At 40.0% G+C, this 143527-nt stretch overlaps 7 protein-coding genes and 1 non-coding gene across 20 annotated transcripts; 4 read left to right on the plus strand and 4 right to left on the minus strand.

Annotated features, from left to right (window-relative positions):
- Nucleotides 1-13943: 13943 nt before the first annotated feature.
- LOC125745444 (calcium/calmodulin-dependent protein kinase type 1-like) lies at nucleotides 13944-37088 on the minus strand. Of its 2 annotated transcripts, XM_049018348.1 has the most exons (12): nucleotides 36881-37088; nucleotides 33800-33881; nucleotides 32678-32793; nucleotides 25000-25131; nucleotides 19885-19959; nucleotides 18521-18659; nucleotides 16904-17030; nucleotides 16586-16661; nucleotides 16368-16480; nucleotides 15911-15989; nucleotides 15479-15566; nucleotides 13944-15161 (listed from the first exon to the last, which is right to left on the minus strand). In XM_049018348.1, the coding sequence occupies exons 3-12, from the start codon at nucleotides 32761-32763 to the stop codon at nucleotides 14967-14969; spliced, it is 1110 nt and encodes a 369-aa protein (XP_048874305.1). In that variant the 5' UTR covers nucleotides 32764-32793; nucleotides 33800-33881; nucleotides 36881-37088; the 3' UTR covers nucleotides 13944-14966. The 2 variants fall into 2 exon arrangements, with proteins under 2 accessions (XP_048874305.1, XP_048874304.1); XM_049018347.1 differs by lacking the exon at nucleotides 33800-33881 and having other exon boundaries at nucleotides 36881-37087.
- Nucleotides 37089-38018: 930 nt separating this feature from the next.
- Nucleotides 38019-45303, plus strand: nek4 (NIMA-related kinase 4). Of its 4 annotated transcripts, none has more exons than XM_049018318.1 (16): nucleotides 38019-38257; nucleotides 38893-39159; nucleotides 39278-39475; nucleotides 39602-39709; nucleotides 39824-39978; nucleotides 40064-40196; nucleotides 40313-40792; nucleotides 40903-40959; nucleotides 41083-41232; nucleotides 41501-41650; nucleotides 42272-42341; nucleotides 42419-42537; nucleotides 42662-42753; nucleotides 43395-43606; nucleotides 43943-44076; nucleotides 44202-45303. In XM_049018318.1, the coding sequence occupies exons 1-16, from the start codon at nucleotides 38171-38173 to the stop codon at nucleotides 44310-44312; spliced, it is 2523 nt and encodes an 840-aa protein (XP_048874275.1). In that variant the 5' UTR covers nucleotides 38019-38170; the 3' UTR covers nucleotides 44313-45303. The 4 variants fall into 4 exon arrangements, with proteins under 4 accessions (XP_048874275.1, XP_048874278.1, XP_048874277.1 ...); XM_049018321.1 differs by having other exon boundaries at nucleotides 42464-42537; XM_049018320.1 differs by having other exon boundaries at nucleotides 41501-41644.
- Nucleotides 45304-46200: 897 nt separating this feature from the next.
- Nucleotides 46201-54851, minus strand: gnl3 (guanine nucleotide binding protein-like 3 (nucleolar)). The gene is made up of 15 exons (XM_049018329.1): nucleotides 54728-54851; nucleotides 54435-54493; nucleotides 53045-53185; nucleotides 52555-52668; nucleotides 52397-52471; nucleotides 51876-52011; nucleotides 51604-51707; nucleotides 50767-50905; nucleotides 50280-50367; nucleotides 48656-48833; nucleotides 48356-48498; nucleotides 47909-48045; nucleotides 47612-47781; nucleotides 47354-47426; nucleotides 46201-46676 (listed from the first exon to the last, which is right to left on the minus strand). The coding sequence occupies exons 1-15, from the start codon at nucleotides 54738-54740 to the stop codon at nucleotides 46582-46584; spliced, it is 1665 nt and encodes a 554-aa protein (XP_048874286.1). The 5' UTR covers nucleotides 54741-54851; the 3' UTR covers nucleotides 46201-46581.
- Nucleotides 48196-48267, minus strand: LOC125745572 (small nucleolar RNA SNORD19). The gene has a single exon (XR_007398709.1). It is a non-coding gene; the product is annotated as a small nucleolar RNA SNORD19 (small nucleolar RNA).
- Nucleotides 54831-70995, plus strand: pbrm1 (polybromo 1). Of its 7 annotated transcripts, none has more exons than XM_049018265.1 (30): nucleotides 54831-55136; nucleotides 55491-55646; nucleotides 55727-55824; nucleotides 56194-56341; nucleotides 56506-56655; nucleotides 56777-56893; nucleotides 57125-57193; nucleotides 57290-57388; nucleotides 58002-58087; nucleotides 58345-58418; nucleotides 58596-58812; nucleotides 58904-59045; nucleotides 59158-59261; nucleotides 59580-59859; nucleotides 60085-60190; nucleotides 60517-61156; nucleotides 61324-61535; nucleotides 61647-61832; nucleotides 61965-62122; nucleotides 62462-62728; nucleotides 62849-63009; nucleotides 64525-64682; nucleotides 66656-66839; nucleotides 67126-67336; nucleotides 67502-67703; nucleotides 68661-68822; nucleotides 69258-69416; nucleotides 69979-70046; nucleotides 70161-70374; nucleotides 70612-70995. In XM_049018265.1, exons 2-30 carry the CDS (start codon nucleotides 55509-55511, stop codon nucleotides 70773-70775), a joined length of 4974 nt encoding a protein of 1657 aa, XP_048874222.1. In that variant the 5' UTR covers nucleotides 54831-55136; nucleotides 55491-55508; the 3' UTR covers nucleotides 70776-70995. The 7 variants fall into 7 exon arrangements, 6 of the variants coding, with proteins under 6 accessions (XP_048874222.1, XP_048874224.1, XP_048874223.1 ...); XM_049018267.1 differs by having other exon boundaries at nucleotides 68661-68738; XM_049018266.1 differs by having other exon boundaries at nucleotides 54832-55136; nucleotides 62864-63009.
- Nucleotides 70996-73443: 2448 nt separating this feature from the next.
- cse1l (CSE1 chromosome segregation 1-like (yeast)) lies at nucleotides 73444-84632 on the plus strand. Of its 2 annotated transcripts, none has more exons than XM_049018307.1 (25): nucleotides 73444-73614; nucleotides 74740-74826; nucleotides 74948-75090; nucleotides 75192-75293; nucleotides 76168-76313; nucleotides 76806-76896; nucleotides 77111-77218; nucleotides 77296-77388; nucleotides 77610-77777; nucleotides 78091-78220; nucleotides 78988-79053; nucleotides 79382-79584; nucleotides 79721-79805; nucleotides 80013-80074; nucleotides 80170-80306; nucleotides 80813-80916; nucleotides 81021-81118; nucleotides 81198-81348; nucleotides 81641-81849; nucleotides 82499-82596; nucleotides 82752-82837; nucleotides 83138-83219; nucleotides 83345-83491; nucleotides 83569-83800; nucleotides 83895-84632. In XM_049018307.1, exons 2-25 carry the CDS (start codon nucleotides 74742-74744, stop codon nucleotides 83982-83984), a joined length of 2916 nt encoding a protein of 971 aa, XP_048874264.1. In that variant the 5' UTR covers nucleotides 73444-73614; nucleotides 74740-74741; the 3' UTR covers nucleotides 83985-84632. The 2 variants fall into 2 exon arrangements, with proteins under 2 accessions (XP_048874264.1, XP_048874263.1); XM_049018306.1 differs by lacking the exon at nucleotides 73444-73614 and adding an exon at nucleotides 74522-74598 and having other exon boundaries at nucleotides 74736-74826.
- A 420-nt stretch (nucleotides 84633-85052) lies between these two features.
- stau1 (staufen double-stranded RNA binding protein 1) lies at nucleotides 85053-97453 on the plus strand. 2 transcript variants are annotated; one of them, XM_049018326.1, is made up of 15 exons: nucleotides 85053-85276; nucleotides 86546-86849; nucleotides 88130-88257; nucleotides 88474-88630; nucleotides 92318-92456; nucleotides 92917-93088; nucleotides 93321-93416; nucleotides 93540-93752; nucleotides 94913-95056; nucleotides 95182-95328; nucleotides 95520-95595; nucleotides 95764-96083; nucleotides 96365-96487; nucleotides 96608-96699; nucleotides 97118-97453. In XM_049018326.1, the coding sequence occupies exons 2-15, from the start codon at nucleotides 86657-86659 to the stop codon at nucleotides 97203-97205; spliced, it is 2088 nt and encodes a 695-aa protein (XP_048874283.1). In that variant the 5' UTR covers nucleotides 85053-85276; nucleotides 86546-86656; the 3' UTR covers nucleotides 97206-97453. The 2 variants fall into 2 exon arrangements, with proteins under 2 accessions (XP_048874283.1, XP_048874284.1); XM_049018327.1 differs by having other exon boundaries at nucleotides 86612-86849.
- Nucleotides 97454-107861: 10408 nt separating this feature from the next.
- Nucleotides 107862-140318, minus strand: kcnb1 (potassium voltage-gated channel, Shab-related subfamily, member 1). The gene is made up of 2 exons (XM_049018323.1): nucleotides 139677-140318; nucleotides 107862-112386 (listed from the first exon to the last, which is right to left on the minus strand). Exons 1-2 carry the CDS (start codon nucleotides 140229-140231, stop codon nucleotides 110422-110424), a joined length of 2520 nt encoding a protein of 839 aa, XP_048874280.1. The 5' UTR covers nucleotides 140232-140318; the 3' UTR covers nucleotides 107862-110421.
- Between the last annotated feature and the right edge of the window lie 3209 nt (nucleotides 140319-143527).

Below are 143527 nucleotides of genomic sequence, written 5' to 3' on the forward strand. Positions count from 1 at the left end.
AGAAGAATGACTTTGTTATGTAAATTAAAATATTTCAACAGACACTGAAGCTTTACAGCATATTGAGTTCGGAATCGGCATTTGATGCTTGATCCCTTTTCTTCAGGGTGCATTAGAGACAAGGTTGTCCTCACAGATATGAGGCACTTTATTAAGCACATTTTCCATACTTCTAGGTGAGATTAAAAAGGGATTCCACTGTAATAAGACATTTTTGAAAAGCCAACTAAGTATGATCATTCTCATTTGAATTTTACTCGAATGTCTGTTTAGTTTTCTTTATAAAATATTTTTAGGCTGAAGCCTTTTTTTAACAGTCACATGAAAAACTGAAACAGAGAAAAGCACTGTAGCCATATTATAAAAGCAGTTTATTATTTTATTAATATAAAAGCAGTTCATATCTGTTATAGATGGCTTTATTCACATTTCATTTTTGTCGTGTCTATTTCTTCAGCGAAGCAACATATAGATATTCACTGCTCAGGGGGATGGAGGCTCAGGTTGTTTCTGCAGACCTTGAAGATGAAAACCAGGACGAGGACCTGGAAAAAGAAGAGTCTGATGAGGTGACAAAACGTTTACTGTTCCCACTCTTGCTGTATAGGACGTCATTCCATTTTAATTTAACAAATGGCCTTTATTCACCATTTTATATATATATATATATATATATATATATATATATATATATATATATCTCAATCAGAGTGTTTTAAGAGTTGTACCTCTTTTACTGTTAGCTACATGACTCAGCTATAGCATATTGGACAGCTCAGAGAGCGTACTCCTTCATGACATAGCCATACATATGAATCTCTTTTCAAGGTTCACCTCACAAACTACATTTTTTACTACATTTGGTTATTAAAAAAAAAAAACAGTGATGTGCTTGGGGTAACAAGTTATTTTTTTAAATGATGAAATACATGGACCACTCATAATATAATATTAAAATGATATTATATCAAATAATATCATAATATCAAAAACAATATTGGGTAGGTCCCCCTCGTGCCGCCAAAACAGCTCTGATCTGTCGAGTCGTGGACTCCACAAGACCTCTGGAGGTATCCTGTGATATCTACCACCAAGACATTAGCAGCAGATCCTTTAAATACGGTATATTGCAAGGTGGGGCCTCCATGGATCAGGCTTGTTTGTCTTGAGCATCCCACAGATGTTTGATCCGATTGACATCTGGGTAATTTGGAGGCCAGGTCAACACCTAGAACTCTTTTTATTGTTCCTCAACTATTGCTGAACAATTTTTGTAGTGTGTACAGGGTGTATTATCCTGCTGAAAGAAGCTACTGCCATCGAGCAATATTGTTGCCACGAAGGGGTGTGCTTTGTCTTTCAACAATGTATAGGTAGGTGGTATGTGTCAAAGTAACATCCACCTGAATGCCAAGATTCAAGATTTCCCAGTAAAACATTGCCCAGAGCATCAAACTATCTCTGTCAGCTTGCATATGCACCCGGCCTTCCACATAATGTAACAGAAAATGTGACTCATCAGACCAGGCCACCTTCTTTCATTGCACTATGATCCATTTCTGACGCTCACATGCCCGTCATAGGCTCTTTCAGCAGTAGACAGGGATAAGAATGGGCACTCTGCACAGTCTGCGGCTACACAGCCCCATAGAGTGCAAGCTGCGATGCACTGTGTTTTCTGACACCTTTCTATCATAGCAAGCATTAACTTTTTCAGCGATTTCTGCTACAGTAGCTCTCCTGTAGGATTGGACCAGTCCAGCTAGCCTTCCTTCCCCACACACATCATTGAGCCTTGGGCTCCCCTGACCCCATCATCAGTTCACTGAGTGGTCTTCCTTCAACCGCTTTTGGTAGGTACTGGCCAGAGGTTGCCTGAGACTTGTAGAACAAGTTTATAAATTGTACATTTATAAGAGCATGGAGAGAAAAGATGAACAAAGACACCGACCATGCAGTCACTTTCCAATACACAAAGCAGATGAATGATATTTTTCTTTCCCCAACAGCAGCGGAATATAGCTTGTAACATTAGCTGCTGCTGGCTCATAGGTGTTTTCTAACTAAAGTTCAGAAACCTAGATCCTGGTTCCGAGTTCCTGGGCCATCTCCACCAGGAACTTCTGTGGGTCCTGGCCACTTTTATGTGTTGCTTTCCCACCACACAATAGTAATTGTGTTATATTAAAAATTCCAGTTAAATACAATGGTTCGTAATAATGAATGCACCCAGAATTTTGTGACGTTTGAGAAAACATTGCATGGCTCCAGCAGTACTGTACCAAATATTTATACTTTTATTATTAATGTGTAATTACACTGCACAAAGTGTTTGGTTCTTGAACACTGTTGGGTGTTCTTTATAGTTTTTTGGTTGCAAATCACATCCAAATTTGCCCATCACGTACCGTTTCATCGAAATCTTCAGTTTCGTCATGTATTTTTCTCATATTTGTCTCCAAAAATGTTCATTTCTGTAAGAGACCTATCAATAATGTTTTTTACAGTCTGACAATGGAATCAGGCCAGGTTGGAAACTGTTCTATGGAAGTTTGCAGCGTAGGCATGCCTGGGTTGGCCGGAGTCAGCTTGACGCCGCCTCAGCAGGCTATAAAAGTGGCTTGCATACACAGATGCTGCTCATTGAGTTAATATAGAACTGATAGTGTTTATGTATTGTTTCAGAATATAGCATTGCCTCAGTAGCAATATAACAGGTAAGGTAAATGCTATAAACATTTGCAGGACGATTGGTATCGGTCGATATGTCTCGTCAATGTCTTAATAGCCGCAATACATTCTGCTATATTTGTTGCGAATATGAGCTTGCGCCTCACAGATGCTCAGTGACTACTCTTGTAAAGAAAGTACAGCTGTAAAATGAGTGATGAAGACAAGTAATGGGCGCCTCACTTTTGTTGTGCGACATGTGCTGTCTGTCTGAGACCCTGGCTCAGAGACACTCGAAAGACAATGTCGTTTGCTGTCCCGATGATATGGCAAGAACAGAAAGACCATGTGATGGACTGTTACTTCTGTTTGAATAATGTGTCTGGTTTCTCTGCCAAGAACTAGTAGTCAATTGAATACCCTAATCTGCATTCTGCAGTGATACCCGTGCCACATGACCACAGTCTTCCAATTCCGAAACCACCAGAGGAATGTACCTTAGACAAGTCAGATGAAGAAACTGCAATGCAGGGAATTAGCAGGGACATTTTGAACCGCGCTTATCCGGTGCAAAACGCTTCTAATTATGTTGAATTTAATAGCGTATGAGAAACATAAATGCAATTAAATATGTTATTGCTGGTAAAGAGTTAACTATATTTCTCAGAGTTCCTACGTGATGCAGCAAGACCAAAATTATATTTGTGCATACCTAACAGGTACCCTTCTCAATCAGCAAAAACTTTCCAGGAAGCAAAACTTTTCAAAAAAATTGTTGTGCAGAGTTTCCAGACATGTAAGTTGGGGAAAATGCATTACTATTTATAGATTGGCTATGCAAAGTGTCATTTCTGTTTTTCTCAAAAACTGTACATACTAGAAAGAAACTGAAGTCAGATTTGAATTCAGCAGCAAAAACCGCTTTAGGAACTCCACTTATTATTTCGGAAGCAGAAAAAAAGTTAAAATTTGTTGCCCAGTGTTGTTATGTACTTATTACTTTTTGACTTAAAGACTTAGAGAATGACTCTTGTTCGTAACTTGGGGACTGCCTGTAGGTCATGCAGAAAGACTAAACCTAGTAGCTAATTAATATGTTCGCTTGCCACCTGCTGTACAGGGGTGCAACTCTGCTGGATTTCTATTTTTTATTCTTTAAAAAGCTATTTTTGAGCCAGACATTCCTTCAAACCCGGATGCTTTGCTCCCATTAGTAGGTCATGCAGACCAAGCAGACCACACTGATCAAAAGTCAGGATTTTCCCGGTGATTAGAAATGATGAATCTGTGGAGCATGGACAGACTATACTTACCACTTGCCCAAAGTTTGCAGAGTATATTTATGTACGATAATTCTTGCTTCTTCAACATCCATGATTTGTAGTTGGCAAAATAAGAAAAAACCCAACATAAATTTACACCTCAGATACTGCTGTCTGAATGTTAAGGCAGATTTTCCAGGCTTTTGAAGGGACCCCTCCTCACACAGCCCACTTGGCTGAGTCAATATGGATTTTTTTTTGATGATTCAGAATCACATTCAATCCAGGAAAATTCCGGGGGGTGTTCTTCATACGTGGAGAAACAAATTATCTGGATTTCATTATTCAGGATTTGTTTAATTGTTGGAATGGTTGTCACAGCAGCAATTTTGTAAACTCCAGACCTGCTCAGTTTCCAAAAAAGTTTCCAAAGCGTATATCTGGATGAATTGCTTTGTTGCTGGTTTGGTCGAATGGAATTAATATCAATTGTAGGCAAAGTTCCGCTAATCCACTGCTTAGTGAAGCTAACTTTTTCATAGTGAATTAACGTACTTTTGAAAACTCTTAATGGGCCAATCAGCTTCTGTTAAACTTTATTTAAATTTTATTTAGCGGCTTTTATATTGTGATCCTGAGCCATATGAATGATAAACCATTTTGGTAAACCTGGGATGTTATGACTTCATATTATCCATGAGGATTTGCAGAAAAATATATTATGTGCTTGTGATGTGATCCAGAGAGTCACTAATGAAACAAGCTTTGGGTTTCGATCTCCCCCTCTCTATACCAGTAGATAATAAATGGGTGTAATGTTGCCTGCAAATTTGACATCATCCTCATCTTTCAAGATAAAGGAGAAAGTCACCAAAAAATTCCCAAAACAATTTACACACTTAAGTCTACACTTTTTTATGAAAGAAGCAAATTAAAAGAGAGGAAGATTATAATGTAATTTCAATGTTTTATATACAGTAACCCTACACGTACATATGTATCTCATTATATTATACTGACTTGTCAATGCACTGTTTTTAATAAACAGAAGTAACAAAAATTTTCAAGATGAACTTTGACCTATGAAAAAAAATGTAGGCTTATATTAAATCTGATCAAAGCATAATAATGTACATTTTCTGAGCTTTCCAACAAGATACAGTTCAGCCATGTTGCTGTAGTAATTAAAAAACATTACAGCTCATAAAAAAACACTCTGGATTATTATTTTTTTCTACTTTTGGTGTAGAAAAGGCAATATCTGGTTTTTTTTAATCAAAAAAATATTCTAAGCACTAGGAAATATGTATAATTCACATGCCAAATTTAATCACAATCTAAAAATGTGATTCCAAACTTTTTTGGAAATGTGTTAAATTAAAATAGAATGACCCACAGTATAGGTTGATATTATTTTCAGAACTCGGTATATAATATTATGTTTGACAATCTGCATTACATTTTGAAATAAAGTATTTCGAAATCTGAAGTTGGACAATTAGACTTCATGTTCTTACAACAGTAAATGAATTGTGAAATTCAGTATTGTGACTTTGAATCAGTCCTTTAATATCAGAGGTGAACTTGCCGGTATTTTGTTCCAACAGGACCTTTTGGAATGAACTATTTGGAGTTCCCCAGTCTGTCTTCCTGTTCAGGGGCTAATTGAATAATATATTCCATTTAATGTGAATTTGTGCAGGTGGGATTGTACTACAGCTGTTTCTCTCTTTCTGGTTGTTTTTCTTGTTTTCATTTTTCACTGAACTTGTATTTTAAAAACCACAGAAACTAAATGGCTGTTGATGCCGATAAAATTATAGTTTCATACAGACTAACCCCAATGAAATAGCATAGACTTATCACCCCTTTCATAATTTGATGGGTTACATTCCCAACCTTTCTCTACCATTGCTTATATTTCAAATACATCACTAGCTACATGCTAATTATATTAATCTTTTTTCCCTCACTTTTACAGAAAGCACTTTCAAATTAATGTTTTGCGGCGTTAAGTGATTCAGAGTCTGCTGCTTAAAATCTGAACAGCATGATTCATGTTTTCCATGATCTCTGTTTTTTTTCCTTGTATATAAAGACAAGTTCAGCACGGTGAATGGAACTGCGTTTCAGTGCTTTTAATTTATAGGAGCCTCCAAGTTTTTTTCTGTGATTGACAAATGAGTACTTTCTATTTCTTATGCACCATGTATTTTAACAGTTATTTGCTCTAGTGCTCCTCTTTATTAAAGCCTACCTGGAAGGGAGAGTAGTTATTGACATAAAAATGAACATGCACTTTAAAGGTTTATATTTTAAAATAAGACTCAAGTAATGTAAGTGCTGATGAATGCAATTTTTTTGTTTGTCACCTGAATGTTTATGAAATAAATGTACCTTCCTGCATTTTCTGAATGCAGGCATCTGGCTAAATTAATCTCAGTTGATAATTTAAACATTTGATTTTAACCACTGCTGTACTGTTGAAATGTTTGGTTTTTGATTTGTTTTTGCTGTTGCTAAAGAAACACAAATTACCTCAGGGCAAAATAAATGGTTCCAAAAACTTATTGCAGTATGTGTTGTGCTTGTTGTTTCTTTCATACACACACACATACACACACACACACACACACACTATATCAAAAAAGTTCATGAGAGCTGCTATAATGATCCTAGACTTTTCAGGTAGCTAGTGAGTTGTGGGTTCCAGTAATATTAAAGCTCCAACTTACTGAATTTAAAAGGTACATTTACGTTTAATTGGATTCACATTTTGCATAGAAGTTTTACCTCCATATCTAATGCCATATGGAGGTAAAATGTTGCAATATAAAATCATGACATTCTCAGGCAATCCTCAAATTCTGGATTCCGTCACTAAATTGGTATAGAAGGAGAAATGTTGTGCACCTCTGTTGCAAATGTGTAGTTACATCAATAGATATTGGTGAAATATATTTCACAGATATTTAAAAGAAATTACCTGATCAGTAGGCTTGGGTGATGAAATTGGCCTGCAGCATGCCATTCAAAGAATGTTACATCCACACTGATTAACAGCACTCTGATAACCAAAGTGTAATTCAGGTTGGCAATCAATATTTAGTCATTTGCTGTACCTGTTTTAGCTTACTGAGCCATTTGTGGGGAAGAAAAAAAGAATTTCCATCAATAATAAGCCTAAAATGGAATTTTTGTCTTCTTGCCCATATGCAATTCTGATCCATCATTAGGCCGCCTGCTTCATATTCTGTTATGTCATATTCTGTTATGTTTGAATGTCACCTGTCTAGCCAACATTTCAGTTTAATGCAGGGCTATTCAGGTGCAGTGAGGGACCATGGCAGTTGCTGCACACCCAGATGAAAAGCCAACAGTGTCAGCTTAAGTCCTGCTTAAAACAAAGGTATCACACTTGTAACGTTTTGTTAATCAGGGTAGCAGAATTTGAAACATCAAAGACTAATAATTGTTTGAGGATCTAGGAGAAATGCTAAATTTCTATAATAGAACTCAGGGGTTCTTAAATTGAGTCTTTTCCAGCTAAGTACGCCTGTCCAATATCACTCATATTTAGATTTGTCAATATAATGTATTCCAGTGCCAGGTTATGGGCATTTATTGATTCATTCATCTTGTACCAAAGTGACTAGATTTCTTCCATAGAGCTTGAACAATTAATAAATACTATATGCTTGTATAGTGATCCCACAGTCTTATTCTGTGTTACAGTCTTTATTTTTTTACAGTGTTACAGTCACTTCCCTCCACTGCTCAACCTTTAAGTTCCCAGTAGATTGTACCTTAGGTGTAACAGTAGCATTTAGATTGAAAATATTCTTCTCCTGTTTCCTTTTTTGTAGATCCTTTTATGTGGAGTTAATAGTAAATTAACTAATAACTAATACAATACATTAAGGTAATATGTTCTGTTGGAAATTTGCTGACTCCCAGTATAAATTTTTGAAAGACACAATACCAGTTCCTCTCAAATTTCAGCTTGCATCCAACCTGTCCTTTTACTACCTCATAAAAATTTAATCATTCACCAAGGGATATAAAACCAGCAAAGGCAGAGGCAGTTAATACATACAGCGATTATGAAAATCATGAGAAATAAAATAGCAATAAAGAATTTGATAATGATACTGGTCGAGTTATTTACACATGGCCTTTATACAACAATGAACCAACAGCCAATCCAAAGAGTGTCTCATTTGTTCCAAACCTATCAGTTTACTTCTTCTCCACTGTACATATGGTTGGAGGTTTATGGCTGTTTTTGAACAAGGTAGGGAGGATATTTTTCCTTCCTAGAATTTACAGGATTTACATTAAATACTGGTGACTCCAAAGAGAAGAATCACCAGGCATATGGGCTAGGTTTAACCCCCTTTGCGGCTCCTGATTACGCAGGAGGTGTTTCCTCTCTTTGCACCTCAATCATTTGTGACAAGAAGTGGATCGTAGGTGAACTGTGCATTCGTGAAGCAGATGGCGGTTGTTTATGCACAAAATTTATGCAGTAAGGAGTGAGCGAGAGCAGAAACTTAGCTCAGCATTTCAAATCAGAAAGAACGAGGTCATAGATCAAGGTTATGGATTTATGCTAAGCTGAATGAATGAATAAATAGTTTATGCTACATTGATTTTTACAAGAACTCAAAGCTATTAGTTTCTAAAAAAAAATAGTTCAAAAGTGATAATTTCACAAACTAGCATACTAATTGGCTCAATAGCAGGACGAATCCTGAGATGTGTATCCAGTGTGATTAGTAATTCCTGCAACAGAGTAATAAATGTACGTCCAGTCGTCCAGTCTCTGCTATCTTGCTTTCCAAATCACGGGGCCATCTATGTCGCCTAGTCGGTTGACCGGTACTGCTCACAGAACTGCCATTCAGCCCACCAAATGTTCTGATGTTGCTTATACACTAATCTATAAAACAATTCTTGTACATTTTCTTGTCTAAACATGCTTTATTACAAAGAAGCAGCTCTTTTATCTTATTTGATAATGATTAGATTTTTCATTTTGCCCTAGATTCAGTGTGGGTGATGGGGACAGTGTAGGCATGACTTAGATTATACTGCAGTAAGCATTATCAGCACCAGCACTAGTAATACCGCTGTCTTACTACAGGCAGCCAGTTAGTACTATTGCAGGTAACTAACTACCTATTCACTACTTTATGGTGATCAGAATACACAGCAGTGCTGCTTTAATTGTCACTTTGTTTATACTATATTTAAAACATGCCTGATCAGTTGTATGGGTTACTGCTTTGTGAGCTCACCCTGCTTTCCTATTAATAGCCGTCATGTCCCATTTCTCATAATGCCGTCATAATGCCCCTCAATTAAAAGTTCACTCTGTGTGCTAATTTTGCACCCTGCTATGATAAGTAAAGAAATGAATAGATAAAAAAAAATGATACATTGTGCATTCCTTTGTGCTTCAGGTAACACACACTGTGTCGTCACAAAGCAGATCCTTGATATTGTGCATTATGGTGTCCCAGCTAACGGACGAAACATGCACTTAAAAAATTGCATCATCAAATTCCAGATTAACTGTCTCTGTGTATTTCGATACTGAAACAGTAAATGAAGCACATTTTTTATTCATCGAATGCCATTTTGGTTAAAGACAGCTGTTTACCAAGATAAATACTGATTATAAATAATACTGTTATCAAAGACATAATAAGGCATACTCAAGGTATACACCTGACTGCATATTTATTATAATCTAATGGTAGAATCTGTATAGCATACAATCCTTGTGTAACTATGCATGTAAATGCGATGCCTTGCGCCTGTTTTAACTGAAGTGCTGTGTCTTTTGATTGAAGCCCACTGGTCATTATATATTTATAATTCTGGAACTGTTTAGAATTCAGTCTAGCATAAAGAGGATTTGTCTTCATAGTAATTTATAAACAATAATTTCATCAAATTGCAAGCCTTCAAAAAAATGTTGTTTTTGAATTTCTGCTATTACAGTTATGCTTTGTTCTTTTAAAAGCAACAATAGTGCACCCTGCTGGACAAAATGTATTATAGCATAACATTTAGTACGTGAAGGCTTTCAAATCAGGGCCTGATGCTATAATCAGTCGTCAAATTGTAACAGTGTTTCAAGAGGGATGGTGGGGATCCAAAATTTGTGTGTGAGTGGGGGGGGGGGAGGGGAATTGTGCAAGTATGCCAGTTGAGTACCTCTGACATAGTCAGTAGATTTGCCTTTACGTGAAATTATACAGTACAATTTAGGGGGGTGGTGAGGGGGGGGGTGGTATATTTTCAAAGGCGATGGGCTTTGCCTTTTTCCCACAGGAGGGATGTGCACTGTATTCCATGACAGCTCAAACCTTGGCTAAAATTCTGCCTCGTTACACAAGATGTGGTATGAAATGGCCATTATAGAATAAATCTACATTTAATCGATTATTCTGGTTACAATAAAATGAGCTAAATGCAAATCACAATGATTTATGATACTGCAACTAAAGCTACCTTAATGTTATGGTTCAGTACTGTGTTCTCGTCTTTTCGTGGGGTTTCCTCTGGGTTCTCCACTTTCCCCCCAGTCGAAAAACATGCTGCGGTGAATTGGAGTTGCCAAATTCTTTATAGGTATGTAAGTGTGCCCTGCAATTGGTTGGTATCCATCTTATTCCCTGCTTTCTGCCCATAGCCTCTGAGATCCAGATCCCTGCAAGCCTGCAAATGATAGTATAGCAAATGAATGGATGGATTGTTTGCCACAATAAAGGTTGATTAAACAGTGGTGAACAGAAAACAAACTTACAACATTGCTGGTGACTTTTGTAATACTAACACAATAATAATTCTTGCAGTTGGTCTGGTTTTATTACATTGGTCAAAGTGATCAATCAAGCTTATATCCATAAATGTTGACTGCATTTTAAATGTAACCCATCATTTGTAGTGGGCTGTGGAGAAATGGCCTCTCTGTATGTGAGGTCTACGAGCTTGTGATCGAACAAGACTTGGGCTGATTGAACAGTAATGATGGCCTTAGTTTTGATGGATTAAAGTGCAAATCAGGAAGGACAAGGAGTATGTTGAGGCATGTACGACTACCCAGGAGGCCCTGTTCTATTTGTAAATCTGGAACTATAGAATAATTACTGAAAGCGCTTATTTTGACTTCAGAAGTCTAATTACACCCTACTGGGGCTCTTCAGCTGTATTGTGCCAGTAAATTATATAAATTAATACCAAGATCAGTTGAATTTATTTGTTTGTTTGCAATATTGTGTCCTGTCAGCTCATATTCAAGTGATATGATTTTAAACAGAAAATTTCCCAACATGCGACTAACAGATATTTTTCATAAAATGTTTATTTACTGGCAGGTCTTTCTGTACTGATATACTACAATACTCTGATGTCATTTCAGACAAGAAGAATTCTTATTAAACGTTTCTAGTGCATTTTAAACAGCTGCAACAGTAGTGCACCAGCTTCTGCTCACTTTTTAATAATCTTAGTTCACTATGGACAATTGTTCTTTGACAAGTCTAAGGGCAACAGAGTGAGGGTTGATTGAGGTGCTTGAATTAGCATTTTACCTCAATGGACATTGCTATTAAAGGATGAAAATTCTCCAAGGCCTCAGAATTATACAAGTTCTCAGAAGTGTGTGCATTGTTTTACTTGTGTCTATATCAGATGTTCCACCTCTCTTGGAAGTTCCTGCAAATTGAAAATAGCTCCCTGACACCTGGAAATACCTGCAATAGGCTCCAAACTGGACAAAACCCAAACAAATATTTGAGGAAACAAATATACGCAAGAGATGTTGAAAGTTGCTTTAACATTCTTAAGTGATCACTTTTCCCAAAGTGATTACATTCAATAATTATAAGTGCAAACAAATCCTCTTATATCTCATACACACATTTATATAGTCTTCAAAGGACAAGCCTCTTCAGAAATGTGGTAGGCAATGTGTTCAGTTTATTTCTGATGAAGCAGAAACAGATAAAGAGTATATACCAGGGGGGTATTCCACAAAGCAGAATATCTGCATTAGCCAGATAACTTAAGCGAAGCATCATCTAATAGGAATATCACTTACCTTTCTTCCTACCGGACAGTTTTCATGTTTGGCTTAAGTTATCCAGCTAACTGGGAAATCCTGCTTTGGGCTTAAATCGAATCACAGTCTTGAAGGACTGAATACTGCTGATTATCCAGCTTTCCTTTACGTTTGAGCCATTTGTGAAGTCTGTATGACTAGTCAGAATTAGTTTTATTTTGTTCACCCTTTTTAAAGTAAACATCTCTTGCACAAAATACTCTTTCTCGCACAATATTTCACTCTCTCTCATGCATGCATCCCTGTTTCCTCTTGCAATTTTCTCTTTTTTCTTGTTTGGAACCTCATAGTAATCTATTTTTCTGTGGCAAAATTACTCAGTCAAGAAATTTCACTGCCATCCTCTATCCCTGGTCGACAAATTTTACCACTAACACCTCTATCCCCTGCAGGTGACAAATCTTGCCGACAACACACCCCCGTTCAACAAAATTTACTGCCAACTGACCAACCCAATTAACTTCTAGCTGGGCATGCACTGATGAGCTACATGAAGCCCTGATCTGCTCTACTCTGGTCTGTGTCCAAATTCAGGGGCTGCATCCTTCTAAGACTGAATGTGTCACAACGATACAACAAGCCTGTCACATTTTGATGGCTCCTTCAAATGCGATCTAGGATTGCATCCTTCATTTGCCAAGTCATGAAGGATCCATCTGTTGGGTCTGTGCTCTGGAGGCCTACATTAAGTCAGGCCAAACGCAATATTGCAGTTTTCAGAAAGCCGAACATGTCTCAAAACTAAACGTGCCACAGAATTAGAAACAAATGTTGCAATTCAAAACGCATGTCAGCAGTTCATATAATTACATAACAATGGTATAACACAATAGTATATTATTACCATAATAATAATATCAATTTTTCTCTAATTTTTTTAAGTAGTTTGTCCAGAATGTTGATTTTGAGTCAGTTGTAATTAATCAGCTGTGGTGTAAAACAATACAATACAAAATAATGAACATATATTACAATATTTGATTGTCTATTGTAGGTTATTTGCAGTAAAGCTGAAATATTTTAAATCATCTATTTTTTAGTTGTTTGATCTTAAAACTGCAATGGTAGTGCCTATTTAAGGAAAATGGTTGAAGGACCATTAAATCATAGCTACAGTATAAATGATGCACTTTTAATGTGCTGAATAATTTCAACTGCTCTGCACAAAATTCAAACCTGGTATTTCTGTAACATTTCGTTTTTGAACGAAGGATTATCATATTCGTAAGAATTACCAAATAAATGCATATTAGGCTTCCAGCATGCTTTCATTTTCAAAATAAAAGGGTTTCAATTAGGTTCATGATGTAAATTAAATAGATTAGTCCAAGTTCCACCTTCTGTTTGTCGCCAAAGTCATTGAGGGCCTGTCCGCGCTGAAGAAGGGGGAACATGCTTAACTCAATGTCTTCTTTTACTTAAGAAGCTTGATGGGTTGATCAGCCTATAGGTGTGAACAATTTCATGTCAACAACATGGATAAGTCAAATATCACAACGGAGGACTGAGTATGAGACTCAGCTGAGGCAGCGGCATCGGGGGTCTCTGCATTTATGTATGGGGGTCAAGTACAGTCAGGTATAGCTAACAGAAAAGCTAATTTCACTTTATAATGCGTAGATGAGTATTAGCAGTGTTTGTTTTGAAACATACCTGTTCTACCTGCCAGTGTTTCCAATCGCTACAACAAAAACCACCAAAAAAGTAATGATCACCACACATTATAATACCAGCTATGAATTCAATTAATCAAATCAGAATTTGTTCTTCAATCATTAGCAATCAAACTGTTTTTGGAGAACGCACAAACCTCATTTAAACTGTCCATTGAAAGAACTGAGAAACTAGCATTGACATGATGAAATGAGACAAAGAAATGGAAGAATGTTCTAGCATTTTTTTAATTCTTTATGTAACATGGCACTTAAAATTATATGTAACACGATTACACCTCCTGAATTTTATCGGATCATAAAATATAACTATGATTAGTAGAATATTGAGTTGCTTAAATTAAGAAAATGAGACATATGGTTTAATGACAATAAAAAAAAAATCCATTAGTAATATCCACGTTTTCCGATCAGGAAAAAAATCCAGGTTCTCATTGCTGTACCTAGAGTGTTGGGCTTAAATATGGTGTTTACTAATTATTATACAACCTGATATGTTATAGCACTGCTCAGTTACCTCATATAAAGCATAAGCAATACTGATGATATAGAATTACATAGTACCATTTCTAAAAAAGTTAATAATCCACACAAAGAATATATATCCCCACTATGTAAACTGAAAGAAAGGCTTAATTTGAATTGAAAACAAACCATAAAAATAGAAATATGCAAAGAAAAGACTTCTGTGTTACTTAATTTTAGTTATTAATATTTTGCAGGATTCTTATCTCATTTTAAGATAGATTAGGGAGATAGCTAGAATAAAAGATCAGCGTGAATGTATCTAACCCTCTACTTCTGTGGCACAGAACCAGGAGTACCTCCTGCTAATACCGTATAAACAGGAAATATGAGTGCTGCGAAAGTTTTGGCTGAGAGGGATATTTAAACAAATTAAACAACCCATTTCTATACATGGAGGGAGTAGACTAGTAGTGTGTTGGGCCTATACATTCTCCCATCTCTGACACTGTTCAGCTAGTGTCTTATTCTTTGAATACCAGTGATTCCTTACACTGCACAGCCTCCCCTCCCTAGTAGATCCTTCTGGAATAAATGCAGTTCCAGTGGAGGGCTTTGGACATTATTGAAAAAGCAGTTGGAGTGATGCAGCTGTGTTTGAACTCTTCCAGCTGGAGGGCTGCATTAGGTCTGCAAGCTACTGAGCCCCACTGGCCCCTCTGCACTCTTGTAGCAGCCACCTGTATAGCTGGCCAACCACAGCTAGTTGAATGGGGCTGTCCCAGAATTGTGGAATTTACAACTATCCTCCCCAAGATCAGCATCATGGCAGGGGCTGGTGGGTGAGGTCTGGCTGGGGCTCTCCAGGGTGGGGCTCTCCTGGCTGGGGGTCTCCTGGCTGGTTCCCAGCTGAAGTCTCTTCATGTGCCTGATGACTGCTGTGGCGTTGAAAGCTTGCTGTGTGTGCAGTCACAGAGACATACTCTGGTAAGCATCTGATATGGGTATATTTGTGCATGGGAAAAATATTACAGACCTAATCTTCCATTAGATCTTTATCCATTTACTTGTTCATATGTTTGTTTACTTATCAAGGGAGTAATATCTGGCTTTTGGCCATTTTTGGCAAAATTATAAAAATAAGTGACCTGGATTATTGTTATATAGACTTTTTTTTCAGGTTTTGTAAGATGGCGACTGTTCCTTTTTCACAGTAGTTGTATAAAGGAGTTAGTAGGTACATTTACCTCATGTTAAAACCTGCCTTCACTCACCTTCCATTTGCTTTTGGCAAAGTTTTTCCTCATCTGAGCACTGACAGACTCGTGGATGTTCTTGTCCAGGGCTGTGTCCCCAGAGATCCTACAGAATAAGAGAGAAAATATAAATAATAAAAATAGAAAAATAACAGCTGAGGATGGAACAAGATGACATGTTCTCCTTTTTTATACTGAGGAGTGATAAGTGGCAAAAAAATGCATTTTGTATAGCATCTTTATGCAGCAAGCGCTTATCTACGCATACTATTTTCCGCACAAGCCATATTAGCATTTGCTAGCCAAACAGTGACCTACTTTATCCTAGCTGGACAGTTTACATCTGGTTTCTCCTGCTGCAGAACCTAATGGAATCCATGAAGTAAGCTCAACGGAACAAAAACTATTTATGTAGAAGATCATGAAAAGCAAAGGAGGTTATCTGAGTACCATGGATGCTGCAGGGCCTGTTCACATGTGAATCTCTTTGTGGGATCTTTCTCCATCAGGTGGAAAATGAAATCTTTAGCTGTAATTAAACAGAATAGGAACAAATTTTGTACTGTTTATTCCAAATTTATATATTATTGTAGCTTTACAGTGAGTCAAAAAAAAAAAACATCGAATGTATTGCATAATGAATTTTTTAAGCTATTAGTTAAGGACCTCTCTTTGTTATTAACAAAAGATGACAAACTCACATGCACATTATATACATTCTCCTTTGAAGCTACACACCTCTGGTTCGACATTAGATACATGAAGAAACTACAAATGAATAAAGCAAAGACTGATTGTGCTAAAAACGTGTCTGCAACTGTCACAATTATCTTGTGTACATAGAGAGACAGGATGAGCAAACCATGCCATTCCAATACAGATAGAAACAACCGGAAAGAAGGATTACCTGAATCTGAGATATCATCCCAATACGGAGAATCAAATTCATACTCTGCTTTTAAAATCTGCGTGAAGAGCTTGACATCATTTTCATCATAAAATGGAGGATAACCACATAACCTGCAATTATGACAGACACGATATAATAATGTAAGGAGTGTTAGATTTTAAGACAAACTGCGTGGATTAGGAAGGCTGACACTGTCCAGTGCTCTTCATACTCACAGAATGTAGGAGATTACCCCAATGGACCAGCAGTCTACAGCCTTGTTGTAAGGTTTCTGAGCCAGAACTTCAGGAGCTGTCAGTATGAATTGTCCATAGATGTCTCAGGTCACAACCTTTAGTCTTACTCATATCCATAAAATCATGTGGTTAATCTAGCTCCTCATGTACCTCCAGGCATACTTGAAACATTTAAAACATGGTACAGAGGAACACGTTTTCAATACTAATTGCTTTCACCTAACTGCCAACAGGTGTCACTACCTTGTTTTCATGTTAATAAGGTCATACCAAGATCACACAAGGTGATTTATTTACCTACATATCCAGGAGTCCCACAAGCCGTCGACATCACCACATCCGATGCCTCGATCTTGGACAGTCCAAAGTCACTGATCATGATTTTGGAGTCATCATCCATGCTGTAGTAAAGCAGGTTCTCTGGCTGCAGAATTAGCATGGGATTGACACATGACATAAGAGAATGATCAGGCCCTTAAAACCGATGTTCTCACTTTGTCGTAGACACTCTGACAAGTGAGAAGACTTTTGGAAGGTTTAGTTTTTCGGTGCTCCTGTTGTGTCCCTGTATTTGCAGCACACCTCAGGTATTTCACTAATCCAAATGGATCAAACATCCTGCTTAGACACCAAACAAGCAATAAACTAGGGCTGGGCGACAGAAATGACTTATGGTCATATAAAATTTAAGAGGTAAGGAAATGAGAAATTTCAATGAACTGTTGATGAGGAAGAATGGAGAACCAATGAACACATAACGAGGTTCGAACGCATATCAGAGGAAACTTCAAGTGTTGGTAAAGAAAGCAACAACATCTCGACATCTTTTGAAAAAATGAAGACGTTATGGATAAATAAGGTAAAAAGATACTGGTGGCTTGCTGGTACTTTAGCTATTTAAAGAACATGCAATAGACTAATGCTACGTATTGCAAACTCTGCTGAAGACTAGTGCAAACTAAAACGGAAAATTCTGTGAGCTTATTTCGCCACTCGAAGCATTGCCATCCAGTAGAAGAGTGTTTTGCAACCAAGTGCTAAGGGACCCACAGGCAGTTCCTGTCTGGTAGGCAGTTGGGAGGGAGAAAAAACGTGGACCGCTGTGGGTCCCTGAGGACCGGGTTTGGAAACACTGCAACAGAACATACAGAATGCAAGTCTGTACAGTTACCGACACCAGCAATGTCAAACCTGCCCCCTGGTATGAGCAACGAGGCAGTTAGAGAAAAAGCCCAGCAGCAAACCATACTTTCAGCATTTTCCAGGGTTACGACAAAAAAGTATATTTTTGTATGATTTGTTTGTTAAAATTAGATTTCAGTTTGCAGTCAATTCAGTTCATGTTCTGAATCCGTTTAAGAAGAATCCTTGTTACAATGCATTATACAATAATGCCGCATTACGTAATAACTTGACAAAAAGTAAAACAATTTCACTTTGTTATGTAAGAGCAGCCACATTTTGTAATAATAAGCTTTGTAATAATCTGCCATATTTTATAACAGACAGCTTGAACACAATAAGAAATACATTCCCCTACATTTCGTAATAAATTATTACATATCGTGGTGGTTATTACAAAATGCGAGAGTTGGACTTTTTAATGATGAAAATGTCATACTGTGCATTTAATAACCAAGATGGACGTCTTCATTGACACTTTGTCAAGTTGTTACATAATGCAACATTACTACATAATTGTAGTGACAATCCTAAGTTTTAAGCAGAAAATGGAGGTTTGAAGTTGATGAAAGTGTCAGTACATTTGGTTACAGTTTTTTTACATTTTTATTTTATCATATAATTTTCTTCAATGAAAAATCTTTATTGATAATTTTTCCCAGAGGTTTCGTCAACAAAATTAACAGTAGTTGAGTAATATTAGACAGCATGCAATGCTCTCACTGTCCTCACCTTCAAGTCTCTGTGTACGATGCCCATGTCATGGAGGTATCTGACAGCATCCAAGATCTGTTGGATCAGTTTACTAGCATCTTTCTCTGTGTAAAAGCCTTTCTCCACAATCCTGTCAAAAAGCTCCCCTCCAGACACTCTGAAATGGACAACTAATTTTTATGAAGAAGATAGTGGTTGTAAAGCAGTCATCCAAACACTAAACATACAGGCACTATTAAAACAAATGGCTTGTCAGAAACAATGAATACATTGTTACATAAATACAAAGTATTTAAATACAATTCTAAGACTCCTGTTTTTTCCTCATGGATCTAAATCATCCAGACTCAAGGGGACTAACAATAAGAGGCAACAAAATGAGGGGTCCACCTCTACAGGCACCTCAGAGGGCCCCCACCAAAAAAACTGATGATCATTTCACTTCCACCACAATGCAGGTAGTTTAGATGCTCTGGGTAACTGTCTATGCTGCCTATAGCTAGTGCCCTGGCTGTGCCCTATGATCGATTAGCATTCCATCCAAGGTGGACCGCAGTCTTGTGCACTACGCTGCCCTCTACAACTCTAAACAGGATATGGCAGTAGAAGAAGGATGAACGTTTAATATTTTTGTGAGAAAATAATAGACGGCATTAATGGATGTAATGTATAATGTATCTGAAAACTGCACACCGACAAGGCAAAGCATATCTTTCCTTGTAAGATCCTAGGAAAATGCTGGTCTGCAGAATATTACTGCACTTAGTCTACTATACAGTGAAGAGCTGTCACTTACCCTATTATAAAAAAACTGCAACATTATCATTCATAGACCATATCTGGAGCAATTTATATTGTTAAAACATTTTACTATAAAATACTGTGTTCTTATACAGCAAAGTACCAGTCTTATTTTACAATAACAACTTTTTAAACTCTTTCCTACCATTTAGTTTGTTCTATAAACACATCCAGCTCATTTTTTTGGCTAATATCCCATAATATAAAACATCTTGACAAATTACAGTCATTTTGAACAAATCAGTATAGGTGAGTTATACATGAACCGTGGAACTGGGGGGTCACTCAGACCCACACCCAGGTAACCTTTGGAGCATCATAAAGAATGCAGTGATGAACAATCACAAAGAAATAACAGGTTATTGAAGGCTGAATAACCTTATTAATAAACGTTCTAATTCTATCCATGTTTTTTTAAAGTAAAGGTTATGTTTCTTTGGTTTTGAGGTTATGGGTTTTGCAAAAGCAAGTAAGCAAACAGGTGTGGATGAATTTACAATCCCAACAACCACCCCCCTCCCCCCCCCCTTCAGATGTGTTCTGTGGACCATGGCCAGTGAAAAGAAAAAAATGACACTCACAGTTGCATAACGAGATACAAATGGGAATCGCTCTCGAAGATGTCCTCTAGTGACACAATGTTGTTGTGTTTTATTCTGAAAAAAAAGAGGAATGAGAAAAAGCTTAAACCTACGCAGTATGATATTTATATTATAAAATGTCTCAGTTTCAGGGGAAGCACTTGGAGCAGACACTCTACCTATGATACACTATTTCACAGAATTTTACAATGACTTGACACATTTTCTTTTCGGAAGAGAAGGGCAAAATAGCATATGTGACATTGCGTAAGTCACGTTTGTGGTGATACTGTTATACTGTAGTACTCTTATTCATGAATACTGTGCCAATACTACCTCTATTAGAGAAGTGATATGAACTTGCCACAGCTGTGTTCAGTAAGGTAAAGTGTTCCACATTAACACTTTTTTCGTGACACTTCTTAGTTACACATTTATGCCCGGAATAGTTTTGGAGCTTCGGTTGTAACCTTCAGTTTCCATGTTTCATGTTCATCATTCATTTCATAAATTTCAAACACTTCACTTAGGTTAGTGCAAATAAACTTATGTATAGATAATATTGCAGCTTATTGTATCACTAATTGTAACACTACCTGAAAAATGCATGTAATAAGTCATTTTAAGTTGAATTACCATTAGCACGACCTTTTATCTATAAAAAAGTCACAAAGAGCATTTTGATACAACTTTTCAAAAGATTTCCAAAGAGGCCCAAGAGTTAGTGCCAAACCGCAGGCGGAAAAACTGAAAAAGAATCTTGTGTGGCATGGAAAATGGTATCAAAATACAGACATCATACAGCAAACAGACCAACTGCACTGGTGATGAGAAACACTGGCTGCAAGTTGAAAGGATAGACAGACATTTATCATGATGACTGTTAATCACCACTAAAGTGCAGTCTTGGAAATGAACCGTTAAACTAAACCAGCACTTCAAGTGACCCAGTACTAACAAAAAATATGTTGTGAGTAAAGCTGTAATTTATAGCAGGGCTGGCATTCAGAAACCATTAGTATCCAAGGCCAATTATTAGGACATATAACTTACTATAAGGAGCAAAATACTTGAGCCTGTGAGCAATAGAAAAAGAGTAATGAGATCTGATGGATCACCTCTGTCCACCTCCTTCTTCCCATGATTAATAAGAGGCTTTTCTTTTTTAGGACTAGTCCAAACTCCCTCAACACACAGGAGTCTATTCTCTAATGCACTTAAGTAAGAAAAAGCGGGTAGCTGCACTCTTTTTCAGTTACGCGTAAGTGTATTTGAATTTGTTCTTAAACACAATATGGGTCATTCTCACAAATTAATTACTGTTACATCAATTTCCTCTAATTTCTAAAATTAGTCAAGAGACTTACATTATATTATTGTCTTAAGTGCTGATTTAACCACTGCAGTGGTTTATCAATTGCAGAAGAAAACAATTCACAATACCAAACAACAGAAGAAATGAATGTATCTCCTATGATGCTAAGATGTATTGTGAGTTAGTTGCAGTAAAGCTGAAAGCTTTTCTTGCTTGATGAGTTACTTATACTTCCTGTATAGCCACACCTTCTTTTTTGGGTTATACACTGTTGGTGTTTTTTGTTACTTACACACCTGATGAGTGAACAGACCCCTCAAATAGCAACAGTGCTTCAGGCTGAGAAGCAGGGCCTGTGTTCAGTAATTTCTCCCCCTCCGCTACCACACATATAATGCACAGCTTGGAGTGCATCAGCTATATACTTGGCTTACAGGTTCGTTCCAAAAATTAGCCTTTGGTCTTAGCGATGAGCATTTTCAATGTAAGCACTGACTTATGAGCTTCACAGACATTTTTTTGGGATTAACAGACAAATTTATCTTAGCAAATTTAGTGATTGTTGGAAGAAATTTCAGCAAATCAATACGTTTTTGGTTGGTAAATGTAAAAATAATGTATTTAAGTACGAATGTTTAAGCCAAATGTTTAATAAACATGGGTTAATGCCATCTAAGCTGTGCATTATATGTTTCTGAACACACTCCACTGTGCATTGGGTGGTTCCTTGCTTGCTGTACATTTAAAAACATATGCATGACATGGAGTGCATTAATCGTTACTTACAGGTGGATAGAATAATGACCAACAAATTATTGCAATAAAAAATTCTGATTCATCATGAAAAAATTTGTACTACATTTTGTTTCGTAAAACTGATTAACCTTAACACTTTCTAACCTAGAACAGAATAATTGCCCTGAAACTGCATTGCACCAACATATTTACACAAATAACAGACATGGTAAGCAAGTAAGTTTTAGGTTAAAGCAGACAGTGGTGAAGGGCAGAAGATCTTTGGCAGTGATATAGTTTTCCATGCCTCGGAAAAACACAGCATCCTTTTGAAAAACACTTTTTTATGGGACAAAAGTACATAACACTCTCCCATTTAATAAAATGGGGCATACAGTAGAGGGAAATCTGCTTTCTCACTGCTCTCTACACCAATATTACATGGAAATCAAGGCAGGACTGTCCCCAAACAGAAGAGGACAATCAGGGGCCGTTCTGACCTACTTGGTGCCTAGAGCAAAATATGAGCCAATTGCTGCAACCGTCTGAACATCCCATGCGATTTCCGATCTTGCCCTTGCCAGGATCCACCCATGAGTACAATGATCTTACAGTCAATCACGGTGTGACTGAGCCACAGGATATTATGATACTGTCCTGAAAGACTTAATGAAGTTTTCAATATAGACCCCTATGCAATTAATTCCATCTAGTCAAAAAGGTTACTCAAAGAGCATAAAAAATCATAGGAAACTCATTCTTGAAGCTCTCAGCATCCCATCTTCACCGGCTTTCCCTGTCTGTGATGTCTACCCACTCACTCCGCACTCAGAGAGCCAGGTGTGATTCGTTCTGCGAATTCCTAGTAATTGACTTCCTGTTGCTGTTTGAATTAAACATTCCTATGAAAAATAACACAATCTATTTTACACTGAAAGGCAACTTCTTACCGAGTAGTTATAAGGTTACACGTTAATTAAAAGGTCACACTGCAGATATGAGCTCTTTAGTTTATTAGTAGGACCCAGACAAGGTAGAGGACAGAAGCAAACAGACAAATGCGACACTGCAAGGCTGTACACAATGGCATTTGCAGGGATTAGCTGAGTATGTTGCACCCTTTGGCCACATGTGTACTTAAATGTTTTAAAATTAACAGGAAGGGTAAACAGACTTCTGTGTGATGTATTTCAGTTAGCTTTCTTTCAAAATACTAGATGTGTTATAAAGAATTTATATATGCAGTTAAAATTCAGCATATACTTGAGAGAGTGTGCAAACACTATTATTTCGGTACATGTATGCCTTATTCTTGGAACGAAAATAAATGACTTCCTTGTTGACATCTCACTAACACATCTAAGATATCAGATCCTTCACAAGATTTTTTTTGCCCGTTCACCATCTGTGACCCTCAAGAGGCAAAAGTGTAGTAAAGTATAAGTCAGTAAAAGTCATGAGCTGCAGTCTGGTGTTACTTCCTAGCAGGGAGCAAATGATAACAGCACAATACGTTAGTCATATTCATCTCTTTTAATTAATTTCATTCATCCTACTGTATATTCAGTAAAACAGTGAATGATAATAGCACAGTCGGTTAGTCATTTTCATCTCCAGTAATTAATTTCATTCATCCCAAATTCATCTCATTTGACTTCTGAACAAATGGAATATGCCTAGAACTGTTCCCTTGGGAGCCTTATGGGTAAAATCCTTATGGGTTCCCCGAAGCACCTGAACTGGCTGAAGGACCAGCATCTCTGTTTCAGGGTCCCTCTGTATGTCCTCACCCTCTCATGGAGAGTGAGTCCCTGAAACCTATAAAGGAATTTCTCCCCATTTCATCTTATGCCCAATGTTTCCTTCTTTCAGTCATTACCTATAGCTCCCCCCAAAGGAGAGGACAGGGAATGCAGATGCTCTAAAAGTGCTACAGAGAAGGAGCTGAAATAGGCACAGACTCGGAGGGGAAACACTGGGGAGCTATTTCAGTGGAAGCATAACTGCTGTGTGCTATGCGCCTGCTATTTGTGGTCCACATATTTAATGTGCAATGCAAAGGAATGCAGGTTAAGCTGTGCCAGTTCTTTGGTAAATCTGGTATGGGGGGTTAAGTGTGCTGTGTATTTTGTTCTGCAGTGTGGTTGGTCATTTGGATTGTACCTGCTTGATTAGTGTTGCTGCCCTTCTGAGTAGAGAATGTATGCCCTGTATGACTGCTATTATTAAAGTATGAAATATAATGCAATAAAATGCTTATTGTAAAAAAAAATGCAATTTCTGTTGCCAGAATAAAAAAGTGGAAAATACAGTGTATTGGTTGGATAATAATCACGTTAGGAGTTTGGTATTGATTGACAGCCAAAGTCTAATCTTTCTGCTCTTGCACCACCCAAATAACACTGTTCCTGACCCCCACCTTTCATCTTGTGGATGGTGAGCCCACAATAAGGCTCATTAGAATGAGGCCAACAAGGTTGGATGGGACAAATGGCAGCAGGTATTGATGGGCAAACATTACTCTTATGCCTGACTCCAAAAAAGTGACTCAGTAATCCTGTTAAGTGTAAGATACACTTGTTTGTCTTGTTTCCTTTCATTTAGGGTCTTTGTTGGAGTTTAGTTAGTCTGGCTTCCCCCCACAGACATGTTTGCCAAAGGTGGCCCGACCAGGAGCTGAAGCTCAATATGATGTAGCTCTCTGAAGCATCAAGATGCAATCCTCTCCAAAATCCAAAATATATTGATTGGCTTGTACTGAACATTATAATGCTTTATGATCCATATCCAAATCCATATTGCATTATAGATGAGAGCTTCATAGAGCATTCATAATGCATAATAAACATGGCCATAATGTGCTACAAATAGTTAATAGTTATAGCCGTGATTATAATACTTTATGAATGCTTATCATGCATTATGAAGGTATCTATAATCTATATGCATTATGATTACTGCTTTAAGTAGAGTGTTACCAATAATCCTTCAGATTTTACATAGAAGTACTGCTTCCTTCTTCCTCAAATACATTCAAATGCTAAAGACGACGATATGCCATTCACCTGAGAAGGACTGCAATTTCATTCTCAATGCTGTTCTCCTTGCCTTCCAGGGCTTTCTTTGGGATGCACTTGATGGCCACTGTCCTCTGGGTTTGCTTCTCCTCTGCAAGAACAACCTCAGAAAATGCTCCCCTGAAACAAAGCAAGACTGATATAATGAATGAAACCACAGCAGTGCAATTTGGTTGTTGACACCTGTGACCCCAACAACAGAAATATTAACAGGCAAACCATTTTCAGATTAAATCTCAAATGTCTTCTAAAGAAGGTCATAAGCACCAGTGTTTAGAAAAGATCAAAGTCAGAGGTGAAGTTCATGCTACACACATTACTGTCAATGAACGGGCATTTGCTACATGACACCTCTACACCAGGCCACCTGCATCTGTCACTGTGCACGTCATTAAAAATGTCCATGGTGCGTCGGCACCAGAACAAATTGAACGGACAGGCCAGAAATTGTCATAGGGTGGGGGGGGGGGGGGGGGGGGGGTATCTATATATCTAGATATTTTTAAACAGAATAGTGATACACAAGATGTATCTTGAAAACCTGTGCGTAGATATTATATTATCCTGCGGTATTGTCTTGTTGTTGATGTTCTTTTTGAAAATAATTAATTAATATATCATAAAAATTCGATATACCGCTTAGCCCTAGGTGAGTAATAGATGTTGTAGGGGTTGGGAGGTGGCGTAGCGTGGGATAAGTAGATGATCCATGTCATGTCTCTGGGAGAGATCAATAGATCAATATATTTGTCTTAGGGTGAAGGCCTATATTAAAAAATAAATAGACAGGTCCCTAGTGGGGGAATGGCTTGGGAATGCTCCCCAGGATTCCGACCCTGCGTCCGTGGGATAATGCAGTACATAAATGCAGTGCCCTGACTGGTTCCGCTTAATATTTTCTCCAGTGGTACGCCCAATGATGCATGAAGCACGAACAGGTTTCATTTCAGAGTCCAACTCCTTCCACAAAATTTTCTTGGAGCTCATCAACGTACCAGACTCGGTAAACAACAAATACTAACTGTAAAGACAACATATTTTCAGTGGAATAAAACAAACAAAGTATTAGAGGCTATATTGTTGTCAGGGTTCCAGGGGGTCCTAGAGGCAAAATCACGCAGCAAAATGCAGAAGGCTGAACTTCTACGATTGTTCGTTGTAGGATGGACAATGAAATAGTAATCTTTCTGTCCTGCAAAAACCACCCAAATACCATGCTGGTCCTTGTAAAAGTGACAAGTGTGTTGCCCATCTCTCCTAGCAACGGGATCTTTCCAGGGGGCTCATGATGTGGTGTATACTTGCTAGTCTTCACAAGGTTCATGTCTTGACTTGACACAGTTTGCCAAAGGCACGGGACGGTAAGAAAAGTGACTGTTCTATCTTGTGGCTGGTTTCTCAAATGTCCTCGGCACCATAGACTGAACACATCTAGGCTTCTGCTGAAAATTAATAGGTCTACTGAAACAGGAAATGCCATGGGCTGGCCCCCCATCCAGGGTTGTTCCCTGCCTCGTGCCCATTGCTTCCGGGATAGGCTCCGGACCCCCCGCGACCCAGTAGGACAAGCGGTTTGGAAAATGGATGGATGGATGGATGGATGAAACAGGAAACAGCAAAACAACTGTAATGTGCAAAGCGGATGTGTATATAAGCTGTTTTGCTTATTTGCTGATTGCTTATTTTATCAGCAAAGCATTCAAAACTATCAGTCCACATTACTAATTGTACCAGCGTATTTTGCACTATAGCTACTGGTTGGGCATATTTGCTTATTTACAGGATTGTTTTGGATTTTGAAAATTGTTTTGAAGGAAAAAATTTCTAATAAGAAAAGCCCAAAAAGTATACGGATTTGTTACTAAATACAACAGAGGCCTAGTAGGCTATCCTACCACCTATTTATTTTCAAATTCAATGTCTTGTTGTAGTGTTTCTGCAAATTTTAATTAGATTCACTTGGTAAATAATAATATCCATGGTTCACATTTTCTAGCAGCCAAAATCAATGATTGCAATGCTTTTTCCTTACGTGTTGAATTAATTAAACATTTTTCACAGTTACACCTTCTTTTTCAAGTTCAGCACTTTGGGCATTAGTGAGCTGCTATGGGAGAATACACAAGTTTCAAAAGCGCAACATTAAAAGCACTTAGATCTCAATCCTGATTTTGATTTGGTATCAATTCAATGATCCCAAGATTGATCTAGTTCATTGATGCCTTTTCCCTGTGACTTTGAAAATATTTTTGCTGAATTTTACTTGTATCTGTCCTCTTATCGCATAGGTGATGATACATTCTCTCTCACCTATTGGAGGGTCACAACAGTATTGCACAATCGCCTCACGTTGCCATCTTTGTGCAGTGTCAGTCATGGTAACATGAGTACATGAATGCATGGAAGCAAGTCAAGTAGGGCTTTATTCTTACACCAATCATTTTCAGTACATTACTTACATTTTACTGACGTAAAATAACGTTATACACTGCTCAAAAAAATTAAAGGAACACTTTTTAATCAGAATATAGCATCAAGTCAATTTAGAAACGTTTTGCATATTCATCTGGTCAGTTAAGTAGCAGAGGGGGTTGTTAATCATTTTCAGTTATTCTGACTGTTTTTACACTAGTTTTGCATTTGGCTATGGTCTGAGTCACTACTGGTAGCATGAGGCGATATGTGGACCCTACAGAGGTTGCACAGGTAGTCCAACTCCTCCAGGATGACGCATCAATACGTGTCATAGACGAAAGTTTTGCTGTGTCTCCCAGCACAGTTTCAAGGACATGGAGAACATTACTCTAGGAGAGCTGGACAGGGCTGAAGAAGGTCCTTAACCTATCAGCAGGACCGGTATCTGCTGGTATTGTACAAGGAAGAACAGGGTGAGCACTGCCAGAGCCCTACAGAATGACCTCCAGCAGGCCACTGGTGTGACTGTCTCTGACCAAACAATCAGAAACAGACTTCATGAGGGTGGCGCGATGGCCCAACGTCCTCCAGTGGGCCCTGTGCTCACTGCCTGGCACCGTGGAGCTCGATTGGCATTTTCCATACAATACCAGAATTGTCAGGTCAGCCACTGGTGCCCTGTGCTTTACACAAGTAGAAAGCAGGTTCACCCTGACCACATGTGACAGACGTGAAAGAGTCTGGAGAAGCTGTGGAGAATATTATGCTGCCTGCAACATTGTTCAGCATGACCGGTTTGGTGGTGGATCAGTGATGGTCTAGGGAGGCATACAGTATCTCATTTCTATTGGATAGATATTGAAACGGAATCAAATGAAATCGGAATTTAATCAAATCGAAGGATTTGTGCCAATATCCAGCCCGAGCCTTTACTTAGCATGATAAGCCTTGTCCATGAGAATATACAGTAAGTATTAATCATGTGCCATCAGGCAAATGAACAGTTACATGTACAGTAGCTTTGAGAGTAGCACTGTCACCACATAGCTCCAGGAATACAGATTTAATTCCTGTCTTAGCTCTGTGTGCACGTTCTACCTATAATTCTTCACATAGACCAAAGACATATGAAACACTCAACACTCAAAACACCAGTCCGTAGTTTATTGAAGTTAATAGCTTATGCATAAAGAGTACATTTTATAAAAATACTGTACATTTGTAGGTTGTGAAAGAAATAGTTTGCAGTGGATGTAGAGGATATAGAGGCTTATGATCTTCAACACAGACAGTGAGGAAGCAGAAGATACACACAGTAATGGCTGTGTATTGTGAGTATGTGTCTAATGAAGGTTTCTATGCAAACATGGCTATGTTTGCTGTGTGGCTCCTAACAGGATGTCCTGATCACAAGATGTAATTCCCCCTTTTACCAACCAGCATTCATGTGATGCCCAGAAGTATGTGCTTGTAAATGGTTCATTTGGGTAGGTATAGATTACAAAGTGCAGCAACTTCAGAAAAACACTGAGCTTGCTATACTAGTCCAGTAATACGCAAAAAAAAAAAAAATTAGAACACTTCAAAGATTATTAAGCACCTTAAGCTGAACACAGTGCAACATAATGATGAAATAAGTTTCAGGTGTATAAGTAATACATAAGGAAATTCACATTTCTGAAGAGTCTCTGGATATGCTGCATATTGAAAACAGCAGAACATTTCACTACAATGGCTGGTGTCCCAGGTACAGATTCAACCAAGAAGCTAAACTCGCTTTTCATGACTCTTATATCTAGCATTTCCTCTGAAAGGCATCAATTCTGCAATGCCTGCTCATGAAGTTAAATGTTGCCCCCCCCCACACACAAAGCAGTCATGGGCATAATTTATGGCACCTGTTTTGTAGATGATGACAGGAAACACAATAAGGAACTGGAGATAAGAGTCCATGGGTCAGGCTGCATGAAAGTTTCTATCTTTCCTTCAGGGGAAATTCACCACCACCGATTATACTTGTTTAACTACTTCAGAAACACCAATGAATTTTTTTCTCCTTCTGAAAATGAAACCAGTTCCCTGCATTTCTGGCTTGTGCTCCTGCTTATGCTGATATACTTAGTGATAAGTATAAATGTAATAAAACAAACACCTAACTCCTTTCAGGACATACATATGCATATGCATCACCTGAGGTAACTAAGGAAATTCAAAATCTCCTTCTACGGCGGTACTACGGCATCTGTGCTCCCTGGGGGCATCACTGCCTGGTATGTCAGCTGCAGCTCTGAGGACCGCAGAGTCCCACAGAGTGTGATAGGGTGTGCAGAGAGAATCATCAGGACAGAACTGTCCACCCACAGGACATCCACATCTAGTGATGCAGGTTCAATGCATTAAATATCATCAGAGACACTCACCATCAATGGCATGAACTGTCCCAGTGGTTGTGCTCAGGCTGGTGCCTGCAGAGCCTTATGGCCGGGACTGAGAGGCTGAGGAGAAGCTTCTACCCCCAAGCCAGTAGAATCATTAACTCCCCCAATTAAAATCAGCTATAGCTGCAACCTGCAATTTAAATATTTTCCTATATCTTTTTTATCTTTACTTCTTTTATACACTTACAATTTCATTTCACTGCTGGTGTAGCAATATATTCATGCATGTGACTAATAAAAAATCTTGAATACAAAATAAGTCTGAAGTAAATCACCATCTCACATCCTTAAAATTCAATCAGTTGGAATAGGAGTGATCAGGCAGTTTGAGTGCATGCATGTCTGATTGATAATGTTTGTAATAAGACACTACTACACTAGACAGCAATGTTTTCAGTTTCTCTGTTTATATTATTGAGATATTGAGGTCCATTTCTATAATGACTCCAAGTGTTAGCGAGTTACATATAAAATGCAGTTTCAGCATACAGGCTCAACAGGCTGTGGTCACATTGGATTACTATTCTGATAATGTGTGTGTTATGTAAGTTACTTTAAATAGCAATTATTAAACCAATACTTACTCTGAAATTACCAGTTCAAAACCAAACCATGCATTTAGAATTCGCAGGCAAAAAGGTTACTAAAAGCAACACACTGTGTGCTATTTGGGAAGACCGGCACGCAAACGTCTTTGCAGAGTCTTACCCAAAGTAAACAACTGCTAAATAAATCGAGACGGCCTAAGAGTAGGTAAACCGCTGTCAGGTGAGACCGCATAAATATGGATATTCCAGTGATGACATGAGACGAAAGCAAACAAATGACAGCCGCAACCTCTAGGTCCAGACGAAACATTGTTTACATAGGTGGGCTTTTAGACGGCGAAACAACTGAACAGACACGCATACACATACAGACAAACACAGACACGATTTCTCAATTTCATAAATAGATAAGCCCTCAGAAACATCATGTTATCAAAACACAAAGGCTGCCAATCTGCACCTGATCTTACAGAGTTCTCCACACATTTTTTTCTCCTGATACAACACAGAAGCCATGTTTCCAGAGAAATCGTAATTTCAACCAACACAAGACGATTCCATCTACAACATAAAGAAAATACCTATATGCTGAAGCTACACATATACCAAAAACATTGATACATTACAGTATATCAAAATCGACCAGTGTTATTAATTGCAGGTCGGCAAGGAGTACTTAAATGACAGGCTAATATATACAGAACCAGAGGAAGGAAACAGATCAAGCGAACTACAGAGAAGATATGGCATTGTTTTGCAGAGGTGAATAACAGTCAATGTGAAATCCCCGCCTAGACAAAGACTGCAGCGGACACATGCTCACCAAGTTTAGCTGTGCTGGAACTACAAGCCTCACATTATGAATGCTAACGATTTGGAAGCAGCTCTTGGATAGTTCCAGAACACGTGTACGTTGAAGTGGCTCATTCAGGTCTTTCACGGTAGCGTCAGCCTACACCTTTTCGGTCGGTATGTGCATGTGTGTGTGTGTGTGTGTGTGTGTGCGTGTGTGTGTGAATTTATTTGACCGAAACATCCATCCATTTTCCAAACCGCTTATCCTACTGGGTCGCGGGGGGGTCCGGAGCCTATCCTGGAAGCAATGGGTATGAGGCAGTGAACAACCCAGGATGGGGGGGCCAGCCCATTGCAGGGCACACTCACACACCATTCACTCACATCTGCACACTTACGGGCAATTTGGTAACTTCAATTAGCCTCAGAACGATTTTGGACTGTGGGGGGAAACCGGAGTACCTGGACCCAGAGGTGTGAGTGCTAACCACTGCACCACCATGCCGCCCCGTGCAGAAGAATGTGCAAGAGAAATTATATCGAAAAACATATATAAACTTGTGAATGCTCATTTGTTAAGAAACAAGAGGAAATTCCTCATTCTTAACATCATATTATCAGTTTTTAAACAATGTTATCATTGCAAAAAAAGGCAGCCATGTTTTCCCACAATGCCCCAAATAGCAAAAGATAAAAACAAATTTCCTCCTGCATCAAAAGAACATAACACAAGCTGACAGAAATATATATGTGTAGGTCTTACAAAGCCAGGCTCACTAAAAAGAACCTCCATCTTAGTAAATAAAGTAATTGATTAATAACAGAGACCACTGGGTATCCATATAATCTATTAGATGACTGATTGCTTCCAGGAACCTCAGACATTCAAGCTGTGGAAATGATGGCTCCCATTCCTCATTTTAAATTGCATTCAATATGAGCACCTACTGTTACTTTCTTATTCTTTTAAACTAGTCTCACTAAACTAATGTCTTGTTTCACGTGATAATCCAAAATATGCAAATGCCGATCTTGTAACAAAAAATTATCCCGTTTTTCAGCAAAAGTATAGAAACTGTGTAATTGTAATAAATAAAATCTCCGTAAAAATTAGTCTTAGTCTCAGCAGTATTACAAACTTCACTAGCTGTGAAAAATAACTAAGTAAACCTGATGCTTACAACAATGCAATGTAAAATAAACATGCAAGATTCAAGATGTTAATTTGCCACTTACATAGTTATATACGTATTACATTTACTGAAACATTACAATTACATTACCCTGAAATGCTCTTGCTGTACAAATAATTAAATATCAAAAGTAAGCACAATGTAAAATAGAATCAATTAAAATTCAGCTGGACCTCAGAGTACAAAGGCAGTGTACACGTAGAATTTACTTACTCAGTTAAAACAATTACTGTGACAAACTTGCATCATTCCTCAAGTGTTGATGGCAGATACTTACGTTCCCAGGACATCCTTGAAGTCATAGTTCTCTTTAATATCTGTCGTTTTCTTCTTCAACCCATTTCCATGTTCACCTAGAGGCATTTTTCTTTGGTCTGGCAAATGCTGGCAAATCTGCAAAAAGGGGAGAAGCAGACTAACATTTTATGTTGGCAAAAGTTTTCACTTATAATTTTACCTCAAAGAATAGATAATTAAGGTCTTTGCATGACAGGGACTGTGGGTAATGTTGTCACCTCACAACTACATGGCTGGGGGCTCAAATGCTGCCCCTGTCCTGCTTGCATGCAGATTAGGCACATTCTCCAATTTCCTCCATTGGTCAAAGAGACTTACAGTCAGGTAAGCTAATGTCTCTAAACTGCCTCTGATGTATGAGAGCATATGACCGGTGATGGAGCAGCATCCAATCTAGGCTGTTCCCTAAGCTTCAGTGTGTCTGAAAATGGTTCATTCTGAGAACTGAAACAACAGGTTGTAAAGGTTCAGTCTTATATGATAACATTACGGAAGATAAACACTTGCAGGGTCTTCAGACAGCCAAGGAACAGGATTACTGTTACGGTAGCAGAGATTCAAGGAATGCAGTCAGTCCTGTTAAAACAATGTGATTCATTTCAGTCCTTATCACTGCTCTTGGGGCTGATCCTCCGATTAGCTGTGAGCCACCCAAACTCACTAGGATTCCATGGGTGTGTACCAGCTGGGGGTAAGGATTTGTGGTGAACTTCTCCAGCTGTCCTCCTGGCATTTCAAGCAATCCTTGCTTCCATTTGACAAACAGGCATTGTCCCAACTGACTGGGAAACGGGACGGGATGTTGTCCCTGTGTGGTTTACCAGCCGTTGTTGATTTTTGTAAAACATTCGACTCTGTGCCCTGTGAGACATCCTGAGACTGTGTGGGATTCCCCCTTAAGTTAGACAGCCTGCACACTGGCACTGTGAGTGCTGTTCAAAGTGGAGGCAGAACTTCTGTGCTCTTCCCAGTAATTTCTGGGGTTCCTCAGGGGTGTGTTCTTGCTCCTACTCTGTTCAGTGCTTGCATGGTCTGGGTGTTGGGCAGGGTCATGGGGTCCAGTTGCTGTGGAGCATTTGTTGGTGAGGAAAGATTTACCAACCTTGACTTTGCCAAAGGTGCTGTGATCTTCCTGGAGTCAGTGGAGGCTCCGATTAGGGCTCTCAGGGGACTGAGTGAGGATTCTAAATAATAATAATAATTCATACTTTATTAATCCCCATATGGAAATTAAAAATGTATGCCTTCCCCGAAGGGCAGCCACTAACAGCAGCAACCAGGGAACTGGGGGTTGAAGGCCTTGCTCAAAGACCTGCAGATGTGCCAAAGGTAAGCTCAAACCAACGACCTTCTGATCACAGGCACACAGGCTTAGCCCACTGAGCCATACATTGCCCCACCATGTCTGGAATTGTGAGTGTCCTTAATGAAAATCAAGATCCAGGCCATTAATGACCTTTTGGGCACAGCCGTCAGCAGTGTGTCTGTCTGTGAAGGGACCATCAACCTCGTTGAGTAGTTAATTTACCTTTTACTCGTCTTATGAAGTTATGGATGGATTGAAGATCATCGGGGTCATGAGGTCATTGTAAGGGGGTTGAGAAGGGTCATTGTTGTATGGCTTCAAGACATGAACTCTACCTAGAAACCTGGGACGAAGACTGGACTCCTTTGGTACTGGGTCACTTAGGAGAATCTTTGGATCCTGCTGATTTGACTTTCTGTCAAACGAGTGGTTGCTCAGGGAGTCCTGAATGAAGCACATTACCTGCATTGTCAGTTACGGCACTACAGTCATGTGACCTGTTTCCCTGAGGGTGATCCTCATTGCTGGGGACCTCAGTGGCTGGACCAGGCCAAGAAGATGCCCATGTAAAGTCTTCAGCTATAGGTTATTTTGAGTAAATGCTCAGCTCCTTTTTTGTTTTATAAATATCTCAAATTTTATTGCAAAAAAATCATATTGCAATATTAAAGAATTTTCCAATATGGTGGAGCTCTACTTTTCTGACATTCAGTTAGATCAACTACTGTCTTCTCTTTGCCATGATCTCTCAACTCTCTCTGTATTAACAAAAATAAGTTCCTCACTTGTAATACAGCAATTAAACAGTTATGCTACTGCTTACTATATAGGGTGTTGTAGTTACTTTTTTGTAAATAAAATAGGGATGAGCTGATCCACTTTTTTTCAGTTCAGATCCAATTCTGAAACATAACTGTCAACAGCGTCCGATGGCATTTTTGAGGCATTTGCAGTTCAGCTTCAATATCTTCCAAGAGAGAATACGCAACTGGCAAATACTTAATGCCCCACAATTTTTCTCCCACTGGCAACACTGCATTGCTGTCTATCACAAGCTGTAGTGAGAGCGCAAAACAGCCCAAGCTAGCATGCCCTTTTAAGGTACAGAAGTTGACTATGAGGAACATTTTTGTACCATTGAGGGAACATTAATTTGCACCTATTATTTTCTTACAAGAAATTGTGTTTTTTTGTGGCTTTTTAATTCTGGAAAAGGACACATTTAGTTTCCTTTCTATTGTAATTAATTTTTATTTTCTATGAAAACTCAATGGCAGCATCAGATAAGAGGTACCAGTTTCATCTGTGGCCATGACAACCGTTACTCAATCAACAGGAGTGTTACTGTGGTGAGGTTGTTACATAGTTACACTCTCAGAAAAAAGGGGTACAGTTTGTACCTTTGCTTGTCACTAGGGCTGTTCCTTACAATTCTGTACCTTAAAAGGTACAGAAATGGGCTCCCCAAGGTACAACAACATTAATGTACCTCTAGTTACAGCTCCTGTTGGCTAACACAACAGCACCATGAGATTTATTGCCATACAAAACTATTAGCATTTGTAGATTCATTATTTCAAACAATTTTTTAATCAATAAACCATTTTCAGTAGTCAGTAGTCATCACAGTAGCTCACACTGCTACTAAAACCAAGAACACATATATTCTGCTGGAATGCATAAAGCAGTGGAATTTGGGCCACCATGATCCAGTCACAATGCAGTTATTGTTGTACATCGTCACCTTGTTTTATTTATAGCTACTAAAAGTTTAGCAAAAAGTTGAATACGAAATTGCACGGTGTGGCTGAGTTGTGGTTTCCTAATGCTTAATAGTACACTTAATAATTACTGCACAGGGCATCTGCATCACTGAAGTGACACAATGGGGGTTACAGGGACTGTTACATATAAATGAAGCCTTTTCAGAGTGGAGTGATTCATTGATAAGATGAACACTATTACAACGTCTAAATCAAGCGCAGAGCCAAAATCGAAATGCCGATGTACGTGCATGTATGGGTTCAATTTAGCTATACTTAAATTTCTGTACGTTTTTTTCATATACGCGTTTTACATATGTAATATAAATTAAATTATATGGAGCCTATACATAGATCAAATCTGTCGAGTAGCCCAAGATAATTTCTTCTGAACATTTTAGTCCCATAACAGAAGAGCACATGTCATATTGTGCAATGATTTTTGGAAACAAAAGTCAAGATCTCAAGATCAATGCTCATATAACCATCTCATTAGAAAAGATGGTCGTTGCATTCCTTCGGTGTAAAATGGTGCCCATTTGGTTTTGCTTTAATTTAATGAGCCACAAATGTACCTGCTAAATATTCTTATAGCAAGTCCTTGTAAAAACATGGCATAGCACTGCCGGGGAGCATATAACAGTGTACAGATGATCTCCTATATATAAGCTGTATTCAGGCGTCTAACAAAAACACGATTATCAAGCCGTCTATTCTGCTAACACATGCATAACCTATCTAAGACAGATTGCCCGCCAGCATATACGAAATAACACACACTACTGTTATAGGCTAGGTTTCTTTCGAGATTTTCAAATATAAAGTAAAAAAGCTTATAATATAGCTGAAACATTAAATTGGACAAGACTGCATGATTGCGTGGGCAATACACTGACCTTAACTTCGATACCCCAGTGTTTGTTTCGACATAACGCGTTAAATATGTTATCAAACTACGTGACTATGCACAAAAAGGGAATTATCGTATTTATCACGTGTTTAGAAATATTGCGATTTTACAACCATTGATTTGATCTATGATGTCGCAGATTAGCCAGTCAATGTATTCAATACCGAAGTGTCATGTCCCTAACACAGCTCGGAAACATCATACCTGCAGAAACTGAGGCAGCTCAGCGATTTCCCTCGATCTTTACAAGTCCGTGCAGTCTGGATCACAGGGTTGCTTGATGCTACTACGTCCTTACACCAACAGTTCATCGGAGGAGGAGTAAATTGCCACTGAAACGTGAAACTTCCTTATGGCATTCTCACTGGAGCAAATACTATAGATTTTGTCTCTTTTCTGAGAAACCTGTTTTGAAACCTCGTGACTCCAATTAACCGCAGCATCTTTCATTTCAATTTCTGAAATGAACACTACAAATAAACCTACAATTTAAATTCAACACACACGTACATTAATTTAATTAACGTAATTAATTTAACTATATAAACCCATACTTAAATATGTAATACCCATTTTTAACTACACAGGTACAACTTTTTTGTCTAATCAGACTGAAATGTAGATAAAAATAGAAGCATGTAAACATCAGTAATATAAATTTTGAGTCAAACTTAAGTTCATGTAAAATAATCAATTTTCTTTTTATTTTATATTTTAAAATACCTTGTACTTCCCAATTGCCAAAGGTAGCTAGTTTTTATTGTTGCAAATCTGAAACCTATTTATCTAACGAAGAAATACGAATTATGAGTACTTAAAACTGGGTAGAATAAGTATAATGAATTTTATGTATTAAACAAAAACGACACAAACATTTATATTCATTTAAACGGCAACATTTAAATATGGAAAAGATTTACACCGCCACCTCCTGGCGAACAACAGTTTTAAACATATTTTTATCTAGTCATATTTATTGTAGATATAACATGCAGTTGTTATTGCTTGTTCATATATGATGAAAGACTTAAAAATAACTATTTCCTCGCACATTTATGCATGAAAGTGGTTCTGTATCTCTCCTAGCATGCCAATTAAATTACATAGTTCGCAATCTTAAATTAATTTTCTTCTTCAACATATGTTATTCATTCGTTCTTTCGTTCATTTATTCTTTCATTATTGTGTTCATATTAGATCCACCTAATCGACAAATAATGTCTCCGAGTTGAACTGCGCCTCACACCAACGCCGATAGGTGGAGCTGTGTGAAATCCCGAGACCCTTAAAATCACACAAGGCGTGGAGTCGATGGTGGATTGATGCCTGTTGCTTGGCAACAGCGTAGCTGCTGATAATTTCCTGTCCTATCGTCATAATTTTGGAGGGTTTTTAGAAGGTTTATGTGTATGTTATAATGTATCACTAGATTAAAGAAAAACACAAAAAATTGCTTTTGTTTAGATTCTGATAGAGCTCAACCGGTGAAGAATTATGGAGAGTTATACTTTTGTGAGGGTGGTGGGAAAAGGGAGCTACGGAGAAGTGAATTTGGTCAGACACAGAACAGAAGGAAAACAGGTATTCCTACCTAGCTAGCTGCCCGCCAGTATGCTGTGTTAATTTGTTAAATGCTAACCAGTTATATCCTTACAAATAGCTAAGCATGCGATATAAATTACATATAAGAATTTAATTATTGATGTAAATAGCCAGGAATATTTTCAGTAATGCACTTAGATAGCCAGTCAGCATGTTCACTTTGGACACCAAAAATATAAAAGAACTGCTTTTAAAAGAACCATTAGTTGTATTCCGGACTGGAATAAATGAAACGATCTTCCTATATAGTTAACGGCTTCCGTTTATTTACCTGGTTTTCTGAGTTAGATTTATTTTGTTGTTGTTTGGGTTGACTTTTGACTTGGTCACATTGTCATCGTTCTGTGTCATGATTCTACCCTTCTGGCTAGATGGTTGATTTACTTGCTGATATGTTTTATGTTGGTAACTGATGTGACACGATGACAGTGTTTTTTGTGGGAAAAAGATATTACCATTTGAAGCACATTAAACTTTTGAAATAAATAGCTCCTCCTCCTCCTCCTCCTCCTCCTCCTCCATGTTTTAGGGAAGTTTAAGCAATAATGTCAGTGAAGTACATATTAAGATAAAAGTTTTGATTGATTTTTCGTATTTATTCATTTCAATATTAGTACGTCATCAAGAAGTTGAACTTAAGAATGTCATCAAAACGTGAGCGGAGATCTGCTGAACAGGAAGCGCAGCTGCTGTCCCAGCTGCGACACCCTAACATTGTGACATACAGGGAGTCCTGGGAGGGGGAGGACTGCCATCTGTACATCGTCATGGGATACTGTGAGGGGGGGGATCTCTACCACAGGCTGAAGCAGCAGAAGGGCGAACTTCTCCTAGAGAGACAAGTAGTTGAGTGGTTTGTCCAAATTGCCATGGCATTACAGGTGTGCATCGCTTTGATTTTCATCAACTAACATAAAACTGCATGATCTGTCATTGCTCATATTAATAGCCATGGCATTAGAAGTCATTGCTTATTGTTTGTCCTCTGCCGATGTACAGTACCTGCATGAAAAACACATTTTGCATAGAGATTTGAAAACCCAGAACATCTTTCTGACCAAGACAAACATAATAAAAGTTGGAGATCTTGGGATTGCTCGAGTGCTGGAAAACCAGAATGACATGGCCAGTACTTTAATTGGGACACCCTACTATATGAGCCCTGAGCTTTTCTCCAACAAGCCGTACAACTACAAGGTATTCCTCCCTCAGCCAAATGCTTGCTTTTTGAGAATAAACAGTTTCATAAACTGCATGCTTATATTTTCATTAAATTAGTGTTGTATTAAGGAAGACTTTTTCACCCATTTTCTTCCCTCCAAGTCTGATATTTGGGCGCTGGGTTGCTGTGTGTATGAAATGGCCACTCTGAAACATGCCTTCAACGCAAAGGATATGAATTCCCTGGTGTATCGCATCGTTGAAGGAAAGGTGAGCATTTAGAGTTTTGTGTGTCAGAAATAGGTGGCTGGAATGTGAACGTGTGTTATTTGCTAGAGGATGACTCTAGTGCATCAGCAATGCCTGTTTTTCTGTTACTCTCAGCTGCCTCAAATGCCCAGCAAATACGACCTACAGCTGGGGGAACTGATCAGATCCATGCTCAGCAAGAAGCCAGAGGAGAGGCCTGATGTCAAACACATCCTCCGGCAGCCATACATCAAGCAACAGATCGCTTTGTTTTTAGAAGCAACAAAGGAGTACGTATGTTTCATTTCAGTGAGTGGTGCATTAAGAACTGTGGAGTTGCTTTTTCAAAAACGTTTCTTGTTCTCTTGATATTAGAAAAACTGCCAAATCAAAGAAGAAGGTTGTCAGTAGGCAGCCAAATAGTGCATCTTCACTTCTGGTGCCATCGCTTTCAAAACCTGAGGCTCACAACCAGCCTCTCTCTGATATATCCAAGAAGGGTAAAGCGGTAAGGTGTCAGTCCCTTTCCACTCCAGCCTCCAGTCCTGTTCCTGGTATGTCTGGCAGCAAACACATTAAGTTTTATAGTGTTTGTCTCATGACCACTTTGCTGTTATTTTGCAGAGGGAGGTCAACTATTTGCCGCAACACAAAAGCAGCAGCCCAGCGAATGAAGCCCTTCCAACACCAAAAGAGTATTCCCCAGAAGCTCTCCCACAAGACAGTCTTAACAATACAGGGGCATCCTTGGCTACTGTGAGCAACATTGATATTGACATCCTATCTTCAAAGGAAAATAGAGACCACTTGAAAGCACAACCTCCAACACTGATAAGGCCAAACCATATCCATTCTGATGCCAAGCCAGTCGAAGAGAAGAAAAGTAGGAAAACACAGCCTTCATCATCTGAGACACACAATACGAAGATAGTGTGCAGTGACAGCAGGACTAATGAAGAGCCCAAGGACCCTCTTGTGAGGGATGCTGTCCTCCAACCTGGCAACCTAGTAAAGAGTGGACCATCAGCATCCCCTAAACTACAGAATGAGGACACTTTGAAGCTGCTCCAAGAAGCACCTGCTTCAGAAGATATTCAAGTCAAGGTTTATAAACCCAGTACTTTCATGAAATTGTATGATGTATATGTGTTGACTTGAATCAAATGACGTACTACCCACTTATTAACTCTTGGACACAAATATTCTCTTTATAGGAGATTTTGGACTCAACAGAAAAGCTTTTGGAGCCCCTTGTGTCTATTATAATAGAGGTGGGCATCTATTGTCTGTTTTTTCTCCTTGTTTTGTGCTGTACCCTCATGTCCTGTCACTGAGATTGGTTGAGTGCAACATTATTCAGGTGTTTCCTTTTTTTGTTCCTGTTACTTATTTAGGAATATTCTGCTCATGAGTCGCTACCCAGTCTTCCATCTCCTAAGCTGCAGCCTCCTTCCTCAACTTCTGAACCTTCTGTATCCTGTTTGCATAGACAGAGGAACAGGGAGAAAATGTGGGAAAACAGGGGAAATGACAATGAGGACATGGTGGGTATAGCAAAGAATGCAGTATAACTGATGTTTACATGTAGGGGCTGATTTTTGGGGATTCAAATCAACAAGAAATCAATATCTTAAATGTAGTGCCTACAAAATCCATACCATTTTAAGATGTCCTTTTTAAGTTGCATACATCTATACATTCACATCACAATCTAATGCAGTGGTCTTTTGTTTCTGAAGAGTTCAGTGTTAATCTGGTTGGAGAAGCAGTATCATTCCATGTGTAATGTGTCTTCACATCTCTTCATTTAAGATGGCTCTTCACAGGCCTCTGCCACCTTCCCCTGGTGGTTTGGTTGCAGATAATGTGAAGAGGAGTCAGAGCTCCATGGAGGCACAGACGTCATCCTCATCTGGTGTCCCTGGTTCTAGACATCTTGGTGTGGCAGTGTCACATGTGAGAGTGAGGGATATAAGCATTGAAAATGAACTGCCTTACCATTCCTATAACGGTTTATAAGAGTGAGGGATATAAGCATTGAAAATGAACTGCCTTACCATTCCTATAACGGTTTATAAGAGTGAGGGATATAAGCATTGAAAATGAACTGCCTTACCATTCCTATAACGGTTTATAAGAGTGAGGGATATAAGCATTGTGAATGAACTGCCTCACTATTCCTATGACTGCTCTTTTACTTTAACTCACAAGACACTTATGAAAACATTTCCAGAAACCAATTTTTTGTTAATCTGTTTCCTAAAAAAATATTATTGTTACTGCAGTAGTCACAATACAAAGATCTTAAAATTTAAAGTTCTTCAAAATAGTAGTAGAAATTTCCATTAACATGCATGCATATTTGTTTGTTTATTTGGCTGGTTGGTTGGTTGATTGATCCCGAGGGAAATTTAGGTATCTATACGGCCATTTTCCCCATTGATATTAAGGGGATTACAGATTTTGCACCTTTTCCTAACAATCACTGCTAGGCGGTCATAGATTTGTATTTGTTTACTTAATCGGTAAGATGGCAAAAAAGGCACAGATGTGGTTAATTTTATTGAATGTGAACTGTTTTAGGATCGTCCCTTGTCTGCCAGAGAACGAAGAAGACTAAAGCAGTCCCAGGAAGATTTCTGTCACTTAGCTGGTACGATATTTTAAATCTCTCTGTACATACTCCCAATTGCTGAAAGAGAGAAAACAGGAGCTTGTTTCTTTGTAAAGGTGTTCCTGCGCCAAGGCCAACGTCATGTGATATTCCCTGTTCAGACATAAGACCTTCTCACGTTCAGAAAGCGGCTGTTAACTGCACTGCATCTGATACCCCCAGCAAAACAAACAAGGTCATTTATTAACGTTCTCCCTGCATCCTTGAACGTAGTCGGCCATTTTGTATTAAAACCACTGTGGTGTATGATGGCATTTTAATTCTTAGTGGCACTGAAGACATGCTCCCTGTCCCTGCAGGTAAGCAGGTTGTCACAGCAGCAGTCAGAGGAAGATGACTGCAGCTCCTCTACCAGTTCTACGGACCCATCGGAGGGAGAACACAAAGAAGGGTGGGAGGCCTTAGCTAATCCCTCAGCGTTTAGAGCATGTCCACTATAATAATACACAACTAATTGTAATAAATGGCAGTTTGCAATTTATTCTAGTCCCTAACACAGTTTGCCTGGAAGTTGGGGTGTTTCACAGTATCCATACTTGGCGTCTTGCATACGCATTTTACATCATCTTCCTTTGCTGAAGCCCAGCTCCAATAATAAGAACAGAAGTACGGAGGATGGTAAAAATCCTCGGGAGTCATTGTGGCCCCTCCCCAAATATCAAGGATGCATCGTTTTTTGTTTTTTTTCCCCTCTTTTTCGCTTTCCCTTTTTCTTCTTTTTTCCCTTTATTTTTTCCTTCTTTTTTTCTATTTTCTTCTGAAAAACGAGAAGAGAAAGAAAAAAGAGAGAGAAAAAGGATGCATCAGTTGCATCCTCATTAAATGAGAAAAATCCCATGATCCATTGCATCCCAAATTCATTCTTGGAAGGCAAGTTGGCAAGACCGCTCCGGCTAGGATCGCAAATGCGATCTTTGCATTCTTGGTATTGAGAAGTAGCTGTGGTGTAAATGTTTCAAACCTTTTCCAATGTAATGTCTCCACTCGTATATTATACACTAACTTTGTTTTTTTTTTGTTCGTGTACTTCAGAAAGAGCCAATCTAATGAAATACAGGACCTAGTTCAGTTGATGACCCAAACATTAAGAATGGATTCCAGAGATCCAGGCACAGAAAAAAGTGGTTGTGTGTCCACGTCAGTGTCCGAGTTCAAGCTGAATAGGAAGTACAGAGACACGTTGGTTCTGCATGGGAAGGCAAAATTAGATGAAGTGGATTTTCACTTGAGCGAACTCCCTTCAGGTCTGCCATTATATTCATCTCTTTATAAACACAGTGGAATTAAGAGAATTATAAGTACTTTATAATTTGCCAGCAGGAGCTGCTTAAAATATGCCAGTGTAATGTGCTCCCATGTAATATTCACATTTTATTGCTCCTGGGCATACCAGTACTGTACTTCCATCGCATTTTATCTGATGTAATTATTTAAAAAATTACTGAGATTTTTATCCTGATGCAGGGTATTTGCTGAGCACTACTTAAAGACCATACAATATGTCATGTGTCACTAAAATGCAGCAAATATCTAATACATAGACTTCACCTAAATATCATAATCTTACATGTGTTCTGCAGACACCACATCTGGCCGTACGAAGATCATGAGAGCGATTGAACGCTTACGGACTGATGTAGCGAAAGGACTGGGAGTGAAACTTTTAAACAGGGTTTTGGACATCATGGAGGAAGATGATGAGGGCAAGAGAGAGGCAAGTGTGGACAATCTTGCCATTGAATTACATTACTCTGTCCATTAGGATTATCACAGTACATCTGTGGTTTTATTACCAGTTTCCTTCCTTCTCAGGAATGACATCTGTGTTCTCATTCCCAGCTGTGTCTCCGAGAAGAAATGGGAGAAGACACCTACAAGGCGTATGCTGTGATGGTGCGGCAACTGAAATTTTTTGAGGATGTAGTGTCTCGGGAATGGGGTAACCAGTGACTTCACCCCAGGCTGTGCCTTCTGTTATGCAAGTGGAATTAAGGACCTCAAATGTGAATAAAAGCAAAACTGTAAAGATACTTTTATATTTTTCATTTTACTTTTAAATGTACTGTTATAAACAAATAAACAGATGACCACCCATGTAGTGTCTGAATAGAAATCTCATTTTATAGCTGAAGAAAATTTAAGCATTAGAAATACCTACATCTGCACTATGCAATAATTGAAGTGCATTGGTTAAGGTTTAAACACTGTGAAATCTTTGTGTATTTTTTTTTTGTAGAAGATAATGCATTTATATTTTTTTTAATCGTCATTATTGAAATACAGACGCTCCTCTACTTACAAACTTTCAACATACAAACTTTCAGACATACGAACAAAGAGGACTGTAAGTCCAAATTGTGTTCCTTGGGTTCCCGTTTCCTGTCCGCAACATAAATTTTTTCTTCCTGTGCACCAATCCCATCTAGTACGACTTCTGGCCACTACTCCCACCAGGCGCCAGTATAGCATGCTTGCGTATATCCTTAAAATGATGTTGAATAATTACGTAGGAACAGCAGTTCGGAAGGTGACTCATTCATAAGTAGAGGAGCGTCTGTACCTTATTAAAGTGTCACTCCTCTTGAGAATCTGATACATCAGCAGGAATGATCTTATTCATACCAGGGACTGTCCTTCTGTATCAGACGCAGTAGATGTGATCGCTTTGTGAATTCCATCCATCCATCATCTACCGCTTTTCTGCTTCGTGAATTCATGATTTACCATTCTGTATTCACTGCCTTCTTTATAACTATCTACTTATTGACATGAAACAATGCTCTAACTTACTGTATATTGACCAGGAATCTTATACCATAACCATAGAAGCAGAATGCTTCCATGTAGTTTTTTAGTTTTTGCAAAAGTATTTTGTACCTGTTTCTCCAGCTTGATTTAAGCTGATCTATCACTGCTTGTTAATAAAGTCTGTTACACTTGAGTTTTCTAGTATTCCACTGGGCTGCAAAATACTGGAGGTGTGGGGGAGAGGTTAATCTCCACTGCACATTCTCAAGGGTAAGGCACGGAATAGCTTGGCAAATCTGAAAATTCATGAAAAATTCTTGGGCCCATTATTGGAAATGCAAAATTAACGGTACTGAAAAGTTTAAAAGTTACTGTATGAAATGCAAGATTTTGTGATCACAGGGGCAGCTAACACGAGTGAGGCTGGTGGCTGAGACAGATGAAAAAATATTAAAGGTACAGCATGAGATTACACTAAAAATATTAACATTTATATATGGTTTTATATGATCCCAATAAGTTTTTTGTATCCTTTATAAATTTTGGCTCATGTGTTGTGAGTTTCTGCAATCTTTCAGCAACCTCCAAGAAAATTCCCATTATATTGTTCATGACTGATAAACTGCCAATGTGAACTCTGCAAGTCTAGAGGGGCGACTGTGTTTTCGAGCCAAACCTTATGATGCCTGTCGTTCACTTGCATTCTGATCACATAAAATAAAAACGTAACCGATTAATCTTACTAAATGTGGCCCGGCCTCACCCCTACCCACCCTTCCCCGGGGGCCCCCGGCACCAGCAATGTTAAGCAGAAATTAGCAGAAAAAATTATGTCGTTAGCAAACAAGCTTTGAATGTGAAGACTTTTTCCAATTGTGTAAAATCCTCCAGTCTGTATAATAATTGCACATCATTTACCAGTCAGAAGTCATGTAAAAGGTTGGGAACCCCAACATTATATACTGAAGGCCTGAACTCAAGTTAAACAGTGGACTGACGTTAAAAAGAATTTTGCTTTCAGATGATGAGTTGGATAAAAGCGAAATTGGAAAGTTGATAGTTTTAGGTCATATTTCTGATGGACACAAAGTAAAGGCACGACCAACAGTATACATTTATTTTTTTGTTTTGGGGTGAGCAGTTAAATTACAGTTTGTGAATGCAAGGTTTTTCATATACAGGTGATACAAAACTCAAAAGACAAAGGGCTGCCTGAAAAATTACCATCACATATTCAGGAGTCCCAGTGTCCTTATAGTTCAATTGTAGGATTTTTTAGCTTTTTTTTAACATGTATTGAGATGTACTTAGGAATTGAAAGTTACATTACAAGAAATCTGACAGGCTACATACCCAACTTTCTGTAACCAAAGCAGAATAACCAATTTTTTCAAACTGGTTTTAAAATGTGGTTTGTTTACCAGATTACTTAGTAAGGGTGTAGAGCGAAAAGGCTCTGTGCTGGATCTCTTCACTTAAAATCCACATTGAAGTCATATGCGTCGCCGTCTTTCTGTGCAGAAGTGAGGTCTATGCTGACAGGGAGGGACTGAAACGTCACCTGGGCTGGAGTCGGGAAAAAGAAACAAAGTTAGATCTACAAAAAGACACAGCATTCCCTCCCAGCTTTACCAAAAAGACACAGCATTCCCTCCCAGCTTTACCAAAAAGACACAGCATTCCCTCCCAGCTTTACCAAAAAGACACAGCATTCCCTCCCAGCTTTACCAAAAAGACACAGCATTCCCTCCCAGCTTTACCAAAAAGACACAGCATTCCCTCCCAGCTTTACCAAAAAGACACAGCATTCCCTCCCAGCTTTACCAAAAAGACACAGCATTCCCCCCCAGCTTTACCAAAAAGACACAGCATTCCCCCCCAGCTTTACCAAAAAGACACAGCATTCCCTCCCAGCTTTACCAAAAAGACACAGCATTCCCTCCCAGCTTTACCAAAAAGACACAGCATTCCCTCCCAGCTTTACCAAAAAGACACAGCATTCCCTCCCAGCTTTAACAAAAAGACACAGCATTCCCTCCCAGCTTTAACAAAGACACAGCATTCCCTCCCAGCATTAACAAAAAGACACAGCATTCCCTCCCAGCTTTACCAAAAAGACACAGCATTCCCTCCCAGCTTTAACAAAGACACAGCATTCCCTCCCAGCTTCACCAAAAAGACACAGCATTCCCTCCCAGCATTGACAAAAAGCACAATTTTATTATTTGAGTCTTAAATCTTACCTGCTGCTTTTTGTACTTTTTCTCCTTTTGTCTGGCTTTTTTCCATTTCGTCTTCCTTTAAATCAAGTCTAGGCTAAAAATAAGAATATTATTAATAAATGATATAATGAAAAAGGCAGTATTCATACTGCTGAATCTGTCATCTGACTTGAGGTGTTGTTCATTTTTTTGTGTTTTTAAAAAATGAAATCTGAGCCTAATAAATATTTTCCAAACACAAGTTATCATATCGCGGTATTTTGCTGGTAAGATACACACCTCCTGGGTTTCTAATACTTCTTCCTCCTCCTCCTCCTCCCCTTCTTCCTCGTGTACCGTCTCACTCTCTGTCCCCTTTACTTCACATACATCATCTATATTGAGAAGTCCACAGGTGGGCCCACTGGAGATGAAGGCAATGCTGCTTGCTGGATTAGGACATCTCACACCTGACAGAGAGACACTGGATTCATAGTCTGACCCATCAATCACCCTGTATGCTCACAAAACACCTTTAACAGCATCACACATGCTACCTGCACAGGCTAAGCCACCCAGGTAAAACATATAACTTACTTTTAATGGTTTCCATATTGCCCTGCTGAAGCTTGTCATTGGGCCATCCATTCTGCATCTCTGCTACTAGAGTGTCTGAGAGATAAGGAGGGAGGAGGTGGTTCTCTGGAGGTTTGGAATGGTAGCTTAATTTGGCTCTGGCAGGAAAACAAAAAGAAACAGCTCATTCAAACAAGTGCTCAGAAGACCGATTAATACCTTTGCTTTAAAAGGTTCAAAGTTATTCCGATGGAAATATTTAAAAGACAACCCAGACTTAGCGGGTTTCACAGCACAGTAATTCTTAAAATCTGCCAGAGATCAGAGTTGGATTAGAAGTCTTCACCAGAACTCAAGACGTTTGAATTTCCTCATTTCTCTGTCAGCAGTACAGTATGTATTTAAGGGGATGTGCTGTTTTATTTTTTCAGGTTAATGATCGTACAGTAATGCGTAAAAACATCATACCCTGTCCAATCACACAGGAATACTTCTGCAGCCTGTTCTGAATTGGGAACACCACCTTTCTGCAAAAACCCTCGCTTCTTGGCAAAAAGGGTTAGAAATTCCTGGTGGTTTTTAAAGTCAGGAACGTTATACTGCAGCATTACCTGAAAAATAAATTAATAAACAAAATGACTCTCTCATGCACATCATAACTCTAGCTAGTCCCATTACATGCTAGCTACTAAAAGATACGAATAACATTTCACCAAACACAGTTACTGGAGCCTAGCAGATGGGCCCAGGGCCTTTTCGCTGCCTCACCTGCTGACTGTTGCAGTGTTTCAGCACGACTCTGACTGCATCCAGAACACTCTCCCTTTTCTCTGTGGACGGCAGGTCCCTCAGCGCCAAGCTAACTGCAGGGTTAGACGGAGATGCTAGGATACCAGGACTGTCGATCACTTTGACATTTTTAGAAATGTGGATCTCCTGCTTGCATCTAAAAAAGAGGAAGAAAGCACTGGTTAACAAAAATATTCATATATTCGTAGAATAGGTGTTATTTGTTGCCACCAAGGCAATTTGATTCAGTTACAATTATTGAGGGAATGACTCACAAATCTTTTCTCTTTCATTCCTATCATGATTCAATCTGATTAATAAATTATTTCGAGATCCTAAATTAAAACCTTTTTTAACATCACTGGGAAAAAAAAAAATCGCCAATATTATCACCTTATTATCAACTTAATGACACACTATTAATGAAACACAAACAAAGCAGAAACATACATGTTTACTGTTAAACAGAGTGAACATGCCAGTGTAAAACTGCCAAAAGGCCAATTAGCGAACTTCACAGGAAAAAGTCAAGCACAGTAAAAGAGCTACCTGACGAGGGAGGGGATTAGTGTGCCAGCACAGATGAACAGAATGACATCACATTGTTTTTTGTTCTGTGGAAAATGAAAGATTGATCTGCGGGCCCGACTAAATGAAGAATCACAAACATGTCGAGGAACTTTGAGAGCTCTTCTGTGGTACATGAGCCGATGAAAGCTCTCGTCCTCCACTAAGGAAAACGACTGATTGCCCAATGCAATCATCACCATTATATTATCGGTTTAATATTTACCTCTGCTGCTGTTCACTTTGAATACTGATAAAGCTTCAATATTGGCCAAAACTGACAGATCAGACTAATTCAGATATCGTACTTTTTAATGAATATTAGCCGATACCGATATGTTAACCATGCGTCGTGCATCTCTAAGGCTAACGTAAATTTTTATTTGGATAGTCATGGCCTTGACCATTGGTACCATAACTTGCGAAAAACCTTTTCATGCTACAAAACAAGCATTTTCCAAAAGCATCACAGCTCAAAAATGATCTTAACCATTAGTTAGAGCATTCCGTGCTACAGAACCGACAGATTCCGGAAAAATGTCATGCGGCAACGACAACTAGGTAGCGCCGCCCCATGAATATTAATTAGTCTTTCCCTGCCACCGTATGTTTTGGAAATTTGCATGCTACGTAGTGTGCCTGCCCGCAGCGCGTGAATGCAAGAGAACAGCCCGGAATTGGGGACATGTTTATTTTACCCCCAAAAACTTGATTCTGATTTTACAGACCAATATATTAAATTGCCATCCTGATACTAAATTCATCACAATAAACTGATGCGTTACACCTCTAATTAGAAGCAGTTATACCAAATTATACCAAACTTCCAACTACAAATCTATGGAGAATATTAAATCTGATGTTTAAATCGCACAACTACTTCTTTTAAAGAAACATTTAAGCACTGATAAGCACAAAAGCTATTTCTTCAAGTCAGCTTCCAAATACTAGCAAGTTCAAGCTCATTTCAATCCCTAATCCATGGAAAAATGGGCTATCGGCAGCAGAGTCTTGGCACCTCAATTTACACACTCACCTAGTCATTCCCCGCAGTGCCCCTGCATTGCAGGTGCGGACGCCCTTCAGGCTGTTGATAAGGCTACTCTTTCCCACGTTGGGGAAGCCTGGGAAGAAGAAAGCAGTGTGTGTAAGGCAGGAGGACACTGCGTGCTGGGGGATCAGATAAGTGCCAGAAAACCACAATCCGGGCCTCTGTCAGATCTCTGCCTGAACATAAAGTGTTCAAGTCTATCACACTTTATGGAGGGAAAAAAATAATCATCAACCAGGTACAGAACACCAGTACGGGCTACGATCTAAATGGTACAAAATAAAAACAGCCAAGTTGGAAATAAGCTTAAAATTCCTTTATTTTATGTAGTTCATTGTGCAATGTAGGGTTGGAGTCAGGTGGGGGGGCAGGATTCAATCACCCTACCTTAGAGGTGTGCGAGCTGCCCATTGAGCCATCCTGATTTCGTAACACTTACTAAATAAAACGAAATGTATTTAGGCATTCTTACCGACGATACCGACTTTGAGGGGCCCCTGATGGACGGCAGCGCAGTCACCAAGTAACTGCAGAAGACAGCTGCCACCGTAACAGACGACCCCTCTGCTCTGGTCAACAGCTCCACTCCATCTTCTTTTCTTTTTATCTTGCTGCAGATGTGAGGATGAGCAAAGTACTGGTTGTGTATGTAATACGCCAGACAATTTAAACCAGACATCAGGCCACAAGGTGTATGGGTTCTTTTCCCAGCTAAATTTTAAATGGAAGAACCTTCTTGCTCCGTCTGAGATGTTGCCTAAATGAATCGTGGCATGTGAGCAGACTTCCGTAACGTCACTGCAATTTGCCAGCCGATAAAAAAATAAAAACCAAGGCTACATCAACAGACTGATAGGCAGCCAGCTGAGACTGAACACCGGACACAACAAGCTGCACATGCTTGCTCTCCTCAGCACTGAGCGGCTTAATTTTAACTCACAGTACCAGTAGTGACTGTATAGGGAACTTGGTTTAGTTACCCCTGTAACTGCTCTTTTCTGTAAAGAAGAGATTTAGTCCTCATGTCCACTCCTGTCTCCCCATAATATGACATCTATACGATATGCCTGTACACCCAGACTACATAACAAATGGAGTACCAGTCAGCGGTCTAGGTTATGCATGTACTGTATTATCGTGTGAACAGGGATATCGTGTGACCCACAATCCCCTGTCCTAAATGCTATAGCGCTGATTTGGGGTGAACTGGATAGAAGAGTAAGTAAGTGGCCAATGTGGGCCCAGAACTTGTGACAACTCCTTCAGGACTACTTTGGACTCTGAGTGCTGTGATCTGCTACATACATACCACAGTTTTATCCTGTAACAGAGTGGATGCTTTAAAGGCCACAGTTGGGAACTCTCGCTGTAGAATCTGCAGCCACTGCTCTGCATTCTTTTTGGGAACAAGATCTAAAGATAAGTGCAATAGCATTTTAGGAAATTCATCTCGTGAAACGATATTAAACAAGTTTGAAAAGAAGGCAGTGATGCATGCATCAAGGGTTTTACTAGAGCAATTCTTTAAGTCAATAAAGTGTTAACTTATCAAAAATGTTTACAGAAGAATAGGTGATCTACCAATTTTGTTTAACACAAGAAGCAGCTTCTTCTTTCCTTCGTATCTCAGCACTGCCTCCTCCAGCTGTGGACAGCGGCAGCCTAATGGATCCCTGGCATCGAGAACCTCAATGATTACATCAGAGGCATCGATGACCTGCAACACAGCAATGTACACAATTCATATCACTGGGGACAGGTGATCTGGCCAAACACTGTCTATGCATCAAGAGCAGATGACCACTTGGGGTTGAAATCTGAATTCTCTCAGCCAATCAGAGATCAAATATGTTAATGACTGGTGGCAAAAGGTTGACTTTCAAAATCAAGTTAAGCATCTACATTTGGTAATAAAAACTCAAGCAATACAAAGAAAAATCCATGTGCTGAACTAGAAAACAAGCAGAGAAATTTGAATTTTAATTCAACCGAGGAACACTACAGTTTTGAGTTGCTTTGCTAACCTGAAAAAAAAAAAAACACACTGAAAAGCAACTCAGAGACCAGCTGTAATTCTTTACCAGCACAATGACCTTTCTCACCTTGTTCAATTCACTGCAGAGGAATTTTCTGGAAAATTTGTCCATGGATGCTTTCTCTGGATTCTTTGCGGTCTCCTGCAAAAATAGTCTTCAGCCTTGACAGCAAACCAAATGGTTTATAAAGTGTCGTCATGTTAGATTTACTGCAGTCTGTTCACCTTTTTGACTTTTTTCGGCTTCGGACCGTCCTCGGGACTAGCTGCCTCTTTCTTCCGTTTCTCTGCCCGTTCCTTTTGCTTCTCGAGTTTTTTTTTTGCTTTGATTTCTTCAAGCTGAGGGGAGGTGAAAGAGTCATTTATCATTTAAGAGTCCCAGAAATATATTGGTGTAGTACCCCTGCTTTGCGTCCAGTGCTGTCTGTGATAGGATGCAGGCCACCACATGACCCTTAAAGACAGATGGACAGAATATTAAGTGATCTAGGAATCTAACATAGTAGTGTTTATGTAGTATACAACCAAATGACCCTTAAAGACAGATGGACAAAATATTAAGTGATCTAGGAATCTAACATAGTAGTGTTTATGTAGTATACAACCAAATGACCCTTAAAGACAGATGGACAAAATATTAAGTGATCTAGGAATCTAACATAGTAGTGTTTATGTAGTATACAACTGCTTATGTAGTATACACTGCTGAACTCACCATCAGTTTCCTCTGCTCTGCCTCACGCAGAACTTCCTCCTTAAAAGGTGCGACATTGGGGACTCCGGGATCCTTCTTCACTCTTTTTGTTACTCCTTTCTTCTTTGCCTCCTTCCGTAGTTTCCTGTTGTGCTCCCGAACCTAACAAAAAGCCATTCACATAATCATGAATAATATTAAATTAGAAATCACATCTCTATGTTAGTAATGTTTTGCATCAAAAACTGCAGGATTAAGAAGGCCTAGAAGTGACGTTTTGGAACATGAAAATAGCAATGACTATAACCACTGAGCTAACTTCCTTACCCATATTAAGAAATTCAAAGGAAAAAATTATAAAATAATTAAATGGGCCCTATTATGCTTTTCTGGTTTTTCTCTTTCCTTTAGTGTGCCATATGGCTTTATGTGCATATAAGCAGGGCCCAAAGTACACGGCAAAGGGCATAATTCTCACAACAGAGATCACTCCTCTCTACTCTGCCTGAAATGCATCATTGGAATTTTCCACCCCGGCCTCCGTAACATGGTGAGGTCATCTCATAACACAAGCCTTCCTACCTGCAAGGATTTGTCTGCAGACTGCAAGACAGGGGTGGAACATATAGGACAAACTGACCAATCAAAGCACACTAGGCTTAATGGAGGTGGGGCTTAAATCTCTAACAGTGTTTCATACAGTTACAGACTGAGTGAATATCGATGTACAGCAGGAAAAAAATGTGTTTTTGGAACATTTAAGCATGTGATCTATTCTAGTAAACCCTCCCAAAAAAATTATGATCAGTGAAAATGAGCATAGTGTTATATACCCGGGTCAGTCCATGCCAAATCAACCAGGGGCTCCATGGGCATCTTTTATATTTTTGTTATAAATTTGCTGGACATTGGTTGATTTAGCACGGACTGACCCATTGATCTAGGTCATTCTGCGGGGAGATGGCTAGTTTTCGTAACATTGTCAGTCTTCTCTGAAATATCATGGAAGTGAATGACATTCTTTCTGTGGGAGTTAAAACTCCAAAAAAATACATTTGAAAAATTCAACAGCAATGTCTCCAGAAATCATGGCCCAGTTATTGAAGATATTCCACAGACTGTCTAGTGAGCAGTTTAACATACAAACCATTTCCTTCTACCAAACTCATGAATTGTACCACTGTGTAGAAGATTCAAGTCAAATGTGTGGCCTTTACAGTAGGTAAGGAATGACACATGCTGTGTAAAGTGGATACAATCAAGGAGAAAACGGACATCATCTGAAGCTTTGCCTTATTCACATCATGTTTTGGCGCATCGGTGTGCATGTTTGTACATTGCAAAATTAGGGTAAGATTACAAATGAAAATAAAATCTCGCAAAACATACCCAATACTTATATAAAACTTACCTTTTTCTGTATTTTGTAACGTTTGCCACATGACAATCGTTTGCTCGCTTTCTTCAACTCTGAAAAGTATCAACGATGAAATTATTTAACTCCAAAGTCTACCTACATGAAAATGATCATATTCACTACGTGAGCAGTTCTCGAATCAACGCTGGATTAATGCACAATATAATCAATAACAGTATAACTGCAAATGAAAAACAAATCAACCCCGACATAATGCCCAACCAACTCTGAAGCAACAACGAACTGTATATAAAACACAAAAACAACAAGTAATTGGTTTTGCTTACTTGGACGTTTCATGATTATCGCTCGCTCCTCTACACGTGGTCCAGACAGACAGAACACTACGGGACAAGCGTTGCAGACTTCCGCTTCCGGGTCACTGCAGCAGCCCAGGAAGTAATCTTTGTTTCGTCCTGGTCGCCTTGTTGTTGCATTCAAATATTTAAATTAATAGTTTATTTATGTCGAAGTTCGGTTTTCACAAATATTATTGAACATTAGGTTCACTGAAGCTTAGACACGGGGTTAGATACATGGACTAAGTCCTAAGCGAGTGTAGCTAACTTTCGGCACCTGAGTGAACTCCTGTCTGTCTTTGTTTTTGTTAGTTAGCCTTAGCAGAGCTTGATTGTGCCGCTCTTTTACTCCGGCGCCGGGTTCTTAGCCGAGACGGCGGACGAGCTCCTGTTTACGGTAACCTGGGATTCCTGTTGGCCCTTCAATGTACCGACAGCTCTTTGACTATCGGTTATGTTGTTTAATTCCTTGATATAGATGGTTGCTTATAATCCAGTCCCAAACCACCTAATAGTCACTTTTCATGCCTGCACAAGACATTTAATTTTAACGCCAGTTTTCTGTCGTCCTGCGTTTATTTTCTCATTCACTGTGCCTAAAATGCTTACGATACATGGTTTGCTTTGAGTTTTAAGAGTCAGACATGACTGTGTTATTGAGGAAACTTTTATGTGTATGTGATGCGTGTAACCTTAATCATAAATAAAAGTATATGTAAGGACTTTTAATCTTCTTCTGTGTATGACTTAGAGGTCGGGCATCGCTCCAATGGGGTCTAAAAGGCGAAGGACCACTTCCCCGTCCAGTAGTATAAGTGGAGGAGACTTTGAAGACAGTCAGACCTCGTCAGGCGTGGGAAGTGGCCGAAAGCGAAGGAGAGGCTGCAGTATTCCCACCGTAGATCCGGTAGGTGCTTTTTTCATCGTTACACCTTTGCATTTCATTTATATCTTATCACATAATAAGAAGAGCTGTCCCTTACCCAGATTGCGGTGTGTCATGAGCTATACAACACTGTCAGAGATTACAAGGATGACCATGGGAGACTACTCTGTGAGCTGTTCATCAGAGCACCAAAAAGAAGGTAAGAAGCATAACTTATCACTGTTTCCTATCTGTTTTTGTGGCTGCTCATCTGTCTGTGTGAATCATTGTATCTTATGAAGTGTCTGTCGATTGGGCTTGAACTTTGAAACTTAAAAATAAGCAAGAAGAAATTTAAACATTAGGATTATTACATATGTCAAGTATTTCAATATGTAAATGTATAAAAAATATTTTTCATGAATGTGCAAAGTCCGTTAATATGTCTAATACGATCATTTTCTGAATTTTTTGTTTTGTCTTCTGATCAGAACTTAAAATGAATGTATGAATGCTATCCATCCATCTATCTATTCATTTTCTATACCTGCTTGTCATCATTATAATTTTTTGTTCAACTAATGCTTAGGAACCAGCCAGATTATTATGAATTGGTGACTCAGCCCATAGACATGATGAAAATCCAGCAGAAGCTAAAGATGGAGGAATATCACGATGTGGACCAGCTCACATCCGATTTCCAGCTAATGTTCAGCAATGCAAAGATTTACTACAAGGTAACTGTTCTTAGGCATGGGACGATGATCAGTAATAGTGTAGCTATCATTCTGTTATTTTTCATGTATTAAGTATTTACAGATCTTGTCGTAGTTTTTTCCAAAATGAATGTTGATTGAAGTTCCTTTGAACAGAATTATTTAAAATGCATTATTGCCCTTAGTCTGACAGCCCAGAATATAAAGCTGCCTGCAGACTTTGGGAGTTGTATTTGCGAACAAAAAATGAGTTTGTTCAGCGAGGGGATCACGATGATGACGATGAGGATGGCGAGGATACGCTTGATCACCCAGGAACCTCCACAGAAGAAGAAGTAAGGAGATGGTTTTAATTTAGACCTGCGACTTTATGGATGAAATGTATACATTGTGGGAAATCGACAGCTTCATTGTGTGTTCCCTGCTGTTTAAATAATTCTCTGTGCACATTATCAGACCTCAGGCTCCAATCTGAGGGATGTTCTGGATCAACTCCTGGATTCAGTCGTTACTTACTCAGAGCCCTCAGGACACCTTGTCAGTGAACTGTTTCAAAAGCTGCCATCCAAAGTGGTAAGAAACACCTATAAGAGGGAGACATGCTTGCAGGTTTAATGGGAAACATATTGTAAGTGTATGTACAATGGGAGCACGCTAAGCCAGTCACTCTTTGTTCTCAAGGGGAAAAATTGCAACAACTGATGTTTGTATCTGGGATGGCGCAGACGTTATATTCTGATCAAGTGGATTTGTAGGTTGTGCTCAGCTAACATACATTGTGAAAATGTCTCTTTTCCCCTTTAGCACTACCCAGACTATTACGCAATTATAAAAGAGCCGATAGATCTCCGATCTATAGCTCAGAGAATACAGGTATGTCGCTTTGAATGATGTCATTTATTGGTGTTCTCTAGGATCTTGTTAAAAAGTTTGACTGATTGTGGATGTCGACTTTATTTATTTCCTCAGACGGGTTACTACAAAAGTGTCAGCGCCATGGCCAAGGACATAGATCTTTTAACAAAAAATGCTAAAACATACAACGAACCTGGATCTCAGGTTTTTAAGGTATTGAACTTTTTATTATTTTGCTGTGCAGTTGGCTAATTTATAACCACATTTTCTCCTTGAAGTACAGTCGACCCTTCCATATCACAATCTGGGGAAAAAAAACGTGTGAAATTTTTTTGTTCCCCTTGGTCGTTGGCAAACGGAGAGAAGCGAAAAGATACGAGAAATGCAAGTTATGAAGTTTATTGTGAGATATCATTGAGCGGCGGCTGTAAACACACTTGGCGTCCTCCAAACCAGCACTATAGAGATGTTTTATGTATTTATGAGTTGCTAAACTTTTTGTGTTACCTGTGCGCCTTTGCATGTCATCTATGTCTTTCGAAAAGCCTCTAAAAAAATCCCTGTCTTATTTTTTATACCAGCCGTGCAATATATCAAAACTGCTGCAATGGGGAACATCACAATGCTGAAGGGTCAACTGTATATCATTTCCAACTGGGCAAAAATAAAAAAAAAACAGAAGCTTATTTTGATGGGAATGTAAAATCTGGTGACACACCTATCTAATACAACTGTTTGTGTGATACAAGTTATTGTAGGAAAATGTTGCAAAGCAAGGGAATTTAATTTGTGAGGTGCATTCATTCTTTTTTTTCTCTCTCTAAAGGATGCAAACAGCATTAAAAAGATCTTCACTCAGAGAAGGAGTGAACTTGAACATACTGAGCCAATCAAATCCAGCATTCGCATCAGGTACAGCTTGGTTGTCTTTGCTGCTGCTACTGCTATCACTGCTCGTTTTGCTCTCCAAATCTTTGAGCCTCTGGGTAATGATGTTGCACATCCCATGGCCTTACTGAAGTTAGTTCCTCATTAAATTATCTCATTCAATTGCTTTCCTGCTTCAGATAATTCGTTTTTGTACTGTAGTTGCTTAGTCTTGGAATGTCCATTTAACAGTTGTGAAGGATCATAATCCGTACTTTTTTTTGCATGGTTGCATGTGTCAGAAACCGCAGGTCAGCACAGGGGGTCACCGCGTCGCTGCAGTATGGCCCTGAGACAGACGAGGACACCCTTGCAGGTACTTTCAGAATTTCATTGCAATAACAGGAGCTTTCATAGTCATTACTGGAAATGAATGAGATGAATACGCATTGATTCAGATAGCCAAGAAAACTGCCTTTGTGACATCCTATTTGGTGCAGGTTTATATGGGATCAGCATGCCTGCTCTTGCCTCTCCCCCCGTGTGTACATAGGCACTGTACGCTACGACGAAGGTGAATCAGGAGCTGAGAGCATTCACTCCTGCATGGATGTGAACAGCCCCATCTTCCAGCTGTATGAAGCGGTGCGCGGTGGCAGGAATAGCCAGGGACAGCTGATTGCAGAGCCCTTTCTACAGCTGCCCTCCCGGAAGGAGTACCCAGACTACTACCAGCAGATTAAGCAGCCAGTCTCCCTGCAACAAATACGGTACAGCTGCTTAGAATGGGACATTCTTTCTTCTATTTCAATTTGAAAGAATACAACATACACAATATAAATTTTTTTTTTCCTATTCCAGGGACAAGATGAGGAACAATGAGTATGAAAGCATCGAGCAAATAGAAGCTGACCTCATCCTGATGTTTGAGAATGCTAAACGTTACAACATGCCCAACTCTGCCATTTATAAGCGGGTCCTAAAGCTACAGCAGGTCATGCAGGTTAGTGATTCTGACCATCAGCATCTAAAATTGACCATAATGTGTCGTCTCCCCTGTAATGATTGAATACAAACTGTAGAAGGAGTGAGCTATATGGATCTGCTTGTTATAGATGAAAAAACGGGAATTTTCAACTTCTCTGAGGAGAGAAGATGAAGATGGTGACAGCTTGTTGTCTTCCAATACTTCCGAGCTTGGCAGTGCCACGAGGAAAAGGTGAGAACCTCATTTTTGCACCCAACTGTCCTCAAGAATTGTGTTTTCCTTTCATGAAAATTCCAATCATCCGTTAAGATTGCAATTTCAGTAAATAGGATCTGCTTAATTATTTACAGGCTTGAAGTGTAGTTCAACTTGCTTTGTATAGTTTGAATTCCTTTAAATGTCTCAAAAGTATCTTTAACAAAAGTGTATAATGAAGAATCCAAAACTGCAGTTACAGTTTACACTGGCTGTCACCAAAGGAGCTGCTGAGATTTAAGTTTTATGTTAATTGTTGTATTTTATCTTCACTGCTCTAACAATTTATGATAGTCACAAGAAGAATATAAAAAAGAATCGAATGAAGATTCTTTTGAGTGCAGTCATGGAGACCCGGGATTTGGCCATTGGCCGCAGACTCTGCGACCTTTTCATGGTCAAGCCATCCAAAAAGGACTACCCCGACTACTATAAGATCATCTTGGAGCCCATGGACCTAAGGACGATCGAGCACAACATCCGCTCTGACAAGTACCAGAGCGAGGAGACACTGGTGGAAGACATGAAGCTTATGTTTCGCAATGCACGTCATTACAATGAGGAGGGCTCACAGGTAGGTGTCCAGAGGTCAGACCTCAGACAGGGTTGGGGTTCTCTGTTGAAAAGTGGGTAAGTCTGACCACTTGACTCTATAGGACTCTGTTACATCCAGCATTATCTTACGGTATAATCAGTATTCATATATTATTGGGCATATTTTTATATTTATCTGGTTCATTTTATGCATAGCATTGCAGTTGTGGAATAATAAATCGGATGTCTTTTACATCAATGATAGGTCTACAATGATGCAAACATCCTTGAGAAGGTCATGAAGGATAAGCGGAAAGAGCTAGGTCCTCTGCCTGATGAAGACGACGTAGGATCACCCAAGCTGAAAATCCGTAGGCTATACCCCAATTTAACAACACTGTCTCAGTTAAATTAGCTTATATTAATATAAGTATAACATGCGCTCAATCAATCCGATTATGTTAAGCCAGTCAATGTACAGTCTGATATTGTCATTTGAGAATTATTTGGAAAGCATCAGTTGCATAAGTTGAACAAAAAGCTGAAACACAGGTGCAATGCATGGATAGTTATTACTGCCGGTCATAATCTACAAGTTTATTTGAAATGTAATATTTGTAAGTTAATAAGTCCTATAATGGCGTGATAGTGCTTTCATTTGCTATAGCTGGTAATCATCTTCGCCACCGTTTCTTAGGGAAAAGTGGAGTTTCCCCGAAGAAGTCAAAGTACCTAACCCCACTGCAGCAGAAGCTGAATGAGCTGTACGAGGCGGTGAAGAACTACACAGACAAGCGTGGCCGCCGGCTCAGCACCATCTTTCTGCGTCTGCCGTCACGTGCTGAGCTGCCTGACTACTATGTCACCATCAAGAAGCCTATTGACATGGAGAAGCTGAAGAGCCACATGATGGCCAATAAATACCAGGATGTGGACTCCCTGGTCGAGGACTTTGTGCTGATGTTCAACAACGCCTGCACCTACAACGAGCCCGAGTCCCTCATTTACAAGGATGCCCTGGTGCTGCACAAGGTCCTTCTGGAGACGAGGCGTGACCTGGAGGGTGGAGAGGATGCACATGTCCCCAGTGTAACCCTTCTCATCCAGGAGCTCATCCACAACCTGTTTGTGTCTGTACTCAATCACCAAGACGATGAAGGCCGCTGTTATAGTGACTCTTTGGCAGAAATCCCTGCCCGCGATCCAGCCAACGCTGATAAGCCACCCCTCAACTTTGAGATCATCCGGTCTAATGTAGATAATGGTCGCTATAAGAGGCTGGATGTGTTTCAGGAGCACATGTTTGAAGTGCTGGAGAAAGCAAGGAGACTGCATCGGTAAGAGAATTGTAACTTTAAAATGAACCAGGACCTTGTGGAAACTGAATTTGTCCTCCTTTGTTCCCCTAAGTTACGTAGTTAAACTTAGGGCATTTGTGGTTAGCAAACGGGTGAAATTTAAAATAGTGCCATGCTGAACCTCCAGTATCCTGCATCTCCTACAGAACAGATTCCGAAATATTTGAAGATGCTGTTGAGCTGCAGCAGTTTTTTATCAAGATCCGAGATGAGTTGTGCAAGAACGGGGAGATCCTCTTGTCTCCAGCCCTGAGTTATACGGCAAAGCACCTGCATAGTGACGTGGAGAGGGAGAAGAAGGAGAAGCTGCCCTTGGAGTTTGAGGAAGACAAGCTTAAGCGAGAGGAGGAGAGGAGAGGTATGTGTCCATTTTGCAGTTAATTCTAGCTCTTTGACACCGCTAGGATATGATTTATCATCGGGCTGTCAGGTTCTGGCAGCTAATGATCATTCGGTCGACAAATCACAGAAGCCGAGAAGAGTGAAGACCCAGTAGGAGCAGCGTGGCAGTCAGGACTTCAGCGCACCTACAGCCAGGATTGCAGCTTTGAAGACCGCACTTACCACGTCGGGGACTATGTCTACGTTGAACCAGCAGAGTCAAATCTTCAGCCCCACATTGTCTGCATTGAGCGTCTCTGGCAAGATGACGCAGGTAACAAGTTTGGCTTTGTTACTGTAATTGAAATACGTTTTTGAGCACGATCTGTTATTTTATAAAAAAAAATTTTGTGGTTTATTTTTTTGTAACAAACATCCTGTTTTCATTTTTGCCGTATGCTTGCAGGTGAAAAATGGCTGTATGGTTGCTGGTTTTACAGACCAAATGAGACATTCCATTTGGCCACCCGCAAATTCCTGGAGAAGGAGGTTTTCAAGAGCGATTACTTTAACAAAGTTCCTGTCAGCAAAATTTTGGGAAAGTGCGTGGTCATGTTTGTTAAGGTGAGGGTTAATCAGCTAACTTCATCCATTTGCCACATTTATGATAGGACGTTTGCAGAAGAGGCTGACCCAATGTATCTTGACACTGTAAAGAAGAGTGTGAAGGAAAAACATACTTAAATAACTACAGATTAATTAGGGAGATCCCACAATCTTAATAGTGCAGCTCTTTCATGGTACTAAAGCTTAGGAACTGGACCATAAGGCAGTATGTTGCTTAATATGAAAATGTATGGGTAAAAAATGACAAATGATTCACACTGTATACAATGTTGGTTGAATATTTTTATGAAGTATTTTTCCCATGGTTAACCACTGGTGTTGTGTCTGATGCTGCAGGATTACTTCAAGCTCCAACCAGAAGGCTTCAGGCCAGAGGATGTTTTTGTGTGTGAGTCTCGTTATTCGGCCAAAACCAAGTCATTTAAGAAGATTAAGATGTGGACGATGCCAGTGAGCTCCGTGAGGTTTGCGCCTCGGGATGTGCCCTTGCCAGTGGTTCGAGTTGCCTCTATGTTTGCCAGTGCCCGAAAGCAAGATCAGGAGAGGCCACCTGAGATGACAGGGAATGACAAAGAAGTCGACATTTGCAGACTCATTGATAAGGTGAGTACCAGTTAGACACTGGAGAGGAAAAAGCCAGCATCACTCTGACATTGGATGTCGTGAAGCAGGTGAGTCTGTTCTGTAAAATGTCTGGTTTTCTGACATACTCATTTACTCCAGCTATCATGCGTACAGGAGCGAGAAGATGTCCCCGTGGACGTGAGCAATGGAGAACCTGGCTGTCAGTACTATGAACAGCTTCAGTTCAACAGCATGTGGCTTAAAGTTGGCGATTGTGTCTACATCCGATCACATGGCCTGGTGCGACCCAGGATTGGCAGGTAGGCAAAAGTCCTTATGAGCAGAGTTGGGTAATTCCGGTCCAGAGAGTAAATGTCTGGACCAAGATTTTGTTTCAACCAACCGCTTGAGCATAAAGAGTCACTGTCACAGAGTACTCAGTTGATTGGTTGAAACAAAATTCTGGTCTGGACTTTTATTCTTTGGACCTGAATTACCCAATTCTGCTTATGAGCAGGAACAAACATTCTTTTTATTCTTTTTTTTTTAAATTTCAAATAGCTTTGTGTGTTGGTAACTTTTTTATATATAAATGTCGTGTGTGTGTTTATATTTATATACTGAACAAAAATATAAACGCAACACTCTTGTTTCTGCTCCCATTTTTCATGAGATGGACTTAAAGACCTACAATTCATTCCAGATACACAATATTACCATTTCTCTCAAACATTTCTCACAAATCAGTCTAAATGTGTGATAGTGAGCACTTCTGCTTTGCTGAGATAATCCATCCCACCTCACAGGTGTGCCACATCAAGATGCTGATCTGACATCATGGGTAGTGCACAGGTGTACCTTATACTGCCCACAATAAAAGGCCACCCTGGAATGTGCAGTTTTTTGCTTTATTGGGGGTCTGGGGACTCAGAACCGGTCAGTATCTGGTGTGACCACCATTTGCCTCATGCAATGCAACACATCTTCTTCGCATAGAGTTTATCAGATTGTCAATTGTGGCCTGTGGAATGTTGGTCCACTCCTCTTCAATGGCTGTGCGAAGTTGTTGGATATTAGTGGGAACTGGTACACGCTGTCGTATACGCCGGTCAAGCACATCCCAAACATGCTCAACGGGTGACATGTCCGGTGAGTATGCTGGCCATGCAAGAACTGGGACATTTTCAGCTTCCAAGAACTGTGTACAGATCCTTGCAACATGGGGCCGTGCATTATCTGTCTGAGTGGCTGGTCTCAGACGATCTTGGAGGTGAACCTGCTGGATGTGGAGGTCCTGGGCTGGTGTGGTTACACGTGGTCTGCGGTTGTGAGGCCGGTTGGATGTACTGCCATATTCTCTGAAACGCCTTTGGAGACGGCTTATGGTTGAGAAATGAACATTCAATGCACGAGCAACAGATCTGGTTGACATTCCTGCTGTCAGCATGCCAATTGAACGCTCCCTCAATGCTTGTGGCATCTGTGGCATTTTGCTGTGAGACAAAACTGCACATTCCAGGGTGGCCTTTTATTGTGGGCAGTATAAGGTACACCTGTGCACTACCCATGATGTCAGATCAGCATCTTGATGTGGCACACCTGTGAGGTGGGATGGATTATCTCAGCAAAGCAGAAGTGCTCACTATCACACATTTAGACTGATTTGTGAGAAATGTTTGAGAGAAATGGTAATATTGTGTATCTGGAATGAATTGTAGATCTTTAAGTCCATCTCATGAAAAATGGGAGCAAAAACAAAAGTGTTGCGTTTATATTTTTGTTCAGTGTATATCGTGTATGATTTAGTGTAACATGCTGTTTTTGCTGGTGGGCAGGATAGAGAAAATGTGGGTACGCGATGGTGCAGCCTACTTCTTTGGTCCTTTCTTCATCCACCCGGAGGAGACTGAGCATGAGCCCACCAAGATGTTCTACAAGAAGGAGGTGTTCCTCAGCAATTTGGAGGAGTCCTGTCCTATGACTTGTGTCCTAGGTATTCAGATCTTCTCTAAATGCTTGTCCTGTATTATAACTAGACCAACCACTGTGACAGGGGTAACACCTGCCTTATTTACTGTTCTTGTTATATTTGTTAGTGTTGGTATAGTGTAATCCATAATGTTTGGTTTTTTTATATCATATAGTTTTGTGAAAGCCGCCATTGAAGAAGTTTGGCAGACATGCCAAAGTTCTGGTGCTAAGTATTTCCAGATGACAGTTTTTGTGAACACTTAAGAAGTCTATAATAGTAATTTAATCGCTATTGATTTTCTGTGATTTTTATGATATGAGCAAAATATGCGAGGTCAAATAATCTTTAGTGGTGGAAAATTTCAGATTAGCACCGAGATCACTGCCGAGAAAGTAAACCACAGAGACAGATGGCATCCCTATAAAATGTTATATGTTAACTAGAATATGCCATCTAAGTTGCCAAACAAAACGTAAGGAGTTTTCAAGCTATAGTACAATTTCTGTCATCGAACGCCAGTAACAGTCATTCCTTCTACAAGGCATGATTTCACACTCCAAATCTGTACTAACGCGACTGATATGTTAACCAAGTTCAGTTCAATGTGGAATCGCATTTGTATTTGCCCGATTCTCATGCAGAGAGAAAAGCACTACTTAATGTCAGACCTGTTTTCAAATCTAAAAGAACTGAATTTTTTGTACATCCATACATTGCACAGATCAAACTCTTAAATTCTAAAGATCCAAACATATTTCACAAATATTTGATTTGAAAACTCACAACAAACTTTTTTTTTTAATTCACTTATTTGCTTTTTGTAGACTGTATGTAGCCATGTTGCCTTCAGTGCCCCTCTGCATACGTAATCCGTTGCATTTAATCACCTTATTGGTCACTGGTATCATTGACTTTATTATATAATTCATTTTGTTTGGCATAAGTTCCTACATTTTGGACTCGCATTCCTTTATCCTTATTTTTCCCAGTGGATATTTTTTTTTAGCATAATATATTAGTGAACACTAAGTTTTTCAGGAACACATAACCCGCATTGTAGCAGGATCTACTGTACTGTGTTAAAAAATCATTCAATGCAGATGAGAGCCCTGCATAGGAGGAGTTGTCTGATGTATATCTTGGATGTTGTTAGGAAAATATGTATGTCATATAGTCTTGTCCTTTCGAAGAATATCTATCCTGGACTGGAAGACAAACTAATGATAGGATATGGAGAAAATTAGTGGCCACAGATTTAAGGAGTTGGACAGGAACGCATACTATCACCATATCTATTCAACTTGTGTCAAGAACATTTAATTAGGGAAACTGTACTGGAAGAAGACAAGTGTTATAAGGGATGGAAATGATGAAACTGCAGCTTAATATAAAGAAAACAAAAGTTAACTACAGCATTTGTGGCTAACTTTGATGGTGGTGATGAAGACGTTATAGATGGCCTTTGTGTCCTTAGAGTAATCTGCACCATTACAAGGTCCAGGAATCAGAACCTAGATAGAAATAAGAAACATATTTAGAAGTACAGGAATTTTTCTAAGAACAAAGATCAAAATTGTTCAAAATATGGTATTTTTCTGTAACTGTGAATTTTTGTGCTAGCAAAGTAATTTAAGATTACTGTGAGGAAAACAAAAAATGTACTTTTCATCAAATCAATCCTGAACTTTGTCTTGAAGCACAAATGACCAGGCTAAAGCTTATCTTTAGGTATATTGTGAATGGTCCCTTTGAAAAAGCTGAAGAGGTCAACCAGCAACAGAATGAATGGGTTGCAGGAATAACCTTGCCGCTAAATAAGTCTGAATACCTGAAAACACAACATTCTGTTGGAATGCTGGTCGTATAGTTGCCAGGAGTCAGCATCAACTTGACGATAGCCATTACTTTCATTTGCAGCAAAACTAGTGTTAGGGTGATAGCCTTTCTGACCATGTTGTAATATACTCTTTCCTTGGTGGCCTTCTCTTCCAAAGGGAAATGTGTAGTATCCTCGTTCAAGGACTATCTGTCATGCCGGCCTACCGAGGTGCCTGAGAGCGACGTGCTGTTATGCGAGAGCCGCTACATTGAGAACGAGAAGCAGATGAAGAAATTCAAGGGACTGAAACGATTCTCTCTGTCTGCCAAGGTCGTTGACGATGAGATCTACTACTTCAGGTAGGTTTGCCCAAGGAGCAGTACCTTCCAGAGCACAAGGGCCCATTTCTGGCTTTAACTACGTCCTGGTGGTATACAAACTAATAGATGTTGAATTGATTGCTGATTTAGGTAATCATCTCACCTTCTGTTTACAAAAGTGCATTTATGTCCACTGTGTTTCGTTTTTCCCGGAGCATGCACAAAACGCAATAACTTGCTCAATAACTATGGTGTGCAATATATTGAAGAAAGCCTGTTGAACCCACCAGCTGTATATATTTGCACATTTGTCTTTCTCCTGCAGGAAACTGATTGTACCCCAAAAGGAGCCATCTCCACTGCTGGACAGGAAAATCCAGGAACTGGAGACCAAATTTGCTGAGATGGAAGAAGCAGGCGATGATCTGGATGACCAGGGAGATGAGGATGGCGATGCAGTTGATGCTTCCTTAATACCTCAGCTACAGACACCTCTGTCTGGCGACCTTGACATCATGCCATACACCCCTCCACAGGTTCTGATCCACTAACATACATTTTCTGTGCTAAGCAAGTAGAAAATATTATACCTTAAATTATTTTAAAGAGTAAAATATGGTATGGCTATTCAATTTTTTGCAGTTTTTTTTTTTAATTAGTATTAACGAGTGATGGTTTTGCACCCTTGCTTCTGACCATAGCTGACTCCAAAGACAATCAAGGGTCTCTGCAAAAAGGAAGGATCCAAACGAAAGATCAACATGAGTGGCTACATCCTGTTCAGCAGTGAGATGCGGGCTGTAATCAAGGCCCAACACCCCGACTTCTCCTTTGGTGAGCTGAGCCGTCTAGTGGGAACAGAGTGGCGAAACCTTGAGGCCACCAAGAAGGCTGAATATGAAGGTGAGGGAAGACTGGTCTCTAAATATTATAAATGTCCTTTTTAATAGTGGAGGAAACAGGTAGAGATATTTGTCAGAATCAAAGCTAAATGGTGACTTGACCTGAATCTGTGGCAAAGAGAAAATCTGTTTGGGGAAGTTCATTCAGTACCATGCAAAAGTGTTTTGTAATGTATCAAAACACACCCATGAAAAGTGCCTTGGAGCAAATGGTGCTATATAAAAATTACAAGAATTGAATTAAGTCACGGGGGCGGCATGGTGGTGCAGTGGTTAGCACTGTGGCCTCACACCTCTGGGACCTGGGTTCGAGTCCCTGGGTCACATGTGTGTGGAGTTTGCATGTTCTCCCCATGTCATCGTGGGGTTCCCTCCCCAAAAACATGCTGAGGCTGATTGGACTTGCTAAATTGCCCATAGGTGTGCATGCGTGAGTGTATGGTGTGTGAATGTGCCCTGCGATGGGCTGGCCCCCCTCCTGGGTTGTTCCCTACCTCGTGCCCATTGCTTCCGGAATAGGCTCCGTACCCCCCGCGACCCAGTAGGATAAGCGATTTTTCTCTTTGCGACATGTCCCTTGGAATAACTATCCAATGTATTTTTTGGCTTGACCACTAGCCCACCTTGTTTGGCTAATCAGCACCTCTCCGAGTTCCTATAACAAATTAAGTGAATTACTTAAGCTGGTGGTGAAATTTTAAGGAATACCTTAAATGATTAGGGTGCTGTTAATTTGCATATATTCTAATGTTAAATTGTGGTGTTCTGAGCAAATATACAGTGCTGTTTTTAAGGAGCTGTCCAGGGTGGCCAGTACACTTGCCATTAAAACTCGCTTTAATCGAGGGGCTGACTTTAATAACAGCAGAACTTTTCAGGTGATGCCCATGCCGCTGCTGAAAGAGGTCTGTTGCTGTGGGCCATGTGTTGAAGATGTGTTTTTTTTTTTTGCTTGCAGAGCGGGCAGCCAAAGTGGTGGAGCAGCAGGAGCGGGAGAGAGCAGCCCAGCAACAGCAGGGCACATCCCCAAGAGCAGGTACCCCAGTAGGGGCGCTCATGGGGGTCGTGCCTCCACCAACCCCTATGGGGATGCTTAACCCGAACATGACACCTGTGTCAGGTAACCCCTCACGGATGCAGCAGAACCATTGTGTGCCTTTGGAGCAGGAACACCAAACTGACCTGCTCAAAGACCTAACCTGGTTTAGCTTCTTCCCTTCCCCACAAGATCTCCCTGAATGTCCAGCTTCACATTATTACTCACTACTTTTTTGTTTCGAATGTTTCTCTGTTTTTCCCAGTCACACAGCCACAGCTTGTATTATCATCTGCATGGGCATAAACTATTTCCATAAACTTGTGTTTTAATTTTTCTATTAATCCCCTCTTTTTTTAAAAAAAAAAAAGAGTGAGAATGCAATTCCATTTCTCATATACTAACTTTGATTTGATATAAACTCTCTTCATTACTGGGTAGTGCATGATCTGTGATAGACAGCTGCATGACACTGATGCATGGATATGTTGTGTTGTTCCCCTCAATTTCACCCCTAAGGCATGATGGGTGGTTATGGCCCACCCATAATGCCCATGCAGGGCCCTCTTGAAGGCATGGTCGGCATGGGCAACATGCCACCACATCACATGGGGGTGCCTGCGATGCCCCACCATCCTCCGCCTGGTATGCCCGGGTTCCCTGGCATGCCAAACCCGGGTAAGGACACCTTCACCACCCCCTTAAGCTGCGCCTATGCTGAAGGGGCTACCTGTACCACAGGCTCAGGTGGTCTACTGATTAACAGGCTTAATGAAAGATTGCCTGAAAATTCACACCTACTTGTCTCTGATACATGGGTATTTGGCTTGCTTTTGAACCAGTTTGAGAATTTTTAACTGCCTGAAACACCTTTCATTTAAAATTGCATGAACTAATATGTATTCCTTAATTAGTGTTGAAAACTAATCCTCATATGTATGAGTCACTTTTAAACACTAAAATGCTGTTGTAGTGATATCTGTTAAATACTATTATAGTCAAGTCTAGCCCCCCTTTATGCTGGAAACCACCATGGTACATTACAGGCATGTAACATCCTCAGGTCAGTATAAATTTTCACACCAGAACACACACACTGAATGTGTATGGTGTGCTTGTTTGTGTAACTCATAACAAAAATTGTGATCTGTCAAATGAATATGTGTAAAATCCATAATTCCTTTGTCCAATAAGCACCTTTTCTTTATACTGACCACCTGTGTGATTATTTATGCTTTAGGTGTGATGGGACCTGGTTTAAATGCAATGGCAGGAAGTCCCAGTACTGGAAACCATTATGGGCCACAGGTAACCCCTATAATGTGAAATGGCCAGTTATTCTAACTAGATTTCATGAATGACTTGTGCCGTAAAGCGTAAGTGTAAGCAGATTGATGAGTAATAACTTTTGGACACTCATAGATGGGAATGGCAGGTACAGGTCAGCAGGCCCCACCCCCCTACCCAGGACAAGGTCAGCTGGGTCAGCCAGCACTCCAGCAGCCCTCAACCCCTATATTTGTTGCTCCACCACCAAAGACTCAGCGCCTACTTCACTCCGAGGCCTACTTGAAGTACATTGAGGGTCTTCACGCGGAAACTCCAAGCATTAACAAGTGGGACCAGACCCTCTCAGGTGTGTACCCTTGCAATATACCTTATCTTATGTTCAATTGCACAATCAAATTCCTAAATAATATAGTTATAACTGTTTTGGAAAAGATTAAGTAATTTCACAGACTCGCATTGGTTAACATTCATTGAAATCTATAATTTAATAAAGGAATTGTGAAATCTGGAATCGTACATATAGAGTGAACATTGGATCTTTTCCTACATTGTGCATTTGTTTTTGTGCCAATTGCCTACGCAGCCCGTCGGAAAGATGTTCACTTGACCAAAGAACAGGAGAGTCGTCTGCCGTTACATTGGCTGAAGAGCAAGGGAGCCCACACCACAATGGCTGATGCACTCTGGCGACTGCGAGACCTCATGCTGCGGGACACGCTTAATATCCGCCAGGCGTACAACCTCTGAACCACTGGAACTACTTTCCCTGAGTTTCTGAACCCATTATTATGGACCTGATGTACAAGCTTCCCGCGTCAAGAGGTCATGAATTTCAGTCATTTTTAATGATATTTATTTTGCCATCATTTTACAGAACATGAAACCCAAGCTAATTTAGTGTTTTTTTTGTATGGTAGTAAACACCTTCTGTGGATAGCTGGTGTTCATATTAAACAGAATGACAGTTTGGTTTCTAAGGTTTCTGTTTCTCATATATTACATCTCTAATGTGCTTTTACATGAAAGCAAGACATTTTTAAGACATGAAAACATTTTATAGCCATACCGTTCTAGTGGCCCCCACCCTGAGGAGCACATAGAGCAAAAGTAAGTGAAATTGGCTTGCTAAGTCAGGACCCACTCTGGCAATGGTGTCCTAGGCAGCCGCTTATGTTGCCTAATGGGTTGACTGGCGCTAGTTTAATCATATGTCTGCAGGTGAATAAAATGAGCCTGTCTTAATTCAAAACATAGGATTCAGCTACAAAATTGGCCAGATGATTGTTACACGATCCGCCTAGTGGGAAATAGTGTATCACTGGCCACTTTGTTAGGTACACCTGTTCAACTGCTCATTGAAGCAGCTAATCAGCCAATCATATGTCAGCAGCACAACAAATAAAATCATGCAGATGCAAGTTAGTAGCTTCGGTTAAGGTTTGCATCACACGCCTGCATGGAGAAGAAAGGTGATTTAAGTAACTTTAAAGGTGGCATGATTGTTGGTGCCAGACAGACTGGTATGAAATTTCAGAAACTGCTGATCTACTGGAATTTTCATGCACATCCATCTGTAGTGTTTACAGAGAATGGGGCAAAAAAGGAAAAACATCCATTCAGTGGCAGTTCGCTGGGCATAGATTCTTTGTTGATGACAGAGGTCAGAGAACAATGAGCAGACTGGTTCAAGTTGACAGAAAGGCAACAGCAACTCAAATTGGTTACAACCAAGGTCTGCAGAAGGGCATCTGTGAATGCACATGTTTAACTTTGAAGCAGATGGGCTACAGCAGCAGATAACCACACTGGGTGCAACTCCTGTCAATGAGAACAGGAAACTAATGTTGCAGTTCAGTTTTAGAAGTTTCAACTGGAACCTCCTGAAGTCAGAATTTCAATTCAGAAAGTCGGAGGAACCGCTGCAACCCCAACCTCAGCATTCACGATGACTGTACCCTTTATCAACAGAAGTTAAAGCTGTTAAATTAATATACTGCTTATTAGCACTTGCATCTTAGTTGTTGCTCATTCATCAGTTGTACACACAGTACCGTTCAATCACTATCTGTGGACATGTTGCTATGTGTAATTTATGGTATTGTAATCAACTACTATTGCTAACAATGGCTAACAATGAACCTGGCTAGAAATAGGGCATGTTTCAGAAAGCATTTCTTGGTTAGCTGGATAGCTTGTCAGTTTTTAGGCAGTCTGGGCTAAATGTGAAGACAAAATTGATTTAAGCTGGGGTACTTTAAAACCAACAAATCATCCTACCAAGCAAGAAATCCAGCTTTCTGAAACATGTCCCTGGTGCGTGTTCATTTCTACTGCAACGTTCACGTGATAGGGTCAGAATTTAATGTAAACATGAAAGCATGGATCCATCCTGTCTTATATCAACAATTCAGACTGTGTAATGGTGCGGGGAATATTTTTTGCCATACTTTGGGCCGCTTGGTGCCAATTCAGCATCATTTAATGCCGCAGCCTACCTGAGTTTTGTTGCTGACCATGTCCAGTCTTTTATGACTACAGTGTACCCAGCTTCTAATGACAAGGATAGCGCACAATGTCACAAAGCTCATACCACCTTAGACTGGTTTCTTAAAACTGACAATTAATTCACTGTACTCGAATGGCCTCAACGGTCGCCAGATCTCAATCCAATAAAGTGGTTATGGGAAGTGGTGGAACAGGAGAATCACTTTATGACAAATCTGCAGCAACTGCATGGTGCTACGATGTCATCATGGACTGAAGTCTCAAAGGAATGTTATGAGCACCTTGTTGAATCTATGCCACGAAGAATAATGGCAGTTTTGAAGGCAAAAGAGGCAAGTGAGTGTATATTCTTTGAGTTTTCAATATGTCTTATACCAGGAACCCTCTAACAGTCTGAGTTCCAGATTGCTTTCACGGAGAAATTAACAATTAAATGGATGGGGCATAGGGAGAGAAAAGGCTGTCACCAACTTCTAATTAGTGCACAAAAAAACCCAGAACATTTTCTTAAATTGCACAACAGTTATGGTTGTGAGATCTTGCTGTCCATGTGTCCATACCAGGCACAACAAAAAGACTAATGTGACAACATTGATTTAAGTCACATTTTGGATACAGCTGACAGATATAGTATGCAAGACTAAAGATCAGGGGAAGAGTGGTCCCTGTTGAATATTTTCCGCTTTGCGGAAAGCGGAATAACACGACACGTTCACGCAGGTTGAAAACTCGCAATATATTCCATATTTTTTTTCTAGAAATGTGCCCTTCGTATTATAGTTTAACCTCTCTGACATGGCCATCTGAATCTATTATAGACACATTTTTTTAAGGGGACGGTACAATGTGACGGTAAAAATGTTTGTAATAACCCACAATGCACTTCAGCTGAAGTGACGGCATTTGAGAGGCGTACAGACGCGCCTGCGCTGTGAAGTGACCGCGCCGTTCACTGGTACTTTTGAAAGCAAGGGAACAGAAATACTGTATTACCCCGCGTCTGGAGTGCGAGCCTTCAATCTGCGTCTTCGGCTACACAGTAGTTCCCAGAGACATATCTTTGTCTTGTACGAAAAGGCAAGTTTATTTTGCTGTATTGTTAGAGTCGTTGTTACCAGCGCAATATTCTAATTCAAATCATTGTATATTCAGGCTAATGTAGCATACTCACCATTTGAACATCTGAACATGATAACGCTGGTTAGTCCAACTCTTCCGGTGACATAAATCTGAGTGAAATTAGTCTCTGTGAAAATATGGTTAACGCACGTTGTAATTCCCTAGTATGGATAAGTTTGCAATCGTAAGTCATTAACGTGTTTTCTGGCAGTGGGCTAACTCCTGCCTAGGAAGATTAGCATGCTAGAATGCCGGTCATATGTATGCCGGCATTAGCTAGCTAACAGCAACTCGAACTGGCATACTACGTTGTATCTAGATAACAGTCCTTAATACATCGATGCATGTCGTTAATGGCCTTCTGCATAAAGCAAGTGCTACGAACCTAAAGTCTAATCAGACCGCCATCCTTTCCGCTTCACTATCAGGGCCTCAATATTGTGGCCTGCTTGGAGAAACTCTTCGCTAAAGCTACTTATTACGAAGACCAGATAATACCCACCTTGGGATCGGTATAATAATGCACCGCCACACTGCTGTTTGTGTGCAGTAAATACAAACAGGCGAACCGCCGTTAGTTGGTTTAGTTAACCAGCATTCCCGCTAACCAGGTACAACGGAGCCATGTATGTCGTTGCGACCGAGTGAATTTGTAGTCGCACACATGGCTGTCCGTCGTTATTTTAATCAGTTGTCGCGATTAAGTTAGGAAGACGCACCCGGTTGTTGCCTTTGATAAGAGCATTGATTGAATTTGGAAGTATAGGGTTACCGTTAGCCAGCTCGCTAGAAACTGGCCGAAGTTAGATTGGCGCCCGCCACCTCGTATGAATTTTATTTTTCACCTCTCACCTTTTTAGTATGATGTTGTAAGACTCCAGTAGGCTTAGGTGTCATGATGTTAACCCCTGTTAATCAAAATGCCTTATCCCGCTCGACATTAAAGGTATATTTATATTAACTGGCAATACTTACACTGCAGTGCTTTCTTTCTAGGATGTCCAGAATAGCTTGCCCAGTTAGTATACTGCTTGTTATCTGCAACTTGATTTTGAAGATTACATATTTTTGGTCTTTCTTTAGGGAGCCATGGAGCTAAACGATGCCAACCTGCAAACTTTGACAGAATTTCTTCAGAAAACACTTGATCCAGACCCATCAATCAGGCGACCAGGTATTACGGTCATGGGTCTCTATAGCATATCTGTTACATGGGCCTTTCTTTTTCTTTGTCAGCTAGCTACATATACAATGTGTTAGTGATTTTGATTTTATTTTTCCCTGACCCTCATCAGCTGAGAAGTTTCTGGAGTCAGTGGAAGGGAACCAGAACTATCCAATCTTGCTACTCACACTACTGGAAAAATCACAGGACAATGTGATTCGTGTTTGTGCAGCAGTCACCTTCAAAAACTACATCAAAAGAAATTGGCGTATAGTGAGTTTTTGTTCTTCCTCCATTTCTCTGATCATTTTGCTACAGTGTAATATCTTGTCAAAGGAGCCTTTATTTTCTAATTATGTGTGGTGGCTTTTTAGGTGGAAGATGAACCCAACAAAATCTCAGAGGCAGATCGAACTGCGATTAAAGCCAATATAGTAAACCTGATGCTAAGCAGCCCAGAGCAGATTCAGAAACAGGTATGTCAAAAATCCTGCTGAAAGGCTGTGAAGCATTAGTATGACTAAGTGTATTGCTTAGCTCTAGTTTATCACTGGTAAGAGCAAACACACCAGTTACTGGAAAAAGTTGCAATTGTTTACATTTCCATTGTACGTATTTTTTGTTGTGATGACGTTATGACAGTTTTCCATTATTTTGTTTGTCCCTTGGTGATCATGTTTCTAGAACTCCTGTTCCCAGTTTGAGGGAAAACTGTCCTGAATTAGCAGATTTTACTTGCAGCGGTTATGATGTAATCATGATCAGCGTCAAAGCTGATGCTATTCTGAGTTCAGGGCCCTGTACTGAAAAACAGGATTAGTTGTCAGGATAATTTTGGTAACTGTAACGAGATTTTCCAAGACTTGTTTTAATGAATCAAACTTGTCTCCAACACAGTTCACTAAGTTAAAATTGTCTCCTTAATCCACTTAATCCACTATGTCCAGGCTGCTCTGGAGTGGAGAAGACCAGCACTCCTTTAATTTACTGTGTGATTTTAACCATGAGGAACTTCTCTTCTAGAATTGTCAGGCTTCATTTTGCTAAGTGAACGAATATGAACAAACCTCTCTAGGCACCCATATAACATTAGACATTGCTATAGAACAGTGGTAGGAAATGCAACAAACCTTGTGGACTCGGATAGTTGCTACCTCAGGCAGCTAAAGTTTTTACCGTCAGTTGCTGGGAAGTCCTCTTGCAAAACACAATTTCAGAGAGAATAGTACCATTATAGTCAATACCCATTTAATTGAAGCTAATTAGAGGACAAAAAAAGTATCCTTTTTATGAATGTATGTTGCTTTGTGAAATTTGTCAGACGACAAGCCTTCTCATATCTACATCTAGCTAAGTGATGCCATCAGCATCATCGGCAGAGAGGACTTCCCACAGAAGTGGCCTGACCTCTTGAGGGAAATGGTGAACCGCTTCCAGAGTGGAGATTTCCACATCATCAATGGAGTTCTGCGCACTGCCCACTCACTCTTCAAAAGGTTGGTCTCTGATACCCTGTTTCTATTGATATGAAGGTAAAACTACTGCTGCCTGACTTTGAAATCTTAGGCAAGTTCAAAGAATATATCCAGACAATGTGATCTGCAACCACAAAAATTGGACTGCACGATATCACATTGCGATGTGAAATTTTAGACAGAATAGGTTTTGAAATTACCTGAAATTAAACTATAGCCATGTAGAACTTATCTACCAATGGAATGTGTGGAATGAGTTGGTTTTGTTGCTGCAAGTTGTCAGCAGACACAAAGCAGCACCAACAAATGCGATATGATTGTTGTACATGTGCACAATATATCACACAGCCCTACACAAAAATACATCATTGTGAATGACACATTTCCCAACCGCCTGTTTTGGAATAAGTTTTATCCATTTTTTTATTTATTTTTTTTTTAAATCTGGGATTTTTAGGAAATGTGCTGTAATATTTGTCAATCCTCCTCTCAGACTCCGTTTGTTCCTGGCAGGTATCGGCATGAGTTCAAGTCTAATGAGCTTTGGATGGAGATCAAGCTTGTACTGGACACATTTGCTCAGCCTCTGACGGAGCTTTTTAAGGTTTGTTTTGGTCAATGTTGTACATTAATTGTTTTGAGTTGATATGTAATGTTTGTGCTTGTTAGCTTTTAATAAATATTGAGGAGCTCACATACATTAAAGTTTAGTTGTTTAATTGTATATTTTTTCGTGAATCTGTTTGTCACTGTGGGCTGTAAGCCCTGGTTTTCCTTTTTAACCCTTTTATGTAATTCCATTGACTGCTTCCTCTCAGGCTACCATTGAGCTGTGCAAGACTCACTCCACAGATGTCAATGCCCTGAAGGTCCTGTTTTCATCCCTCACGCTCATCTCTAAGCTGTTCTACAGCCTCAACTTCCAGGTGGGGGTCATGTGCTGTAGGAATCCATTGGACCCAAAGGTTACTCTTTTTGTCAACACTGTGTTTGTTTTGTGTAGGATCTTCCTGAATTTTTTGAGGACAACATGGAAACTTGGATGACAAATTTTCACAATTTACTGACTTTGGACAACAAGCTTCTCCAGACAGATGTGAGTTACGTTTAGTTTCATTTTGGTGTAAACCATGTAGATGTGTATAACTTTATTAATTTAATTAAAGAAAAATGGGAATAGCTGAATTTTACACTCTGTTGTACTGTTTGTGTGGAAATACAGGAAATGTAGAGTTTTCTATATATATTGTTCCTAATGTTTGTTTAATTTGGTCTTCCCTAATTGTTCTTATTCTCTATTGCCCGTCTGTTTCCAAGGATGAGGAAGAAGCAGGTCTGCTGGAGCTGCTTAAGTCTCAGATCTGTGATAATGCCGCCCTCTATGCACAAAAGTACGACGAGGAATTCCAACCATACCTGCCTCAGTTTGTCACAGCCATATGGAACCTACTTGTCACCACTGGTCAGGAGGTCAAATATGACTTGGTCAGTTATTTCCCTGTGCACTTTTATGTAATTTATTTAATATTTAGTTTTATGATTAATGCATTGTCAAAAAAAAGTGTAACGGTTAATCCCTTTTTAAGATAGTTGGCACTTTTTCCGATTATTTTGCAGAAACTGCAGAATCTTAAGACATTTAAGAAAATATAAAATACAAGTATTTTATATAAGTTTTGATAAATTTTTAGCACTATCTGAGAACTTTTTGTGTGCAAATATTGCAGAACCATGTAAGATGTGTAGTCTATGTATTTATTTTTTTAATGATTGTATTATGATTTGGTGTCTTTAACAGCTAGTAAGCAATGCTATCCAGTTCCTTGCCTCTGTGTGTGAAAGGCCACACTACAAGCGTCTGTTTGAGGACCAGAATATATTGACCAGCATCTGTGAGAAGGTCATCGTTCCCAACATGGAGTTCAGGAGTGAGTGGTGTGGGCATCGGGGAAGCAATCGCTTTCAGTGGCAGATGGAGCAATAAGTAGGTGGTGGCAATGGTGTCAGTTAACAACATAGTGGTTAAAAAAGTCATAATTCATAATTTTTCAATAGAATAAAATTGCATGAATAGATGTTTTCCCTGAAAGCGTATTGTCTATCATAGCATTAAGTTTTCCCCAACTTGGGATGAACAGAAGCCGTTAACTTTTGCACTATTAAAATGGGGCTATGCTAACAGACCGTTGGGGTGTATGTTTTAGGTTTTGCAAACAACTTTTGTCTGGTAATCTGTTGTATTCAACAGAAAAGCAATGTTTTTTTTATTTTGTTTGTATGGAGGTAGCTATAGAGGTTTGAAATTATGAGATGGAACTTTAGTTTTTTCTCCCTGTTTGTATCAGGGACAAAAAAAAACAATTCTACTTGTTTGACTTACTGAATCTACTTGATGGTGTCTGCTTTTGGTTCCTGGTGTGTAGCAGTGGATTTTCACATTTCTTTCAAAATATGGAAATGAGGGGGTGCTTGATCATGGGAACTAGATTTTATTTTATATTGTTCAAAGTACTGACCGGATTGTAGTAATTTTGCATGTAAGCTGCCAAGAACATATGTGTCGGCAGGTTTAACTTGATGCATTCGGAAAGGGCCATCTTTGCTGAGAGCTGTTACCACATATTGCAATATTTGTCTTCATTCTTTCCCATGTTATGAATCCTCTGCCGAGTTGACATGACCATGTTGCCTACAGGTGCAGATGAAGAGGCTTTTGAAGACAACTCTGAGGAGTATATAAGAAGGGACCTGGAAGGATCTGGTAACTTCAGTCATGTTTTCTTGGCATTTGTTTTTCTCAGGCTTCATTCTTTCCCTGTGCAGATCCCGTAACTGGGGCACGTGTATCGTTAGTTTTTGTGAAGCATTCTGATTTGTGTGCTACCTTGCTGAAGACTAACACTGTTCTGCAGGACCTAAAATGAGATGAAGGACTGGTGGTTGTTCCCTTTTCCGCTGAAGCAGTTGGAATAAAATGTGCTTGTATCAAACTATAGTTTGACAACATGGAAGCTAGAGGATGTTTATGCTTATTATTGGAATGCATTGGTAAGTTCTGTGACTTCATGGCTACTGTCGTATATCTACAGATATAGATACTCGGCGCCGGGCAGCCTGCGATCTGGTGCGTGGCCTTTGCAAGTTCTTTGAGGGCCCAGTCACCGGGATATTTTCTGGCTATGTAAACTCTATGCTTGGAGAATATGCCAAAAACCCTGGAGTCAATTGGAAACACAAAGATGCTGCCATCTACTTGGTGACTTCGCTGGCCTCCAAAGCCCAGACACAGAAGGTAGGCACACCAATGTTCTGGAATGCGGAGCCCCTTATTTAGTTGAGTTTCTTAGACCATTGAATGAGATGTGATACTTCATTGCACATTTGAATACAGTTTTGAACCCACGTGTGCTTTGTTCTCGTTGTCCCAGCATGGAATAACTCAAGCGAACGAACTTGTAAATCTGACAGAATTTTTTGTGAACCACATTCTCCCGGACTTGAAGTCACCAAACGGTAAGATTTTAAACCATGTCAGAAGGTTTGTGTGATGTAATGCTGGTGGCCTTTAATTTTAAAAATGATTTGCTAAGTTTCAGTAAACGATAAATATGCCAGGGTTGCTTACTTCCTGAGTAATACATTTTTTTTTCCCATTTTGCAGCAGTGAGGCTGCATCAGAGTCTATATCTGTCTGTTAATTTACCAACACTTTCTTTTCAGTAAATGAGTTTCCAGTACTGAAGGCAGACGCCATCAAATATGTCATGATCTTCAGGAGTCAAGTGAGAGACCGTTCCTCGGCCCCCTGAAAATTGTGGCTTTTTATATATGTATTTAATACACTATCATTGTCTACATGTGTGACCTTTTATCACAGCTCCCAAAGGAGCAGCTTCTCCAGGCTGTACCGCTTCTGGTGGCCCACCTGCAGACTGAGAGCACAGTACAGCACACATACGCTGCTCATGCTCTGGAGAGGCTCTTCACCATGAGGGGCCCCAATAACTCCACACTGTGAGTGACCCTGATGTCTCACTGCTGAGCATTGTCAATGCTCCCCAACACATCTGTACTGTGCCCAGAAGCAAAATGCATGCTTCACTTTTCTGTATCGCTACGGTCCACGCACAGAGAGAGTAATGAGAGTAAATTTTATCAGGTGTGTTCATGCGGACTGCGCACATGCAGACCAAGTTTTGGGTCTAGTGGACGTTTTGTGTGTCTGCGTGTCGATAGTGCTTTTGCAAGAAACATGTTTGATGGTCTGGTGGAATCTCACTGCTATTTACTTGAGCCAGTCGTGACCATCCGTGCACACAGACAAATGTAGTATTACATGAGTCTGCACACATGACAGTGCATAGACCGTAATTGCAGACGGAAAATTGAAGCATGAATTAAGCTTAACAGTTGGTATCTTCAGCCATCGTTCTTGTAAGCTGTTCCCCCTGCAGTTTCTCAATTAGAGCTGATGCTACTTTAAAGTGTTTAAACCCATAATTTTTGCTCTGGTCCCATAGTATCTCCCCGACTGAGATTGCCCCCTTCACAGAGCAGCTCCTGAACAACCTGTTTAAGGCGCTGGCATTGCCTGGATCTTCTGAGAATGAATATATCATGAAAGGTGGCCTGTTTTGTTCTGTTTTGCCACTGCTGGTGCTATCGTTTAGTATGCCTTGCATATGCGCATACACAGCACCTCTCACTCTTGATTTTTATTACTTGCAGCAATTATGCGCAGCTTTTCTTTGCTGCAGGAGGCTATTGTTCCATACATTCCCACTCTGATTGGTCAGCTCACACACAAGCTCCTCCTCGTCAGTAAGGTAGGCTGAGTTTGATCCATGACCAAATCTTAAATTCAAGATCTTCATGAACCTGACCTGTTGTCTCTGTCTCTTTCAGAATCCCAGCAAGCCACACTTTAACCACTACCTGTTCGAGTCCCTTTGCCTGTCTATCAGGATCACCTGCAAGGCTAACCCTGCTACAGTGGGCAACTTTGAGGAAGCACTCTTTCCAGTTTTCACTGAGATCTTGCAAAATGATGTGCAGGGTATGTGAATCTGCTCCAAGTGTTATTTTCCACAAGCCCCCATCCTCTGTGGATGAGCAGAAGTCACATCTAAAAATTTCAGAAATGTTTTTGCTCTTAATTTAACTAGAATTGTATTTCTCCCTTCATCAGTAACTTCTGACATGTGCTAGGCATCATCAGCAGTATTTTAATGACTGGGTGTCTCATACCTTTGAAAGTAGCTCCCCTTGATTTAAGACACACGTTGGAGTTTAAGATTTTTTTTGTCCATTTAAATAACTAACTCCTGCCCTTTTGGTTGTGGTTCCAGAATTTGTGCCATACGTGTTCCAGGTAATGTCTCTGCTGTTGGAGATCCATTCCGACACTATTCCCTCCTCCTACATGGCGCTCTTCCCCCACCTACTACAGCCTGTGCTTTGGGAGCGCACCGGCAACATTCCCCCACTGGTGCGCCTGCTCCAGGCCTACTTGCAGAAAGGGGGTCCCACTATCGCCACCTCAGCCGCTGACAAGATTGTAAGTAACCCTGGGCTTCTGACTAGCACACGTATTCAATCTGTGCAGCATTGCTGCCTGAAATCCAGTGCCAGTCAAGTTTTGATTTGCAAATAAACTTTAATTTGTACGATTATCTACATTTTAGAATTATCAGAACTATAAAATAACTTGTGTAATTATGCACGGACCAAAACAGTGTTAAACAAAAAATGTTGTTTTGGGGAGGGAGGGGGGGCAGCTCTGTGGCTTAGGCCTCGGAAGGTTGCCTGTTAATATCCCATGGTTGGCGGAATGATCTCGCCATTGGACTCTTGCTCAAGGCCCTTAACCCCCAGTAGCTCCAGGGACTGGCTGATCCTACTGTCTGCTCTACATCAGTTTCATGAGGTGGCCTCTCAGGGTGCTTCCCCGGCTGTCCTGAAGTTCTCACGCACACGCTGAGCACTATTTCTCCACTTTTCCTTCAATCCCTGGTCAAACTCCTCCCAAACCATCTCTACTGTGTTGGGTGTGATAGCTAGGCCATGCTATCACACTTGCTTGGTGTGTCTAAACTTTTGACTGGCACTGTACCTTTTCACTAGATTGTAGCATTCATGCTGAATCTTAAAGATTTCAAAATGGATGTTCTGAAGTTTTAATTTGGTTCTCCCAACCTCTCTCGCAGCCGGGTTTGTTGGGAGTGTTCCAGAAGCTTATCGCTTCGAAGGCCAATGATCACCAGGGTTTCTACTTGTTGAACAGCATCATCGAACACATGCCTCCGTAAGTGAGGAGATTCAAATATTTACCCATGTATAATCCAATCTCTATTCTCAGTGTTAGTGAGCAGCCTTTATATTTGATGCTTTGGTATGTATTGTAGGAACCCATTTAAGTTCTAATTACGGAGTCTTAATTAAACCTGTCCTGCATTTCAGGGAGTCTATCACTCAGTACAGGAAACAAATCTTTATCCTGCTGTTTCAAAGGCTGCAGAGTTCCAAAACCACCAAGTTCATCAAGAGTGAGTCCAGGGCAGGGGGTAGCAAGTTCTGGCTTTAGAACAGTCTAGAATGTATGGAATCCATGGAATGACTGCTGTATGGCATGCTAGGCAACATCCGATCTCTTGAAAGCATTGTAGTCTACTTGCACTGATTATCTTAAGGTAAACATAAGAATACAGGGAAACTGTAAAGCTTAAGTCAAGTCAGGATTAAAAATTGCAATATTCCTGTAAAGCTGGTTGAAGGTAGATATAAGGTATTTGTTTGTAATGGGACTCAAGCGCCATCCTGTACAGTTAATGTCTTGCTTTTAACAGGTTTTTTGGTCTTCATCAATCTATACTGTGTCAAGTATGGAGCAATTGCATTGCAAGAGATATTTGACAACATCCAGCCAAAGTAAGTCTCTGCTCGTTAAGAGAAAATACTATAATGAAAGATTTGCTTGCATGAATTGCTTAATCATTTAGAGGAGGTGGTTTATATCTGAGCAACTAATTATCAACCCTCGATGTTTCTTTCAGGATGTTTGGCATGGTGCTAGAGAAGATTGTAATTCCAGATGTGCAGAAGATCTCTGGCCAGGTGGAGAAGAAGATCTGTGCAGTTGGCATCACCAAAGTTCTAACCGAGTGTCCAGCTATGATGGACACGGAATATACTAAACTTTGGTGAGAAAGAAGTCTATTTGTGGATTAGGGTTTATTATTTATTATCATCAATTTTTATTATGCTTCTGGTTCTACAGGTCGCCGCTGCTGCAGGCTCTGATTGGTCTGTTTGAGTTGCCAGAAGATGACAGCATCCCCGATGATGAGCACTTCATTGACATTGAGGACACTCCTGGGTACCAAACTGCCTTTTCCCAACTAGCATTTGCGGGAAAGAAAGAGCATGACCCTATTGGAGATGCTGTTAGCAACCCCAAGATTCTGCTAGCCCAGTCTCTACACAAACTGTCTACTGCTTGTCCTGGAAGGGTGAGTGACTACCTTCTCTGTATGGTATTTGAGATGCCAAATATTCAAGTAGAATGCTACCAAACTACTTGCTGTCCCACATGTCCCTTGGCAGGTTCCCTCCATGCTAAGCACCAGTCTCAACGCAGAGGCCCTCCAGTTCCTCCAGGGCTATCTGCAAGCCGCCAGTGTGCAGCTGGTGTAATGGAGCCCAGGAAAATGGACTGGAACTAGACAGGACAGAGTTGAATGGTTGACTTTACCAGCATCTGTCAGACTGAAAAATTACAAAACAAAAATGTCAAATCTGGTTCAACATGTTTCATCTGGACTGGAGCTTTTTAAAGAGGTTTTTAATTGTGCAGGTATATTGCATCAAAAGTGAAAGCAACTAAAAACGTTGATGGGCATGCAAGGTGCCTTCAAGTGGTTGGCATGCTTCCTTAACGCAGCTGGTTTGATTTAATGTGTGGACAGGGTTGCTACTATCACACAGCAGAGCTTAGTGAGGTTTCATGCTTTTAAGTGGATTTGTGCATCAAGCCACTTGTCAGTCTCAATATCAAAACATCTAATCAGTTCCTCCTGTGAAGTAACTATGCCATTGTTGAAGGAGTGATATACCTTTACAGTACTGAAAGTCCCCTAGCATAAATCTGGTCTGCAAAACTAATGAAGCAGGTTTGGGCTTTTTGCCGTTTACATTTGTTTTATTCTTGGGAGCTTCAACTGTGTAGTACTTGTTTGCTAGGGGAGCTCTCCCCTTTTCTCTGTTGCATTCAGGCTGCTTGGATGTAGTCTTGTCTATGTATTGTCCACGTTTCTGCTAATAAAGAACAGCACTTGTATGAAATTTGGTGGAATGTTTTGTGACTCCTTTGACTTGACGATTATAGATCTCAGGGCAATTCTCGTCTTTTCCATGTGCCTTAAAACATTTCGATTGGGATTTTCAGTTCCTAGTACAAATAGTACATTACTTGCTGAACATGGTCTGCTTTGTAATTAATGGAGCACGGTCTCAAAATTACTAACTAGAATCAAATGATTAGAACAATGTAGGGGGCACGCAAACTGAATCGGATCAGTGCGATTGCTGGGAACCGATATCCTTGGTTACAAGGCATAAGTCCTGGGCGACACTGATGCGCTTACATGTTAAATATGAGCAGCACAGATCTAAACAACAGCCAACTGCACATGACTGCAAGCGCATACGTCCACTATACTAAGCGATCGGTAGGCAGAGTCCCCGCAGCGAAGGCTGGCTTCCCGTGGCCGCTGGCGTCACTTCCTGGAGAGGGACAGCTGAGCCTGAGCCATTCTCTTTAGTGTTTGCCTTGTCTGCCTTTTCCCCCCTCCTCTCACCACCACTTCTCAAACACTTTATGTCAAATAACAAGGGGAGTGCTGTGTAACTGCGGTGAAACCAAACACTAATACCTCAAAGCACTGTAGCCCATGGAGTAATTAAAGCCTGGACGGAAAGAATAAAAGGTGAGACTCATTCGGACGCCTTTGTACGGGCAGCTACGCTTACAAGTCGTCCAATGTCGTATTATGGTACTGTAGTGATTCGAGTTTTCGCTTGCAGCTGTGTACAATTCCGCAATATGAAGCGTTAAATTGTGTTAGAGTAGCAAATCAGGCTGTCATCTTTGGGAGGAATGCGTGCTACACAGGGAAATAAAACCTCCGGTGTTGCAACATGCACCCGTTGACTAGGCAGCTAATGTTTCCGATGACAGCCCGTTATTTGTGTGATATTTGCGGATGGGTGTAATTATTTCAGACTATTTTTTTCCCTTTTTAATTCAGTTCATTACATGAAAATTACCAGAAGACATTAATACCCGAGTCCTTGGTGCTGCAGTTTGTTTCCACCGGCTAAACCGCTTAGCCTGTTACCGGAGGGTGACTAAATGCGACCAAGACGTGTATTTATTGTGAAAGATGTGGCTTTTAAGCTTGCCACATGTCACCGTGTCCCCCTGGTTATTCGCATCCTTCGCGTCCTTTCTCTCGCTTAGTGGGTATAATTTGCCCTGACAGGTCTGTAGGTCCCGTTTTCCAGCGCTGAAAGCCGCTAGAAACATGGCGCAGAAACAGGCTGCTTCACAGCACCTCCTTAATCTATCGTAGTAACATTATCATTCACAGTTGATTTTGCCAGCGCTCAATGTCAGCCGGCGAAAGAAAGTTTGCCAGGCAGCTTGCCGACTGTTGGCTTTGCTGAGCCGCCTAGGCCGCAGACGCACAAAGTCATTTCTGAGATATTATCGCAGGTGTTTTTGGTTTATGTTGGTTCCAGTGTTTTTTTAATAGCCTTTAATACCGCATCCTTTTTCCATGCAATTATTTGGCTTTAATACGTCCCGACGTTCAGTTGGTCTTGTTATAAGAAATATCGCCTGTGCATAATATGTCGACAATTTACATGCAGTATTCCTGGCCAGTGTTTTTTTTTTTTAAATAATAATCATTATTATTTTTGTTGATGATGATAATAATTATATATATAATATATCACACACACACACACACCAGTACGAAATTGTTCACTAACGTGGAAATTTGGACTCTAGATTTATAGTTTATATATTAATTATCCTACAGTAATATTTATTGTATCTTCTTAACCTGTTTGAATTAAAGCACTAAAGTAATTAATTGGTATTCTGGTATGCCTAAAATATGTGATCCTTAAAAGATGAATGACGTTAATAAGACTGGTCAGTGATCACTTTTGATCATTTCCCTCTTCAGGAAACGCTTTGCAGCCTCTCTTCATACCTGTCTTACACTGACGCCCTCTACTTCTGCTCCTCGAAGCTATCCCACCCAAGGATCAAGATCGGCAGCTGCCAGGCACTCGACATGTCGCAGGTCCAGTTCCAGCCAGCTCTCAGTGGTCCCCTTCCCAGCACTGTGCCCATGTCGCTTCCCCAGCCCCAGCCTGGCTTCAGTATTCCCTGTGCGTCTGGGACCCTGCCCTCTGAGAGTGCTAGCCATCCCCTGCGGAGTTCTGCCCTGCCGTCTGCCTCAGTCACTCCTTTCAATGCACCTGCAGGTACGAGCATGTGTGTCTGTGTTAACTGCCAGCTGGCTAGTTACTCCTACCGTAAGATGAGTTTTGTTTTATGGTGAGAGGACAACCTTTATTTTGCAAAAAAAAATAAACAATACACCTGCTAGAGAATGAATGAATATGAAGACCATACCAGCTATAGGTGTAGCTGCCACTTGCATTAATTGTCATACTTTGTGGTCTGTTTTGAAAGTTGATTGGCTGGCAATATATTAAAGTAGCACTAACAGCCTTATCAAATATTAGCACCTTTCTGTTCAGTAGTGTCTTGCACTATCAGCTACATGAATTCAGTTTTTGCAAGTGAATTGCTTGCTGAGACCTACTTCAAGGATTATCAGTATACACTCGGTTGTCTCTTTCTTTGGTAGCCCTACGTGACACTAGGTAGGACCTCATTTTGTCTCCAGAGCCACTTCAAGGGTCGACAAGTGATTGAGCTGATGCCTTTCTGCATACCACTGTTGTGCTGAGCAATTACAGCGTTAGCCTGAATGAGGCCGGTAATTCTCATTTGACCCCTCTCATAAACAAGATATTTTCGTAAATAGAACTGCCATTGGCTGGATGATGTTGTTTGTCATCCATGTCCTACAAACTCTAGGTAAGGGATCTTGGATATAACCTGACATTGATAATCATACAATGCTTAAAATCACTTAGATCATACATCTTGACCATTCTAATGCTTAGCCACAAAGTGAGTGTGTCTGCATGCTTATTGTATTAAGTTGCAGCTACATGATTTGCTGTTTTGAGGAGCAGGGTGTTTGTCTTAACGAGCAGGTGTACATAAAAAGTGGTCACTCAGTGTACATTCCTAATTGATCCTGTAAATAATTAGGGGCTGTGGAAATAGAGCGCATTAGCAGAAATTTACAGTGATACTGAGAATTTGTACTTAGTTTCCTATTTTTTTTATAGAATATAAATATAAAATATTTGGGCCACTACCTGAGCTGTTTTGTGTTGTGTATGGTGCAAACTGGTTAATTGCTACAGGCCAAACCGTCAAAAGGAACAATGTAGTCCAATGAAAGTTGGTCCAGAAGAATCATCCAGTTAAAGGGTTGAAAGGCAGATTACCTAATGGGACTTTTGCAAAAACTTTGGAAAGTTGTTGGCTTGTAATGAGGTTCCCAAGTATCCATTAGCATAATAAAGGTTACCAAACATTTTAACCTTTATATGGCGAATGCGAACTTGTGTACCAGCTATGTAAGTGCTTGCGTATAATTACCTTATAACTGCAAACTGTTCAGTTTCAGCACCCAACATGGCAAACCCTAAAGAGAAGACCCCCATGTGTCTGGTGAATGAGTTAGCCCGTTTCAACAAGATCCAGCCAGAATACAAACTCCTTAGTGAACAGGGACCAGCGCATGCCAAGGTAATCACAAAAAGATACACTTTTCGCAATTCCTGCATTGTCAGTGTGTTAAACGTAAAATTTTCAGCCGAGCAATTTTCTCTTTTAAGAGCTCAACCTGTGCTTCGAGCAGTTCACCTGCAGTGGTTTCAGTAGGAACACCATTTGAAAAATATGAAGCTTTTTAGCTCATCTCAGCTCCCCACTACCCCACCCCCCCGCTTCCCGTTCATTAAGATTTTTTCAGTGAGGTTAACGTTGGGGGAGCAGCACTGGGAAGCTGAGGGAACAAGTATCAAGAAGGCACAGCACTCTGCAGCTGCCACCGCTCTGTCCCAGACCACACTTCCCAAGCCCACCATGCGCAGCCCCCGCAACACAGGCAAGAATCCAGGTAATGGCCCCTGCAGAGGGATGCTTACAGGTCTTCTCAAATGTTCATCATATACCTCACATCTCTCACACGCACTAGATATTTCATATTTAACTCCTAACCTGGAACTTGTCAGAACTGTAGAATACCCACCTTTCATTTTGTGTGGCGTATAAGTCTTAGAGAATCTTCCCAATTTTAAAGAGTCTGCTGACGACACTGGTTAATGAACTTTTGAATGAAGTTGAATTAATATTTTTAGACATAACTGTTGAAATTGCAAAAGAGTTGTGTTATTTTTCCATGACCGTCACTAAAGACAATTTGTGAACTTCGTGACTTACGACCACTTGCATTATACGCATATTGCATTGCATTATATTTTAATATAAATTAAAAAATAAATAAATGTATGTGAAAATAAATGTATGTCTAGCTACCTTGCCTAGTGCACGCTGCACATCGTATGATAGGTACCGTGGGAAAATACAGTGTATTCTATAATTGATAAATGGTAATTCAAATAATGAAAGAGAAACTCCAGAATAATGTAGAAAAATATCTAAAGACATTTAATTGTCTGAAATGTCTGCTGCCTTTTGCCAGTGGTAGGCTATGTGCAGTGCCAGGCTGAGAATATGAAGGGGAGTTTATGGAGAAAAGTCTGTATTCAGACACTTCCTCATCCCGAACACTATGACTACCCACCCTGACAAAGCATATAGAATTATAGTTATACAAATGAAAACCGAGCAGTGTGGCCTAGCCGTGTATGGGAGAGTATGACTTTTGGTTTCTTATACTACACTGAACAAAAATATAAACGCAACACTCTTGTTTCTGCTCCCATTTTTCATGAGATGGACTTAAAGATCTACAATTCATTCCAGATACACAATATTACCATTTCTCTCAAACATTTCTCACAAATCAGTCTAAATGTGTGATAGTGAGCACTTCTGCTTTGCTGAGATAATCCATCCCACCTCACAGGTGTGCCACATCAAGATGCTGATCTGACATCATGGGTAGTGCACAGGTGTACCTTATACTGCCCACAATAAAAGGCCACCCTGGAATGTGCAGTTTTTTGCTTTATTGGGGGTCTGGGGACTCAGAACCGGTCAGTATCTGGTGTGACCACCATTTGCCTCATGCAATGCAACACATCTTCTTCGCATAGAGTTTATCAGATTGTCAATTGTGGCCTGTGGAATGTTGGTCCACTCCTCTTCAATGGCTGTGCGAAGTTGTTGGATATTAGTGGGAACTGGTACACGCTGTCGTATACGCCAGTCAAGCACATCCCAAACATGCTCAACGGGTGACATGTCCGGTGAGTATGCTGGCCATGCAAGAACTGGGACATTTTCAGCTTCCAAGAACTGTGTACAGATCCTTGCAACATGGGGCCGTGCATTATCTGTCTGAGTGGCTGGTCTCAGACGATCTTGGAGGTGAACCTGCTGGATGTGGAGGTCCTGGGCTGGTGTGGTTACACGTGGTCTGCGGTTGTGAGGCCGGTTGGATGTACTGCCATATTCTCTGAAACGCCTTTGGAGACGGCTTATGGTTGAGAAATGAACATTCAATGCACGAGCAACAGATCTGGTTGACATTCCTGCTGTCCGCATGCCAATTGCACGCTCCCTCAATGCTTGTGGCATCTGTGGCATTTTGCTGTGAGACAAAACTGCACATTCCAGGGTGGCCTTTTATTGTGGGCAGTATAAGGTACACCTGTGCACTACCCATGATGTCAGATCAGCATCTTGATGTGGCACACCTGTGAGGTGGGATGGATTATCTCAGCAAAGCAGAAGTGCTCACTATCACACATTTAGACTGATTTGTGAGAAATGTTTGAGAGAAATGGTAATATTGTGTATCTGGAATGAATTGTAGATCTTTAAGTCCATCTCATGAAAAATGGGAGCAAAAACAAAAGTGTTGCGTTTATATTTTTGTTCAGTGTATTTTGATTAGCTTAAAGACTTAAATGCAATGTCTTTCATACTTTTTAGTTACAGATTTATTATATATGTTTTTTCATGTTAGAAGCTGGTACACTGTACTGTGTGTACCAGTCCCAACATGTGTCCATTTTGACAATCTGTATGTCTACTGTGTGATAACTGTATGTTTACACGAGTGGCTAAATCACTAATTGAGATGCTTGGAACTACCAAACAAGCAAACTACATTTTCCCTGAGGGACTACCAGATGTTTTAGGCCCTTGGACTCCCAAGATTACCTTATCCAAAGTAGATACAATATCTCTAAAAAAGTCAGTTCCCTTTGTAAGATTTTTAATTGGCTCTTGCTTTTAACAAGAGTTGCTGTGCACTAAACCACCCATTGTCTGAGATAAATGTGGGAGTGTGAAAGTGAGCCGAATCTGTAAGTCTAATGCAAGCAACAATACTAGCTTTAGCTATTTTCAAAACTCTTGTAGCCTAATGCATTGCTGACATTAAATTGTTCGCTAGCTAAACAAAAACCTTCTTAAAGGACATTGCATTTAAAGCAGAAAGAAAATATAATGCAAAAAAGTCAGAAAATTTATTTAAATTAAAGTTATTCAGTTATCAAGACTTTGCCTTTGACTATGGCTAGCTAGCCTGCTAAACAGGTAGGAGTGAAACGATTAACGTAGTATAAAGTTAGACATACAGGTATTGAAACATCCAGTTTTGTCTGTGTGAGCTCTTAAAGAAAAGGTGCACCGTGAAGGCATAAGTGCAAGTAGTGACTAGGCAAAATGAGCACTCTGCTTCATTATGGTTTAAAACAAGAGGAGAGGACCATCCAGGTAGCTCCAGCACCGTATCTGCACCAGCAGGCAAATGGAGCCATTATTAAATTTACTGTTATAACAAATATAAATGGAAAAGTACTTTTCAAGTACACTAGAAGAATTTTTTCAGCTGGTTAAATATGGGGGGTATTCCACCGGCCAGCGACCACAGCAATAACAGAAGGGAGGGAGTCGGTTGTATGTAGAAAATATCCATAAACGGCAAATAAGTTGATTTAAGGCATAAATAATTTTAGGATCAAAATTGTTAAAAAGCACAAGTAGTAGACAGCCTACACAATGAGTGGGTGGTCTGTCAAAAGAAATGAAACACCATTTGGCTGGGGTATACTTGCATCATTAGATAACCAGTATTTGAAGACGAGGTCACTCTTCAACACAGCTTGTGCGAGTGGATGAAGGCTTAGCCTCTTGCAATGGGATGTGTACTATTCAGAAAGAAAATGGATGTAGCAACAAAGTATTTGTCAAGAAAATCTATTTTTTCCATTTCTGAACTTCACCGTTAGTAACATGGGAATCAACTTAGCAGAAGAACACAAGGAAAATCATTTGAAAATTTAGTGTCGGTAACCGGATGTTCTAGGCTAAGGTTTCATAAGGCAGCAAATGTGTACCTTAGCATAACACTGAATGTCAAAGTCGCTTGATTCATTTGTGGGACCAGAATAATTTGGGCAAAAAAATTGAGAATGAAAATCTATTGCACAGTTACTCATTCATAATTTCTACACCCACGGTTTGTGTGTATCAGAGTTCAATTAATATTTATGTGAATTAACAAAGACTGGAAAATAATAACTTGACATACTATTAATAATTATAAATTTGCGTTTTGGTCTGGGTAGTAATTGTGTGAAAGTATATATTTTTCTGCATTAATTTACAGACAGCATAACACACACTGTGGAGCTTAATGCACTTTGTATGAAACTGGGAAAGAAACCCATCTATAAGCCCATTGACCCATACCCTGGAATGAGACCCAGTTTCAATTATACCATCAGGGCACCAACTCCTTATCCACGGTAAGAACTGCCTGGCCTGTGCCAGATGATCTGAACATCCAAGCATTTTTTGTAAATGTGTATGCAGATTCAAGGAAGGTCGTCTTTTGATAAGGTCATGTTGTACTTGTAGAATTTTATTGTGAAGAGCAGCTAGCAAATGGTGTTTGTGTTTTTTTTTAATACAGTACGGCAGGTAAAACAATGACTGTCTTTTCAAGAGGCTCCATTAGTCAAAGTTTGGATATGTTTGCAGTCAGAGACCATGATTGTTTAAACCACATGTTCAAAAAACATACAACAGTGTAAAGTATGCATGCTTGCTAAATATAGAAATCTGAAGTTTGTGAGCCAGTAATAAAATGCAGAAACCAAGACGCAAGTGTAATGTAAATGTTGGTAATGCTACTGCATTACAGAATTATTGTCCTGTGTGTGAAGATCTCTGTTTTTATAAGTCATTTCCTCTGACATGGGACAGGTACTACTACCCCTTCCCACCAGTAGGGCCAGCCCTGTACCACATGGAGCTGTCAATTGGAGGCCAGCAGTTCCATGGGAAAGGCCGCACGCGGCAGGCGGCCAAACACGACGCGGCCTCTAAGGCCCTGAGGACGCTGCAGAAGGACACCCTGCTAGAGCAGCTACCAGAAGTGAGATGCTCATTGGCTTGAAATCTGAGGATCCAAATGCATTTTAGTTGTTGTTCTGTTTGTTTTTAAATGTGCTCTGCAGAGAACCTGTAAATTCATTACACTTAAAAATGTTCAAAACAATAATGTGTAAAATATTCTTGAGGGGTCAGTAAGGCGAGTGTACTTTGCGATTGTTTTGAAATGTAGATTTTCTGCTAAGAAAATAAACGGCAAGCTTCTTTTATCACAGGTGAATGGTGAAACGTTGGAAGAGAACCTCAACAAATCGGAAATCAGCCAGGTGTTTGAGATTGCACTGAAGAGAAACATGCCAGTGAACTTCGAGGTGGCAAATGTTCTTCCTGCTCTCCAAAACAAAGCAATGCTTAAGTTAATCATGCCATGAATGTTACGAATGTTTTCACTAATCTTTGTAACTGTCTGGTCATTACCCCCCCGCCCCTCCCAGGTGCTAAAGGAGGCAGGCCCCCCACATATGAAGAGCTTTGTGGTACGGGTAACTGTAGGTGAATTTTCCGCTGAAGGTGATGGCAAGAGTAAGAAGTTGGCTAAGAAATGTGCAGCAACAGCAGTGCTGGAGGAGCTGCGCCGACTCCCCCAGCTGCCCGTCATGGAGAAGCTACAGCCACGCATTAAGAAGAAAACCAAGTCTATCATTAAGGTCAGGGCCATGTTGCCTCCATGACTTGGGGGTAATTGAAAGATGGGATTAGAAGGTAAAGCCAGTGCAGAGTGAATCTAAAAACAGCAGGCCATAGTTTGGGAGTAGATCACTGTCCTCATTCAGCACATCCCTTTGGATGTGATTTATGTTAATATAAATGTTGCATGTTATGTACATGCAGTTGTCACCTCACAAAGACTGCGATAAGTGAACTGGGTTGAGATCATCATTCGAGTTGCGCAAAAACATTTTTATTCCGTCCTAGGAAACATAGCTTAGGAAGCTTTTAATTCTGATGATTGTTACTTTTTAAGATTTAAGATTAAAAAAAAGTACATCTCACTGATAGACGGTGTGGTGCATTTGTGAGGAATATAACAAAAATAATTGAGGAGGAGAAAGTGAACAAGAACCGGTCACCAATTGACATTTTTCTCCGGCTGTATGGAAATATTTTGAATATCATAGAAACGATATTGAGCAAAATCAGGTTATTTGTCTGCAGTGCTTTGTGTCTGTTGGCACAGCAACACTACCAACCTATTTTACAGACTCTTTTGTTAGAATATAAGTTCTTTTTAGCTATGCAGATGCTCTTCTACTTACGAACTTTAAGACATACGAACGAAGGGGACTGTAAGTCCAAATTGTGTTTGTTGGGCTCCCATTTCCTGTCCGATCGTTACTCATTCGTAAGTAGAGGAGCATCTGTATTTATTATGGGTGAATTTTCAACCCCTTATAGTTTTATAAATCTCTCAGTATTTATTGCAGAAATTTCAAATATCATGATGTGAATTTTGTCCAGTGTCATTTTACCCTATTGTGATTCATGTTTGTGCTGCATAGGGCTGCACGGTGTATCATTTCAGCATTGTCGTCGCGATGTCCACATGCGCAATAATCACATTGCATTTGTCGGCACTGCTTTGTGTCTGTTGACACGCCTTGCAGCAGCACCACCAGCTTATTTGACACATGCTATTGGTAGATAATAAGCTCTGTTTGGCTATAGTTTATTTCAGGTAATTTCGTTTTTAATTTTATAAAAATCGCGATACTACTTGAGGAGGTTTTGCGATATCGTGCAGCCTTAGTGTGGCTTGTGGGTGGTATGAGCTTTAAGGCTGATGCTGTGCTGGCTTCACCCTCTCCAGCTGCAGACCAGCCCAGAGTACGGGCAGGGCATGAACCCCATAAGCCGCTTGGCACAGATTCAGCAGGCCAAGAAGGAAAAGGAGCCCGAGTACAGCCTGGTTACAGAGAGAGGGCTGCCACGACGCAGGGAGTTTGTCATGCAGGTGAGAGACGTTTTCATGCCACCCAGCGGTCCCACCTGGGGGCGTGAGATAGTTATGCCATTTAGTCAGAGTGAGACCGAGAGAGCGATCATCTGCTACGTGCCTCTGTGTGTTGCACTGTCCAGGTGAGAGTCTGCATCCAGAGTGCAGAGGGCATGGGTCCCAGTAAGAAAATCGCCAAACGCAACGCGGCTGAGAAGATGCTGGAGCTGATGGGATTCAGGGTGCCTCAGCCTCAGCCCCCGAAACCAGCCCTCAAAACAGACGAAAAGGTCGGCATCATGGAACCATCTTCAGATGATATACATATTTTTAATCTTATTACTTGATTGCCTAGAAAAATACAGGTTATCTAAATTCACCGAAGAGCTTGTAATCCTATATAACCAATAATGATCAAGTGACTGGTTAGGGTGCTTTATTTCTGCAGCCATGTATATATTATTTTTCTGTATTTTTAAAGCCACCAATCAAAAAACCAGGAGATGGGCGAAAAGTGACCTTTTTTGAGCCCAACACAGTGGATGATAACAGCATGGGTAAGTGTTGAGATTTTTTTTTTTGTATGTTTTTTTTAGACTTAGTCATGCCATTCTCACCGCAGTGAGTAGCATGGAAACCACCATCTTTTGTAGTTTCTTTGACATAGCGACCAGCAACTGGCTTTGCATATTGATTCTCACCCCTCTGTCTCCCCCTTGTCCCAGGAACCAAGGAAGACGAGTTCCGTCTGCCCTACATGAGTCACCAGCAGCTGCCTGCAGGCATTCTGCCCATGGTGCCTGAGGTGGCGCAGGCAGTTGGTGCCAACCAGGGCCACCACAACAAGGAGTACAGCCGTGTGCCGCCTAACCCTGCCAAGGCCACCCTCACTGCCATGATCGCCAATGAGCTGCTGTATGCCGGCACCTCTCTAACTGCAGAGACCATTCTCAAGAGCAACAACAGCCTGTCGCACCCGCCCCCTGGGCCCCTCACACGCCCATCAGAGCAGCTAGGCTACCTGGCCACTGTACAGGGCCTGCAGGTACGGGGGACTCCTTGACAGTGTGGGGTACCTTCTCAGAATCTGTGTACAGATTACTTTGCTTATTGACTCAGTCGTAACTTAAATCAAACAAACATGTCATTTGCTGTGCTTATGTGGTATGTTACGACCATGTCCATGAAAATCATGGGCATCACAGTGTTAAATGAATGGTGATCAGAAGGTATGAGACAATGTAATGTTGTGAAAATGCACTATGCAAATATAATTGAATTGAACTGAAAAGCTATGGCTTTTGATGCCCTTTTTTGGCTTTGCAGGTAGAATATAAGGATTTTCCCAAGAATAACAAGAACGAGTTTGTGTCGCTGATCAACTGCTCCTCCCAGCCTCCCCTCATCAGCCATGGGATTGGGAAAGATGTGGAATCTTGCCATGACATGGTGGGTATCTTGTGCACCTTTCTGTGTGCTGGGCTCTTGTTCTGCTTCTGATGTAACACACTTGCTCTGTACAGCACCCTCTGTTTAGGTAGCTCACACTTCTGACTTGTTCCCAAACAGGCTGCACTGAATATACTGAAGCTATTGTCCGAGCTGGACCAGCAGTCCAGTGACAGGACAGGAAATGGACCAATCAGTGGGCCAGTTCCCAGGTTAGAAATTCGTTCGCAAGGAAATGTGTTGACATGTTAACCGTGCATCGTGATCGTCCCTTTTTGAGAACCATGTCAAAGGTTTTTCTCACCATCATTTACATTTACTCGGATGTGAACCTTCACTGAAAGTTCTAAATTCTGGACTAGCATTTATACTGTTCCAACTTAATCGAAAATAGCTTAAACTGTACTATAGAATTCTAGTATGAGACAGTACAGTAATCCTGTCTTTCAGTTTGGAGAAGATGAACGTGAATTCTTGAAGAATTTGTTTGGTTGTATTTTTGGAGCTAGAATCGTGACTTGAATTTTGCTGTCATATCTCTGTAATTGTATTTTGCTGTCGTATTACTTGACGCTAGTTCATTTTTATGGATATTCATTGATCCAACCCTTTTCCCCCCTTTTTTTTTAGATGTGGTAAACAAGAAATGGAGGGTGACTCTCTCCTCAAACAGACTAACTCAAGCACCCTAGGACACACTCTGGATAACTCCATATAGACACTGGCTGAAGAATAAAGCACTAGAGAAAAATCACAAACCCATCGTTTTAGAGGCTACAGTGCAAGTTACTGTAGTATCCAAATCGCAACAGTTGCTAAATATATTCTATCATTTTCATGGAAGAGAACCTTAATGTCATTTAATTGCATTCATAATTTCTTTTCCTAGGAAATAGCTGTAGCTGCTACAAGCTGGTTAATATTCTCCAGGGTATTTTGGAGAAAACAATAAAAAATGTGATTGATTTTTTTTTTGTATTTCACAAGGGTTGAGCTGCACCTTAAAACCTGTCCTTTGTCTTCTCTGGTGCAGTAGGTAGGGAAAACGTTTCAGCGCAGCATGGAAGGACTTGCATGCACAGAAGAAGAATTCAGACTAGAGTCTGGATTTTAGGCATATCGGTTTGTTACATTGCAGGGCTACACAGATAATGAAAGAATGTGAAAGTGCAGAGTGCAAAAGTGCTAACGTTTCAGTCCATGTTGGACTTTTCGTCAGTGCAAATGCACTTTTTACATTTTCATTGTCACAGCCTTGTAATGTGGCAAAAGAAATATTTTAAATCCAGACTCTAGTCTGATTTTGTTTTCTTGTTCTCTGCATGCAAGTCCTTCCTTAATGCACTGATTCTTTTTTGTAGGCCAGTTCCCCCCCCCCCCCACCCCCACCCCAGGTAAAATTGGATGCAATTTTATCCGCATTCTTTAGTTAGAAAGCGTAAGCTTGTGCTTGTTTGATGCAGGCAGCCCCAATAGAAGATATTAGCACATCACTTGATTTTCCTTTAGTGCTTTAATATAAAAAAAAACAAAAAGTTTATCTACATTTCCATGTAGGGCTGAAAAGGTTTGTGACTAAATGTACCGTCTGTAATGTCCTGTGATATTGCCCCCCCCCCCCCCCCCCCCCCCCCCCCCACCCTACCTCCGATTTGAGCGTTTCGCACGATCCTCTGCGTGTCTGTTCTTCCCCAATGCTACTGCTCATCATTGTAAAGCCTTCAGCTTTCTGCTCCCCATGGAATGTAAGTTAAACTTTAAACGGATTAAATGATATCCGTTTTTGTGAATCTATCTGTTCAGCCCAACAGCATCACCCAAAGATGGCTCGGTCATCCTTTAAGTTTACAGGCATCACCGTACACACGAGTGGGAATCCCGTTTTATCTGTTATTGTGCTCTGGGAGAGAATCTCTGTCAATCAGTGGGTCGTAACTAGTGCAGCGTCGGGACCCACATTATTCCTTAGTCATTAAGTCACCACCCAAATATTTTAACATTTGAACCTTATTTTACAAAAAGTAGAGCAGTAATAGTAAATAAAACTGCAGTGACAGCAGCACACTGTTAAAAAAATAAATGACAGAAAAAAAACAATTCTAAATTTTTTTAATCACATGTTCTGACCCCATTAAAACCCCATTAAAGCTGGATGCTTGCCACCCTCAGTACATTTACATGGTATAGTTACGTGAAATGTTCACATATCTAAAGAACATCCTCATCTGAGATATTAAACATTTGTATTGCGTGAATTTATTCCTTACTGGGATATATGTCATTATATAGACATTAATTTGTTAGACTATAAAATAACATTGCCATTATTAGTCAACATATGACCAGTTCTTGATGTACGTAATTACAGATAACTAGGGTAAATCGTGATAACTGTATGAAAGCAGTATGACACCTGATGTTTTGCTTAAAGGCCAGTAGGCTAGACAGTAAACCTAATGAGCGATTCTTCCAGGTTTGACTGGAAATGCCAGTATGAGTGGTTACATAGACAATGACTTATTCCCATGTCGATGGTTCTTTAACATTATTACAATTTTGGACTTGTACTTTGTGCTTGTAAATTATACATATCCATTTCTAATTTCCACGGGTCAGACTACCAAGGATGTCAGTCTCATTTGTCGGCATTTTTCCTCATTTAAGCAAGCAGTGGAATAATCAGGTACATTCTGAATGCACAAACAGGTCGATTTTAAGTTGCGTCAGATGATGAACGGACTTGTACGGCCTTAAACAAAATGATCCAAAATTATAAAGAATGTCCCCCATACTGGTTGCCCTCACAAACAATTACTCGACATTAATGGTGTTTACCAAGACATTCGATTACTGGTACAAAGCAAGACATGCAACAATATCAAGTAATAAATACTTAAACTGAGCAGTGCTTACAATAAATTACCCTATATCTGCCATTTAGCACAGTTTATACAGGGCTATGTAAAAGTTTGGGCACCCCTCTGAGGTTGCATGGTAATTTGCTCTGTCTTCATAAGAGCAGATCACAGCAATGTGTCATTTTTGTTTTAGAGCAGCACAAAATTGCTTTGATTAGCTCATTAGACCTTAAAATGCAACACAGATGCAACCAATCATGAAAAAGATTAACATATATAATTGCTAGTTGTGCATTTCCTTGGTTCTGTCTTAGGGAGTGGCAACATGGGAAACTCTAAAGAACTCTCTACTGACCTAAAAACTAAGATAATTTGTCATAATGAATTAGGAGTATGGTACAAGAAATTATCGCAATGGTTTGGACGGTCTCTTCAGTCGGAAATGTAGTTAGGAGATGGAAGGCCACAGGAACAGTCCTTGTGAAGGAAAGATGTGGTAGGCCAAGAAAAATACCTGAAAGGCACAGGCGAAGGCTGGTTACAATGGTCACAGACAAACCACAGACCACCTACAGAGAGCTACAACAACATCTGACTGTTGATGCTGTCATTGTACATCATTCCACAGTCCAGCACACTTTGTACCATGAATAGCTTGGTGAAAGGGTGATGTGCAAAAATCCATTTCTGTGTACTCATCACGACAAAAGTCGCATGAGGTAAGCAAAAGCGCATCTGGACAAGCCAGAAACATTTTGAGCAAAAAAATACTGTGGACAGATGAGACTATGGTAGAGTTATTTGGTTATAACCAGAGGCGCCATGCATGATGAAACAAACACACAGCATTCCAAGAGAAGAGCTTGCTGCCCACTGTAAAATTTGGTGGAAGGTCCACCATGTTATGAGGCTGTGTGGCTAGCACAGGTACTGGAAACCTTGTTAAAGCTGAGGGCCGTACAGTAAGAATTCCTCCCAGCATCAATAGATTTTTGATAATAATGTTAAAGAGTCAGCCACAAAGTTGAAGTTATGCCGGGGTTGGATGTTTCAGCAGGACAATCACTATTCAAAATCTACCAAGAAATTCATGCAGAGGCACAATTACAATGTTCTAGAATGGCCATCCCAGTCCCCAGACCTGAACATCATTGAAAATGTACGGATTGATTTGAAGCAGGTGGTCCACATTCAGAAGCTATCAAACCTGACCGAACTGGAGGCATGTTGTATGGAAGAATGGTCCACAACACCACCAAGCCAGAATTCAAGGACTTGTCAATGGCTATAGGAGGCGTCTACAGGCTGTTATTTTAGCAAAAGTAGGCGCTACATAGCAGTGAGTACTGCTGAATAAAGAAAACATTACATTAGGTGATGATAGAATTGCTGTCTAGACTTGTGGTGGTGACTTATCTTCCTCTTGTTTGGGCACCCAATGACAAAAATGTTAGTGTATGTTTAAAAAGGTTAACGTGAAGTGAGAAGTTTAAACCCAGTAATTGCAGGTATTCTGGCAACCTGCAACACAGAATGAAAACAGGGCAAGGAAAATTTGGGGCGTAACAGTCATGGGTGAAGCATTGAGGGGGTTGGGATTGGGAGTGTGTAATTTAATCATCCAGAAAACAGGCCGGTTAAATATATGAATTATTTGGTTTGCTGGGAAGCATTAGGGGAGTGTCTTCAGTTTCACATCTCATAAGCATCAGCTACACATTTCATAACTGACTGAATGCCTGCTTGCATGACTTATATTAATCTTCATGAATGGTACCATTTGTCGTCTCAGTCCACGATTTATTCAATAGCCTAATTTTCCCCTGGGATCAGTAAATTTTTATTTGGTTTGATTAACAGTTATTTTATTTATTTGAATACAAATTTTCAGCCAATCATTTGAAACATCATACACTGTAGATTTGCACTCACATATATACAACCTTCAGGGACTGTACACCTTTTCTCCTGCTGGAAGCCTCGTTAGCAGAGCCGCAGCCAGGATTTCTAAAATACCGAGGTAAAAAGTGTGATCCCTTCCTAGATCTGCACCGTAATGGATCGTGGTTATTGGAGTTACAGAAAAAATACTGTGGATTTGGCCTTGGTGTCCTCAATGGTAGGTATGGGCATGCTGGTAACCAAAGCCATAAAATAAGGATCAGAATACCTGGCCAAGTATTTTCATAATCGTAAAAAATTAAGGTGGGGGGTAAAAGCCTAGTCACAGTAAAAGGTGCCATTTCATAAGCCGACACTTTGCAATGAATAATTGGGCAAGAAGAGTCAATATTTCTTTGCCAAAACAGTTCATCATGTATAAGGGTTCATTGGACGTGAAATCAACAGAGGCCTCTCGACTGACCATACTGGATTTGCTTCATAATCTGTAACAAGTCTGTAACAGTTGCATATTTGCCAAGTTATTACTTGCTGAAAATAATGTGTAACTAAAATTCTTTGAGCAACTTTTGGCCACCATATCTTCGCATTCAATGATGTTAGATCTTATAATTTTTTTATAACATGGTGTAGCTAGTTACAACTGAATTCCTGAACAGAAATTGGATCCCAACTCCCATTAAAATAAATGAAGAAAAAACATTTTCAGCATGACTAACTAAAATAGAATTTCTGATATCACGAACTACACATTACGACTGGTTGCAATTAAATTTCTGATATCATGAATTTGCATTCTAATTAGTTAGAATTTAATTTGTGATACCTTCTATAAATGAATTAGAGGGAACCTAATATGCTTCTCCAGTTTTTCTGTTTCCTTTAGCGCGTTATTTAGCTTTATCTGCTTGTAAACAGTCTGCAAAATCTTAATTCTCAAATGGAGTTTGAACTTATCTGTGTGAAGTTAATATGTTTTAATACATTAATATGTTTCAGATTTTAACCAGACTTGTCTCAGGTGTTTGTAATATGTCTGTGCCTGTTTGTGCCATTTAAATATTCATTTGTTCTGCTCCAGTTTCTGAAACACAAATGTTTATTTACACGGTGAGTTCACCATCATGAAGTTGCCCTTCCATGTTCCAGATTTGAAGCAAACTGGTCTCAATCGTTTGTGCCGCATTGTGGTGTTGAAATTTTTATTTGTGATGCTTTAGTTTATTTGATATAATAAATGTTTGTTCACACTGTGACATCAGCACCACGGGTCCCAGTCCAAATTCCATCCCCTAGTGACGTGTCGCCCTGCTGGCCGATGATACAGTTTCCAGTTAACATTTAGCTTGATAGTATAACTGACATGTTTTCCTCTGCAGGTTTTGTACCCTGCAAAGAAATAAAGAAATTAAACCCGCAGACTTTGAGTTGCTTTCATTTGCTTCAGATAATTAACAATATCCTAATAACAAACAGCTCACAGGAGATGAATCAGGTGTGTTAAATGAGGGGAAACCCCAAAATGTGCAGGGCTCCGGCCCCCCAGGACTGCAGTTGGGCTCCCCTGATCTACGCATTCAGTGAATCTTGCATTATTTAGTAATAAATGACAAACATACAAATACATACAAAATTGTAAAGCATCCACTTTCTAAAAGTGGATATATGTTGCAGCACCAAAAATGTTTGATAAGAAAACAGCCTTCAGCAAATTAAACATTATTTCTGAAAAAAGTTTTTTTTTTTTATCAGATTCCAGCAATTAAACCATTAAGAACATCATAAAGTCAAGTTGTGTAGCTGTGAAACTGTGAATTATTTTGGTTAAACTGGTAATATCAGTCTGTTATTTTTTTACATCTACTTAAAAATACGTGAAGAAAGTCATCACTAGAGGGCACTCTGAGGCTGAACGCCCTTAAGGCCTATTTTCTATAGGCCTTTCATTTCTCACCACACTCGGTTGCAGCATTTGACATTAAGAAGATGTATGGATCGCTTACATTCCTTTTGGTCATAGTTCTTGAATTATAATTAAGCCTTCTCGCTTGTGAACTGAATGTGAGCATATGGTTAGCGCCATGAACTGTAATTTTTATTGCCATAAAACAGAAAGATGCCTGATTTGTATCCATATATGAAGCTGCATCAATTTATGCTCTGCAAAGGCTGAGCTTTGACTGTTTTGTAATACAGTCCTTCTGTAAAGACTGTTTCTGTGCTCCCTTCATCTCTCCCTGCTGTCACTGTCCCTCCTCCTACATCCATCCCATTTCCCAAAAAGCAGTTACTGCAGTCATAGGCAGCAGGGGGATGAGGAGGCGTATCCAGAGACAGGAATCTTGCTTTTCCCAGCATCCACTGCTTCCTGTTCATTTCAACATGTGCTCTTCTGACTTTGGTCAACATCACATACATTCAAACACCTTGATATATTATTATTATTATTATTGTTGTTGTTGTTAAAAACCTATATATTGGATTCATGTGATGAATAAGACAAAATGGATGATTGGGGTTATGTGGATTAATACACAGAATATAGTTTATATTGATTTTAATAAGGTCAGATATGTATGATTGCTTTTGCATGTTTTTGTCTCTTCAGATAAATATTCCAGGTCAGTGTATGTACATGTGAATATTTGGTAACGCTTTACACTAACTGCACCTTCATAATACATTCATAGAACCTTCTCAAGCGGCATGTAAACACACTATAACATCGTAACATACCTAATATACATTAATAACAATCATTATATGATTATACAGTTCTGATATTTGTTATTGATATTTTTTCAGCTGTCATGTCTTGCTCATTTGAAATTTTATGAATGCAATGCTTTAACATGTTAAGGAATGTTCATATGCTGCTTATAAATGTTCTTTGCACTATGACAGTGCACTGACTGTTCTATAAATACATTATGGAAGTGTAGTTAAAGTGTTACTGAATGTTTTATGAGATATGAAGAGTATACAAAGTATTTGGTATACAAAGTCTAAATGTGTTTTACACATTTTTCCATGAGTGTTGAGTTAATTTAAATAAATGGTGTTTATATTTTTGTACTCATTACTGTGGGTATTTTGAGATCTTTATTGAGATATACTGTATCAGACTGTCTCAATGGAAAAATCGATATTTGGACAAATTTTCCAGTAAATGGAATCCCCTATTACGGAGACGATGCAGAGGACAATTACGACAAATCAGTAATTACTGTAGTTTATTTAATTTTCTGTAAGTCATGGCTGGGGTTTCTTCAAAAAGAAATACAAAGATCCTCTGACAACTAGACACATTGGATTCTTACGAGACTTAAACAGGTCTTGAATGTCACACATAGTCACAGCTTCATAGTACCACATGCTGAAAACAACAGAGGGTGATACAGAAACAACAACGTAGAAAGTCAACAGGTAGAAACATTACAAAACACAGAGCATTGAGACCTACAAACAACATCATCGAAAGCTATGGGAAGCAAAGTCCAAACTCCACTTCTCCTTTTGCTTGGGCAGGGTGGATTACTGTGATTTTCTTTTCATGCTAATTTACATGGTGCTTTCTATTTTCATTTTATTAAAAAATATTCACTTGTTTGTGCTTTCGGCAGTAAAAATAAACCCCCGTTTGACAGTTACAAACTGTTTCGAAACAAATTCTTGTAAAGGTCCTGATCCTTAGAGATGAAGGTCATGTATGGCTAATTGCGGTCTGCTGAATAAAGATATATACAACTGATATAAAGTGCTCTTAAAGAAAACATTCATACAAACAAACAATCAAATACATAGGAGCATAAAAACAAAATAAAAGGTAATAGTTTTGGTGAATTATTTGCAGCACTAGTAGACAGTCCATTCGGTATAAAATATATTCCTCCTCAGAGATCGCTGTCCTCAGAGAGCATAAATGCTTAGATTGGACCGAACTTAAAGGAGATGCCTCACTTTTCCCACATTTCAGCAGGCATTCCCATTCTTCCCTTGAGGGCTAGTGGATCCATCTGTGAGCATTCTCTGGCTTATTTTGATTACAGGTAGATTTTCAGTCTGTTTGATTTAAGACCCCCCTTAGGACACACGGTATGTCTCCTGTAGGTTTGCTTCATTTACAAGCATTTAAAAATAAATATTTTATCAAAATATATCTTAGAAACCTAGTTTAAAAAAAATACCAACCATATATTTTGCAAGATATGATCTGTCAAATACAACACATACGTATGTGTGTGTTCAGCATCAGAGTTGCAGTAGATTGAATTAACTCCTCATTGGCCCTGGGGACCATCTATAACCATTGTGGTCCTGCTTTCCTATTTTGGATATTAAAGGTGGTCTGATTGGCCCTGATTGGATCATTGTGAAAGGGGCAAAGGATAACAGGAGTGAAACTTGGACTTGGCGCACACTAGTTATAGCCTAGCCCTGTATGTAAGGTCACATTCACAGAAACACACACAAAAGGTGTAGTTTCCAGTGGGCAGCCCACCACTCCCAGTCACTCCCAGCAAACAGCATTCCTCTTCTTAGACTTACACCTATATGTGTAATAAATAGACAAAACTGGGTTGATTGTCATTTCAGTACTTCACTTGTTCAAAAATGAATGGGTACTTGGTGCAGAAGCCAATGAGAATTCACTTTTAAAAACACTGTTAAAATAAAACGGACATAAAATGAACATGTATGAATTGATAAATCATGAGCATAAAAAAGCCAGAGAGAAGTAGCATATGTATCTGTGTAATTGGCTTTTTACTTGTCAATATTTCAAATAACTTAAACTGTAATAGATAGGAGGCATAATGGTATGTAAACCGCAAGCTTACTTACATGGCTGAAATATGTTCACTTCAATCTCTGTGTAATATTTTCTTTAGATGGAGTGTATGAATGTTTAGTTTGCGAGATAATTTATGTTGAATCTAACTGAAAACTAAGGAATCTGGTAATGTACTGTACATGCATCAATCTACTTCATGAGAGTTTTTTTTTAAGTATTCATTGTGTCTGTTTAACATGGGGAATTTCCAATATCAAATCTCTCCATCATAGCAATCTTTCTTCATGCAGATCCTTTGTCAGTACTTTGTCAGGTCCAAAACTAGAGAGCACAAAAGGAATGGTGCAGGGAATCACAGGGGTCGGATTTCTGCTCTGCCCTTCACTCAAGACTGGCCATTACTTTGTACTCCCCCCCCCCCACTGTCGTGTGATGGCTGATCTTTCAAAGTCTACCTTTCCAGAGCTCAGTGGCAGGAGCCACCAGAGGCACCGGTGAAACTGAGCCTCTCTCAATGGAGTGCCGTTTCCTCCAGCTGGCCCAGGCGGTTATTTATAACCCCAGAGATGTATCATTACAGCAGGAGATGCATTCAAATCCGCCTTTAACCTTTTTTCCATTGGCACATTTCACACTTCATAAAAAGCTCAAAATTAGTATTCTCACATGCACACATACTTCGTAAATGGCTCTACTGGGCAACAGTCAGTGGAATTTGTCATATCATTTGTTTTTTTACTGTTTTTTTACCTTTCATTGTAAAGAGAGGGAACAGTCAGTACCATTGACGATTAGGCTTGGACTCAGGAAAAAGAACTGCATTAAATATGTTTAGAGTCTAAAGGCTATTTTAGGGTAATTGATTGACTCACAACAAATGTGGCTATCCTGCTTCTTTCCTGGAATTTTTCCTGTCAACTGCTGCCATCTTACTAAAGGGCATTCGCCTGTAAAACAAACACTGTAGCTGACTGAAAGGCCAGCACCTCTAGCAAGCCCCACCTCTGAGGAAAACGGGTGGTGCTAAAAACTATTCTCAAGGGTTTCATTCCTGTGCTTTTGTCTATCAGTGCATTTTTAAATCTGGCCGTCCATATTTTTCAAGCATGTGTTCCCAAACAAACAATGAAATACACTGCAGATTGATACCCTACACAACATAAAGAGGACTACAACAGCTGTCTTGTGCCTTTCTCCACCCAACTGCTGCTTCCCCCACAATCCTAGGATCAGACCTCCTTGCGAAACTCGCCTCCCATCCACTAATTTTACGCTATTAAAATGGTATCCAAGCAGCACTAATCATTAACCCACTGCCCAGGTAACATCTGTCTCTATGCTGTCATGGCTATTCTCCACATATCAGCTTTTCTGAGCTAGCAGAGACAGGAATGTGCACACTACGTCAGTCTGGAGATACGCTAGTTCTGCCTTTATGTGAAATAGCGTGAGTGCACGTTTTGAGTTATCCATGTGAAGTGTACATGTGCAAAAGTAAATGAGACTGTGTCTGGCTCTGTGCACAGAAATAAGCATTTGGGAATGTCAGACATCTCATCCCCTCCCCACTATTATCCAATTAGACCAGCCTTACTGCACAAAGCCTCAGGATGGGGCTTCGGTCACCATGGAAACTAGCTGTAGATATTCTCAAAGACATTGTTTTTGATACCTGTGTGCATCACATCAGTTGATGCTGCTGCTGTGTGCTCAGATGTCTGCTACATCTCTCTCTTTTGACAAGCCTTCCAAAAATAAAAAAAATATATGAAACTTTCACCATCAAAGGCACAAAATACTGTATATGCAATGTCTACCATTTGTAACATGTAAAAATACATGAAGCCATTAGCAATATAAGTACATTTTAAAATACAAACGAAAAAAATATATACCTTTTATGGATAGCATAAGTTTGACACTTTAAACTCAAAATTGCATATACGGTAAAGTGCTTTGACACAATGGGCTTACTGGATGCGTTATGATGAATGCAGATAAACTCTGGCAGAGCTGGTAGCACTTCTTTCCTGCGGGCTTTCACTGGGGAGTCAGGGCTAGATGATGTGAAACCTGTTTGGTCGATGCTGCATTGGGAGGCACCATAACGTTCCATGTTTGGCCCTCAAAGCTGGGGATGACAATACATCTTTCATAACGTCCCCTACAGAGGAGATGGTGGTTGGGTCTGAATTCAAGGGCTGCGTCCTTCTAAGGCTGCATTCAAAGATCGAATGTGTCAGAACAGGGCAACAAGGCCGTCCCATTTCAAAGGCTTGAAGGTCTAGAAATGCGTCCTTCTTTTGCCAAGTTGCGAAGGATCCATCCAATGAATCCTTCACAGCCCAACATGTCCCAAGAGTCAGTGACGAGAGGCAAAGTGGATGTGTCCCAGCTAGACGATAGGAGCGGGGCTTTGTAACTGAAGGGTAAGGGCAGGAACAGCTGGTGAGGGCCAGACCGTCCCATTTGACAAAACTCCCCGTTCGACCTTCAAAGAACGCTGTCTCCAAAGGCTATGCTTTTGTGGACCACGTCCTTCGAAGGATGCAGGCCCTGAATTTGAATGCAGCCGGTGAGATTGCTGGATGGCTCCTCATGTGCTCCCACCTCAACTGGACTGCATTTCATTGGTCAAGGTGTCCACAGAACTAATGAATGACTTGGCTTTTCTGTTAACCTGGCCATCGATCTCTCGTCTTCCAGTGCACCGGTGTTTATGTTACTTCCCAGGGAATCTTCTGGCCCTCCTTGATCTCAAACTCTTACCCAGCTTTGGACTAAGCATATACTGTAGGTAGCTAAAGTAAATGAGCACTGAGAATCATTTGTGCCGTAGTACATGGGAGCGTCCACCTACTCTGCTAGCAGTTCCATACAAACAGAAATGAAAAAAAAAATTCTTTGGCTCTTCACATTATAAAAAGGACAGAGGGAGTGAGATCTACAGCCATTTATACACACTGTGACACCACAGCAGAAAAATACCTCATTCTATTGTAAACACTCACTAGTAATTGTGATTTTTAGATGCACATATGCATGAAATAAAACTGTAGTTGTTGAAACCCTTTTTTCAAATCTTTTTGAGTTTTTTTTCTATTTTCCCTTTTCTAAATTCTTCTTCATCCACAAAAAAATCAAATAACTAATAAAATACTGGATGATTTATATGTTTCTTATAATTATAGACAATATCCCAATCCAGTTTCAAATACTCTAAGCAGATGAGCTTGTAGTTCCCTTACAGATGTGTGCTACATGTTTGTTGAATTTGACTGGGTGCTTTGACATGAAGCATAGTTATGAACAGAATGGAGTGGCTCCAGTATGTTTGTTAGAAACTGAGTATAAAAATTTGACATACTATTCTTCCTGATTTTGATTTGTAACAGTGATTATTTCTCTTGATTTCCCACAAAAAAAACAAAACTGCAGATTTGTAAACTTGTAGATCCTTTTCAGAAGTGTAGAGCTGATGAATTCTTCACATTCTCAGATTTGTCAATGCTCAGAAAAAACTCGTTTGTGACAGACAGCATTTCAGAGACTGTATTTCTCCAGTAATGCCCCAAAGTCTCCACTGTCCAGTGTGCTGAAGAATGTTGACTGATACATCCTTACAAATGAAATATGTAGGCAAAAGAATTTCAGAACTGACACAATTTGTATGTACCTTTCACATTGTGTATATGTGTATACTCATTCATGTGTTCATCTCAAGTATACATACAGACACATAAAGTAGACAAGGCAGGTTTGCATATACCTAAGGCTGGTTTTGGGTTGGACAAACACTGGGAAGTAAACAGCAAATTGCTCATATGTTTTTCAAAGCTCCCTAATCTACAATATGAGATGAGACCAGTTTACCGTATGTGATGGGACTAGATAAGCTGGATGAGCTGGATCAGACTAAATGGGTCCCCTATTTCCACCGGCTTGTAGATGTGTTCTCTGCTCCTTTTGTACCTCATCATTCACTGGTTTCAGCTAAGTGACCCACAACCTCCTGGATAGGATCCTACTATTACCCTGGACAGCACATGCTGTATAACCCTGTTCCCTGGAGAAGCTGTTATTGATGGGGGGAGGTGTGAGGGGGGGGATGGCACAACACTGAGGGAGGGTTTCTTTCCATTAGCCTCTATAAGCTTATCGTGTTGGGCACAGGCTTCAGCAACTCCCACCTTTGCCAAGAGCCAGCATAATTTTTAATGAGCTATTCCCATTAATGTTACTGGCATGGATTAAAGTTTGTCAAGTCACACAGTAAAGCCCCTGGCAGCTTTTAAAATTTTGTACTTTTTATTTTTAGCCACATTACTGGTCAGCTTTCCCATGTGTTTCAGCTCCATCTTCAATTCACTTCCTTGTACTCAAATGCTTTCATCAAATTTGTTAACGCGATTCCGCAGCCCTTGAGCTGTGCGCACATCCTGGGTCACATGGTTCTCCTGCCCAACCACAGACCGACTTTCTATGGGAAACATACAGTTCTGGCCCATAATCCTCTGTGAAGTTTCCAAGTGGTTGGTCCCTTGCTGGAAGCTGCTATTGATGCTGAACTTTGGACTTTTTTTGTCCAGCAGCCGCGTCGAGGGACTGGAGTCAGAGCCATCCTGCATGTGGTCGTCATCATCAGTGTCAGCATCTATATATTTACTGATGGATGTGTCATGAAATGTGAAGATTGCAGGTGTCATGCTCAAACTTTCCGGAGATTTAGGTGGAGTCTTGCTACTGGCTGTGTTATAGATGGATATCTCTGGGCTTACAAGGGAGCGATCCGACAGGATTGAACTGTCCGATAGAGGAGCACCTCCCATTTGCATGGAAGAGGAAGAGGTGCCTGCCTCTCCTCGTCGGAGGGTGACCTTGAAGGAATGTGCCTTGAGAGGGTTATTTAAGCGGTAACCATGGGGGCTGTCCAAGAAGAATCCATGCCTGGAACTTTCTGGACTTGAGGCAATCTCTAGGATGGAGCTGCACCCAGGAGGCCTGCTAACACTGTGAGTTGAAAGCACAGGCTCATGTTCGAGGGAGGTCTGCATTCCGGGTTTGGCCCAAAACTGTGCTGGCAGGCTGACAATAGGACTGTGTGAGAAGCGGGAAGCTTCTGGGAAGTCAGTGGCACAGCTGATGTAACTGTCAATGCTCGACTGACTTTTCATGTCTATGATTCCGTCTCGCGTGGCATTGCCAGGGATGCTATCCATCTCAATTTCCTCCCTCTGCCTGCTGCCCTTTGCTATTGACCCTTTATCTTTGGTGTTGAGGTTAGGCTGAGACTGGGTCTTGGCCATCTTGTGGTACATTTCCTCCAGCTTCTGCACATTCAGGTGCTGTGGGCTAGAGGACCTGACATTGGCTGGAGAACCGTGCTCACTCACATTGAAGGATCTATTAGAATCTGTTTCTAAAGCTGCATGCTTTGGTGTCCACTTCCATTGGTTGGGTGAGAGGTGGTTGTCCTGAAGCTTCTCCTTCCTAGTCATATTCTCTCCATTGTTTTCTATGACTACATCCATAAGCTCAACACTACGAGCAAAGGCATCCTTCATGTTCATTGACACAATGCTGCCGTTTCTCTTAGCTCTTTCCAGGGCTTCCCTTCGTTTGATAGCTTTCTCTTGCCTCTTCTGCTCTTTATAAAATTCAGAGAAGTTGTTGACAATAATAGGGATGGGCAGAGCAATCACCAGTACTCCAGCAATGCAACATAGCCCTCCCACAATTTTCCCCAAGAGAGTCTTTGGGTAGATGTCTCCATAGCCCACTGTGGTCATGGTGATTGTAGCCCACCAAAAGGAGGCAGGGATGCTTTTGAACTTTGTGTCATCCTCATCCTTCTCTGCAAAGAAGACCAAGCTAGAGAATATCATAATACCCATGGCTAAGAAGAGGATAAGCAAGCCCAGCTCATTGTAGCTGCGACGTAACGTGAAGCCCAGCGACTGGAGGCCAGTGGAGTGCCGTGCCAATTTGAGGATGCGCAGGATGCGCATGATGCGGAAGATCTGCACCACTCGGCGTACATTCTGGAACTGCAGCACACTCTTGTTAGACTCAGTAAGAAAGATGGTGACGTAGTAGGGCAGGATGGCCAGTAAGTCGATGACATTCAGGGGCCCTTTAAAAAACTTCCACTTGTTAGGCGAAGACAAGAAGCGCAGCAGGTACTCCATAGTGAACCAGGCGATGCAGACTGCCTCCACGTGAGCTAACTGGGGGTTATCCGTCGTTTGGCCAAATTCATCGGTGTCCTGTAGCTCCGGGAGTGTGTTGAGGGACAGGGCAATGGTGGACAGCACAATGAACAAGATGGATATTATGGCCAGGATCTGCAAAAGAAGAACACATGCCGAGGGATCAGGTAAGATATCTCTGTCACCGTAAGTACAGAACATTCTACAGAGAACCCTGTAAACACACAGAAATGAACAAAGAATAAGCATGATGCAGTGACCCTTCTAGACACATATACAGCTATAAACAATGAAAAGTCAATGCTTTTGAATAACTGTATATGAATGTGATCAAAAGTGTGATTCATGTGGTATTTCCTTCACTGACTGATGTTAAATAGGGAGTTTATTAATGAAATCTTCCAGCATCAGTTATATGGCAGATGGGTGGAAATTATTTATTTATAACACACTTATTGGACTACAGTAGCTTCCTGCATGGTAATATCAAAGGGAATGTCAGTGCTAAAGTGGCAGAGTACTTAAACGTGACATTTAATACAAGAAAGGTCAAACATTAATCTGAAACAACAAAAAGATCAAAAGAAAGGCCGGTCTCACTTGGATTTTCACTGATTTAAAGGGGTAAAATCGAACAATGACAGATAACCTTAATCTGAAAAATGTTGATTGGATTGCAGTATAATACCAAATGAAGAAATAAAAACCAATAAAACAAAGACCACATTTTGTACTTTTGGACAGACAGTATGAGACTGTAGACATGTAGGTATCCACCAAAGCCCAGCGGAGGTGTTTAGCATCACACTGATGGACAACATCAAAATCTCCCCATGTGTAGCTGTGGAGCCACCCATGAGGAGAGCAGGCAAGACACAGCTGGTTTCTCCCCATTGCTAGACAGCCCTGAGGACAACCATCGTTTCCGTTCCAAAAAGATTAGTGCAGAAGGCAGGGCACACTCTAGATGAAATGTACGGCATTCTACACATTACAAGTCATCCATCCACTGATCTTCAAACCACTTTTCTGGGTGATGATCACAGTGACACCATACCAAGCAGGTCACACTTGACCTTTCTTTCCAAGGCCACAGATTCTAGCTCCTTCTAGGGTATCCCCAGGAATTCCTTAGCCAGCTTGTTGGTATAATCCTTCTAGTACAGGGGTCGGGAACCTGATCCATGGAGAGCTGGTGTGCGTGCAGGTTTTTGGGATGACCTCTCAATTAGTCAGTAAGGAGTTGAGAACTACCGCTTTATTATTGTCTGATTGAGAGGTCATACCAAAAACCCAACAAAGGAGCAGAATCAGGCTGAAGACGGTTTTCTCATAGAATGCCAGATGGATTTTACATGCACAACACTGGGCTTGGCTCAGCCCAATATTTCAATGAAGCGTCCACAACTTCAGCAACTTTATATTACTGCAAGTCACATTCTATAATAAGGAAAAAAATATTAGGCAAATGGTAATAAGCCAAACATGAAATCTAATCAACAATATTTCTACAATATTTAAGCAAAATTGCATTTGTCCTGTGACAAGAGAACATTACAAGTTAATGGCTGCATCAGTGTAGGACTGAGATCCATTCTGTATTAGGAAAAAAACTGAGCAGGCTCTGCCAGACAATGTATCACACAGGAGTCAGAGGTGTTCCTCTGCTTTGGTTTGTTATTGTGCTGCACAGAGCTGGGATGTGTGAATGTTCCTGTGTGGGGTGTGGAGGTGGTATGACGTAGGACGTATGCTTGTCTTCTAGCCAATACATTTTTTTGCATCCTCTTGTCTTTCATTTTGTTGTGTTTTTTTTACTACAATTGCAAAATATTACATCTGTTTCCAAGCAAAGTTTATCATAAAGATGCCATTCACGATCTCTGACCATTCGTGCAACATGGAGATAGTTTACATTTCTCCAAAAAAGGGCTCCGGTGATATTGTGTTATACATTCTAAACAACAGTATGGCCAAAGCATGGTAATACTGTTTACTCAATGTAATAGCACCACAGTAAATAGGTAACCTATTATCTGTTGCCTGAGGAAGACAAAACACTGAAATGCCAGTGTTCTCCAATGTATGACACATAGTATACAGAGTAAGGATGCTATCTGTTGCCCGTACACAGAGGAGAAAGTACAGCATGGAGATGAGGCACGTCATCAGACTGTAATCGTAGTGTAGTTGTAGTGGTGAGCAGACCACATTTTCAGTGGTGATACTCGAGGGTCCCTAAGTACCGACTCTCATTAATCCAGTGCAAGGTCACAGAGGAGCTACAGTACAGTCTCTGGCCATTTGAACATGGGAATATTTCACTGACTATGTATTCACTGGCAATAATGACTATAAAAGACCTGCTATGGCCTATGAAACACAAGCAAGAGAAATTTTAAAGCTGAAGCACCCAGCAAAATTATTAAAATGCAAAACAAACTTTAACTTTGCAATATCTAGATATGGTGCTTAATTAGTTGCAGGTTATGACTGACAATTCTCAAAAAAATATAGACACATCTGAATTTATTAGTGAGTTTACTCTTCTACTTCCACTGTTTGGGCTTTATTATGTAACATACATATTCTAGAATATTACACAATGTTTCTTCAACCAATACACCTTTACAGAGCATTTTTATCAAAAACCAGTGACATGACAGCGGCATTACAGAAGCCATATCTATAATTTTAAATATAATTCTTGCACTGAACAATTACTGAAACATCACACTGTACTGTATATCTGTTGCTATTCCCTGATGATTATCTGGAAAATGATCACATGGAAAGAAAATATTCTGTTGTGAGGATGTGCGACTCTCAGTTTTGCTTGCAATTACTAGCAGCCCATTAAGGGAATCATGCGACCAGCATGTCAAAAATGTAGCCTGACACACCAGCGGGACTGAGCTGATGTTTCTTAATTGCATCAAATGGAAACAAGCAGTGTTTTTACACATTAAAACAATTTGAAGTGCACATTTGTCCTTCTGTTCTGGGTTTTTCCAATTTGCAACCAAGGTATGCTGATATACAGTATATACCTACGAATGAATAACAGTTAACCTCTAAGGTTATTATAAAGGCTTTAGCTATACCTAACATTTCATAATTATTGGGGGCATACCACACATTAGCACCTTGATACCCACACTCTGAATTCTGCTGAGCTACACCATATAAAACCAGGCACACAGACACACTGACATACAAGGGCTGTGAATTGCTAGGTGAAACAGATCCTCCTACAGAGGTACTCCTGCCTTTCACACATCAATCAGTCCCGAGCTAGAGCAGACAGGTCTGCTGCAGGAGATACGTGCCTAAACTTCATTGGTGTATGGCAGGGTGATGCTTGTCAGACATACAGCTTTGTACGATATCACATCATGACACAAACCGCCCTACAGATCTCCACTTCAGAACACCAGCTTCAAATATTCTTGGGTTGAGCCACATGGCTGCGTATGAAATGATAACAGTTCCTCACACCACAGTGGTAGCAGTTATTAGCAGGACTGGAGCTGTGAAGTCTTTTAGCATGCTTTCTGACTGTTTGCACTCGCCAAGGTGGCCTCGCTACCTCTGCAATTAGACCAGTGACTAGACCCTCTCCTGTCAGGGGCCACCTGAATATTTAAAATCTTGCCCAGGAGCCTTGAGCATAAATAGAATGAATGGTGAAGGAACTGGCAGTATGATGGGTAATTCTGCCTCTATCTTCGCCTTTGCAAGGTCAAGTGTGCTGAGTGTCAAATCTGATTCAAATTTGAGCTGACAGAAGGTGAAGCCCAGCCAACCAGTTGCCCTTATCTGATTCTTAACAGGGGAGCACTCAGTTACTATACAGACCAATCAGAAATGAGTAACAACCCAATTTGTTTAACTGTCTCTTTAGTGAATTTTACTATAAGCCTGGGTTGGAAGCTCATGCATGGATTGGTGAGGCATACTTAATGCTAGAGAGAGCATAACATGCATTGATGCAGGGCTGGCAACTAAACCTTTCTATAGATAAACCAATAAAAGCTGAGGCAAATCTTGAGACTGGGCCTATTCACTTGAGTGTCACCAAACAGACAAAGGGGCTTGATTTAGCATAGCTCTCAGGAGAAAAGGAAGGAATCTATCTTAAGTGGCTCGTTGGGCAGGTACATGGACGAGAATGACAGCTCAATGTGTGAATACATAACAACTAAAATAAGGTGCTCAGAGCACAGAGTAAGAGCAGAAATTCGACCCAAAAAGCATGACCTTCACCAGCAGACTGAGGACACCAAAGGATAAATGGGGCTGCTTGATAATATTGTGGTAGGAAGTCATGGTCACCCTATGGTCAATCTAATGCTCTTCTTTGTAGTCCTGATTGGAGACAGAATTCCCCCTGCCCTTTCATACCAAAAGAAGAAGAATTTAAACCAAGAATAAGGAGAGAGAAGTTTTAAAAATCTTATTTCTTATATCAGTTCCGATATTTCCCAATTAAGATATTTTATTTTCCTTTGTTTCCTAACATAATTTTCTAAGTCATCAAGATAAGAGAAAATAAGATAAGATAAGATAAGATAAGACATGAACTTTGTTGATCCAAGGGGGGAAATTGGGTTGCTCCCACAGCAAGGAATCCAAAATCCACACAAAGAAAGATAAAAAGCAAAGCAGAGACAAAGTGCAAAAACAGTGCAGAGAATTAAACAAATTAAACAAATTAAATACACAATACACAACCAGGACATCCTGAAAACAGACAATTAAAAGAATAAAAATAAATGAATGAATGTGCAATTAAAAATAGATTGCAATGCTTTACATTAGCTGCACTTTCATAATGACTTTATAATGCTTTTGTAAAAACATTTGGTATACCTTCATAATACATTCATAAAGCATTTATAGAACATTCATAAGCATACCTTATAAGTATATATTTATATCCTAACATACTTTACCAGCTGTCATATGTCAATAACAATTATATAACAAACAATAAACAAAAAAATTCATTATAATTTTATAATCATATAATGTTCGTTACTAATGTATATTAATGTTACTAAGGCATATTACGATGTTAAGGTAGACTGACATGTTGCTTTTGAATGTTCTATGAATGCACTATAAAGATGCACTGAATGTTCTATGAATGCATTTTGAAATTGCAATTAATGTAAAACATTAACAAAATTCATACACGCATCTATTCATTTATTTTCACTGATCTTGGCCATTTTGCAGCTGAAAATCGTCCCAAAATCTTACTAAATTAAAAGCGGAAAAAAAACAAAAGATGACATCCCACACACCTGTTTGTTTGTTTGTCTGTCTGTTTGTTTGTCTGTTTGTTTGTCGGTTTGTTTGTTTGTCTGTATTGCCATGGCCATGGCGACTGCTGAGGCACTCTTGTTTAAAAACTCGGAGCTCCAGCAGTCACAAAACCCAAGGGTAATGGTGGTAAAATGGCCCATCTAAAAATAGCAGCACAGCCAGGGGGGTTGTGTGCGTAAATAGGGACAGGCAGCAGCTGTAATGACACTTTTGTGTTTGGGCTGCATGATTCTCCCCTCTCCCTAACCCCCTTACTCTTGTCATCTCTTTAACCCCCACTCTCATCTTTCTGTTCATTCCATGAAAGACTGAGATTCCTTGTCTTGATATTAATGATGATATTTTTAATCAATAAACAATCACACAAATGTGACCATCTAATAAACAGCCAAATAAACACACAGAACACCACCCTGAAAAAAATTTAATTTTTCTTTACTGGAAAAAAAAAACACAATAACAATATTGAAGGAGACACGAGAAAGTCACATATCTATAAGTGTTTTAGCTCCGAAAATGTAAGCCGCAGAAATCGACAAGGAGGACATAACAAAGGCTGTTTTTAATGTCAATACTGTTTATGAAGGATATCTGAAAAAATTCCAGTGTCATATTGACTGAACATCACATTTGTTATTTAAATTAGCAAGTTAGACTAAAGCTTGTTGCTCAATAACAGCAGAACAATAATAATAAAAAATAATCTGTACCTTTAACTGTTTACATTTACTCCTTCCTATTACCCTAAAAGGAAACGGTATGTTTGAAATAACAGAAACTTTTAGGATCAAACAGATTTAAAACAAACAGGTAACCCTGATGCCATAAACCAGAAAGCAACCTCCCATGTGAATCTTACCCCATATCAATGGCCTTATCCTTGCAGGATTACACACGTGACCCCTTTTTAGAATATTCTATAAAAAATTTTACCATGAGTCAACTGCAGACTTCCTCTCAAAATATGGGCAGGGGGTGAAAAACCAAATCTGTTTCAAGGTGTACTGCAGCAGTGTGTATGATGAGTGACTGTGTATAGCTCCCTTGTCAGGGCAATGCTCATCTGTGGAGATGAACTGTTCCTTCCTTGACATCTGGTAAGAAGCAAGCACCCTTTAGATGTTTGTTTAGTAACAGGCAAAAAATATCACAGATGTTCTTGTGGCATGATTATGTAAAAAGTAATAAAGTAATGTTCGAAGCAATTCATACCTTTAAGTTCTCATCCTTGCGGTAGAATATAGACCAGTTAATATTTTGATGATTTCTCTAGTGGTAATGATGCCTCATCATCATATGTTTTTAATTTATTACGCACTTAATATTGAACTGAAGCTTGACTTTTCAAAAATGATATTGCAAATCAAATCACAATATAGACCAAGCAAACCATTAGTCCGATACAAAAAATAAAAATCCAAGCAAAACCATGTGCAAAAGTATATCAGTAGGAAAAAAAACAAAAATTAACAGCAAATCCAGCAAAAAAGTAAATATTCTTAAAACCCTTCTAGGCCTGTATATAAAGCAGAGGAAAACTGACAGCCGTTAGTAAGTCTCAAGGTCCTGCCACACTCACATACACAATACACGTATACAAATGGATACAAATACAGAGATGGTTTGGCCAAGACCATCTCCAGTATCCCCTCAGCCATCACAGGAATTCACCTGGCCAGTTATGCTAGGAACCATATAAATGTTCCGCATTCCCAACAGCCCCTTTTTCCTGTCAGACTGTTCCACCCAGACAAGGAGGAGAGTGTAACCAGGCCTGCCAAGCTGGTAACAGTTTATATTAACAACATTCTTCAGGACTAAGCTTGTGTTCCAACTCAATCAAAAATAAATGATTGCAAGCATAGCTAAGATGTCATAGCGTTCTTTATCATTTCTGCTCAGCAATAATGTTTATTTTTGCTTGTGTACCTATATGCCAGTCCATGTGTTACCCTTATTCATGTGCAGCCACACCCCGGCCATCACCATGCGCTCTACATAATTGTATATGCTACACTTTTATATGACGAGCAGCACGGTATGTTTGTTTACACTAGCATCACCATAAACGTGAGTGATGCGTTACACTATTACATCAGTAGGCAATATTGTAGTTCTATTATAATGTTATGAGACCACCATCGTATGTGGTCTGTCATTGACTGAAATGTCATTATGTGGCAAAAGACTGTACATTTATCAATACTTTTGTCCTCAGCTCATTTATTGATTGAGAGTACAATTGATGTTAAACTTCTTAGTTTCATTTCATGTAGACTCATTAAATTACATAGGTGTGATTTGTAGCATGATATTATTATCAAGCAGGCATATCTTGTGGTAGGCCTTACTTATACTGCGAGTATCTTGCAGCATGATGTGACAATCGAGTGGACGTGTCTTATAGTAGGCGTTACTTGAAATGAGCAGATCTTGTGGTAGGCTTTACTTGTACTGGGAGTATCTTGCAGCATGATGGTACAATCGAGTGGGCGTGTCTTATAGTTGGCGTTACTTGAAATTAGCATATCTTGTAGTGTTGCGGGCAGCAGATGGATTCTTTGTGGAATTTGGACATAAAGAGGAAGATTTGGACTCCGTCTATATTTAAACCCTGGTCCCCATACAGTAGGCTTGTATAGTAGGCCTAGGTATGACTCGCATCATACTGTCCATTTCACTGAATGAAAATACTGCAGTATATGGATTATATCACTGCAATATCACCCAAGCCTACTGTAAAGGCCATAATCCATAATACACTCCAAAGTTATAAATGGCTCCCACACCTACCATAAACACTCCGCCCACCTCTCCAAAAAATTCTTTATTACAAGTCCAGCTATGTGTGACTTGTCTCAGTATAATCAGATTGACCAGATCAATGCCTGTTATTTCATGTACTGACTAGAACTAGGGCTAAGTGACACAATTAGTTAGCTCACGATAAATTTTGCCGATTCAAATGTTCCACTCAAGTGTTTTGGGGAAACCATATGCTTCTGTTTTGACACGTTTTTCAGAATGTATTTTTTCACCCGAGTGAAAATAGTCACACACATCATCTATTCAGGTATTCATGCCTGTACTCCCTCATTCCCTGGTCCCACAAAAACCATGAACATGCATGCATGGCTGCACATCACTTCAACGGCTGTAGGCACCAAAGAGCAAATATAAAAGGTAGGGTACATTAAACACAAACTCTACCCTTGTTCTAGCAATAGTTAGGTAGCTAAAGGCACACAGTAAACTTGCTAACCTGGGGTGCATTTCCCAAAAGAATAGTTGCAAACTATGCTAGCATCTTGCATGGTTCAAACTATGCAAGTACGATGCAGGTGTTTCCCAAAATCATAGTTAGAACTATGGAGGTAACAACAATGAAAACTTAAATAGCACGATCCATCCTTGATGCTAACTTCCATCGTTGTATGGGAAACGGATCCTTGCGTTAGTACTATTTACAGGGCGTGAAATTCATTTCTCACAACTGGGGAGAATTCTCCTCTTATATATAGCATTTGTGGAGGAATTTCAGATTTTCCAGAGGGTGCAATAAAAAAAAATGCAGATTCAAAAGCATTAGCCAATTATTTTTTTGTGGAATTGTTTGCTACTAACACCTGGATACAAATAACATCTGCCTTTTTAATGCAAATTTTATTTATAAAATATTATAGTAAAAAAAAACATGGATTTCAAAATGATTGGCAGGCCAAAGAACGTTTTTAAAACCCAATCAAAGAAAGTGCCCTCTGGCATAAAATTAGATATTTTTTTAGCTGTAGGGAAGAGTTGAAGTTTTGCTAAGAAGGGAATGCATGTCGATATCGCAGTATTCACAGTATACTGTCCTCCATGCATAGGAAGATGGTGAGGAAGGAGAGAAAAATCTACAAATAAGATATTCAGTTTAGTTGAATACTTGAGGTTATTTGACTTAAATTTAACTGTAATGGCCAATTCATACTTAACTTTTCCACATGTGCTTTCGATTGCAGATGAGGAGATGTGACATAAATTTTGCCGTCAGGGGTTGGCTGTAGACAACTGCGGTCAGTGCACGTGTAGCCCAAGGGTGAATTTCAATATACATACTTGACCATACTTCTGTTCTAGGGTACTCATTTTACGTCATCTTCCATTGTCAAAGACCAGTTCCAGTACTAAGACCACCAGTATGAGGGATAGTAAAAATCCCTGAATGTTGGTATTGTTCCGCTCCAGATATCAAGGAAACATTGGTTGCATTGAAAGGCAAGTTAGCAAGACCAGTCCTGTCAAGACCACAAGTAGGTTCTTTGTGTTCAGGATTTCAAAATACTGTGGTCTGCCTTATTACCATGACATCACTCAAGCCTTCAACCGACCCCCGCCCGAAATGGCAAATGGAAAAGTGAAGTATGAACTAGGCTATAGTCTGCTGCATTCGAACTATCAATAAGCTGAGTGAAAACATTTTCACTCAGTCATAGGAATCCAGTATTACCAAGCTTTGCAATTTTAATGATGGTTCCTTTTCAACATTATCTTGTACATGTTAAAAAAGTCTAAAGTGCAATGTAACAATCAGTGTTGGGGAAGTTACTCACAAAAGTAATCCCTTAGAGTCAGAGGTGGAAAGTTGAGGACCAGAAAGTACAAATCCAGACCAAGGATTTGTTTCAACCAACCAGCTGAATGCTCTGTGACTATGACCCTTTATGTTCACCTGGATACCTGGAGGAAACCCCATGACAAAACAGGAATAACATGCAAACTCTAGCTACTGCACCACTCCATATGTAAATTGTAAATCTAGTATTTGCCGTTTTCATGCAATTCCAAGTGACCATCCTATCACTATCTCAGCTTCTCAATGTCACCGATCTAAAGATCAATACAATTCAGTGTCCTTAGTACAGTTAGGAAATGTGTTGATGATGAAAAGAATGAATCAAAATATTTTTTTTTGCGTCGGTTTGTTGGTGTGCGCTGGGCCTCCAAAGTTTCAGTGTTGTTTTTAATTCTCTGTTTGTTTCTTTGTTTATTTTTAAAGCTGTGTGAAAGCATTGCAAAATGAACACTGCTCAGTCAAGAGCTTTAGTAAACCATAGGGCTAATTAACAAGCCACCTTGTGAGAGTGGCCTTTAGGTAATTCTTTGTAGAACAGCAGGTAAAGACATCTACTTGAGCAGTGAAGCTTGCTAGTTTGAGTCTTAGTAGGAGCAATGCTGATACAGTAATGTAAATAAGATAGTTACCGAAAATAAGTGCAGTTATTAATTAAGCCATTTAGGAAATGTGAGGATTAGAGATGCCAGCCGTCGTGTATATTATGTGATCATCCCATCCATCCATCCATCCATCCATCCATTTTCCAAACCACTTATCCTACTGGGTCGTGGGGGGTCTGGAGCCTATCCCGGAAGCAATGGGCACGCGGCAGGGAACAACCCAGGATGGGGGGCAGCCCATTGCAGGGCACACTCACACACCATTCACTGGCACATGCACACCTATGGGCAAGTTAGCCTCAGCATGTCTTTGGGGGGAAACTGGAGTACCCGGAGGAAACCCCACGTCGACATGGGGAGAACATGCAAACTCGGTACACATGTGACCCAGGCGGAGACTTGAACCCGGGTCCCACAGGTGTGAGGCAACAGTGCTAACCACTGCACCACCATGCCGCCCCTTGTGTTTCTATAGTGACTGTATTTCAGGGAAGGGGGCACCTGTTGGAACTGTTCAAAACAATTTTTTGTTAGCATCACTTTCTAAAGATCAGCTCAACAACTGAGTGTAACTTAGTCCTTTAATGGGCTAAGTATGGCTACATTTGATTGAAATTAGCAAGCAACGTAAAATGTTTATGAGTATAGTGCCATGAATATTTTAATATGTTATTGTAGTATTTATAGTAATCACTAATACATTTTCAGGTCTGAAATTATACCGGCAGCAGTCGAGACTGATGTCACATTACTAGGGACGTTGTGCTGACACTCTGCACAAAATTCCTTATGGGCTTGTGTGTAACAGATTTTAAAGTTTAAGCAGATGCTAGGAATCTTCAGCAATCAGCATTCTGTGTCATTATATGTATCCAACAGAGCAGGCTGTGTGGAGGTAATGTGGTCACACCAGCAGGGGAGGGAAAGCAATAAGATGATACAGCCCATTCAGTCTCTGTAATGTTGTCACACAGCTGGATTCGTGGTTGATTTTAAATGACTAATTAACTATTGTTAATGTGCCCCATCTGTTGGGACACACATCACATCATGCAGTGGTTCTTAAGAGGAATTGAGATGCCACACTTCTCATATGCCAAGTATATTTTTCTTACTTGGGTTTCCCTGAAGTTGGGGGGGGGGGCATGGTGCTGGTTGCTGGTCCTGCTGCTGTCAGCTTGTTTAACTCATGAATGACTTTCTCTCATTTTTACCTTGAATTTTTTGCAAGTCTTCAACTTTGCTAAGTGTTTCAGTCACTAGGAATGGCTTTTTATATATACTTTTTATATAATTTTTGGTATATACCTTCTGGCAAATGTGACGGGGCTGTTCTCAGAGACTCCCACAAGGCGAGACAGCTTGGATTTATTGCATCTGTGCTGTCAGGTTCATATCCATGACTTAGCAATATTAAGTGTGCTTTTTGCATATGAAGATTACAGATTGCAGTTGTTATGACAACCATCTTACTTGCTGCCTGGCAGATGGTAATTATATAGTGTGCCATTGCTATCCTCGTGCCCCTTCCTCTCTGTTGTTCTCTCTCTCTCATTTTCTCAATCTCCCCCTTCCTACCATAACAAGAATGAAGAGCTACCCTTTGACCACTCGACATCGACATCTCTGAGCATCATTCACCTTTGCCCTGTATATCAACCATAGATTCTTTGTGTTTTGTGCTTCAAAATAGCTTGTGCTGCTTCGCTCTTTACTATATGTTCTGTCTCTGTTATATGCACTTATTTCATAGGACATTGATTTGTATCGTAGACTTGGCAAATGTAACACAGCAGTAAGGCAGGATCTGAAAAAGTGTTCGTAGTGGTTTTCCAAAAGAAATGTTTCAAAAAAAAAAAATACTGTGGGAATTAAACAGCCCTGAAATTGCTGCAAAAATAAAGAGGCAGTTCTTCAGTGGTTGCTAATATAAGTAGCAGACTACAGTATATAACTGCTAAAGATGTTTAAACATAATCTTATGTACAGACAGTAAATCACACATTCAGTGTATACAGAATGATTTCATGCCGATTTCAAAACACTTACTGACATCGTCACAATTTCACAATGTGATCATTAGGCAAAACTCTTTTTTTTTTTATATTCAGGTTGGGGTTCCGTGGGATGCTTAGAACCACATCTCTGCTACAACAAATAGCAAAATGAAAACAGAAGCGATAACATTCTACCAGTGTTCCTTTCACTGTATGACGCAATCATAGTCGCAGTCTCTGATAGCTGGCGGTATGGAATACGCTCAGACCTTCAGCAGGTTTCACTAAGTGTCACTGTTTGTCAAACATAAAGGAGTACTGGTTGAAAAAACACTTAAAATACATTCCAGTATAAGTTGACAGTAGAAAATTATATTAATCTTGTTTCTTACTATGACAATTCCTGTAAAAACAAATGTAAACATTATTTTGTCTGAGAATCATCAGCTTTATCCTGAACAAACTACATTATGCCTGCTTGTGAAGAGACCACCATACCAAAACATAAACTGTAATGGCTGTTAGATCGACCCTTTAATTAACTGTCTGTTCTCATCTTGAAACAAGAGCAGAGGTCCAGCAGGTTCATGACTGATAAGGAAATATCTGTATTTTTTTCGGTTCTCACAATAAGCATTTTCATCTGCCGCATTTTCTTCCATTCCAGGCAACAGGAGATCAGCCCGACTGACAGCAATGACTTACAGTCAGTGGGCTGTCCTTCTGCCGCTGCTTCATTGAGATTAGAACAGCCAGTGACTCACAAAGATAGACACTCATACACAATGACATTTGTCTCCTTCTGTCTTCAAATGTCTTTTTAATGCGTTAAAATGAAAATTAAGAATTTAGTAAAACTACGTATAACTACCACTCTGATTGTTCCTAACAGGGGCCCCAGCTTTCTTTGTGTATTAATAATACCTGATGTGTTTGGGATTAGTTTGCCTTATAATGAAACGTACAAACGGAAAACTCACATGACAGCTATGGTCAGTGAGCTGGTGTTGGGAGCTAACCTGCGGCTAGAGGCAAATAACAGACACACACATACACACACACACCCACAGACAGATAGACATACTTTCTGGCAACTGTGTGTTTGCCTGTCACAGACTTGATGGTTGCTATGGTGACAGTAGTTACTTTTTTTTTGGATAATGAAGATGGCAGGGAAAAGAGGCACAGGAGGACATTTATAAAAACAACACTGCAAATACAGGAAGAGGGAAAGAACCAGCAGAAATCTGGAAAACCTTTTTAAATTTAAGAATATTAATAAGAATGAATGAAACGTGAAGGACATCTTACATTTCAACAAACTTATTTCTCCTGGACAGAATTTCTTTGCACACATTTCGAGGAGAACTCTTGAGAATACCTTGACAGCTACAATCTAAATAACCTTTTACAAAAAAAATTAACATAGTAGCACAAGTTATTCCTAATGTCATTGGAAATAAAACATTTTAATATTTTATATAATTAAAGCATAGCATTTGAGACTTATATTGTCTTACATTTTAAGTGTGAGAGCAATTATAATTTAGCTCAGTTTGCTAAAAACGGAATCAAGGAAAAGGGGGATTACCTTTTTTTAAAAATGGATTCTGTTGACTAATGGCTTAGGTGGCAGGCAATTTCGAAGGCCTTTGTCTGTTGAACCTTTTTCATTAACTCAAACCTGAATTTTTCAGCAATTATTCTCCTTTGACCTGAACTTCTCTCTCCAAATGTAAAAAGTAGTTGTTCTTTACATCAAAGGCTGAAGATTCCCATAATTTGTCTCAACATGTTTAGATTTAAATTTAGTTTTTGGGGATAATTATTAAAGGTTAAAGTTAAAACTCCATGGCAGTCCTTAGATTCATAAATTTAAATGGCTAAACTATGTTGTCTACAGTCCCCTCTGAAAGCAGCACTGATTACACAGATTATACTCCCTGCCAAGCTAATCTCTTTCTTTGCATCACTTCTGGCAACCCACAACCTGCAGATGTCTGACGAGTCTGTAGGTGGTGTGTAGATAGCAGCCAAGACGCCCCCCACTACCTCAATGACTCAGTAATGCCGGTTATAAGTTGTCACAGCAGAAAACCCAGTTACTACCAGAAATCCCTGAAGAAATGATTATCAACTGCGGTGATGGTATCATCTCTTCTCCTGTCTGCATTTAAGCTGAAGTGGAATCTCCTAAACCATAAACTCAAGATCAGCTTGTAAGAAGCGCAATACACAACCTACATCAGCTTGTAAACTAGTAATTCAAAACCATTTGTAGCTGTGTATGGTGAGCTAATAATAACCTGAACACCTGTGACCTACGAACTACAGTATGAGTCATGTTACTGAATCCAACAAAGTCCATAATCCAGGCAGTTATCTCTATATTATAGTAAGTAGAGTAATATAGAGATACAATATAGAGAGTAATATATCTATATAATAGTAAAATAAACAAAACAAATAAAAAAAATATTTATATATATATATATATATATATATACACACCGTATTTAATCATATATACGTGTGTGTGTGTGTGCATGTGTATATATGTGTATGTTTATGTATGTATATATATGTATGTGTCTGTATATATATATCCTCTGGACATTTTGAAAGAATTGATTTTACATGGATGGATATTTACAGTGATTTAGTAATGAATCATAGCCAATAAACCAGCTGTTTCCCTGATACCCAAACCCAGGGTTTCACAGATATTAAATTCAGCTTGTAGAAAATCTGTTTATTCCATTCTCTGTCAGGGAATAAGCAGCATTCAGGCCCACTTTCACTTGGCCATGCTAGTAGAGAGGTTCTCCTGGCAATCCTCCAAGTGCCTTTTTAGGCATTAGCAACACAGAGAAAAAAACTTTTGCTGTAGCCTACTGCTGTCCTTGGTGTAATGCAGGCAGACATCCTGACATCTGCAGACATCTGCCTCATTCACAGAAAATCCTGCCGGATTAACCATGAGGAGAGCAGCATAAACAACTTGCCTTATTCTGAAATTATTATGCCATGTCTGGTCTGGAACTGTAATCATTTATAACTGCATAACTAACTAATTATCACATAAATCAGATAATAGATGCCTTTTTAGTCTTTCAATAAGTAATGTATTTAGAGAAACATATCGAGTTTATATGTGTGTAAACATGTAACTGCCTTCCCACTGGGACACCACATCATCCCACTGGGACACCACGCCTTCCCACTGGGACACCACACCATCCCACTGGAACACCACGCTCTCCCACTGAGACACCACGCCTTCCCACTGGGACACCACGCCATTCCACTGGGACACCACGCCTTCCCACTGGGACACCACGCCATCCCACTGGGACACCACGCCTTCCCACTGGGACACCACGCCATGCCACTGGGACACCACGCCTTTCCACTGAGACACCACGCCTTCCCACTGGGACACCACGCCTTCCCACTGAGACACCACACCATCCCACTGAGAAACCACGCCATCCCACTGAGACACCACGCCTTCCCACTGTGACACCACGCCATTCCACTGGGACACCACGCCTTCCCACTGGGACACCACGCAATCCCACTGGGACACCACGCCCTCCCGCTAGGACACCACGGCTTCCCACTGGGACACCATGCTCTCCCACTGAGAAACCACGCCATCCCACTGAGACACCACGCCATCCCACTGGGACACCACGCCATCCCACTGAGACACCACGCCTTCCCACTGGGACACCACGCCATTCCACTGGGACACCACACCTTCCCACTGGGACACCACGCAATCCCACTGGGACACCACGCCCTCCCGCTAGGACACCACGCCATCCCACTGAGACACCACGCCTTCCCACTGGGACACCATGCCATCCCACTGAGAAACCACGCCATCCCACTGAGACACCACGCCTTCCCACTGGGACACCACGCAATCCCACTGGGACACCACGCCATTCCACTGGGACACCACGCCTTCCCACTGGGACACCACGCAATCCCACTGGGACACCACGCCCTCCCGCTAGGACACCACGCCTTCCCACTGGGACACCATGCTCTCCCACTGAGAAACCACGCCATCCCACTGAGACACCACGCCTTCCCACTGGGACACCACGCCATCCCACTAAGAAACCACGCCATCCCACTGAGACACCACGCCTTCCCACTGGGACACCACGCCATCCCACTGAGACACCACGCCTTCCCACTGGGACACCACGCCATTCCACTGGGACACCACGCCTTCCCACTGGGACACCACGCAATCCCACTGGGACACCACGCCCTCCCGCTAGGACACCACGCCTTCCCACTGGGACACCATGCTCTCCCACTGAGAAACCACGCCATCCCACTGAGACACCACGCCATCCCACTGGGACACCACGCCATCCCACTGAGACACCACGCCTTCCCACTGGAACACCACGCCATTCCACTGGGACACCACACCTTCCCACTGGGACACCATGCAATCCCACTGGGACACCACGCCCTCCCGCTAGGACACCACGCCATCCCACTGAGACACCACGCCTTCCCACTGGGACACCACGCAATCCCACTGGGACACCACGCCATTCCACTGGGACACCACACCTTCCCACTGGGACACCATGCAATCCCACTGGGACACCACGCCCTCCCGCTAGGACACCACGCCATCCCACTGAGACACCACGCCTTCCCACTGGGACACCATGCCATCCCACTGAGAAACCACGCCATCCCACTGAGACACCACGCCTTCCCACTGGGACACCACGCAATCCCACTGGGACACCACGCCATTCCACTGGGACACCACGCCTTCCCACTGGGACACCACGCAATCCCACTGGGACACCACGCCCTCCCGCTAGGACACCACGCCTTCCCACTGGGACACCATGCTCTCCCACTGAGAAACCACGCCATCCCACTGAGACACCACGCCTTCCCACTGGGACACCACGCCTTCCCACTGGGACACCACGCCTTCCCACAGGGAAACCATGCCTACCTAAAGTCAACACAGATCAGACTTACAGTATACTGTTGCACCATAATGGTTTCTGATTCTCCTGTATACGGCAGTTGCCATTGGTACCAGTGAGAGCAAACTTACCTCCTGCTGATAGTATCTCTTTTCTTGACCATTTGATCACTTTAGTGTCACCCTGTCACACTCCAGTCTAAAGATACACTACCACACCAATCATTTAGAAAAGCATATTATACCACCAAATTACATCTTATTTAGGAAACAGATTGTCAAATAAACTGGAGAGATTCTGGCCAGTGCTACACAATCTGAAATCATAATAGTCTCCTGATATGAGTTTCAGATTAGCAGGAGAACATGTGAGCTTTGTATTTATAGCTATCTGCAGGGAGAGGCTCCCACAACCTGCTCTCACCGAGGTGCCTCTCAGGTACAGAAGCTTCCAGCATCACTCAGAGTGCCAGGGTGAAGACAGCCCACTTCAGATATCTCTCTCAATTAGTACATATGTCACACGGTGTAATATTCATAGAGTGCCTCATCCACGAGGGAGATCACACATCGAAATCTTCAGAATAAGGCAGGATCATGAGAATGATGGGGCCACGTCTGTTCTAAAATGAGGGCTTGCTTAATTAACAGTAAGCACACCATGCAAAGGTGAGATGTGGGGGGGGGGGGGGGGATTAGTGCTGTCGTGAAGGCACCCCATAAAGCTTTACAGCACATGTAAGATCTGAACCAAGCAAAGCTCAAAGTGCACCTAATCTACTACTCTACAATATGACATGCATATTGGAAGGACCCAGCTAAAGTTACCTACAGTACGACTGGAGCACATACCATAGCAGACAATAGAGCATACAAGTTTAAATGCTTGAATAAGTATAATGTATGTCACTGAAGAAATTAGAAAGAAAAAGAATATGTGTATATAAATAAATGTTCTGGAGAAGACTGATAATGGTGGAGACAAAAGATCATCAAGTGGGTTACAGAGCCAATTGAACAACTCTGCTCGGAAAAATCATGGAACGCATGCGAGCAGAACGTATTCTAACAAACACTTACAGCGAAGAATTTCTGATACTGGCTCATCCTTGGAGTGTGTTCTGGGGGTTCGACGAGTCTGCGACGTAGTCAGCACCTCTCATGTATCAATGGGTAGACTTCTGCACTAGTCAACTAAAAGAACAGAAGGCCTTGTAGAAGCATTTAGAAAGTAGTCTATGTGACTGGAGCATCCTGCCTGCATTACTAGCTGAGGTTGGTGGCTTTTTAAGATCATACTGAATCAATGATTCATATTTAAGGCGATACCTACTTACTAAGCAATTAATGTAGTAGGAGCCAAGTCATTGCTAAGTTATTTATTCTCCACTGTCATCCCTAATCTTCTTAACCAGGCAAATGTCTGCAGATGTCCACTGGGACCTCATGGCCAGACCTGCTGCTCTTCTCTCTCATGCAGCAAAATGGCATTGAAACAGAGAACCTAGCCTGCAACTGGCAGGCTGAGTAATTAACTAATAGCTCTGGTATTCTATTCTGAGAGATCTGAGATCTTCTTCAAAAAGAAGCATTAGCATTCTCAGTATTGGATGTCACTTGGTATCATAGCTTTCCCACAGGTGACCTCTGTATACAGTAATATACCTCCAGCTTTTTAACAAGAAGAATGAAAAGGAAAGAAGTTATTTGTTACTGAAAGACATGCTTTGAAAAGGAAGCCAGGAAATAAAAGATGGCTTCTAAACAGGGTCTGCTAATCTCTTTTCATTTGATAATCTAAGCAGTGGAAATGCATCTGGTTTCAGAGGAAGTGGAGTTCCAAAAATTCAAGTAATGGATCCATTAAGTTTTAGTAACTTTGATTTAAAATCCCAAATGAATTTAATTCACTAAATTGTTACTAATAACTACAACGATGGATTTTTTTCCATTTCCGCAAAACTCAACATAGAAGCACTTTTACTGGCCTTTATGGAACAATTGTACCCAACGAAATGATATTAATATTGATAATTAACAGAATATTTCATGTGAATGTAAAGACAATTGAATTATGTTGATGTTAAAAAAGGGCAGCACAGTGGTGCAGTGGTTAGCATTGTTGCCTCACATCTCTGGGACCTGGGTTTAAGTCTCTGCAAGTGTTCCATGTGGATGGAGTTTGCATGTTCTTCCTGTGTTATTGTGGGGTTTCCTCCAGGTACTTCAGTGTCTCCCCATGATCCAATGACATGCTGAGACTGATTGGAGTTACCAAATCACCCATAGGTGTGGATATGTGAGTGTGCCCTGTGATGGGTTGGTGCCCCATTCTGGGTTGTTCCATGCCTTTCACCCATAGCCTCTGGGATCAGTTCTGGACCTCCTGTGACCCTGAATAGAAGACGTGGTTTCAGAAGATGGATGGATAATGAAGATGAACTGCATGGTCATCTACCAGTTACAGTTCTCCTAATACAAACATATTCTTTTCATTATTTATCAAAGGAAAAACACAAGAACATACGAAATTTACAAATGAGAGGCCAATCAGCCCATCAAAAAACATACTGATCTCGTTATGTAACTTAAAACTATGACTGGTCTTTATGCAGTTGGAGCTGCAGAATTCAGCCCACTCTCTAAAAACAAAACCTGAAAATTAAGCTATTTCAATAAAATTTTGGCCTACAGGCACCAAATGTATTAAGCTTGCAATCTATTTTTAAATAGCTACTGTATTAGACAAATATTTTGATTGCTGTTAAGTATCCATGGTAGTATTGTGCAAAAAACATAGCATTAAATGATATGATACCGACTGTGCCTGAACTCTGTCACGTACCTCCGTGCAGCCCTCTCATGTGCCACGCCCACCTCGTTGCCCTCGTGTGTATTCCCAACGTACCAGCTGTCCTGCGTGCATTCTGATGTCATGTGCTGTATTAGAGTCCGCGTCCAGTCTGTCCTGGTTGATATGTCATTGACGTATGTCCCGTGTGGTTCCCCGTTTGTCTTTAATAAACCCTTTTGTTCTGGAATACCGTCTAACTGACCCTGATTCCCTGCTCCCTGCTTGATCACCCAGCACAGGTCACGACAAACTGGTTATCTTTCTTAAAAAAATACCTAATTGTAAACTTTCCCAAATTAATCTGCATTTAAGATGCTTCTACAATGTTTTATTCATAATGAGGGAAATTACATTACATACACTTTAGTTCACACCTATCTACATCCAAAAATGCTAATTCCTGGTTAAATTTAACCTGTTCATCAATTTTACATAATTAGGTCAACCAAGTGGCAGACAGTCTTGAGACCACTAGATTTTTTCATACCAGTACACTGCAGTCATTGTAGTGAAAACGTTTATATTCAAAAAACCAGAACACACTGTGCTGGTGCTCTCCCCCCTTGACAGATAAGTAGCATTAGTGCGGATTTCTGCCTATTTGCACAACAAAGGTGTTATTTATAAGTTAATTGATTTAGTTCAATGGTAATGTATTCATTATCTTCAGGGAAGGGGCCTCAGTAAAGACCCCCCTCAGCTCCTATTACTCTGCAGTCCAATCGGTTGAGCATAAATGATTGATGACTTGCTCACTCACACTACACTTTCACCATAATAAAATTGCGTTTATAGGTTTCAATGGAGCTTTCAGCTGAGGTAACCAGAATATATGTATGAAAGTGGACTTGGGAAGATTTCAGATATTCTGCCTGTTTCTGGTCATGCATTATGCTACAGGATCACGAAGTGGCTGGAGCGTAATTCCTGCAAGCGCAGTGCACCACACAGGAAAGACACTAGACCAATCTTTTTGCTCCCTCCCAACTCCCAACAAACCCATACCAGTTAGTCGGTCCCCTAGATTGCCTTGGAACTGGGAGGGAGCAAAATTGTGGACTGGCTGGGGTTCCCGAGGATTGAATTGGGAAACACTACCCCAGACAGACAGCCAGTTCAATTATGAGGCACACAATCACACACTGAGGTAAGTCAGCTTAAATTGCATGTTTTTCAACTATAGGAAACTGGGCTTGAAATCAAATCTACAAGCCTGGAGCTGTTCGGCCAAAATACTACACACATATTCTAGATATATGTAGTCAAATTTCCCAAGCGATCATAAGTGAAAATATTTAAATGATAGATCTCCAATAAGCAGAATGGATTTTTTTTCCATTTCTCTAGGAGCTGGATTATATATGACTGTGAAGCATCAATATTATTAAAATAATGTCATAGGACCTACTAAAAAGTGCAATGCATTTTTAAGAATCAAGACCTTTTTCCTTTAGAGAATTTCTCACCCAGAATATTTTTTACCACGCTACAATTCTACTGTGACACATCAAACAATTGTAATTCAGCCAGCTATGTTCAATCGCTAAGCTTATTACAATTCACATCCTTTTTATAGGATGAAATTATTGTTACTCATCAGAATATTTGTTGCTCTTTTGTGTTTAGATAGAGAAGCTGCAGTTGATATGTTCTTTTCAAAATGCTCTAAAGCAAAATTAAGTTAAAATTAACCTCTTCCATGTAACTGATGAAAGAATATAACCGCCATTCATAAAATGCCGAAGCATGACAGCAAAAAAATATAATTACACTTAACCTGGAACCTTCCATTAAATATTCAGTTGTTAAATCAGGAACACTTCTGAGCAGTAAGTTTCCTTGAATAGCCATCTCACTAAGCCATACTGAAAGACTACTATCCTTCCCTTCTATTCAGTCTATTTAATGATCTCCTGAAATGTTGAAACAAGTTGCAAAAGATTTTCAAAGGCTCATAAAGAACGTTTGAGAAAGGCAGGTCAAGTAACTGCTACAGGAGACTCCTAGTCTTACCAGAGGATGTAGGTCTGGGCCTCAAACCACTGTTATGCCAGTGACTTCTATGCATGCAGTTTAATTGTTACAGATTATGTGTTGGATACAGTGTAGCTGCAACACAAATAAACTGTATTTAGAAATTTGAAAAGAAACTAGAGAGTCACAAAAACATTGACATAAATAAATCAAAAACAAAAGTAATTATTAAAACCTGTAAAGAAATGGACTGGCCATATCTGAAGTCATTAGAAAATTTATTGAATAATCTGAGATTTTATTTATGTATAAATATGTGGAAAAAAATGAAGCACTGTATAATGCCAAACTCATGTTGCTGTAAAACAATAGGAACTTCCATTAAACTCAAGGGGATCTATTCTTCTGTCATAAGTCAAAAAAGCGCTTGCAAATTGAAATTGACATTGCTTCTGAATTACCTGTATGTTGTGCAAGAAGTATAATTATTTCATCATGCAAGAAATGGGGGTTATGCCCACGATGATTTTGGCAACAAGCAAACTGTAGAACATGGACTATTTCGTTTACACTGTCAGTCAAATTGAAATTTGCAGAAATCTTTTTGTTTGGAAAATGAGGTATGGTGGTAGCCTGCTACACTTACATTTGGTCATTCGCATGAACATAAAGAACCTTTGACAAAAACGAAATGTTACAGCGAAATATAGTGTTTGAATTTTGTTCAAAGTAGTTGACGTTACCTTAACTTGCATAATACAATTGAAATTAAATTTAATTTAAATTAAAATTGAAAGAATTATTTGTTAACTGACCAGTCATTTAGTCTGATTTGCTTGCATAGGTGTGTTGTTAAGGCAAATGTCACTTGAATCCTGCTTAATGACAATATACTTGTATATTCTGTACTTGCAAGTTTACATATACTATTGTGTTATATAATTCTTATATAATTTTATATAATTATATGAAAAATCCAAATGTGTTTTGGAAGGTAACGTTTACTTATATTTAATAAATGTAAAAGGTTTTGTTTTGCTGAAAGATATTATGTTTGTGAAAATGACCAAACATGAGCATAGTAGGCTACCACCATGCATTCATTTTCCAAGTAAAAGGGCTTCATGCAGAATTCAATTAGGTTCACAATGTAAATCCATGTAAGTAAATGTTCCACGTTTTGTTTGTTGCCAAAATTATCGAGAGCATTTTTTTAGCTTGATTAAGTTGAATTTAGAATTACTTCCTGCATAGCCACGCCTTCTTCTTCGGGTTAAGTGCAGTGGCGACCACTCAGATTGCCATAAAGACTGGGTTAATTCTGACCAGCCAATGAGAGCTCATCCACACAAAACAGTTTTAAATATTTAAATAAAAATCTTAAAAATATACAAATACATCTAACAGTTGGGGTTGATATTGAGTGTATAATGCCAAAATGTCAGTATATATAGACAGAATAGTAGACTAAAATAATTAGTATATAGCTCAATTTGTCTGCTGATACATATGAGTATTCATGAGTTTTAGCCCCATAGCATGACATCATAGGTTTTGTGTCTGTCTGCCTTACTGTATGATGATGTTGACTGAGCTATTAAGTATCTGTTAGATCTGCAGAACGTCTACTTCCATTTAATTATGCCAGCTGGTTTTACAGAGGTCAATCATTACTTTTAGAAAAGTGAGTAATGTTAGAGCACTAAGAAAGGCAGATGTAATGTCATTCAGAAATAGGTGAAAGGTGATTTTTGCTGTTGCACAACAATGAGAGTAGAGGTTGCTGAAGTTGCAATAAGTCACCTAATTAGTTTATAGTTGCCATATATGATGTTTAGTCACTAGGGAAAGTCAAAAAGTCACAAAATTCAGCGACAAAGTCACTAAATTTGCAACACAGTGCATCTAGCATTCAACTGTCCTGCCAGCTTACGCAGAGAGCAACTGTACATATCTCTTGAATGGAGTTGTGATTTGCCAGGTTGCAGTGACAGATGGCTAAACATTGTATGTGGATTCTGCGTCTAGATGTGTTTCATAGACGATCTGGCAACTTGGATATCGTCAGACAAGCATACAAAACATATGAATCTGTGTATCACAATTATTCATAATAAAGTTAGAGGGCCAAACAAATTTTGGGAGCTTCCTAGGAGAAACAACAAAATGGGTGGGCACTGGGAGATGGCCATGAAATACAGGAGAAACACGGAAAAAATGGTCAGGGTTGGCAGGTATGGTACTCATAAGGCAGGTATGGTACTGATAAGGCAGGTATGGTAATCATAAGGCAGGTATGGTACTGATAAGGCAGGTATGGTAATCATAAGGCAGGTATGGTACTTATAAGGCAGGTATGGTACTCTTAAGGCAGGTATGGTACTCATAAGGCAGGTATGGTACTCATAAGGCAGATGTCACTAGAATCCTGCCTAAAGGTAATACAGTCCCACTTGTATATACTTATTATATGAATTATTCACATGCATTTTGGATTGTAACAATTGTTTCTAAATGTATAATAGTCTAAATGTTAAAAAGTTTTGTATTGTTACATTTTTTGCCTTTCTGAAAACTGCAATATTACATTTGGCCGTGTAGAGGCACGTCTATTTGCCTTGGTTGGTTTGGACAATTTCTCTAAACAGTCTTGATGTTCTCTCTGTTGCTTGTGTATTTCTCAAAACAGTTTTTACATTAAGCACAATAATTTAGATGACCAAGAAAATGAAGCAATTTATTCAAAACCTTTTGTTCATGTTTCAAAATGAAGTTTTCTTGTTAGGCATTTAGTCAATACCACCAAAATGTAACATCCCTAAATCATTGTCTAGAGACAAACCAGTCAAAATGTTAAATCATGTTGCCAACATAAAAATACACCATGGAAGTATTTTAAGAATTAAAATTGAATTAAAACTGTTGCTTGCTTACTTCACTAGCATTCCTCTTTAGCCAGCTGAATTTGCTTGGGCACCAAACCTCATGTACTTATGTTCTAGAAACCATTACAAGGTTCTACCACACTGGTATGTCCTGCAAGACAGGAATATTGTAACATTTGTAATGTGGATTTTTTTTTTATTCTGGGCAACAGAAATCACAATGCAACACAATGAACCAAACACAAATCTGGAAGTTTTCAAAGAACAATTAAGTTATATGTTATGGTAAACATGTACACACTATTTTAAGTGCTGGAAGGAAGACTGACAGTTATTCATTATTGGTTGTCTTGTCACTCCTACTGGTCTGGCCACATATTTTCATCTACATGATGTCAGATATTCTCCCTTGCAATACATCCAGCAAAAAAATCATCTTACCCTCTACAAGAATCTGCTGGGATGTCGTCACAGCCAGTAATGAAACATGGTTGTGGGGTTGTGACAAGCGGTTTCTCATTTCATCATTCAATAAAACCTCTATTTTTGAGATATTTCCCTCATATTTCACCACTGAAGGAACCTTTCTGACCACTGCACTGACATTTTTGCATGGGATGACTTACACCATGCACAGATATGTAAATGTTTTGCAGAGCAGAAGTAAACAAACCAGAAGCGTATAGTTAATTTTGGCAACTTGACTAATACAACTGATTTTTGGGCTAATTCAAAATCAAGATAGTCCTGCCTAATCCCTAATAATGAGATATGACATTATTTTGTGAGGAACTGACTTAAGGGTGTGCAGGTTTACGTATTTGGTTATTGGAAGTACCGTTTTTATTTGACAACTTCTCCAAAGCAGACGAGAAGAACTGTAATACAGCTCTCCAAACGCGTAGTGGAAAATGCATTTAAGTGCACTTAAGTCAGTGGCAGAAAACCCGTAAGGGTCATTTATATGCGACACGCCCATATTTTGATGTGGCTCCGCCAAAAGTGGGTATTCCAGTAGCCTTAGTGCACTTAAACTCCAGTCTTATGACGATGGGAGAATATGCATAAGTAAAAAAAAGCGCGCAGATACGCGCTCTTTGCTTAAGTGCCTTGGGGAATAGACCCCTAAATCCCTAGAGGTTGTAAACCATACAAGCAAAATTTGGTGTCATTTGCTTAAATGTGTAAATTCCATTCCTCGCCTGATAATTTAGCACCTGCTGTAGTACGGTCAACCTAATGGCTTTAAATTTGTCTTTTAATCTAATTACATCTCCATGTAGGGACCACGCCGCACGCAATGTTTTTAGGTAACATCAGCATGGCAGCGAATAATGTCCAAAAACAAACGTGAATAAGCAGAATAGTGCTACTCGATGCACCATATCTGATCATGGCACCAAATCTAATTATCAGCTGGACTTGAAGCAAAAATGTTATAAATAGCCTACTTTCCTAAGAACACACACACACACACACACACACACACACACACACACACACACACACACACAACAGGCGTACAGTACATTGAGACAAAGGGGAAAAGCAGTTTTAAAAGTTAAGTAAAAGTATAATCATTATTGTGGGCGCACTTGAACTGTTCAATTTTAAATAATATAGCCTACCCTAACCATTGAAATTACTTCGTATACTGCACGAATAAGTTATAATTTTATTTAATGTTATATTAGGAGACTTCCACTAAATGACTTATCCGAAATTAATTAAATGAAAGCGAAAACATGTATTTGCCTTTTAACGACCTTCATTAAATCCTAAGCTAAAGATCCATTGTGTTCCAGTCGCCGGCTTTGAAATGTCAATAAGATCCTTTAACTCAAAGTCTAGGGTTGCAGCTTCTTTGACTGAATGGAATGGGGATATACACATTTTTGCAGACTGATACATTCACAACACAATTCTGGTGTGCATCGTTAAATAGACCAAACATTGTTTTAATTTGATTTATCAAACGTCATCCGGTTTAAACAGTAGCTACATGGGAAAGTGGACGATGTCAGTTTTGTTTTTCATGTGTTGACAGCTGTGCTGGCTGCTTGGTTAATCTCAATAAATGACTTTAACTAACAAGGATGCATTGGGGAATGAGCTGAGTAATATACTGACCTCTTTTCTGACAAAATGCTAGCAAACATTTACTTTAATCGCAGCAGATCTCTCACCTTGGCCGCCACAGACGAACTAGGTTTCTCCAGAAGATCCCAAAGTTTCTTTCTTTTCTCCGCACAAAATGTGTTATCAAACTCTTCGCCTTCTCTTTCCTTCAAATTGTCTGCTTCGCGTTTAAGCTCCTCGTTCATTTGTTCTTTTTTCTGATGGTACCGAGCCTGACAACAAGACTCCAGGTATATCTCATCGATGCCCCAGTAGTCCAGTTCCTGGCTGAAAGATAAAGCGCACATCTCCTCCATCATGTGCAACTTGCCGGTGCGATAAAAATTAAGGATGGAAGTAAATGCTCCTGGGTGTCTGTCAAAAAAATACTCATTATCCTCCAAACTGTAATCGTCGCATATTTCCATCAGTAAGCTGTGAGAATTGCAATCTCTTAGTTTACCCAGTCGGGTGCGCGGTAACCTGTCCAGGGTTCTCCATAAGACCTCATGTGGAAGACCACCTACATTTAGCCTCACCCTGCGGCAACAAGCCTTGCTTCGGACAATCTCCACAGTATCGGGGGGCAGCGAAGAAGTCGACCGCGAACCCGATTTATTCATCCCGGAGTAGGATCTTTACTCCAAATATACGGCCGAGATCCAATAAGTTCAGTCGGTCCAGAAGAAAGGATCCTGGGGGAGCAGGGTGGGGTGGGTTGGGGGGGTTAGCTTCTACATTTGAATTTGTTTTCCTCCATTTTTGAGACTGCGAGGAAAGACAGAAGAATAATCAGAGACAGGTTCTAAAATGGAGACATATACCCTGACCACACATGCTTCTAAGAAACGACTTTTTTTACGCGCGCTCTCATGCGATTTATCCACAAATTCGTGAAGCAAATACATAATTTAATCTGCCCTAGGACGACTAGCAGTCTTCCAATGCTGTGTTCTAGTCAGCAGTAGGGGGGAGGGGGCGCAAAGTGAGAGCTGTCCAGCCAAGCGGTGCTGAATCCGCCCTCCTTCGCTCCTCACCCTGTTCCACAAAATTGTTCTCGTACTTTCGCCAAAGTAATCCACGGGATAGACAGCAGACATGCAAGCATTTAACTCCACTTCATCCGTGTTGTTACACAACAAGATGGTTTCATAATCGTCGCAGTTAAGTAAGATCTCTTAACAATATTCATAGTTTGAATTGTTTACTATGGTAGGTACCTCGATTAATCCGGCAATGCATTGTGTTGCTACTAGAGCGCTTGGATAAAACAGCTGTATTTATTCATAGATTTACCATCGATTTCATAACCAGCGAATCGGATACATTTTTCCGTCGGCGTTCATTCAAAAATCATTTCATCTGCGAGTGAGTCATCATACATATGCCATTCTTTTAACAATCTCGATAAAAACATTCGAATGACAGGCAAAAATCAACAAAGTCTTCTCGCTATAGGCGATCTGACCAGTTGCCACATCTTCTGTGTCCGCTTTGAAACCTGTATCTAGAACGACAAAAGCAATATCCAATCATGAATGTCATACAAAGCCTCATAATACAGGAAACATTAGGATACAATATAGGCCTACTGAAGGAATCTTTAATGTTTTTATCATATCAGTAATTGTATGAAATTATTTTCTGCAGAATACGACGCAGCTCAGGAAGATAATATAGAAACGCACGTCCACACCCGTGAATCTGATACCTGAAGCAACATGCATTTGTTCATATGCATCGTCCCTCATGCAAAAAAAGCAATCCTTTTAGACTGTGTGTTTTCCTGTACATTTCCAGCTTATAAAATGTCTTAGTGACTGACAAATGGCTACAATTTCATGAATTCCTCCTTAAAGCTACAGGCTGAAATCCAGAGGTGATCGTTTGTTGCGCTCTATACTGAAACCAGCACAAAAGCAGCGCCCGAAACGACAGTTATTTCAATATGGGTCTAATCAAGCACTTGATAGCTGGTAGAAGTATCCCTGATTTTACATTAGCATATTATGTGATTCGTATGTCTAATTTGATTATTATTGGTACACTATTATTCTCGGGGGTAAAGCAGTAACAGTTGGCCTTTCAAGCCCGCAATCCTCAAACTAGCAGGCAACTGTTTTGACCACCGCAAAGCACATGTTACAAAAATCAAAATGACGCTAACTTTTAGTCATATCTACACTGTATGAACTCAGTTCAATAAAGTATATTTCACACGGAAGAGTGCAGTATGGGTATATCCAATTAGAAGTATTATCTTGCGTTTATGGAATACTGATTTTAATCAACAAATAATTGGTGAAATATATGAAGCTGACACAGCAACAATCAATCAATCAATCAATCAGTTATGCCTGTTGATGGTGTGCTGGTACTGTTCATTAAGTCTTTGGTAAAAGCTTTGTTTTTTGGTTATGTTTTGAAGGATGGCAATTAAAAATTATTCAACTGCAGCTGTTGAAGTAAGTCCAAAATAAAACAAATATATTTAAAATGAAGTTTATATATATATATACCATTAAACCATTTGGTTACAAAACAATATAAATCGTATTTGCACCCTGGTGTATTAATTTCTCCAAATCCGGAAACGGAAAAACAATAAATTCATCACTAGTAGAAGGTTAAAACGACAAAAGTTAAGCAATCTGAAAAGTAAATTTATGAATCATACTAAAATTGGTACCTCACTCCTTTAAGCATCAAACACGCTGACATGGCTAAGATGATAATATACACAACAATGCACATCCGGAACATTATTCGTATTTTTAACACGATATACCGCAATAGAGGCAAAACATCACCATAATCAATTTTTGTAGATGATCACACAGTTGCACATAATGGAAGGTCGTTTTAAAATGTATTAACGTTGCTGTCCTCGTCGTTGTCAACATCAAAACAGCAACAGCGTCAACAACAACAATAACAATAATAATAATAATAATAATAATAATAATAATAATAATAATAAAATAATAATAATACATAACTCAGCCATGACAAATCATTTCAGCAAGCAAGGATATTTTAAAACTCTCGATCATGCACAATAAATAATCCACGTACCTTCTTTTTGAATAATCTCATTCAAGGATTGGAATTCAAAAATCACTTTAATAGAAATAAAATGGAGAAACGTCACCGTTTAATACGCGACTGACTGAATTCCGTTTTCGTTATACACAGAGATAAATTCGCTCCTTTTCATACGTGTTTTACCGAGGATCTGAACAACTTGTCATCGATACCAGTCCGCCTCGTCAGTAGCTGCCTGTATCAATGAACAAGATCAACAAGTACGTCGGGATTTCGCTGTATTTTTGTGAACCTGATTTCCCGTGCTTGCGGGTGAAGGGCAGCACGGTACCAGCCTTTCTGCAGGGGGGGTGATTTGCTGCAGCTCCACCAACTGGCTCCCATGAGGCAGCGTTCTAACCCTTCCCACGAACAACCGATGGATGAACACAGCGCAAGGACAACGCAAGATTTTCATAGGGGGGGCAAAACCCATATCTAAATATTTTTAGGTTGCATAGCGACACATGATACATCAGTACTTTCTATAAAGTGTTCTATAGATGTTCAATTTTAGGTCAAAGCCACATGTGAGATGTCAAGAACACTTGCATTCTTTCCTAGTTTTCAATATCTATAACTCTTCCCTATAGACATTTTCCATTACTGCAAACAGAAGTCGCAAAATAATGACAAAAATAAATTATGTCTGTATCTGCATTGCTTAAAGCGGCCTCAACAAAACCCTTTCACTCCACTATTTCCACCAACAGCATTTTAAAAATCATTTTGTGACATAGTTCTTAACACAGAAGGTGAATGTTTATGAACAAAAACACTAAAATCTAAATCTAAGACATACTTGGCAAATAGAAGCCTGGCTGTCAGGAGCCTC

This window comes from Brienomyrus brachyistius, chromosome 6 (genome assembly GCF_023856365.1).
Source record: "Brienomyrus brachyistius isolate T26 chromosome 6, BBRACH_0.4, whole genome shotgun sequence".
In the NCBI taxonomy this organism is placed as follows: domain Eukaryota; kingdom Metazoa; phylum Chordata; class Actinopteri; order Osteoglossiformes; family Mormyridae; genus Brienomyrus; species Brienomyrus brachyistius.

What these genes read in the sequence shown, in the direction of transcription:
- LOC125745444 (XM_049018348.1), bottom strand. Translation starts at nt 32,763, where the DNA reads ATGCCTCTAGGTGAACATGGAAATGGGTTGAAGAAGAAAACGACAGAT. An exon ending in GAAATTGCAGTCCTTCTCAG is followed by an intron (nt 19,960 to 24,999) that starts GTGAATGGCATA and finishes CTTTTTTTTCAG; the next exon opens with AATAAAACACAACAACATTG. An exon ending in CAGGCCCTGCAGCATCCATG is followed by an intron (nt 15,567 to 15,910) that starts GTACTCAGATAA and finishes CTTATTCTGTAG; the next exon opens with GATCTCTGGGGACACAGCCC.
- nek4 (XM_049018318.1), top strand. Translation starts at nt 38,171, where the DNA reads ATGGAGAGTTATACTTTTGTGAGGGTGGTGGGAAAAGGGAGCTACGGA. An exon ending in TGGCAGTGTCACATGTGAGA is followed by an intron (nt 41,651 to 42,271) that starts GTGAGGGATATA and finishes GAACTGTTTTAG; the next exon opens with GATCGTCCCTTGTCTGCCAG. An exon ending in CCCCCAGCAAAACAAACAAG is followed by an intron (nt 42,538 to 42,661) that starts GTCATTTATTAA and finishes CTGTCCCTGCAG; the next exon opens with GTAAGCAGGTTGTCACAGCA.
- gnl3 (XM_049018329.1), bottom strand. An exon ending in CCTCAAAGTCGGTATCGTCG is followed by an intron (nt 50,368 to 50,766) that starts GTAAGAATGCCT and finishes TCTTCTTCCCAG; the next exon opens with GCTTCCCCAACGTGGGAAAG. An exon ending in AAGTATTAGAAACCCAGGAG is followed by an intron (nt 47,427 to 47,611) that starts GTGTGTATCTTA and finishes TCTTATTTTTAG; the next exon opens with CCTAGACTTGATTTAAAGGA.
- pbrm1 (XM_049018265.1), top strand. Translation starts at nt 55,509, where the DNA reads ATGGGGTCTAAAAGGCGAAGGACCACTTCCCCGTCCAGTAGTATAAGT. An exon ending in ATCACCCAAGCTGAAAATCC is followed by an intron (nt 60,191 to 60,516) that starts GTAGGCTATACC and finishes ACCGTTTCTTAG; the next exon opens with GGAAAAGTGGAGTTTCCCCG. An exon ending in GAAACCATTATGGGCCACAG is followed by an intron (nt 70,047 to 70,160) that starts GTAACCCCTATA and finishes GGACACTCATAG; the next exon opens with ATGGGAATGGCAGGTACAGG.
- cse1l (XM_049018306.1), top strand. Translation starts at nt 74,548, where the DNA reads ATGATGTTAACCCCTGTTAATCAAAATGCCTTATCCCGCTCGACATTA. An exon ending in TCATGATCTTCAGGAGTCAA is followed by an intron (nt 80,075 to 80,169) that starts GTGAGAGACCGT and finishes CTTTTATCACAG; the next exon opens with CTCCCAAAGGAGCAGCTTCT. An exon ending in CCTCAGCCGCTGACAAGATT is followed by an intron (nt 81,850 to 82,498) that starts GTAAGTAACCCT and finishes CCTCTCTCGCAG; the next exon opens with CCGGGTTTGTTGGGAGTGTT.
- stau1 (XM_049018326.1), top strand. Translation starts at nt 86,657, where the DNA reads ATGTCGCAGGTCCAGTTCCAGCCAGCTCTCAGTGGTCCCCTTCCCAGC. An exon ending in AGTGGATGATAACAGCATGG is followed by an intron (nt 95,596 to 95,763) that starts GTAAGTGTTGAG and finishes CCCTTGTCCCAG; the next exon opens with GAACCAAGGAAGACGAGTTC. An exon ending in CCACTGTACAGGGCCTGCAG is followed by an intron (nt 96,084 to 96,364) that starts GTACGGGGGACT and finishes TTGGCTTTGCAG; the next exon opens with GTAGAATATAAGGATTTTCC.
- kcnb1 (XM_049018323.1), bottom strand. Translation starts at nt 140,231, where the DNA reads ATGAATAAATCGGGTTCGCGGTCGACTTCTTCGCTGCCCCCCGATACT. An exon ending in GTTCGTCTGTGGCGGCCAAG is followed by an intron (nt 112,387 to 139,676) that starts GTGAGAGATCTG and finishes CTTCTTTTGCAG; the next exon opens with ATCCTGGCCATAATATCCAT.